Genomic DNA, 103,926 nt, shown 5'->3' on the forward strand with positions numbered 1-103,926 from the left:
TACAGCTCTATAGGAAAGGAAGGGGAGGGCAGCCAGCAGCTCATTGGATGCCTGCAGCAAGATGCTGCAGGCTATTGGCTATGGCTGCACTGGTGGGGGGGGGGGGCTTACACTGAGCTCACAGTGGAAGCCTGCGTGAGTTAGCAGGACAGTATGTGAGTAACAGGAGGCAGAACGGGGCACACGGGGACATTAAACAACTATCTGTCAGTTGCTGAAGTTGTCAGCGCTGTCAGATAGCTGTTTGTACGATGGCCCCGACACACAGCAGCATCATATGTCGATGCTGCCTTCAACATACGATGGGCTCTGAGAGGCCATCATATGTTAATATGATCATATGTCGGGGCCATCATAAGTCGGGGGGTCACTGTATTTAGACTGCGACTTTCTGTGCGACAAATTTAGACAGGAAAAACCAGTCTAAATCATTTGATAAATATCCCCATTGTCTTTCATGCTGCAGTACAGGTTGTACTACACCTTGTCTGTCATGCTGTAGTTCAGGTTGTACTTCACATTGTCTGTCATGCTTTAGTTCAGGTTGTACTTTGCATTGTATGTCATGCTGTAGTTCAGGTTGTGCTTCACATTGTCTGTCATGCTGTAGATTGGGTTGTACTTCACATTGTCATGCTGTAGTTCGGGTTGTACTTCACATTGTCTGTCATGCTATAGTTCGTGTTGTACCTCGCACTGTCTGTCATGCTGTAGTTCAGGTTTTACTTCACTTTGTCTATCATGCTGTAGGTCAGGTTGTACTTCACATTGTCTGTCATGCTGTAGGTCAGGTAATACTTCACATTGTCATGCTGTAGTTCAGGTTGTACTTCACATTGTATGTCATGCTGTAGTTCGGGTTTTACTTGAAATTCTCTGTCATGCTGTAGATTGGGTTGTACTTCACATTGTCTATCATGCTGTGGTTCAGGTTATACTTCACATTGTCTGTCATGCTATAGTTCTGGTTGTTCTTCACATTGTCTGTCATGCTGTAGTTCTGGTTGTTCTTCACATTGTATGTTATGCTGTAGTTCAGGTTGTACTTCACATTGTCTTTCATGCTGCAGTTCAGGTTGTACATCACATTGTCTGTCATGCTGTAGTTCAGGTTGTACTTCACATTGTCTGTCATGATGTAGTTCAGGTTGTACTTCACATTGTCTGTCATGCTGTAGTTCAGGTTGTACTTTGCATTGTCTGTCATGCTGTAGTTCAGGTTGTCTTGCTGTAGTTTGGGTTGTACTTCACATTGTCATGCTGTAGTTCAGGTTGTACTTTGCATTGTCTGTCATGCTGTAGTTCAGGTTGTGCTTCACATTGTCTTGCTGTAGTTCAGGTTGTACTTCACATTGTCTGTCATGCTGTAGTTCGGGTTGTACTTCACATTGTCTGTCATGCTGTAGTTCAGGTTGTACTTTGCATTGTCATGCTGTAGTTCAGGTTGTACTTTGCATTGTCATGCTGTAGTTCAGGTTGTCTTGCTGTAGTTTGGGTTGTACTTCACATTGTCATGCTGTAGTTAAGGTTGTACTTTGCATTGTCTGTCATGCTGTAGTTCAGGTTGTGCTTCACATTGTCATGCTGTAGTTCAGGTTGTACTTCACATTGTCTGTCATGCTGTAGTTCAGGTCGTTCTTCACATTGTCTGTCATGCTGTAGTTCTGGTGGTTCTTCACATTGTATGTCATGCTGTAGTTCAGGTTGTACTTCACATTGTCTGTCATGCTGTAGTTCAGGTTGTACTTCACATTGTCTGTCATGCTGTAGTTCAGGTTGTACATCACATTGTCATTAAGAAGTTCAGGTTGTAAATCACATTGTCTGTCATGCTGTAGTTCAGGTTGTACTTCACATTGTCATGCTGTAGTTCAGGTTGTACTTTGCATTGTCTATCATGCTGTAGTTCAGGTTGTGCTTCACATTGTCTGTCATGCTGTAGTTCAGGTTGTACTTTGCATTGTCAGCTGTAGTTCAGGTTGTCTTGCTGTAGTTCGGGTTGTACTTCACATTGTCATGCTGTAGTTCAGGTTGTACTTTGCACTGTCTGTCATGCTGTAGTTCGGGTTGTTCTTCACATTGTCTGTCATGCTGTAGTTCAGGTTGTGCTTCACATTGTCTGTCATGCTGTAGTTCGGGTTTCACTTCACATTGCCTGTCATGCTGTAGTTCAGGTTGTGCTTTACATTGTCTGTCATGCTGTAGTTCGGGTTTCACTTCACATTGTCTGTCATGCTTTAGTTCAGGTTGTACTTCACATTGTCTGTCATGCTGTAGTTAAGGTTGTACTTCACATTGTCTGTCATGCTGTAATTCAGGTTGTACTTCACATTGTCTGTCATGCTGTAGTTCAGGTTGTGATTCACATTGTCTGTCATGCTGTAGTTCAGGTTGTACTTCACATTGTCTGTCATGCTGTAGTTCAGGTTGTACTTCACATTGTCTGTCATGCTGTAGTTCAGGTTGTGATTCACATTGTCTGTCATGCTGTAGTTCAGGTTGTACTTTGCACTGTCTGTCATGCTGTAGTTCGGGTTGTTCTTCACATTGTCTGTCATGCTGTAGTTCGGGTTTCACTTCACATTGTCTGTCAAGCTTTAGTTCAGGTTGTGCTTCACATTGTCTGTCATGCTGTAGTTCGGGTTTCACTTCACATTGTCTGTCATGCTTTAGTTCAGGTTGTACTTCACATTGTCTGTCATGCTGTAGTTCAGGTTGTACTTCACATTGTCATGCTGTAGTTCAGGATGTGCTTCACATTGTCTGTCATGCTGTTGTTCGGGTTGTTCTTCACATTGTCTGTCATGCTGTAGTTCAGGTTGTACTTCACATTGTCTGTCATGCTGTAGTTCGGCTTGTTCTTCACATTGTCTGTCATGCTGTAGTTCAGGATGTGCTTCACATTGTCTGTCATGCTGTAGTTCGGGTTGTGCTTCACATTGTCTGTCATGCTGTAGTTCGGGTTGTTCTTCACATTGTCTGTCATGCTGTAGTTTGGGTTTCACTTCACATTGTCTGTCATGCTTTAGTTCAGGTTGTGCTTCACATTGTCTGTCATGCTGTAGTTCGGGTTTCACTTCACATTGTCTGTCATGCTTTAGTTCAGGTTGTACTTCACATTGTCTGTCATGCTGTAGTTCAGGTTGTACTTCACATTGTCATGCTGTAGTTCAGGATGTGCTTCACATTGTCTGTCATGCTGTAGTTCAGGTTGTACATCACATTGTCTGTCATGCTGTAGTTCAGGTTGTACATCACATTGTCTGTCATGCTGTTGTTCGGGTTGTTCTTCACATTGTCTGTCATGCTGTAGTTCAGGTTGTACTTCACATTGTCTGTCATGCTGTAGTTCGGGTTGTGCTTCACATTGTCTGTCATGCTGTAGTTCTGGTTGTTCTTCACATTGTCTGCCATGCTGTAGTTCAGGTTGTGCTTCACATTGTCTGTCATGCTGTAGTTCAGGTTGCACTTCACATTGTCTGTCATGCTTTAGTTCAGGTTGTGCTTCACATTGTCTGTCATGCTGTAGTTTGGGTTTCACTTCACTTTGTCTGTCATGCTTTAGTTCAGGTTGTACTTCACATTGTCTGTCATGCTGTAGTTCAGGTTGTACTTCACATTGTCATGCTGTAGTTCAGGATGTGCTTCACATTGTCTGTCATGCTGTAGTTCAGGTTGTACATCACATTGTCTGTCATGCTGTTGTTCGGGTTGTTCTTCACATTGTCTGTCATGCTGTAGTTCGGGTTGTACTTCACATTGTCTGTCATGCTGTAGTTCGGGTTGTGCTTCACATTGTCTGTCATGCTGTAGTTCGGGTTGTTCTTCACATTGTCTGTCATGCTGTAGTTCAGGTTGTGCGTCACATTGTCTGTCATGCTGTAGTTCAGGTTGTACTTCACATTGTCTGTCATGCTGTTGTTCGGCTTGTTCTTCACATTGTCTGTCATGCTGTAGTTCGGGTTGTACTTCACATTGTCTGTCATGCTGTTGTTCGGCTTGTTCTTCACATTGTCTGTCATGCTGTAGTTCGGGTTGTGCTTCACATTGTCTGTCATGCTGTAGTTCGGGTTGTTCTTCACATTGTCTGTCATGCTGTAGTTCAGGATGTGCTTCACATTGTCTGTCATGCTGTAGTTTGGGTTGTGCTTCACATTGTCATGCTGTAGTTCGGGTTGTTCTTCACATTGTCTGTCATGCTGTAGTTCGGGTTTCACTTCACATTGTCTGTCATGCTTTAGTTCAGGTTGTGCTTCACATTGTCTGTCATGCTGTAGTTCGGGTTTCACTTCACATTGTCTGTCATGCTTTAGTTCAGGTTGTACTTCACATTGTCTGTCATGCTGTAGTTTGGGTTTCACTTCACATTGTCTGTCAAGCTTTAGTTCAGGTTGTGCTTCACATTGTCTGTCATGCTGTAGTTCGGGTTTCACTTCACATTGTCTGTCATGCTTTAGTTCAGGTTGTACTTCACATTGTCTGTCATGCTGTAGTTCAGGTTGTACTTCACATTGTCATGCTGTAGTTCAGGTTGTACATCACATTGTCTGTCATGTTGTAGTTCAGGTTGTGCTTCACATTGTCTGTCATGCTGTAGTTCGGGTTGTGCTCCACATTGTCTGTCATGCTGTAGTTCGGGTTGTACTTCACATTGTCTGTCATGCTGTAGTTCAGGTTGTACTTCACATTGTCTGTCATGCTGGTTCAGGTTGTACTTCACATTGTCTGTCATGCTTTAGTTCAGGTTGTACTTTGCATTGTCTGTCATGCTGTGGTTCAGGTTGTACTTCACATTGTCTGTCATGCTGTAGTTCAAGTTGTACTTCACATTGTCTGTCATGCTTTAGTTCGGGTTGTTCTTCACATTGTCTGTCATGCTGTGGTTCAGGTTGTGCTTCACATTGTCTGTCATGCTGTAGTTCAGGTTGTACTTCACATTGTCTGTCATGCTGTAGTTCGGGTTGTTCTTCACATTGTCTGTCATGCTGTAGTTCAGGTTGTGCTTCACATTGTCTGTCATGCTGTAGTTCGGGTTGTAGCCCATATAATGATATGTACTGTCACCTATCGGCAATGTCAGAGACTAGACGCTATGCATTTTGCAGTACATTTATTGACCACCAGAGGCCTCTCATTCTGTTTACTTTTGTGCTGCGCAGCCTCCAGGAGTCGCAGTCCTTTCACATACAGGTGCTCGAAGAGTCCTCCAGCCTGTTGGGGACGCTGTGGCGCGGTGAAGTGGCCGTTCTTGCTGTGTAGCTCTCTGTTGTGTCTCCCGCGCTGTGAGGCGGCGGAGGCTGAGGATGGCGGTGACCGGGGCGCTTCGAACTGAACTAGCGGAGGCTGTATCTAGCTGTCGGCTGCTGGTGGTCGGGGCCGGAGGAATCGGCTGCGAGTTACTGAAGAATCTCCTGCTCACCGGATTTACCAACCTGGACGTGGTGCGGAACCTTGGGGGGACCGGGGAAGATAAGAGGGGAGGTCGGGGAGCCTGGAGCATAGATGAGAGCGGGGTGAAGAGGGGAGGGGTCATTAGGCGCTTCTGCTGCCATGTGAGACCCTTACTGTGGCCTCTTTGTCCTCTCACTATTATCATACACTCCGGTCCCGGGAAAGAGCTTCCCCCCACATCAATGGATTTACATCCCCTGCATAGAGTCTCACTAAAGTTCTTTGCAGAGCATCGCAGACTGGCCAGCCCCTGGTTCCTACAGAGCATTTCATAGTAGACAGCTCTGTCTTTGCAGAACATTACGAACTAGCTAGCCCCTTGTCCCTGCAGAGCATTGAGGACTGGCTAGCCCCTTGTCCCTGCAGAGCATTGAGGACTGGCTAGCCCCTTGTCCCGGCAGAGCATTGAGGACTGGCTAGCCCCTTGTCCCTGCAGAGCATTGAGGACTGGCTAGCCCCTTGTCCCTGCAGAGCATTGAGGACTGGCTAGCCCCTTGTCCCTGCAGAGCATTGAGGACTGGCTAGCCCCTTGTCCCTGCAGAGCATTGAGGACTGGCTAGCCCCTTGTCCCTGCAGAGCATTGAGGACTGGCTAGCCCCTTGTCCCGGCAGAGCATTGAGGACTGGCTAGCCCCTTGTCCCGGCAGAGCATTGAGGACTGGCTAGCCCCTTGTCCCTGCAGAGCATTGAGGACTGGCTAGCCCCTTGTCCCTGCAGAGCATTGAGGACTGGCTAGCCCCTTGTCCCTGCAGAGCATTGAGGACTGGCTAGCCCCTTGTCCCTGCAGAGCATTGAGGACTGGCTAGCCCCTTGTCCCTGCAGAGCATTGAGGACTGGCTAGCCCCTTGTCCCTGCAGAGCATTGAGGACTGGCTAGCCCCTTGTCCCTGCAGAGCATTGAGGACTGGCTAGCCCCTTGTCCCTGCAGAGCATTGAGGACTGGCTAGCCCCTTGTCCCTGCAGAGCATTGAGGACTGGCTAGCCCCTTGTCCCTGCAGAGCATTGAGGACTGGCTAGCCCCTTGTCCCTGCAGAGCATTGAGGACTGGCTAGCCCCTTGTCCCTGCAGAGCATTGAGGACTGGCTAGCCCCTTGTCCCTGCAGAGCATTGAGGACTGGCTAGCCCCTTGTCCCTGCAGAGCATTGAGGACTGGCTAGCCCCTTGTCCCTGCAGAGCATTGAGGACTGGCTAGCCCCTTGTCCCTGCAGAGCATTGAGGACTGGCTAGCCCCTTGTCCCTGCAGAGCATTGAGGACTGGCTAGCCCCTTGTCCCTGCAGAGCATTGAGGACTGGCTAGCCCCTTGTCCCGGCAGAGCATTGAGGACTGGCTAGCCCCTTGTCCCGGCAGAGCATTGAGGACTGGCTAGCCCCTTGTCCCGGCAGAGCATTGAGGACTGGCTAGCCCCTTGTCCCGGCAGAGCATTGAGGACTGGCTAGCCCCTTGTCCCGGCAGAGCATTGAGGACTGGCTAGCCCCTTGTCCCGGCAGAGCATTGAGGACTGGCTAGCCCCTTGTCCCGGCAGAGCATTGAGGACTGGCTAGCCCCTTGTCCCGGCAGAGCATTGAGGACTGGCTAGCCCCTTGTCCCGGCAGAGCATTGAGGACTGGCTAGCCCCTTGTCCCGGCAGAGCATTGAGGACTGGCTAGCCCCTTGTCCCGGCAGAGCATTGAGGACTGGCTAGCCCCTTGTCCCGGCAGAGCATTGAGGACTGGCTAGCCCCTTGTCCCGGCAGAGCATTGAGGACTGGCTAGCCCCTTGTCCCGGCAGAGCATTGAGGACTGGCTAGCCCCTTGTCCCGGCAGAGCATTGAGGACTGGCTAGCCCCTTGTCCCGGCAGAGCATTGAGGACTGGCTAGCCCCTTGTCCCGGCAGAGCATTGAGGACTGGCTAGCCCCTTGTCCCGGCAGAGCATTGAGGACTGGCTAGCCCCTTGTCCCGGCAGAGCATTGAGGACTGGCTAGCCCCTTGTCCCGGCAGAGCATTGAGGACTGGCTAGCCCCTTGTCCCGGCAGAGCATTGAGGACTGGCTAGCCCCTTGTCCCGGCAGAGCATTGAGGACTGGCTAGCCCCTTGTCCCGGCAGAGCATTGAGGACTGGCTAGCCCCTTGTCCCGGCAGAGCATTGAGGACTGGCTAGCCCCTTGTCCCGGCAGAGCATTGAGGACTGGCTAGCCCCTTGTCCCGGCAGAGCATTGAGGACTGGCTAGCCCCTTGTCCCGGCAGAGCATTGAGGACTGGCTAGCCCCTTGTCCCGGCAGAGCATTGAGGACTGGCTAGCCCCTTGTCCCGGCAGAGCATTGAGGACTGGCTAGCCCCTTGTCCCGGCAGAGCATTGAGGACTGGCTAGCCCCTTGTCCCGGCAGAGCATTGAGGACTGGCTAGCCCCTTGTCCCGGCAGAGCATTGAGGACTGGCTAGCCCCTTGTCCCGGCAGAGCATTGAGGACTGGCTAGCCCCTTGTCCCGGCAGAGCATTGAGGACTGGCTAGCCCCTTGTCCCGGCAGAGCATTGAGGACTGGCTAGCCCCTTGTCCCTGCAGAGCATTGAGGACTGGCTAGCCCCTTGTCCCGGCAGAGCATTGAGGACTGGCTAGCCCCTTGTCCCGGCAGAGCATTGAGGACTGGCTAGCCCCTTGTCCCGGCAGAGCATTGAGGACTGGCTAGCCCCTTGTCCCGGCAGAGCATTGAGGACTGGCTAGCCCCTTGTCCCGGCAGAGCATTGAGGACTGGCTAGCCCCTTGTCCCGGCAGAGCATTGAGGACTGGCTAGCCCCTTGTCTTGACAGGGTGTGATGCTAGCAACTCCCCCAGAGTGTAGCAGAGTAACACCCCCCTCCCGTGCAAAAACCTGTAATATTGTTACTGTTTTGACGTATTATGGGCCACAGTATGAGAGTAAGAACCAGGAGGGCCATGAGGAGACAGTACCTGTACGTGTTATGCCTCCCCCGTGAGCTCTGCACAAATATCACTATGTTCTCTGCTGCAATCACAGAACTGTGCAATGATATGAGGAATGATATAAACCTGGGGGCAGCAGATCAAAGAGCTAGAGGCCACTGCCCTAACAGACACCCACAGGCAGTGCAGAGTATGATCACCATCAGGTTGTGTCCCTTTTGCATCCTGTACTGTTTTGTCAGTTTTTTTCCTGTACCCAAAACCACGTTTTTGCAATACAGTTCCCGTATCAGGTTTTTGAATAAAAAATGGATTCCTCAAAACCGGACTAAACTGTATCAAAACGTGTGTACAAATTTTAATCCGTGTACGGTTTGAAAAATGATGTCCGGTTGCATCTGTTTTTTTAAGAAAAAAACGCATACATTTTTACTTTTCATTCCATTATGAATAAAGTTTCACTTGTTTGAAATTCTAACTGTGCAAAGCCAAAAACCATATGGTGATAACCGGATGGAACTGTACGCACATAAGGTTCTGTACGGTTCCCATTGACTCCCATGTTAAATTTTTTTTTTATACGTTTCAATACGATTTTTCACCTGGAGCAAAAGCCGTGGTAGACTACGGTTTTGGGTACGGGAAAAAAAACTGACAAAATCGTACAGGATGCAAAACGGACACCTTATGTATCTTTTGGCATACGGTTTTCAATGGAGAGTCAATGCATACGGTTCAGTACGTTCCCTCTGCAAAAACATGTAATATTGTACATTGGTCACATAGGGGAAGATTTATCAAAACCTGTGCAGAGTAAAAGTAGAGCAGTTGCCGATAGCAACCAATCAGATCACTTCTTTCATTTTTAAAAATACAAGAAGAAATCTGATTGGTTGTTATGGGCAACTGGTCAACTTTCCATGTACAGGTTTTGATAAATCTCCCCCATACTGTATTTCTCGTCTGCTGTGTATGGCTGGGTCCACACTACGTTTTGTCCCATACGGGAGCGCATACGGCAGGGGGGAGCTAAAAGCTCGCGCTCCCGTATGTTACCGTATGCGCTCCCGTATGTCATTCATTTCAATGAGCCGACCGGAGTGAAACGTTCGGTCCGGTCGGCTCATTTTTGCGCCGTATGCGCTTTTACAACCGGACCTAAAACCGTGGTCAACCACGTTTTTAGGTCCGGTTGTAAAAGCGCATACGGCGCAAAAATGAGCCGACCGGACCGAACGTTTCACTCCGGTCGGCTCATTGAAATGAATGACATACGGGAGCGCATACGGTCACATACGGGAGCGCGAGCTTTTAGCTCCCTCCTGCCGTATGCGCTCCCGTATGGGACAAAACGTAGTGTGAACCCAGCCTATTCCAGAGAGGATGACCTTTAACTGCTGTAGAACATCTCAGGGTTTGACTTTCATTTTAAAGGGATCCTATCGCACCCATTATATGCGGTCTGCAGATTGGGCAACATAAAGCAAGACAGGTTTCCTTTATGCAAATATCTGGGTTTATCTGCCTTCTCGCTAATTCTGGTTATCAGTTCCCCAGAGTGTCACTCCTCCCTGCAGCTTCTCTATAATACCATCTATTTTCTGTGTCTTTTAGATTGATCTGGATACAATTGATGTCAGTAACCTTAATCGTCAGTTTCTGTTCCAGAAGAAACATGTTGGACGATCAAAGGCGCAGGTAATGGGACTGCTGTTTCTATGGGTATATGACCTGTATCCCCAATGCTTAGTCAATTGCTGTTTTTTATTCTTTATGTTTTATTCTCAGGTGGCCAAGGAGAGCGTCCTGCAGTTCTGTCCCGGGGCCAGTATCACTGCTTATCACGACAGCATCATGAAGTAAGTCATTACTGAAACTGGCAGCATAGTAGCACCCCTGTCCTGAGGCTGCTCCCCAGTAGTTAACTGAATGAATTTTATGTCTGTTTGCTGGATCCTAAACCATAATTTATCATTGGTGTAAACTGTCCACATATGGTGTCACCAAATCGTTGTAGCGTCCTTCTACTCTTTTTATATTAGAAAGGATTCCAAAATGAAGTAGGCTTCCTCTTTGACATCTATTTGTTCTAATAGTACATATAAGAAATTGAGTGTGTAGTCTCTCTTGTACTCCTAGGTGCAATATGTTCTGTTATCAGCAATTTAGCTACAGTACTCTGCTACAATGTTGCTGGCCCTTAAATGTTACTCTTGTCTGATTTCTTATGATTTTGACACTGAAATGTATATGTTCCAGGAAATGATGTAATACAGCTGAGTGTCTTCCATAGGGTGGGTTCACACTACGATTTCACTCCATGGCTGCCGGATCCAGTTGGGCCGGAGCAAAAACGAAGCGCTCCCGTATCCCAGCGGGACTCGGCCCATTAGAGCTGCAACGATTAATCGATATAATCGATTACATTTGAAAACAGGATTTATTGTCGATGAATCCCGTTATCGAATAATCGCCTAATTGGTTGTACGCAGCCAGGAGGCTGCTGCGGTCAGGCGTGAGTCCCGAAAATCCCGCAGCATCCTCAGTTACAGTGAGTCACTGTGGAAATTGTAGCGCCCGACGCCTGGGACATGCAGTTCCAGGCGCCGGGCAGGTGAATTCTTCAGGCATTTAGCGCTGCTTCGGGCAAGCAGGGCCAAATGCCTGAGGAATTCAAATATAATGGGGCAATCGATTTTGCCCTGTAACTAAACTCCTATAGGCAGCAGCTGTGCTCTGCAGCCTATAGCGAACCGCGCAGGATGACAGGGTCCCGGCGTAGGCACGTGCCATGACGTCACTCGTTGCGCGCACCTCTGTCCGGACCGAGGATGTGGTCCAGTAACAACAATGATCGCCGAGTCCCTGAGCCTGCCGGAGCGCACGTGGGGGCGGAGGGCAGGTAGCAGGGGATCAGAGAGGAGGGGAGGTTTGGTAATAATGTGGTACAGGAGAGGGGAAGGGGTTGGGCTGAAATATCATGACACGGGGGGCATCAGAGGAGGGGGAATATAATGAAAGAGGGGGCATCAGGGGGGGATATAATGAAAGAGGGGGCATCAGGGGGGGATATAATGAAAGAGGGGGCATCTGGGGGGGGGGGATATAATGAAAGAGGGGGCATCTGGGGGGGGGGATATAATGAAAGAGGGGGCATCTGGGGGGGGGGATATAATGAAAGAGGGGGCATCTGGGGGGGGATATAATGAAAGAGGGGGCATCTGGGGGGGGGATATAATGAAAGAGGGGGCATCTGGGGGGGGATATAATGAAAGAGGGGGCATCTGGGGGGGGGATATAATGAAAGAGGGGGCATCTGGGGGGGGGATATAATGAAAGAGGGGGCATCTGGGGGGGGGATATAATGAAAGAGGGGGCATCTGGGGGGGGGATATAACGAAAGAGGGGGCATCTGGGGGGGGGATATAACGAAAGAGGGGGCATCTGGGGGGGGGATATAACGAAAGAGGGGGCATCTGGGGGGGGGATATAACGAAAGAGGGGGCATCTGGGGGGGGGATATAACGAAAGAGGGGGCATCTGGGGGGGGGGGATATAACGAAAGAGGGGGCATCTGGGGGGGGATATAACGAAAGAGGGGGCATCTGGGGGGGGGATATAACGAAAGAGGGGGCATCAGAGCATGGGGGATATAATGAAAGAGGGGGCATCAGAGCATGGGGGAATATATTGAAAGAGGGGGCATCAGAGGGGGGGGATATAATGGGGGAGGGGATATAATGGCACAGGGGGCGTCGGAGGGGCGTTATATAATGGCCCTACTTAATAAAGTGTGTGCTGTGCAAACCGCTTTACCTATGAGGAGTATGTGCAGAGCATTGCACCCTTGTGCCTGTAGTACAGACACAAGGATGCAATGCTCTGCACTTACCCCCATGGGTAAAGCGGTGTGTATGTAGTACATGTACACTGCTACACATGGTAGTATGTGCAGAGCATTGCATCCTAGTGTTTGTAGTACTACAGAGTCTGGACTACTGATATGGGTCGGGTGCAACGCTCTGCAGTCTGCACATACCCCCATGTGTATAGAAGCGCTATATAAAAAAAATAAAAGGGAAATAAACCGCTCCACCAATAAAAATTGGAGCTCCTCCTTTTGCTATACAAAAAAAGTTTTTTTTTTTTTTGGTTTTTTTACATATCTGATATTGCCGCATTGGTAACTGTCTGAACTATTAAAATTAAAGGTTAGTAAATCATTAACATTTTATTTTAATAGTTCAGATTGTTACCCTTGCAACAATATCAAATTTACTCTGGTTTCTGTACAGGATCATTTAATAATGATCCTGTACAGCAACCGACGTTAAAGTAAAAAAAAAAAAAACTCCGAAATTGCTGCTGTTTGGTCACGTCACATGCTAGAAACTTTTAATATGGCCATTGATGTTTTTTCTGATTAATCGATGAAATTATTGACAACTTATCGATTATTAAAATAATCGTTAGCTGCAGCCCTACAGCCTGTATCTAATTAATTTCAATGAGCCGACCGGAGTCGCGGTTTTAAGCCCGGTCAGAAAACCGGATACAGGGCAATAATTAGCCGACCGGAGTCACCATTTGACTCCGGACGCGCATTGAAATGAAATAGATACGGGCTAGGTCTGGCTGGGATACGCGAGCATCCGGTTTTCGCACCCCCCACCGGATCCGGCAGCCATAGAGTGATATCGTAGTGTGAATCCATGTTGTAGTTGTATATTTATCGTTCACCTGTTTGTGATTTTTCTTTGTTTGCAGTGCTGAATACGATGTTGAATTCTTCAGGAAATTCACTCTGGTGATGAACGCCTTGGACAACAGAGGTACTGTCTTCCAGAGATATCCACATGAAAGTTAATACTTTGGCTGTTCCGGGTGAATTTTATAGAGATCTGCACTTCTATGTGGTGTTGCTACATCTTGTCCCAGAACTGCCAGTGTGGACTCCTTTAACCCCTTAATGGCACAGCTCATTTGCCCTTAGGACACAACCAATTTAAATTGTAGCATTTTAGTTTTATTTCTTCTTGCATTCTAAGGCCATAATTTTAATTTTTTCATCCACGGATCCATATGAAGGCTTGTTGTTTGCATGGCCAATTGTCCTTTTTAATGACACTTTTTATTCACCTTTCTTATGTGACTTCTATTTATTTTATTTTTTGTATTTATCTGTATACAGGGTTGTGTGGAATCATTAACATTATGTTTTAAAAGTTCAGACATTTCCGCATGTTGCAATTCAAAATATGTTTAAATTTTTTTTTTTTTATCTATTTTTAAATTGGAAAAGGGGGTGAATTTTTTTATGTCCTGATAGGGGCCCTCCGGCAGGCTTGTAAACTGACTGGACCCCCAACATATATGTTGCAGGGGTGACAGTCAAGCAGAGGGACTGTCATTGCTGTGATCGCTATTAATCCCGGCACTTAAGGAATTAATAATGGATATAGGCAGGATCACCAATGTCTCTCATGGACTGTGAGTGCATGGCTGCTTATAGCGCCTGTCACTCAGTCTATGAAGGGAGCGTAGCTTCTGCGCTGACTACATAGACAGAGTGCCCCTCAGAACATAAATGTACATCCAGGTACTTTAAATGGGCACTGTCAGATACAAAAACTTTTTATATGTTGTACATGTTAACAAAACATTAATCTTTCTAATGTACTTTATAAAAAAAAAAAAATTATTTTCTTTTTATAGAAATCATGACTTTGTCCAAGCTGAAGCACAGGCATGGACAAAGTCCAGTAAGTGAGGGTGGGTTAGCACTCCTCTGTGCTCTCTCCTGTGTGATGGGACTCCTCTGTGCTCTCTCCTGTCTGATAGCGCTCTCTCCTGTCTGATAGCACTCCTCTGTGCTCTCTCCTGTCTGATAGCACTCCTCTGTGCTCTCTCCTGTCTGATAGCACTCCTCTGTGCTCTCTCCTGTCTGATAGCACTCCTCTGTGCTCTCTCCTGTCTGATAGCACTCCTCTGTGCTCTCTCCTGTCCTATCAGACAGAAGAGAGCACAGGAGTACTAGCCCACCCTCACATACTGGACTTTGGCCATGCCTGTGTTTCAGCTTGGACAAAGCCATGATTTTATAAGCCATGATTTCTATAAAAAAAAGAAAACAGCATTTTCTCTATCGGCTCCATTGGGGGGACACAGACCATGGGTGTATGCTGCTGTCACTAGGAGGTTCGACACTATGGCAACAAGAGAAGTCGGCTCCTCCCAGCAGGGTTATACCCGCCCACAGGCACCTGAGGTAATCAGTTTTAGCTTAGTGTCTTAAGGAGGTGGACATGGTCTGGAGTTCTCTCCAGACCAGGTCTTATGTTTTATTATTTTCCTAGTTAGGGATGTGTTCGTTTTTTCTTTCTTTTTTCTTTCAGCTTTTCAGGTGGGGATTCAGGAACTGCGGCTCACTGTCTCCCCATTGCGATTGAGGGGGCACAGACATTGCGTATATGCGCTGTTAACCCCCTCTCGCCAAGGGTCAGCGCCTGGGGTTGTACCTCATGGGTCCGGGTCCCCCTATTTCCCTGCTCGCCTCGCTCGCACATGGTAGCTCGGTGTGATGCAGGTGACAGAAAGCTGACTGAAGACTTCATTAGGTAAGTTCTTCTGACTGTGGTGAGTATATTCCCTTTCTCCTAGGTACTGCCTTGCAACCTCTGGAGACCCTCACTTTTTGCCCACTTTTTCTCAGGGGCTGGCCTGGACAGGGTTTTTTTTTCTATATTTATTGAAAAAACTGGGGTTAGCAGGAGCATTTTTGGACTGGGGCACAGCTTTATTCAGAGTGCATTATTTTCTGGAGATTTTCTGTTCCATGCACAGCCTTTGCCACAAGCTACCTGGTAGCCACCGTCCCTCCATGTGGCTTAAAGCCTGGAATGTGGACGCCGCCTTCAGGAAGTGAGGTGTCGGGCGGAAAAGAGTTCTTTATTACCTCTGGATACGGCTCACAGAACCGCTTTCCGTCGTAAGTCCTCCTTCGGGGTCTGCGGGTACCAACAAAGGGTCCAGCCGGGCGCCTTCACGGGAAGAGGGCTCCCTCCTTCCGGACCTGTCCCTTCCGGTGGTCGGCTATCGGTTCAGGACGTTTTGCGGCCCCATCAGGCACCTGTAGGCCTTCCTCGATCTGATGGGTTGCCCCCACCCGCCGACCTTTCTCGGGTGGTTGGTCGCCTCTTACTCTTCCGGGATGCCTAGACCACGCACATTCATTGTCCCAGTTCCTTCAGGGGAACGTTTTCGAGGTTTATTCTAACCTTTTTGTGTTACCCAAGAAAGGCATTTCTGTTCGCCCAATCTTGGTTCTCGAGTATCTCAGCCAGCATCTTCTGCTTCCCATCCCGAATGGAGTCTCTCCGTTCGGTGCTGGTGTCCCTGGTTCATGGGGAATTTTCGTTCCTCGGTGGACATCAAGGATGCCTGCCTCCACATCTCATTGTTCCGGTCATCAGCGGTACCTCCGCTTTGCAGTTCCGGACGGTCATTTTCTATTGTGGCTCTCCATTTCGGTCTGGCCACTTCTCCGCGGACCTTTAAAGTCCTGGCGCCTGTGATAGCCCCTTTTACGGACAACAGTTGTTTCCGTGATTCCTTACTTGGACGACCTTATGATCAGAGTTCCAGCCAGGACCCAGATCCTGGAGAGTTTTAGTCTCAACCTCCAGACCTTGTCTCTCTTCGGTTGGATGGTCATTCGGAAAAAGTCCAACCGCTTTCCTGGGGCTCCAGTTCGACGCGGCCTCTGCCCACTTTCAACTCTGCCGACCAATCGGCTGACTCTCTTCTCAAGAGTCCGATGACTTTGGCACCCTGCTCCAGTTTCCATTCGCTTTTTGCATGCATGTCCTGGGTCGGTTGGCGGTGGCCGTGGAGGCCGTGCCATTTGCCCAGTTTCATCACCGACCTCTTCAATTGGGGATTCTCTTCCGGTGGGACAGGTCTCCATTGTCACTTGACAGTCTTGTCGGTCCCTTCTATGGTGGCTTTGTTTCCTCCCTGGGGGGGGGGGGGGGGCGCGCTCCTTCCTGCCCCTCCCTGCCAGTCTGTCGGGCTGGGGAGGTGTTTTCAAGGACCGGCCAGTCTGGCGCCTTGGTCCCTCAAGAAGCCCTTTTCCCCTTCAACATGTTGGGGCCTAGGGCAATCCTTTCTTTGCTTGCTTCTTGGGAAATTCCCTTCTGGGCGGAACTCAGGTTTCCGGCCATCTCAGCGCTTTTCATTCCGGGCGTTTCTGGGATGTGGTCTTTCTCAGCCGGTCCTCAGCCGTCCAAGGCGAGTGGTCCCTTCATCCGGTGTTTGCAGTGATCTGTAACCTCTGGGGCGCTCCAGGCGTGGACCTCTGCATGTCCCGCCACAACCAAGCTGTCCCTCCTTATCAGTCCCCTTTTTTCCCTTGGGACTTACACTTGGTCTTAGGTGCTCTGCAAGACGCCCCTTTTGACCCTCTCAGGAACATTTATCTTCGCCTCCTTCCCCGGAAGGTGGCGTTCCTTATTGCTCTTACCTCTGTTAGGAGGGTGTCAGAGCTGGTAGCTCTCTCCTGCCGTTCTCCCTTCCTGGTGGTATACCAGGACAAGTTGTTTTCCGTCCAGATCCGTCCTTACCTGAGATGGTTTTTGACTTTTCATCTCAATGAGAACATCGTCCTACCGTCCTCTTGTCCGGCCCCTTCTCATCCCTGGAAGCGTTTGTTCCACAACCTGGTTGTAGTGAGGGCTGTTCGGACTTATCTCTCAGTCACACTTTCCTTTCGGCAGTGTGACCCCCTTTTTTTTTTTTTTCCCCCGAAAGGCCGTTGTATAGGACAACTTGCTTCTACGACCACCATTTTTCGGTGGATCCGGTCTGCTCTTTTTGGGAGCTTACCGCTGTAATCCCACCCTTCAGGGGTTTGGCTCATTCCACCTGTTTTTCGTGGCATCCAGGGCCCTCCACTACGTGGCTTCGGCTTTGCAGTTCTGTAAGGCGTCCACGTGGTCGTCTTTGTACACTTTCTCAAGGTGCTACCAGATTCATGCCTTTGCATCAGTTGATGCTACTCTGGGCTGTAAGATGTTGCAGACGGTGGTGGTCCAACCGTCCACCTGTCTGATTCCTTACCCACCCAAGGGACGGCTTTAGTACGTCGCATGGTCTGTGTCCCCCAGTGGAGCCGATAGAGAAAAGGAGATTTTTTTATGCTTACCGTAAAATCTCTTTCTCAAAGGATCCATTGGGGGACACAGCTCCCACACTTTTTTCTGGTGTTCCTATTTCAGTTATCTGTCTGAAGGTGTGTTCAGTTGCCTTTTCTTCTGATTGCTCGGACAGTTTGTGGTTTTCTCTTGACCTGTCGGTCTTCTCCTATTGCTCTGGGACTAAAACTGATTACCTCAGGTGCCTGTGGGTGGGTATACTTTGCTGGAAGGAGCCGACTTCTCTTGTTGCCATAGTGTCGAGCCTCCTAGTGACAGCAACATACACCCATGGTCTGTGTCCCCCAATGGATCCTTCGAGAAAGAAAGATTTTACGGTAAGCATAAAAAATCTTTTTTTTTTTTGTTTTTTGTTTTTTATGAAGTATCTTAGAAATATTGTTTTGCCAAGATATACAACTTATGAAAATATTATTTAAGTACCAGGGCACCAGGATGTACATTTACATCAGTTGGGCTTAAGTGGTTAAAGGGAAACATATCTTTCTCTATCGGCTCCATTGGGGGACACAGACCATGGGTATATGCTGTTGTCACTAGGAGGCTTGACACTATGGTAGCAAAAAAAAGTCTGCACCTCCCAGCAGGATATACCCGCCTACAGGCACCTGAGCTAATCAGTTTTAGCTTAGTGTCTGTAGGAGGCAGATGCTGGTCTGGTGTTCTCCAGACCTGGTCATTTCTCTTTTATCTTTTAAGATTAGGGACGTATAGTTAGAATTTTCTCTCCCTTTTATTTTCCTTGTTTTCAGGTTGGGACTCAGGAACATAGCGTTCACTGTTTTCCCATTTGCGATTGAGGGGGCACAGACATCGTGGATGTACTGTCAACCCCCTCATGGGTCCGGGTCCCCCTACCTCCCTGCTCGTCTCGCTGTTTATATGATGCAGGTGACAAAAAGCTGACTGAAGACTTTATTAGGTAAGTTCTTCAGACTAAGGTGAGTATTTTCCCCCCTTTTCTTTCAGGTACAGGACTTCTCAACCTCTGAAGACTCCCCTTCTGGAGCCCACTCCTCTTTATTTTTTCCCACCCTAATTTTTCTATTGGGGAGGGTTTCTTATCAGTTAGTGTTGTAGGTACATTGCAGTGGTGTAGGACTGTTTCACCTCCTCCGGCGCTGCCTGTGTGCAGATGCCGGCTTTTATCTGTGAGCACGGGTTCCCTCTTCTCTTGGCGCTGTCTTATACAGATGCCAGCACATAGCGGAGCGCGGGTTTCATTCATTCATTCAGCGGCCGCGCTCTGCTGACAGCTTCTTCCCTATCTCAGACAGTGCTGGCCCTCCTCCTTCGGTTGCATTCTTCAAACAGAGCGACCGGAGCACAGGGTTTGGCGCCGCCAGCGAAACTTCATTTGCACATAATGGCCACCAGCTCCTCCGCTTAGCTCCACCCACTTGCGGCCGGCGGGACTGTCCTCCCTCTCATACAGGCCTGTGAAAGTCGCCGGTTTCTCTGCCAATCGGCGCTCTGCGCACGGCAGTCTACCCTTAGGACCAATGGGAGGCGTTCTAGCCTGAAATCCTGCCCCCTGCTTCTCATTGGTCCTGAACTCCTTCTTCTGGTCTTCTCCTCAGCTGAAGTTCTCTTCAGCTGCTACTTTTTGCGGGGACACAGACGCCGGGTGAGATTCTTTAATCTCTTTTCCTGCTATATCCGAACCCAGAACTGTCCCTCCCTCTAAACAGATACCTAGAGCCCTGGTCACCTATTATACTTGAAAGGGCTGTAATGCAAAAATGTCTAGTTCTGCTGAACCCACTTGTTCCGCCTGCACCACTGCACGCCCTGACCCTTCTGGTATTTCTACTCAGAATTCTCCCCCAAGCCCTGTGGGCTCTGCTATCCCTCCAGTTTGGCTGTCTTCCCTCTCCCAGTCTATTTCCGATTTGGCTCAGGTCTCCCGTTCTGTGGTGACTGCCTTAGAGAGGTCCTCATTACGCCGACTCTCTAAAGAGACCTGCTCTCCCTATGCTAAATGCTCCCTATGCTAAATCAACAGAGTCTTCTAGCAGACATAGGTGCTCCCCTCACAGGTATCGCCCCTCTTCTCCAGCTTTCCGAAAGCGTCCCCCTTCTAAGGGATGCTCGCCTGGTCGCCACTCTGGATCTCCACAACCGCGTACCAGGTCAGTGTCTCCCTCTTCCAGGGCTGCCTCCACCTGTTCCCACTCTTCTGAAGAACTTGTAGATGAGGCTTCTGATTCTGCCTCTGATTCAGAGGATTGAACAGATACGGCTGACACGGTGGTTTCGGCCATAAGGGACACCTTCCACCTAGAGGACCCAGGAACTTCGGAAGTAGTTCCAGAAGTTTGCTTTCACCTTTTCCAAGAAACTAAGAAGGTTCAAGCGCAATATCCCTTCACGAAGGACGTCGTTACTCGGTGGACCTCCCCTCCAACTGTGCATGCACCAGTCTCCTGCCTATCGAAGGCAACTACCCTGCTATGGGCTGATGCAGCTTCCTTCAAGGATCGATTTATTTATTTATTTATTTATTTTTCTTTCCCGGTCCCCCTCTCTGACAAAGGCCTTTCGGAGCATGGTCCAGTCCCTTCTCATCCAGGGAGTATTTGTCCCAATGGAGCCGATAGAGAAAAGGAGATTTTTGTGCTTACCGTAAAATCTTTTTCTCAGAGGATCCATTGGGGGACACAGCACCTGCCATTTCTTTTCTGGTGTTTCTGGTTTGGTTACCTGTCTGAGGGTGTGTTCAGTTACTTTTTATTCTGTGGTTTCCTCGGACAGTTCATGATTTTTTTCTAACATGTCAGACCTCTCCTACTGCTCTGGGACTAAAACTGATTAGCTCAGGTGCCTATAGGCGGGTATATCCTGCTGGGAGGGGCTGCCTTTTTTTTTTTTTTTTTTTTTTTTACCATAGTGTCAAGCCTCCTAGTGACAGCAGCATATACCCATATACCCAAGGTCTGTGTCCCCCAATGGATCCTCTGAGAAAAAGATTTTACAGTAAGCATAAAAATCTCCTTTTCTCACTTCCCACAGCAGTCTCAAAATATATAGTCCCTGAGCAGTAACCCAACTTTTTATTTTTAATTGCATATTATAGGCACAAATCACTTTGTCAAATGTGAGAATGGATGGATGTATCATTTGCAAAGGTTTGCTGGGAGTAGAAATACATTTAAAAAAAAAGTGCAAAATAGTGGTGTAGAAAAATGTTGTTCAGCATTACATGCTTGCGCAGGTACATAAGGTGCATGGAAGGGGGTCACAAATGTATTATGACTACTACATTTTTGTTGCAAAACATGTGTATTATCATGCCTCAATATTATGCAGCGTGTGCCATCTTGATTAATCCACATTAGTTGCTGCTTTATATATTCATCGCTTGTGTCCATTACAGCTGCTCGGAATCATGTGAACAGGATGTGTCTGGCAGCAGATGTCCCCTTAATTGAGAGCGGAACAGCTGGGTACTTGGGGCAGGTTACAGTCATCAAGAAGGTTTGTAGTTGTGACCTGCTAGTTGCCTCTGAGCTGTGCATCATAACACACTCACCTATTACCTTGTGTTTTATTCCTGTTGTCAGGGGGTCACCGAATGCTATGAATGTCAACCCAAACCCACCCAGAAGACCTTCCCAGGTTGCACCATCCGGAACACTCCTTCCGAGCCAATCCATTGCATCGTGTGGGCAAAATACCTTTTCAAGTAAGATGCTTTTAGCAAGTGTCCGGTCTTTAGTAAGTGTGTAGAATGTGTACTTGGGGCTGAGGTGAACTACCATACATTCTTTATGTATTGGTGAGCACCTACCAAATGACTGCTCCTAATATTAGTCTCGGGAGTCTACACTCCAATCTGATTTTAATAACTGGTTGCAATAACTTGACACACAGGCCTTCATCTACTTCTGGATTTCTGTATACATTTTGGGTAATGTTTTTTCATTATCTGAATCAGTGTTCCCAACCAGGGTGCCTCCAGGTGTAGCAAAACTACAACTCCCAGCCAAAGGCTGTCCAGGCATGCTGGGAGTTGTAGTTTTGCAACATCTGGAGGCACACGGTTTGGAAAACACTGATCTGAGTCATGAAGTTGTTCACCCCGATCTTTTTTCTACTGTAATCTTAGAGAGAGGGGTGATTAAATGAAAACTTCATTATTTGGCCAGTTGGATGCACTTGGGTTCCCCACACCTAAACAATAATAATAATAATTTTTTTTTTTATTCAATATGAGGGAAAACACAGTATATGGAAATAAAACTCCACAAATTAGTGATCAATAAAGGCCATATTGTTATAAAGATATTTGCCTCATGTTACACAGTATGTCATGTGGATTACTGTGTTCTGCCAGTATTTGTAGCAATGTTGGATTTGATTGCCATATCCTTTTGCTTTTGACTCTCTTACTATTTAGTCTCATAAATTCTGCTCTTCTCCCATTTGCAGCCAGTTATTTGGGGAGGAAGATGCAGATCAAGAGGTCTCACCAGACACTGCCGACCCAGAGGCTTCCTGTAAGTAGTACAATGTATCCAGTACTAATTACCATTACTTGTCATATAACAGTGGTTGCCATATAACTGTGGTTGTAGAAGTGCCATACCTCCAAGACTACTAGTCCAATAGCTCTGATACCTCTCTCTCAGGGGAGCCCACAGAAGCTGCACAAAGGGCCAACGCCTCCAATGAGGATGGGGATATCAAACGAGTATCTACCAAGCAGTGGGCCAAGTCTACAGGGTATGATCCAGTGAAGCTCTTTAACAAGGTAACTGGCTTCTGTGATGTCAGGGTCATATCCTGGGGTGTACTAATGTTGTTCTGCTTGACCCAATAGCATGATGATCATATGATTTATTACTTGCAGCTTTTTAAGGATGACATCCGGTATCTCCTGACCATGGATAAACTGTGGAGGAAGAGGAAGCCCCCAGTTCCCTTGGACTGGTCTAGCTTGCAGAACAGTGGTAATTCATGCACGTTCTAATTGTTAGACAGTGTAAACATAGATTAGATAGTATAAGAAGATTTATCATAGAGGATTATACTGTTTGATAATTTTGGTGCATCTTTAGACAGCAATCTACACCACCTATTAACACCACCTATTAGTTGACTTAACTCCTTAAGGACTTAGGACGTATGAGTACGTCCTAAGTCCGGTCCCTGTCTATAACACGGGGTCCGGGCGGGCCACGCGCTATTAACCCTTCCGATGCGTCGCTCAAAGCTGAGCGCCGCATCGAAAGTGAAAGTAAATGCTTCCTGGCTGCTCAGTCGGGCTGATCAAGGTCATCGCGATAAAATTGCGATGCCCCGATCAGCTACCCAGAGAGAAGAAGGTCCCTACCTTCTTCCGTCGGCGTCCCGGCTCTGATTAATTGCTCCATGCCTGAGTTACAGGCTGGAGCAATCAACCGCCGATTAGACAGCTTGTTGCCATGCAACGGCAAGGCAACAATCTGTGTATGCAATCAGCCATTGCAAGCTCATAGGTCCCTATAGGAGCTATGAGCTTGCAAAAAAAAGTGTAAAAAAAAAAAAAAAAAAAAAAAAAAGTTAACCCTTTCAGGTATTCCCTTCTGAATTAAAAGTTTCAATCACCCGGCATTTCCTAGTAACAAAATAAAACAGTGTAAATAAAAATAAACATGTGGTATCACCGCGTGCGGAAATGTCCGAATTATAAAAATATACTGCTTTTAAAACAGCACGTTCAATGGCGTACGCGCAAAAAAATACCGCGTTTTTTTTATCACTTTTTATACCACAAAAAAGTGATCAAAAAGTCTGATCAGAACAAAAAATGGTACCGCTAAAAACTTCAGATCACGGCGCAAAAAATGAGCCCTCATAGCGCCCTGAACACAGAAAAAGAAAAAAGTTATAGGGCTCAGAAAATGACAATTTTAAACGTATAAATTTTCCTGCATGTATTTGTGATTTTTTTCTGAAGTAATACAAAATCAAACCTATACAAGTAGGGTATCATTTTAACCGTATGGACCTACAGAATAAAGATAAGGTGTAATTTTGTACTGCGTAGAAACGGAAGCCCCCAAAATTTACAAAATGGCATTTTTTCTTCAAGTTTGTCGCACAATGAATTTTTTTTCTGTTTCGCCGTGGATTTTTCGGTAAAATGACTAATGTCACTGTAAAGTAGAATTAGTGGCGCAAAAAAGAAGCCATAATACAGATTTTTAGGTGCAAAATTTAAAGGGTTATGATTTTTTTAAGGCAAGGAGGAAAAAACGAAAATGCAAAAACGTGAAATTGCTCAGTCCTTAAGGGGTTAATTTACACCAAACTTCTGGTGCATCCTGTGTCTATGCCGGTCTGCTACTCCAGTCTCAGAAACCTCTGTTTCTTGGTCGCTCTTCATTGGGTGACACCTATACTGATGGGTATATGCTCTTGCCACTACGAGGCGCTGACACTAGGAAAAAAAGTTGGCTCCTCCCTGGCAGGATATACCCGTCCACCTGCAGTGAGGTAATCAGTTTTAGTTGTGTCAGCAGGAGGCAAGACACAGGTCTGGGAGCTGCCCAGACCTGGTCTTTTATTTTCTAGTAAGGGCTGTTTAGTTAGGTTCTTTACTCTCTTTCATTCTCTTTTTTCAGGTGGGGGTTCAGGAGCATGGCGCTACCTGTTCCCCCATATGCGGCTAAGGGGCACGCGGCATAGAGCAAAATGCCCCGTTAACCCCTTTCCGCCATACGGAGTCCAGGGCGCATGGCCGCCTCTCTTATTGCCCTGAACCAGCGGTATGGCGGTATAGCTCCGCCCTTCTGCTTCCCTCCGCTGCTGGAGGTTTTTGTTCCGCCCTCCTTCCCCGTTGCGGGGTCGGCGTGGGCAAAGTACCTTGGCTCACGCGGCAGCAGCCCGGCGGGAGCTCGTGATCCTGCTGCACTTTGCCCAATGTCCCCTTTCAAGTTGTGGTGGCATATGTTAATAAATAATAAAGGACATATAGTATTTTATATTTTAATGCATAAAATAAAAAAAGTACATATTTCTTGGTCACTCAGACCATTTGGTGGGGTTTGGCACCCTCTTGTGGCCAACACTTGTATTACAGTTTGATTCTATAGTTGCTCGCTGTCATGGAGCATATGAAAACCGCCGTGGCGGGTTGTTACCAGGGTTTCAAGTCCCCTTGGAGCTGGGAGTTATATTCCATCAATATGTTCCCTTCTACCACTGAGTGCCATACAATGAGCAAGTTCTTTTGCGTTCCTGGCAGATGCCCAGGTTTCTTTTTAAGATTTCTCATCTGTCAGGTCTGCGAGCCATCCATCCTAGGGGTGTTCTTGGCAGGTCATGCTATGGGATTCCCTTCTCCACAGGCTATCGCATCTGCGGCTTGTGCTAAGGATCCCCTCTTCCAGCGCACAGTCCTCGGGAATATTCCTGTGTGGGCATGGATTAGACCTGACATTATTATGCCAGACAGTAGTCTCACCTGTTACTCATTTCATGGCTGCCGCATCCACGGCTCTCACTTGGTACGCCGCTGCTGGTGCGAGGTGCCTGATGGAGTGTCCTGTGGTATACTATGGACCCATACCGGTAAACCACACTGTGGCTCTCAACACGTCTTGTATTTTTTGCCCAGCTCCAGTGTGCAAGATTCCGATCCCTCTTGGGACACAGGGTGGCTCCTCCAGACAGCGATGGTTGCCGCCTGTGGGCTCAGTCCACCCAGTACTTGTCCCGTGGCAGTGGGGCATCATTTCCCTGCTCCTCATGCGCCTGGCGCACTTTGCCATTCCCCTTTCCACAGGGGTATGGGGATCAGCTTGGCATGGGTCTGTACTTGTGTTTTCTTCTCGCCCACCCTTGTTTTCCCTCCTCGGGAGGGACTATTTTGTTGAGTTTTTTTCTGCCGCCAAGATGATGCTATCTCGCTGTTTCCACTATATAGGTGGAGTATCTGGCGGGGCTCTTGTTTCTTTGCTGAGAGCATTCAACAGAGATTTTTACTGTCCACTGTTACAGCCTGGCTCTCTTTCAGTTTTTTTGGTTATCTATGGCTGCTCACGCAGCCTTGGCTCTCTTTTCTGTTGGAGGAGTTTGTACACTCTCCCTGGAAGGGGTGTGTTCTTCCTTCCCTTTTGTCTATCAGTTGTACTGCACTGACACCACAGTCTTCTGGAGTCATCCTTCCTGTGCACAGACCCTGAGAGTCCCAGCTGGGTTCTCCTTTGTTTCTCCCTCCATTCCCATTCTGGCGGGATGTTTCTTCAGAGTGCTCTGGTCCGCTCGTACCACTGGGGTCTATGACTGGTTGGTCTCCTTGGCTTGGACTCTGTCCTAGGATGCTGTGGCGTGCTTTTTTTTCAGGTGGCTCTTTCGGTTCCTTTGGGCTTTGGCAATGTTTCAGGTCTTGGGCATGTGTAGTGATCCGGCCAAGACTCCTCCGCAATCCCATTAGTCGGGGCGGTCTTTTCTGTTCTGCACCCCTTCACTTCTTCATAGAAGTTTTCGCCCGGAGAGTTTTCACGGACGTCTGTTTTCCTTACTCTTCAGGGTTTCCTCTTCCAGGTGACTCTATGTCTCCAGTTTACTTGACGATCTCTCCGGTATCTGGGATGCTTCCTTTTCAGGGTGTTTGCCACTCCTTTTTTGCTTCGGGGTCCATATCCTCCCGGGTTGGAGGGCGTTCAGACTATCTGCATTACATCAGTATGGCTATTGTCTCCTTCTGGGCCATCATGGCGGGCCCCCTGGGACAGGGTTTTTTGGGTCTGCGGCTGTTCAGGTCTTTGTTCTCATGCACCAGACCTCTCCAGAGCATTTTCCATCATTCTTTTTTTCCTGTGGTTTCTTGTCTCTCTCTATGACCAGGGTATCTTGGGTCGCTACAGAGGACGGCCCCTTTCCTTGGTGTCCTAGTCCATCTCCTTGGACGGGAGATCTTCCGGGAGTTCAATTTCTGGGCCTAGTGTGTCTCCGCCTTGTGGACACGTGGGTTCAGTTTTGGGACTGATTCCTTTTCTCTAGTGGTTGTTTTTCCCCACCCTAGGGGACTGCTTTGGTACGTCCCAGCAGTTAGGTGTCCCCCAATGAAGAGCGACCGAGAAAAGGAGTTTTTCTTGTAGTCACCATAAAATCTTTCTCGTAGCCTTTATTGGGGGACACCGCACCCACCCATTCATATTTTTTCCGGTCCTTGGGTTGTTTATCCGCGATTCCTTTCTCGGGTCCTTCGGATGTATTTCTTTGTTGGCTTCTCCTACTGTTTTGTGACAAAACTGATTACCTCACTGCAGGTGGGCGGATATATCCTGCCAGGGAGGAGCCGACCTTTTTTTTCCTAGTGTCAGCGCCTCCTAGTGGCAAGAGCATATACCCATCAGTTAGGTGTCCCCACAATGAAGGCTACGAGAGATATTTTATGATGAGTACAAAAAAATCTCCCTTGTTTCCGGGACTGGAGACGTGATGTCATGCCACATCCCCTCTATTCATGTCTATGGGAGTGATGCCCCCTCCTATAGACATGAATGGAGGGGGCGTGACGTCATGTTACGTTTCCAGTCCTGGAAACACAGAGGTGCTGCACAGAGGGGGTCCCCCAAATTTAATAACACAAATATGTAAATTAGGTACCTGCTCATCAGGCTGTATATATGCACTCCACCCCATGTAGACAGTAAGTAGATTATAAAGTAAAAACTAAGAAATTGGGAGGGAGCCTTCTGCTGAGAAGAAAAGGCAAAACAGATTAACATTCAAATGTTACCTACCTTCATTCCTCAGCAGCACAATAGGGATATAGCAAGTAGCTCATCTATAGGGAGGACATTAATCCTTAGCAGAATCAATGACCTAAGCAACAAATCTCAGACGAGAGGATAATCTGGTATTTCGTCTTAAAGAAAGCCTGAGCTGGCGACCAAGTTACACACAGACATATCTGTTCAATAGGGACAGAACACTTCTAAGCCCAAGAGGAAGTCACAGCTCTGGTTGAGTAGGACTTTGTAAATTCCGTGGGCCCCATCCTTGAATAGCAAGATTTGATGCACTTTCATATCCAACAGATCAAGATTTTGAGTCTTTCTTGCCTCAGTACAGTTTTATTTATTTCAACCTGTGCAGAGAGAGTTCTTCAGTTGCTCGTAGCAACCATCTGAAAGTAGTGATTGGTTGCTATGGGTAACTGGTCAACTTTTCTTCTCCACAAGTTTTCATACATATCCCCGATAGTCTTTTCCATATGTACTACTCTTAACCATCTCATGATGTCCAGGGTCTTAAGACTGTCTTCTTCCTCTTCCGGTTATGCGGGCAAATCACTTGATTGATGTTCTGAAGCATGTAGTGGCAAAAAAGGTAGAAATCTCAAGAGAACCTTGTCCTGGAGAAGGGTGGTATATGGTTCTCTACAGGAAATGGCTTGCAGTTCACTCATCCTCCTTGCGGTGGCAGTTTCCTGTATAAATAGTAAGGAATTTTATATCCTTGACTTCAAGACAAATTCTCCAGGGATATGGGCTTAATATGCCTGGGTTGAAGGCTGGATGTGGCCCATACAAAGACTTTTACTTATTGAAACACCTGAAGTCTTTTGTAGAGTGATACTGTTAAGACTGCAATGTGCACCTTTATAGTGCTAGGTGATAAGCCTTTATGAATGAGCCCCTGGCCATTATTAAGGGGTGATTAACCTCCTAGAAGTCAGTTTGAATGATCTGAGGCTGTGATAGAGCTGTGAGCCTTGAGATGCGGGCTGGGGGAGTGTCCAATCGGTCTCTCGTCTCAGACATTAGTAGGGGAAGCCAGGATCTCTTGGATCAAAATGGTATTATAGCTATCACCAAGGCTTGATCCTGTCTTATCTTTATTAACTCTTGGCATCCTTGACGTTGTCGAAAAGATGTATGCCAGTTTGAACGCCAAAGGAATGGACATCACATCCACCACTAGGGGATTGTCTTCCTGATAAAGGGAACAAAAAATTCTTCAGTTTGTCATTGCTTCATGTTGCTAGGCGATTCACTTCTGTGATGCCCCACATCTCAGTTAAATGAAGAAAAACCTGTTAATCCAGAGACCATTCTCCTGGGATAGTCATGTTGTTGGACAGGTGGTCTGCTAGAAAGTTTTGTGTTCTATTTAGAAGGATGGCAGATATCGTCGATATCCTGATCTCTGCCAATCTCGTTATCTTCATTTCTTCTTTTAGGGTACGTTCAGATGAGCGGATCCAAAGTGTATTTTACGCTGCGGAACCACCGCCAAAGGACCGCTACAGGGTACATTTAGATGTGCCTGCTCGTAGCAGCAATACGCTGTTACAAGCAGACATACTGCGATGTGCGAGTCGCCACGTACATGCGCAGTATACATGCACATCGCTGCTGCTCTCGGCATAGCTCAGGGAGCAGGGGGAGTGGCCACGATGCACAAGCGTGTCGACTCACTCATCGCAGCAATGTGTCTGCTCATAGCAGAGTAGTGCCGCTCCGGGCAGGCACATCTAAAGGCACCCTGTAGGGGTCCTTCTGCTGCGGATCTTCAGTGTAAAATACGCTGTGGATCTGCTTGTCTGAACGTACACTTATAAGGGCTTCTGAGCTGGAACCTCCCTGTTTGTTGATGTGGAAAACGGATTGTATATTGTCCACTATGATCCTCACAGACTTGCCTAGGAGAAATGGGGTAAAGTTGTAGACTACTCTTAACTCTTGAACATTCGCAGGTAGGGTTCTCATTAGAGTACCCCCAAATTCCATGAACTGTCCTCTGTAGCATATGAGCTTCCCATCGTGAGTCTGAGGTGTCTGTTCTCAATATCAGCCATTCTGGCTTCTCTAACAACTTTGTCAGATGTACCCACCAAACTAGGGAGTTAAGAGCAGTGGGGGGACAACCTTTATATACGTTTTCACATTTGTTATGGTCTGTTCAGTGGGGGACAACCTTTATATACGTTTTCACATTTATGTCTGTTCAAATTATCCAGAGTCTCCATTTGAAGTGGTATTAGATGCCACAGGGCGCATGGAACAGTGTCCACAGATGCCATGAGCCCTAAACACTGCATTAGTTTGAAGAGACACCTGAAATGTTTCTGAAGGAATTTGTGTCCCTTGGAGGTTGATTTCAAACCCTAAGAAGCTCTTTGATGTGGAAGGAATCAGATCTGACTTGTCCTGATTTATTATCCATCCTAGCCAATCTAGATTCTGAAGGATGTTGTCCAAATGCATTAGTAGTCTCCTACTGAGTTTAGGATCAGCATATTGTTGAGACTAGGTGTTAGGGATCGACCGATATCGATTTTTTTTTTTAGGGCCGATACAGATACTCTGTGGAGGTTAGGGCCGATAGCCGATAACTTATACCGATATTCCGGTATAAGTTATCGGCTATTTATAAAAACAGATGTCAAATAAAAAAATTCTCTAGCGGATTTACATTCTAGGAAGGGTTTAAGGCTTCATACATCTTTTGAAATAATAAAAAAAAATACCTGTAGCCAAATGCTTGTAGTCTACAGGTGATTCACAGAGCAATACACACAGTTCCACACAGTCTGAATGAAGGTTTAAATTAGGGATCGACCGATTATCGGTTTTGCCGATAATCACGATTTTGGGCATTATCGGTATCTGCAATTACCTTGCCGATAATGCCCCGCCCCTGCACAGCACCCACCACACCGCCTCGGCCCCATTGCCTCCCCCCATCCCTGGTTTTATAATTACCTATTCCCGGGGCCCGAGGTCCACGCTACTTCTGGCTCCTGCTGCGTCCTGCGTTACGCTGTGCGCAATGACGAGTGACGCGACGTGACGTCGCCGTCGGTGCGCACAGTGACAGCTCGGGAGGACGCCACCGGAGCCAGATGTAGAGTGGACCCCGGGAACAGGTAATTATAAAACAAGGGATGGGGGAGGCAATGGGGCCATGGCGGTGCAGTGGGGGGTGCGACGCAGAGCGGTGGGGGGTGGCGGTGATAGGACTCAGGATCCCCGGACAGGCAGGAGGAGAGAAGCGGGTGGCGGCGTCGGTCTATGGCACTGCAAAAGCCACTGCAGTTCATTGATTTAAAGCGCCCGATTTAAATCAATGATCTACAGCGGTGTCGCGGGGGGATAAATAGCCGATAACTTATACCGGAATATCGGTATAAGTTATCAGCTATCGGCCCTAACCTCCACCAATTATCAGTATCGGCCCTAAAAAAAACGATATCTGTCGATCCCTAGTTTAAATCTCCTCTCCAGAGAAGCCACATCCCTTCTGATATATTCACGGTTAGGCTACGTTTACACTGCCGTTTGTCTCCGGCAGTGTGAAGCCTGTTATTTTAAGATCGCGAATAGCAGAAGCAAAAAAGATTTTTTACACTTACCGTCGAATCTTTTTCTCGGAAGCTGCATTGGGGGACACAGGAACCGTGGGTATATCTTGCTGACACTAGGCATACAAAAAAGAAGTCGTCCCCTCCCAGCAGGGTATACCCCACCTACTGCCTTAGAGACACTCAGTTTTAGTCCCAAAGCAATAGGAGGAACTGAAAAAATACAGAACCAACAGACTGACAGGCGACCGACTCTCAGATCACAACTAAAAACACTGGATGGGAGCTGTGTCCCCCAATGGAGCTTCCGAGAAAAAGATTTTACGGTAAGTGTAAAAAATCTCTTTTTCTCATTGGGGGACACAGTAACCGTGGGACGTACCAAAGCAGTCCCCGGGGTGGTAAAAACAATGCAACCCGGAATCAAGCTGACGGCAGAGCCACCGCTGCCTGCAAAACCTTACGCCCTAGAGAGGCGTCGGCGGAAGTGTGCACTTGGTAAAACTTGGTGAACGTGTGTACCGAAGACCAAGTAGCCGCTTTACACACTTGTAGGGCCGAAGCCCTGTTAAAGACCGCCCAAGAGGCCCCCACAGAGCGAGTGGTGTGAGCCGTAACCCAGAAGGGAGGATCCTTCCCCTTGGAACGATATGCTTCAGAAATGGCGGACCGGATCCACCTGGAGATGGTGGCCTTAGAAGCCGGCAAACCTTTGCATCGGCCCTCCGGAAGGACAAACAGTGACTCCGACCGTCGGAAGGAAGATGTGGCCGAAAGGTAAACTCGTAAGGCCCAGACCACATCCAAATTGTGGAGAGAACGCTCCCTAGGATGAGACGGAGCAGGGCAGAAAGAACGATATCCTCGTTCAGATGAAAGGACAAAACCACCTTCGGTTGAAAAGAAGGAACCGGCCGAAGCACCGCTTTGTCTTGATGAAGAATCAGGAAGGAAGGTTGACAGCAGAGAGCTGCCAATTCCGATACTCGTCGGATCGAGGTAACAGCTACCAAAAAGGCGACCTTCCAAGAAAGCAAATGAAGAGAAATGTCGCGCATAGGCTCGAACGGAACGGATTGCAAGCCACTCAGGACCAAATTCAAGTCCCAAGGGGGGGGGGGGGGGTAGGAGACCTGTAGGGAGGAATCTCATGAGCCACTCCCTGAAGGAAAGTGCGAACCGATGAGTCGGAAGCTAGAGGCCGCTGAAAAAGAATAGACCGCGCCGACACTTGACCCTTGAGAGAACTGAGAGCAGGCGCGTTTCAAGACCCGACTGCAGAAACGCCAGAAGTTTTGACGAACCGGAGAAAGAGAGCGGGCCTCACACCATCGAAAATAAGCCCGCCAAGTCCTATGGTAAATCCTAGCCGAGGACGGTTTACATGCCCTGAGCATAGTGCGAATAACCCCAGATGAGAACCCGCGAGCCTTCAATACCGCGGTTTCAACCGACACGCCGTCAAACGGAGCGGCTGTGAATTGGGGTGGCAAAGAGGACCCTGAAATAGAAGATCGAGGTGATCTGGCAGGCGAAAGGGAACGTCCGCCACGAGCCGGACCACGTCTGCGTACCAAGAGCGACGGGGCCAATCCGGAGCCACTAGGATGGCCGATACGCCTTCTGCCTTGAGTTTCCTGAGCACTCTGGGAAGGAGGGGAAGTGGCGGAAACAGGTACGGGAGAGTGAACCGAGACCAGCGAATGACAAGGGCGTCTGCGGCCAGAGGATCTCTGGACTTTGCCACGAAGGCTGGAACCTGCCAGTTTAAGTGGGACGCAAAGAGGTCCACGTCCGGAACCCCCCAACGACGGCAAATGGATTCGAACACCTCCGAGTGTTCCAGGTATCGAACCAGAGGCCCAGAAAGACCAGAGACCGGGAGGGAGAAAGGTTGGATTTCTCCTCGATCAGCCACCCGAAGCTGGTTAGGGTCAGCAGGGTGATGTGGAGACTTTCCTCGTTCTGAATCCGGGACGGGGCCTTGATAAGCAGGTCGTCCAGGTAAGGAAGGACAGACACCCCCCGGGACCTGAGAATGGCCATGACAACCGCCAGGACCTTGGTAAAAACCCTGGGGGCTGTGGCCAGGCCGGAGGGCAGAGCCACAAATTGAAAGTGACCCTGCGGAACGGCAAAACGTAGAAAACTTTGATGAGGAGGAAAAAATGTCCACTGAAGACAGGAATTCGCCCTGATCCATGGATGCAACGATCGACCGTAGCGACTCCATTCGGAAGTGGCGAAGTCGAAGATGTCGATTGAGGAGTTTTAGATCCAAAATCGGACGGACTGATCCCTCCTTTTATGGGACAATGAAGAGGTTTGAATAAAAACCCTTGAAACGGTCCTGAGCTGGAACGGGCACAATGACACCCTGTTGCAGCAGAGTGCGAATGGCAGAATGAAAACCTGCAGCCAGAGCAGGTGAACGAGGAGGCCGGGACCGAAAAACGATCCCGTGGAAAGGAAGCGAACTCGATTCGGTAACCGTCGGAGATGACGTCCTGAACCCCAGAGTCCTGGACTTGCGCCAACCAGACTTCCCGAAAAAGAAGTAAGCGACCGCCCACCAGAGACGGAGTCCCGGGTGGGGGTGCCCCTTCAGGTCGAGGAAGGTTTGTGGGTTCCCGATTTAGCGGGAAATCGGTTGGAACGACTATCCTGCTTCCATGAGGGGTCGAAGTTTGAAGGACGGGCCCTGCCTACCCTGTGAGGGGCTCGACTTATCCTGGCGCCCATGGCCCAGGGAGCGAAAGGACCAAAAGGAGGTCGACTTACGAAAACCCCCACGAGCCGCAGGGCGGCGCGCCTTGTTCTGAGGAAGCAAAGAACTTTTACCGCCCGTAGCCTCGGAAATGATGTCGTCTAGCCGTTTCCCAAAAAGGCGACAGCCAGTAAAGGCCATTTCTGTCAGAGATTTCTTGGAAGCCGAATCGGCGTTCCAAGCTTTTAGCCACAAAGAGCGACGAATGGCAACTAGATTGCCAGACGCGACAGCCGCACAGCGAGCAGACTCCAATGAAACCTGGCATAAATATTCACCTGCGTTTGAAACTTGACGAGTAATTTCAGCCAGATCATCCGGGGAGGCCACAGACAACAGCCCTTGACTGAGCTGAGATGCCCACACCGATAAGGCCTTCGCGACCCAGGTTGAAGAGAAGGCTGGGAGCAGGGAGGATCCCACTGCCTCAAAAGCGTATTTGGCCAAATTCTCGACCCGCTTGTCCGCGGGATGCTTAAAGGAAGCGGCATCCGCCAACGGTAGAGTGGGGGATTTGGATAAACGGGAGACTGGGGGGTCCACGGATGGTGGAACGGTCCATTTAGAGATAAGATCCTGAGGGAATGGACACAGAGTCTTTAACCGTTTAGCGCCTTGGAAGCGCTTCTCCGGAACCTTCCAGGCAGTCTCCAGAAGTTCATCAAACTCCTTATGAAGATGGCAAACCTTGGGAGAGCGATGAGTCAGTGTAAAGGAAACTTCAGGAGCAGGGTCCGAAGGTCCAGGGTCCTGTAAACTGAAGGTGTCCCTGACTGCAGACACCAAACTGTCCACCAAGTCAGACATGGATGACAGCTCTTCAGAATCCAAATGCGGAGCTGGATCTGAGTCCGCTAGTTCACCCAGAGATCGGGAACGGTTAGTGGAGGCTCCCGATCTAGGTGACCGGGATCGTTCGGGGAACAAGAAAGGCCCCTAGGAGAGCGGTCGCGTGACCGGGAACACTGCCGAGGAGCGGGAGACCTGGAGCACGAATAAAAGACCCATGGACGTCTGTGGGAGCGTCGACGGTCCGAAGACGCAGAACTTGTCTCCCGAGGGGGACGCAAGGAAGACTGCTTTAAGGCTGTAGCTACCTCCTTGGAAACCTGCGTCAAGTCTAAGATAGTTTGGGAGAGGGAAGCCACCCAAACCGGGTCAGGGACCACAGACACCGAAGGGCCATCTTGGGCTGGGGGAGCCTGGGGGAGCCTATAGAGTGCGAGTAAGAGTAGGCAGAACAAGTGGGTTCAGCCGAAACACCCCCCCCCCCCCCCCAAAATTTAACCTTACAAGCATAGTAAGTGACCAAAGCAGGGACCGCCTTGCCTGAAAGAAGGTTCAAAGCTGGGGGTGGACATTGCCAAGCACAGCAAACTAGTGACAGAAGAAAAATGGAACAAGCTCACCCCGGTTCCTGACTGACGTCCCTGCAGCTTCAGGAATACAGGACAGCCGGCTGGAGTAAGCAGAACTGCAGCAGCCGAGAAGGGAAGAATCACAGGAGCAGATCGCAGCAGCGTCTGAAGAAGCAGTGCTGGACCCGGGGCGGTGTCACGTGATCCCGTAGGGAGGAGTTACCACGCGAGCGCTAGCATGGGAGAGGCTGAGAAAAGCCTGGCGTGCCCGCGCTGCCGCCTGATAGGCAGCGAGCGCTGCGGACATTGGACGCGCAGAGAGCGCGAATAAGGGGGCGGAGCTTCTTACGGCCGGGACCAGGCCAAAGCCGCAGGCTAAAGTAGCGGTCTGGCTCCCGGCCGAACAAGCCGCTCTGATGCCTGTGAAGCCGGCTGCCGGAGATATTAGTCGAGACCGCCCGAGGACTGAAAGCGGGTAGGTCCCGGTCCGGACGGCCGCAAATGCCATCCAGTGAAGCCGGCAGCTGCCTCACCGTGTGTGGGGGCGGCTGTCGGTATATAAGTATGCCGCAGTTGGGGCCAGTCCCCCCCCCCCCCCAAGAATGCCCCTTTCTCACAATAAAAGAGCCCCTCCAACCCTGATAAAGATTATTCCTATGATTAACCCCTGAGGGCCTTAGGTTAGGTGATACCCATGATTAACCCCTGAGAGGCCTTAGGTTAGGTGAAGTGGGGTGGGTGAGAGGGGTGCCGGGGAATATACTCACCTGACTATGGAGGTATACTTACCTCCCTAGAAGTCTGTTACCCAGAAGTCTTCACCAGACTAAGCCTTCTGCATCATGCCAGGCTTCATTAACCCCTTCAGGACCAAGCCCATTTTGGCCTTAAGGACCGGAGCGTTTTTTGCACATCTGACCACTTTCACTTTAAACATTAATAACTCTGGAATGCTTTTAGTTATCATTCTGATTCCGAGATTGTTTTTTCGTGACATTCTACTTTAACATAGTGGTAAGTTTTTGTCGATACTTGCATCCTTTGTTGGTGAAAAATCCGTACATTTGATGAAAAATTTGCATTTTTCTAACTTTTTCTAACTGCTTGTAAGGAAAATGGATCTTACGAATACATTTTTTTTTTTATTCACATATACAATATGTCTACTTTATGTTTGCATCATAAAATTGACGTGTTTTTACTTTTGGAAGACACCAGAGGGCTTCAAAGTTCAGCAGCAATTTTTCGATTTTTCACAAAATTTTCAAACTCAGTATTTTTCAGGGACCAGTTCAGGTTTGAAGTGGATTTAAAGGGTCTTCATATTAGAAATACCCCATAAATGACCCCATTATAAAAACTACACCCCCAAAGTATTCAAAATGACATTCAGTCAGCGTTTTAACCCTTTAGGTGTTTCACACGAATAGCAGCAAAGTGAAGGAGAAAATTCACAAACTTCATTTTTTACACTCACGTGTTCTTGTAGACCCAATTTTTTTAATTTTTACAAGGGGTAAAAGGAGAAAATTTTTACTTGTATTTGTAGCCCAATTTCTCTCGCGTAAGCACATACCTCATATGTCTATGTAAATTGTTCGGCGGGCGCAGTAGAGGGCTCAGAATGGAAGGAGCGACAAGGGGATTTTGGGGAGTACGTTTTTCTGAAACGGTTTTTGGGGGGCATGTTGCATTTAGGAAGCCCTTATGGTGCCAGAACAGCAAAAAAAAAAAACACATGGCATACCATTTTGGAAACTAGACCCCTCGGGGAACGTAACAAGGGGTAAAGTGAGCCTTTATACCCCACAGGTGTTTCACGGCTTTTGCAAATGTAAAAAAAAAAAAAAAATTTACCTAAAATGCTTGTTTTCCCAAAAATTTTTAATTTTTAAAAAGGGTAATAGCAGAAAATACCCCTAAAGATTTGAAGCCCAATTTCTCCAGATTCAGAAAACACCCCATATGGGGGTGAAAAGTGCTCTGCTGGCGCACTACAGGTCTCGGAAGAGAAGGAGTCACATTTGGCTTTTTGAAAGCAAATTTTGCTCTGGGGGCATGCCGCATTTAGGAAGCCCTTATGGTGCCAGGACAGCAAAAAAACAAACAAACACATGGCATACCATTTTGGAAACTAGACCCCTCGGGGAACGTAACAAGGGGTTAAGTGAACCTTTATACCCCACAGGTGTTTCACGACTTTCGCATATGTAAAAAAAAAAAAATTTTTTTACCTAAAATGCTTGTTTTCCCAAAAATTTTACATTTTTAAAAAGGGTAAAAGCAGAAAATAGCCCCCAAAATTTGTAGCACAATTTCTCCCGAGTACGGCGATACCCCATATTTGACCCTAAACTGTTGCCTTGAAATACGACAGGGCTCCAAAGTGAGAGCGCCATGCCCATTTGAGGCCTAAATTAGGGACTTGCATAGGGGTGGACATAGGGGAATTCTACGCCAGTGATTCCCAAACAGGGTGCCTCCAGCTGTTGCAAAACTCCCAGTATGCCTGGACAGTCAACGGCTGTCCTACAATACTGGGAGTTATTGTTTTGCAACAGCTGGAGGCTCCGTTTTGGAAACAGTGGAGTACCAGACGTTTTTCATTTTTATTGGGGAGGGGAGGGGGGCTGTGTAGGGGTATGTGTATATGTAGTGTTTTTTACTTTTTATTTTATTTTTTGTTAGTGTAGTGTAGTGTTTTTAGGGTACAGTCGCCTGGGCAGGGGGTTCACAGTAGTTTCTCGCTGGCAGTTTGAGCTGTGACAGAAAATTTGCCGCAGCTCAAACTTGCAGCCAGATACTTGCTGTAAACCTCCGCCCATGTGAGTGTACCCTGTACGTTCACATTGGGGGGGGGGGAACATCCAGCTGTTGCAAAACTACAACTCCCAGCATGCGCTGACAGACTGTACATGCTGAGAGTTTTAGTTTTGCAACAGCTGTAGGCACACTGGTTATGTATCACTGAGTTTGTGACCTAACTCGGTGTTTCACAACCAGTGTGCCTTCAGCTGTTGCAAAACTACAACTCTCAGCGACAGCCAACGGGCATGCTGGGAGTTGTAGTTATGCAACCAGCAGATGCACTACTACAACAGTTATACAACAGCTGAAGGTACACTTTTCCATAGAAAAAATGTGCCTCCAGCTGTTGCAAAACCATAAGTCCCAGCATGCCCATAAGGGAATGCTGGGAGTTGTGGTGGTCTGCCTCCTGCTGTTGCATAACTACAGCTCCCAGCATGCCCTTTTTGCATGCTGGGAGCTGTTGCTAAGCAACAGCAGGAGGCTGTCACTCACCTCCAACGATCCACGCCGGAAAGTCAGTCCCTCGTCGTCGCCGCCGCTGCTTCTGGGGCCCCGATCCCAACATTCACGCCGGGGATCGGGGTCCCCAGCTCCCGGGGTGCACGTCCCGCACCCGCTCACGTCCTCCGGAAGAGGGGCGGAGCGGGTGCGGGAGTGACACCCGCAGCAGGCGCCCTGATTGGTCGGCCGGTAATACGGCCGACGAATCAGGGCAATCGTGAGGTGGCACCAGTGCCACCTCACCCCTGCAGGCTCTGGCTGTTCGGGGCCGTCAGAGACCGCCCCGAACAGCCAATAATTCCGGGTCACTGGAGACCCGATTGACCCGGAATCGCCGCAGATCGCTGGACTGAATTGTCCAGCGATCTGCGGCGATCGCCGACATGGGGGGACATAATGACCCCCCTGGGCGATATGCCGGGATGCCTGCTGAGCGATTTCAGCAGGCATCCGGCTCCGGTCCCCAATCGGCTAGCAGTGGGGACCGGAATATGGATACACCGTCGGTCCTTAAGGACTCGGAATGCAGGGCGTATCCATACGCCCTATGTCCTGAAGAGGTTAAGCTGGGCGAGCAGAGGCAATAGGCGACCCGGACCCAAGGTACAAACCTGATGCTGGCCGGTGGTGAGGAAGGGTTAACGGACCATACACTATGGAACCGTGCCCTTCACTCGCATGTGGGGAAACAGGCAGCGCCATGCTCCTTCCGCCCCTACCTAGAAAAACAAAGAAGAAGAAAAAAATCTAAACACTAACTCTAAAAAATAACAAATAGACCAGGCCTGGAGCAATCCAGACCCGTGTTGCCTCCTATGACACTAAGCTAAAACTGAGTGTCTCTAAGGCAGTAGGTGGGGTATACCCCGCTGGGAGGGGCTGACTTCTTTTTTGTATGCCTAGTGGCAGCAAGATATACCCACGGTTCCTGTGTCCCCCCAAAGGAGCTGAATGAGAAATAGTGTTTGCACCGTCTTTTTCTCCTGCTATTCTCTCTAATAGCGGCGCCCGACGGACCCCATTGTCTATAATGGGGTCCATCGGGACCCGTTATTGCCTGTTATGACCCGTCAAAATGATGGCCATCTAACTCCAAAAAAAAAAAGATTTATAGGCGGATATTGACGGGGCATAACGGTAGTGTGAAAGGGGCTTTATAATGAAGGTATCTGAAAAATAAAAGTAAATTTATAAACCTAAGACAAGCCCAACTGATTCGAAGATAAAGGGAAAAGAAATAAATATTACAGCATAGTGTACGATATCAGTCATTGACCAGAAGGGAGCAAAACGCCACTTCAAATAATGAGGAAACCGAACCCAACGTGCGCTCCACAGGTAAACGTAGGAGCCAGAGCATGGGGGGAAAAGCAACCTCTGAAATGGCTTAGAGGACCCTAAAGCCTCCAGACAGAGCCTCCAAACAGAGCCTCCAAACAGCGCAGCAATACCTGAAGGAGGTAGAATCCCATAACTGAAAAGAAGTAAAGGTAAAAACCATCCTGGAGAACAGGAAGAGGTAAAAACACAGAAATCCTGGAGAGTGGTGGTAGCGGATTGTCCAAACAGGACTAAGGGTGCATTCACCTCATGATTTCGCCATACAGATCCTGTATTTGGTTTTGAATTGTAAAACCGTATACAATTGTTTCGAAAACTCTATACATAGACATCCCATGCAAAAACGTATGCAACAAGAAGTATCTGATTGTGTATGTTTTTGGTAATGCATGATTTCGTGCGTTTTTTTACTGTACACAAAACTGCAGTCTACTATGGTTTTGTGTCCTGTTTTAATACCATATACTTTTTTTTTTTTTTTTTTACATTGAAGTCAATAAAAACGGATGGGTCTACAGTAGCATACGGTTTTTGGGATACATTTTGTTTTTCTTGTACATGGCAAACCACACCTACTTTCCTTGGAATTTCAATAAAACAATCTGAACTTTATTGCAAGAAAGTGTTAATCAAAAAAACGCTTAGGCTGGGTTCACACTACGTTTTAAGCAATACGGGACCATAAACTGCTGGGGGGAGCGAAAACCATCCGCTCCCGTATCCCAGCTGTATCCGGCCCGTATGTGATGTATTTCAATGAGCCGACCGGAGTCAAACGCTGACTCTGGTCGGCTCATTTTTGCCCCGTATACGGTTTTCCCACCGGACCTAAAACCATGGGTTGTAGAAATTTTACCTAGTTATTTCTGAGCTTTTAAATTATCTGCTTCACACTGTTTATTATTCTCTTCTATAGAAAAAGATCCTACAGAAAAAAAGAATGCTTCCTCATTGGTCGGCCTGAAGGATCAGCAGGTTCTGGATGTTGCTGGCTACACCCAGTTGTTTTCTCAAAGTGTTGAGACTTTAAGAGATCAGTTATCTAAAAAGGGAGATGGTGCTGAACTGGTGTGGGACAAGGTGAGTCTGTTTCCTTAATGAAGGTGGAAGCTGTGGCTGCTAAAGGCACTGGTAGACATTGAAGAATGCTTAATGGCAGATAATGTCAGGGGAGAAAAGGATCAAGCATGATCATTTTGTTCTCTGTTAGAAAAGCCACTGCCAGAGAAGTCTGGCACCCCTTTTAATTCAGAACATTTGAAGCCTCATGTAAGTGTTCTTGTATATAGGATTAATAGGAGAGCCATCAGGCAAATTAATGTTTGACCAACAGGTATTGCATGTGTGTGGTTAATACCAAAAAACTACCCCAATGTGTAACTGATCCCACGCTAGATACGAGAGCATAACAAGAAAGGAAAGAAATGCGTTTTAGAGATCAAACTGCTTTATTAAATACATGAATTACATTAAAAAAAACATAAAAGGGATTGGAAAGGATACAACAAACAATTATGATAATGGCCTCAATGGACCAGACTGAAAATGGCAGCTACCAATCAATATAGAAATAGTACACAAGGATGTATGTAAACAGACCCTTATTGTTGGGACTAAGCCCATGTGCAATAATACAGCCTAGTAAAAGAGGTTACTCTTATAATATACATATTAATAGCAAGGTATAAAACAACATATACAGAGACCACAGTAGGACAGAGTATACCTGGGTAACCAACACCTAACCAGGGTGTATGGAGACACACTATTGATCTAGTGAGCAGAGATATTTCAGCTGTTTGAATGGATACATTTTATAGTATGAAACAAAAAAAAATGAGTGTCCAATCTTGGAGCCAGTGTTCCTAAAGCCATGAGGATACCGGAGGTCTGGTGAAATGTCTTGGGTATCATGGCAAATTTGTATGTTGTCTAGCATCCTACTGCAATATACTCTGCAGACTTCTCCCTTATACCTGTTTTAAGTAGACAGTGGTAGTGGGCCAGTAATGCTTATCATTAACCTCTTAAGGATGCAGAGCATACCTGTACGCCCTGCGCCCGGTCCCGGTGTTTAAAACTGAGTCACGCCGTGACCCCGCATCGCACTGGATCGGGCCCGGCTGCTAATGATAGCCGGGACCCTGGGCTAATAGCTCGCGGCACAGATCGTTCTGATGCGTGCTATTAACCCTTCAGACGCGGCGATCAAAGTTGATCGCCACGTCCAAAACGAAAGTAAAAGCTTCCCGGCAGCTGAGTCGGGCTGATCGGGACTATCGTGATAAAATCGCTAAGTCCCGATCAGCTAGGACACGAGGGGAGGTCCCCTCTCCTGTCTCCATGGCGTCCGATCGGCGTTTGATTGCTCCAAACCTGAGCTACAGGCTTCAGCAATCGAGCCCCTAGAACGCTGATCCATGCAAAGCTATAGCTTTGCAGGGATCAAGGTAAAACATCAGTGTGTGCAGTGTTATAGCCCCCTATGGGAGCTATAACACTGAAGGAAAAAAAAGTTAATAAAGGTCATTAAACCCCTTAACGACAATGGATGTAAATGTACGTCAGGGTGACGTGGTACTTAACGCACCATGACGTATATTTACGCGCCGCCATGATCGAGAGCACCGGTGCGGTGCTCGCGTAATGCGCAGCAGGTCCCGGCTGCTATCAGCAGCCAGGGACCCGCCGGTAATGGCGGACATCCGCGATCGCGCGGATGTCCCCCATTAACCCCTCAGATGCCGTGATCAATACAGATCGTGGCAGTGTGGTACATTGAATGGATGATCGGATCGCCTGCAGCGCTGCTGCGGGGATCCGATCATCCAGCATGGCGGCCGGAGGTCCCCTCACCTGGCTCTGGCTGGCTCCCGGGGTCTTCTGCTCTGGTCGGAGATCGAGCAGACCAGAGCAGAAGATGACCGATAATACTGATCAGTGCTATGTCCTATACATAGCACTGAACAGTATTAGCAATCAAATGATTGCTATGAATAGTCCCCTATGGGGACATAAAAAGTATTTAAAAAAAAGTTTTAAAAAATTGTAAAATATAAAAGTGAATCCTCCTCCCCCCCAATAGAAAAGTAAAACTTCAGTTTTTCTCATTTTACCCCCCAAAAATCGTAAAAAAAAATAATTAATACACATTTGTTATCGCCGCGTGCGTAAAAGACTGAACTATTAAAATATATTGTTAATTATCCCGTACGGTGAACGGCGTAAACATAAAAAAATAATAAGTCCAAAATTGCGTTTTTTTTGTCACATTTTATAAAAAAAATTATAAAAAGTAAAACCTAAGCAAAAGTGGTACTGATAAAAACTAAAGATCATGGCGCAAAAAATATGCCCTCATATCGCCCCATATATGGAAAAATTAGAAAGTTATAGGTGGTCAAAATATGGCAATTTCAAACATACAAATTTTGTTAAAATGGTTTGAGATTTTTTTTTTTTTTGCGGTAAAATTATAGAAAAGCATATAACATGGGTATCATTTTAATCGTATTGACCCACAGAATAAAGAAAACATGTAATTTTTACCGGAAAGTGTACAGCGTGAAAACAAAACCTTCCAAAATTTGCTAAACTGCAGTTTTCTTTTCGATTTTACCACATAAATAATATTCGGTTGTGCCGTACATTTTATGGTAAAAAAAAGTGATGTAATTACAAAGTACAATTGGTGTCTCAAAAAACAAGCCCTCATTTGGGTCTGTGGATGGAAATATAAGAGAGTTATGATTTTTAGAAGGTGAGGAGGAAATAAAAACAGAAAGGCAAAAATAAAATTGGTCTGGTCCTTAAGAGGTTAACCCCTTTCCTAATAAAAGTTTGAATCGCCCCCCCCCCCCCCTTTTTCCTATTTCCTATGTTTCCCCATTGCGAATAAGGGGGCACAGACATTGCGTATATTCGCTGTTAACCCCCTCTCGCCAACGGTCAGCGTCTGGGTGGTACCTCATGGGTCTGGGTCCCCCTTTTTTCTCTGCTCGCCTCGCTCGCGCATAGCAGCCAGGCGTGATGCAGGGACAACAAAGCTGACTGAAGACTTCACTGAAGACTCCATTAGGTAAGTTCTTCTGACTGAGGTAAGTACTTTCCCCTTTTTCCCATAGGTATGGACTCGCAACCTCTGGAGACCCCCTGTTTTGGCCCACCTTCAGTGTATGAGGCTTGATTTTACAGGGGCTGCACTTATGCTGGGGGAGCAGCGACATGAGGGGGCATATTTTTATAAGGCACCTTACTTTTGGGGGGCATGGGAAATGGAACACTTTAATATGTGTGTGTATTGGTGAGACTTCCTTCTTCTGCTTGCGCCTTATTCGCGGCTGCAAGCCGCCGCGCTGTTATGAGCCGGGCGCTTCTGCGCCGGCTCACTTTCGCCGGCAGCCGCTGCCGGCGTTCTGGCCGCCCGCTCTGTTCCCCCGAGCGCATATACAGCTAGGCAGGTGCGCTCGGGACAAGGAGCGGGCGCCATGACAGTTCTTCTTCGGCTGTCAGAGGCGCGAAGCAGCGTCCTATCGGCGCTGTGGACGTGATTTTCTTGGGTATGAGTTGGTTACTGTGTGCCTTGTTCCAGGCACGCCCCTCCCTCCCTATTGGCTGGCCTGTTCGGTCTCTCTGGCTGCACGGAGCTAGTTCTCCTCACTGCAGCTGACAGGGGACACAGATCGGGTGAGAAAGTTCCTGTCTTCTTTTTTTACCCCATTATGTCCGTACCCAGGGCTGTTCCTCCCTCTAATCAGAAACCTGGGAGTTCAGTGACTTACTATACCTGTAAGCACTGTCATACCAAGATGCCTGGCTCCGCTGAGCCCGCTTGCTCTGCCTGCTCTGCTGCTCCCCCAGACCCTCTGGTGCCCCCTGATGCCCCTTCGGTCCCGGTGGGTTCAGCCGCCCCTCCGACTTGGGTTTCTTCCCTGACCCAGTATATGGCTGACTTGACCCAAGTCTCCCGTTCGGTGGCTGAGGCCTCCCGGGAAATGGTGTCTGCCTTGAAGGGGTCTTCCCGGCGCAGGACCTCTGAAAGGGCCAGCTCTTCGTCTCCTCGTACTTCACGCTCTCACAAGCGTGCTAGGGGTGCCTCGTCGGACTCTTCCATTGAGTCTTTGGACAGACGTGAGCGTTCCCCTCTCGGGTCCCGCACCCCCTCTATCATCTGGGCACAAACGTCGCTCTTCCAGAGGACGTACTCGGAGTCGCCGCTCTGTCATGCCAGAGCCGCGTACCCGTTCTGGATCACCCCCCTCCAGGACTGCCTCTACTCACTCACATTCCCCTGGTGAACTAGTGGACGAGGCTTCCGAACCGGCATCTGACCCAGAGAACCGCTTGGACTCAATTGCTATGGTGAACTCATTGGTGACAGCCATAAGAGACACCTTTCACTTGGAGGACCCAGGATCTTCGGATGTCAATCCAGGAATATCCTTTCATTGCACTAAGCCAGCACCTCAAAGGTTCAGCTCTCACGCTGACATTGACGACATTCTGGAATCCGCATGGAAACATCCAGACAAGAGATTCCTGGGAGTCAAGACAATTCAAGAGCGTTATCCATTTGACAAGAACTTTGTCGCTAAGGTGGCTTCCCCTCCCTCAGTGGATCCACCAATCTCCCGGATCTCTAAGGCGACTACACTGCCTCTGGCAGATGCCGCTGCCTTCAAGGATCCCGTGGACAAGAAGCTGGAATCTTTAGCGAAGTTCGCTTCTGAAGCAGCTGGCTCTTCTCTTGTTCCCATCTTCGCCTCGACATGGCCCTGTCGGAGTGGTGCCAACAGCTCCATCAGGATATCTTAGCGGGATCCTCCCCAGAGGACCTATCTGCTTTGGCTCTCCGTTGCACCAAGGCTGGGGACTTTATATGCGCAGCTTCCATGCAGTCAGCCCGTTCTTCTGCCTTTGCTGTGGGTCACCTAGCAGCCCTCCGCCGCTTTATGTGGCTTAAAGCTTGGAATGCGAATGCCGCTTCCAAAAGGTCTCTCACTGAGCTTCCCTTTACGGACGGCCGTCTTTTTGGCAAACGCCTTGATTAGATTATCTCTGAGGCAACAGGAGGTAAGAGTTCCTTGTTACCTCAAAATAAGGCTCACCCTACTTCCCAAAGGAAGTCCTTTTCCTTTCGGTCCTTTTGGACCTCTGGCCCCACTAAGGGGTCCAGACAGGCGCCCTCGCGGGACAAGAAGGCTCCCTCGTTCCGGGCACGCCCGTCTTGGAAGTCAGACTCCAACCGCTCTGGCCATTTTGCACCCAAATCAGGCAACCGCAAACCCTCTTCTGCATGAAGTGAGGCCTTCTCCTGCGGTTTCTTGCGGGTGGGAGGTCGTCTGTTGTTTTTCAAAGACATCTGGACCTCACACATTCAGGACTCTTGGGTCAGGGACGTGGTGTCCAACTTTTACCGAATTGAATTCGCCTCCCTTCCGAGGGATAGCTTTTTTTCGATCCCGGGCCCCTCGGTCTCCTCCCCTAGCGAAGCAATTCCGTGCGGCTCTCCAGTCTCTGCTTCTCCAGGGGGTGATCGTCCCCGTCCCTCCAGGGGAACGTTTTCGGGGTTTCTATTCAAATCTCTTTGTGGTCCCCAAGAAGGACGATAGAGAAAAGGAGATTTTTTAACACTTACCGTAAAATCTCTTTCTCGAAGGTTCCATTGGGGGACACAGATCCCGACCTTTTTGGATTTTTTCCTATATTAACTGCCTATATTAAAAAAGGCTGTTTTATTGGAGGGTGCACCCTCCAATAAAACAGCCTTTTTTAATATAGGCAGTTTTGTTATATCTTCATTTCCGAATCATCAACTTATTACATCGGAGGAGGCGCCGTATCTCATCCCAATTTTTCTCCCAATTCCTACACGTTCGAACCGGACTTGCCAGTCACGGTTAGGGATGCAGAGGCAGCCACCTACCTAACGCCGCCGTACGCTAGGATCTCGGACCCGGGATACCAACGGCTTCTTGCGATTCTGAAGGCAGACAAAGGTGTTGTGCCCGCAGCACAACCTAATACGGTAAGGTGCACTAACTCGCACGTACCCGCTTTACTTCTACGGTATCACGCTAGGAGCGCGCCTCTTTTTTCCTTTTATTTTCAGTTAACGATGCAGGACGTATATTTACGTGCTGCGCGGGCTCCCGCGATATGAAGCGGGATCGCGCTGCGATCCCGCATCATATCGCGTCGGTCCCGGCACTCGTCAACGGCCGGGACCCGCTGCTAATACCACACATCGCCGATCGCGGCGATGTGCGGTATTAACCCTTTAGAAGCGGCGGTCAAAGCTGACCGCCGCTTCTAAAGTGAAAGTGACCCGGCTGCTCAGTCGGGCTGTTCGGGACCACCGCGGTGAAATTGCAGCGTCCCGAACAGCTTACAGGACACCGGAAGGGCCCTTACCTGCCTCCTCGGTGTCTGATCGACGAATGACTGCTCCGTGCCTGAGATCCAGGCAGGAGCAGTCAAGCGCCGATAACACTGATCACAGGCGTGTTAATACATGCCTGTGATCTGTGTAAAAGACCAGTGTGTGCAGTGTTATAGGTCCCTATGGGACCTATAACACTGCAAATAAAAAGTGTTAATAAAGGTCATTTAACCCCTTCCCTAATAAAAGTTTGAATCACCCCCCTTTTCCCATAAAAAAATAAGTGTAAAAAAATAAATAAACATGTGGTATTGCCGCGTGCGTAAATGTCCAAACTATAAAAATATATCATTAATTAAACTGCACAGTCAATGGAGTACACGCAAAAAAATTCCAAAGTAAAAAAAAAAGCGTATTTTTGGTCACTTTTTATACCATTAAAAAATGAATAAAAAGTGATCAAAAAGTCCGATCAAAACAAATATCATACAGATAAAAACTTCAGATCACGGCGCAAAAAATGAGCCCCCATACCGCCCTGTACGTGGAAAAATTAAAAAGTTATAGGGGTCAGAAGATGACATTTTTAAACGTATAAATTTTCCTGCATGTAGTTATGATTTTTTCCAGCAGTACGACAAAATCAAACCTATATAAGTAGGGTATCATTTTAACTGTATGGACCTACTGAATAATGATAAGGTGTAATTTTTACCGAAATATGCACTGCGTAGAAACGGAAGCCCCCAAAAGTTACAAAATGGCGTTTTTTCTTTGATTTTGTCGCACAATGATTTTTTTTTTTCCGTTTCGCCGTGAATTTTTTGGGTAAAATGACTAATGTCACTGCAAAGTAGAATTGGTGACGCAAAAAATAAGCCATAATATGGATTTTTAGGTGGAAAATTGAAAGGGTTATGATTTTTAAAAGGTAAGGAGGAAAAAACGAAAGTGCAAAAACTGAAAAACCCTGAGTCCTTAAGGGGTTAATAATACACACTGTGACAAAATCTTTCCTTATTCATTCCTTTTTTTCTGCAATAGATGAGCACTGTATGTACTGTTTTTCTCTACATGTCATCATAGTTTTATGTTGTCCCATAAGAGCACACATAATCTTAGTTCCTAAACTGACATACGGTTATTCCAGATTTCAGCTAAAGCAGAGACTTCCAAGAGAAATTGAATATCATCTTATTATCAAGGGTGTGGAAAAAAAAACAAAAAAAAAAAACAACTTGTCCAAGTTACTAAAATGGGAGCCCAATCTACTTGTCTCTCATGACAATCCACTTGTACTGGGCAATTTTCGTTTTTTCCCCTCGCCCTATAATAGCCATAACTCTTTTATTTTTCTATCTACAGACCAATATGAGGTGTTTTTTTGTGGGACCGATTGAACTTTGTAACATTGTAATTACACCTTTTCTTTTTTTTATAACATATTCTATAAGGTGAAATTTAAATAAAAATAAAAAAGATTATTTAGCAAAATTTGTGGTTTTCTTTTTTACTCCATTTTGCTTGTGATCAAACTAACATGTTATTTTGATACTTCAGATCGGCCTGATTACAGCAATGCTAGATTTGTATAGTTTCCTTCACATTTACCAATTAAAAAAAAAAAAAAAATTTTTTTGAATTGCCATTTTCTGACCCCTGTAACATTTTTATTTTTTCGTATACCAGGCTGTATTAGGGCTCATTTTTTGTGCCGTAATTTGTTGTTTGTATCGGTACCATTTCGGTATTGATCTGACTTTTTTTTTTTTTTTCTGGGATGTGATGATATAAAAAAAAATACAATTCTGGACTTTGGTATATTTTTTAAAATTTACCTCATTAACCGTATGGAATGTATAATGTTATACTTTATTAGTTCGGACAATTACGCATGAGGCGATACCAAATATGTTTATTTTTATTATGTTAAAATGTTTCTTTATTTTTTTATATATATAATATATAGGATTGCCACATGCCGGCCATTAGCGGCGGCCCCCAGCGCCATAAACCCTGTCGTGCTTGTCGGGGGCTTTCAGGTCCGGCCCTGCTTGCCTGATGCAGAGCCAAGGGCCCGAAAAATGTACTTGCCCGGCACTACATGTCCCGGGGGTCGGGCAATAGGATTTCCACATCCCTGATTATGCTCCTGCTATATTTCAGGATACTGCCCACTTTGTTTACCACTAATTCTCATTACAAATGTGATGTGGAATATATATACCGTATTTATCAGCGTATAACACGCACTTTTTAGGCTAAAATTTTTAGCCTAAAGTCTATGTGCGTGTTATACGCCGATACACCCCCAGGAAAGGCAGGGGGAGAGAGGCCGTCGCTGCCCGCTTCTCTCCCCCTGCCTTTTTTCATATCAGGAATAGGATAATTTTAATAGTTTTGACAAATATATATATTATAAAGAAAATAAAAAAACTCACTTTTGTTGGAGGGAGGGTGACTGGTTGTGCTGCAGGAAAGAGGGTGACAGGAGGTGCAGCTGGATGGAAGGTTACAGGGTGCAGCAAGGGTTACAATGCCCCTAGCATCCAGCTGGTTGGTAGCAGCAGTGCAAGGTGCTCACCTCTGCCCACCTCCTGATGACTGTGTGTCATGGAGACCTGAGCTAGGGGGAGGGAACACCCCTGCCACCACTCTGGTTCCTCTCTGGCTGCACCACAGCTTTTTTAATGCATCTGTGATAAGGGGTTGGGAAATTGAAGGTTGTAGAGGAAGAGGCTGCGTCGCAGGAACCTCTGAATGGGAGGAACTATACCAGAGTCAGCACCTTGGCTCAGCGCTAGATTTAAGGGGTTACGTCAGCTGCTGGGTGTAACCTCTTTATGCTTTCGCAGCTGCTGCTCGGGTTGACAAACTAGTCGCAAAAGAAAATCTTCAGGTGCAATGCCAACCTGGTGACTGGGATTTGTCCAGCTCTGGATTATGTAATGTTCACCCCAGTTTTAAATTTAGATGGATTATATCCAGCTCTTTGCTTCTCCAGTAACGTATAATTATTCAGGTTCAGATTGTTTAGCATACCTAACACACAATGGCTGAAATGTATCAATCTGAATGAAATTTAAAACGGTTTTGCCCATAGAAACCAGTCAGAATTCAGATTTTACATAGTAACATAGTTCATGAGGTTGAAAAAAAGACCAGAGTCCATAAAGTTCAACCTATATCCCTACTGAGTCCCTACTGCGTTGATCCAGAGGAAGGCAAAAAAAAAACTCATACTAGAGGTAAAATTTCCTTCCCGACTCCAAATATGGCAGTCAGAATAAATCCCTGGATCAACGTTCTGTCCCTATAAATCTAGTATACATAACCAGCAATGTTCTTATTCTCCAAAAATGCATCCAGACAGAGTTCACCATGACCACCTCCTCAGGCAGAGAATTCCACAGTCTCACTGCTCTTACAGTAAAGAACCCCCGTCTGTGCTGGTGTAGAAACATTCTTTCCTCTAAACGTAGAGGATGCCCCCTTGTTATAGATACAGTCCTGGGTATAAATAGATCATGGGATAGATCTCTGTATGGCCCCCTGATATATTTATACATAGTTATTAGGTCTCCCCTAAGCATTCTTTTTTCTAAACTAAATAACCCTAATTCTAATAATCTTTCTGTGTACTGTAGTCCTCGCATTCCCCGTATTACTCTGGTTGCCCGTCTTTGAACCCTCTCCAGCTCCACTATATCTTTCTTGTACACTGGTGCCCATTACTGTACACAGTATTCCATGTGTGGTCTGACTAGTGATTTGTACAGCGGTAGAATTATTTCCTTGTCGTGGGCATCTATGTATGCCCCTATTGATGCACCCCATGATTTTATTAGCCTTGGCAGCAGCTTTCCGACATTGGTCACTACAGCTAAATTTACTGTTAACTAAGACTCCTAAGTCCTTTTCCATGTCAGTCGTCTCAAGTGTTCTCCCATTTAATACATAACCCCAGCCCGGATTTTTCCTCCCCATGTGCATTACCTTACATTTATCAGTGTTGAACCTCATTTGCCACTTCCCAGCCCAAACCTCCAACCTATCCAGATCCAGTTGTAATAGTGCACTGTCCTCTATTGTGTTTACCGCTTTACAGAGTTTAGTATCATCTGCAAAGATTGTTACTTTACCATTCAACCCCTCTACAAGGTCATTAATAAATATATTAAACAGGACCCTAGACTGACCCCTGTGGTACCCCACTAGTAACAGTCACCCAATCAGAATAAGTACCATTAATAACCACCCTCTGTTTCCTATCACTGAGCCAGTTACTTACCCACTTACACACATTGGGGGAAATTTATCAAAACCTGTCCAGAGGAAAAATTGCCCAGTTGCCCATAGCAACCAATCAGGCTACTTCTTTCATTTTGCAGAGGCCTTGTTAAAAATGAAAGAAGCAATCTGGTTGCTATAGGCAACTCAGCAACTTTTCCTCTGGACCACTTTTGATAAATCTCCCCCATTGTCCCCCAGCCCGATCCTTCTCATTTTATGTGGAACCGTATCAAATGCTTTGGAAAAATCCAGATATACGACATCCAGCGATTGCCCCTGGTCCAGTCTGGAGCTCACCTCCTCATAAAAGTTGATCAGGTTAGTTTGACAGGACCGATTTTATTCTATTAGAGCTCAGTAAGATATAAAAGCTGAGCTGTGATTGGTTGCTATGGGCAAAACTCTCCTAAGAGTCAGATCTTATTAGCAATTTTTTCACTTCTTGGGCCATTAAAGGGGACCAAATGAACAATCTCTAACAATTACTGTCTGTTGTTAACATTACTCAGTGTACCACATTACTGTATAATACTTTCTGCTATTGTGGATGCAGACTGGTTATCATTCTGTGTAAATCAAGTTTTTGGGTTTACATTATTTGTACGTTTAAAGAAAAAAGGAAAAAGCGATCAGCTCACCACAATTCAGTTCATATGTAGACACCGCAGCATGAGTGCTGGAAGCACGGATGGAGATAGAAAGTAGGTAGGTAGGATCCAGCTCCCAGAAAAATGCAGTAAAACTTAACGTTTATTTAGAACATGTTAAAAACTAGTCGCCACCAAAGTGGCAATTGACATGTCACTCCTAAAAAAAAAAGTGAAACGCTGACGCGTTTCGAGCTAGTGCTCTGTCATGGCACTGGTATCATGTCGCATGGAGGCTTAAATAGCTACTGAGACATGAACTACAGCCTCCGTGAACGAATTACTTAATTCATCAGGCTGTAGTTTGTCTCAGTAGCAATTTAAACCTCCGTGCGACATGATACTAGTGACATGACTAAGAGCACTAGCTCGAAACGCATCAGCGTTTCACTAGTTTTAGGAGTGACATGTCACTTGCCACTTTGGTGGCGGCTAGTTTTTAACATGTTCTTATTAAACGTTAAGTTTTACTGCATTTTTCTGGTAGCTGGATCCTACCTACCTACTTTATATCTACTTTATTTGTACATCCCCCATATTTATCAAAAAGGCGCACATTCTTTATGAATAGCCTAGATCTAAGCAAGTTTTAAAGTAGTCTGGGCTGGAGGGAGTTTGCACAAAAATTTCTGTTGTTGCGGTCATTTTTGCATATGATAAATCAGTAAGGGCTGCAAAAGCAAACACTTGTTTGACTGCCTATAGAGCACATTTGGCAAAAGGACTGAAGTTAAAAAGTCGCTAAATGTTTGCGCAAATGGTGACCAATGTACACAAAAAAGCTATTGAATTAGAATGAAAAATACACATGTTGTTTGCTTTTTGCTTTTGTTTTTTCAATTACTTATAAGGGTAGGGTATTGTGGTGGTTTATAAGCGCTCTATATTATGTGCTATGACCAGTCATAGAGATGTACAGGGGGTTACATTCTCTAAGTTTTGGTGGTGACAGTAAAACAGCATAAGTACTCTATAATATATATATATACACACACACACACACACACACACAGGGGTGTGGAAATTTTATAAAAAACTACTTGTCCACGGGACTAAAATGGAGCAAAATCTACTTGTCCCTCATGACGATCCACTTGTCCGGGCCAATTTTCGCTTTTACGCTCTAGTTTTTTCCCCCTCGCCCTAAAATAGCCATAAATACCTACTATAATGACACCTTTTAATTTTTCAATAACATTCTCCGAACCAAAAAAAATAAAAAATAAAATAAATATATATATATATATATATATATATATATATATATATTAAGGGAAGTGAAATTGAAATAGTAAAAGATAATTTTGCAGATTTGGTGGTTTTCTTTTCTACGCCATTTACCTTGTGGTTGAGGTAACATGTTAGTTTTATACTTTAGGCGCCTGATTACAGCGATACCAGATTTGTATCGTTTACGTCATGTTTTACTAATTCTGAACTTTTTCTAATTTTTTTAATTGCCATTTTTTTAACCCCTGTAGCTTTATTTTTTTCTGCATACCTGGCTGTATGAGGGCTAATTTTTTGCACCATAATCAGTTTTTTTTATCGGTACCATTTTGGTATTGATCTGACTTTTTTATCGCTTTTTAACTTTTTTTTTCTGGGATATTATAAAAATTGCAATTCAGTGGTTTGGTATTTTTTTACATTTACCGTACGGGATACATAATGTTATATTTTAATAGGTTGTACAATTACGCACAAAGCGATACCAAATATGTTTTTTTATTATGTTTACGTGTTTTTATATAGGAAAAGGGGGTGATTTGAACTTTTAACATGGAAGCGGTTAAAGGGAACCAATCATCAGATTTTACCCTATATAACGCTTGGCAAAGAGTTATATAGGGTAAAATCTTTATTTTCACCATTCCCGGGGGATGCTCCTGCCGGGAATGGTGAAAATAAAGATTTTACCCTATATAACGCTTTGCCATGCATTATATAGGGTAAAATCTGATGATTGGTTCCCTTTAATGCAGCGGTCTTCAAACTGTGGCCCTCCAGATGTTGCAAAACTACAACTCCCAGCATGCCTGCACAGCCAACGGCTGTCCTGGCATGCTGGGAATTGTAGTTTTGTAACATCTGGAGGGGCACAGTTTGAAGACCTCTGGGTTAATGTGTGTCTTTCAAACTTTTATTAAAACTTTATTTATTTATTTTTTACACTTATAGGAGGAATCATTCGATTCCTCAGACAGATGAATAGATTCTATTGAACTCTATTAATCTGTGTGCTCTGTGATCCATTGATAGAGCCTGGTCCAGCCAGGCTCTATCAATGACAGAGCGGGACAGGAGGAAGCAGAGGTAAGTCCTCCGGCTACCTCTATAGTGGATCGCCCCCCTGCGATCGCGTTGCGGGGCACGATCCACCCCACTAGCCCACCAGGGAGCATTCACATCTCCCTTAAGACGCCGCTGTCAGCTTTGACAGCGGCGATCTAAAGGGTTAATAGCCAGCTGCGGCGATCGCCGCATGCTGGCTATTAGCAGCGGCCCCCGGCTACTGAGAACAGCCGGGGGCTGCAGAGTATAGAGCGGGCAGGAATCCCGAGCCCGCTCCATACTCCCCTGTGAGCGCCGCATACAGTCTCCCCGTGCAGAAGTGCGGGGAGCGAAGGCAGAGGATGCAGGTCTGCACGGGGAGAAATAAGCCACGCCCCCTCATCTCCCCCCGCACGTCTGCAGAGCAGGGGAGAGAAGACAAATGCACAGCTTCTCATCTCCCCTGCTCTGCTTCGGAGGACACAGGCTGCTGAGAATGGAGCGGGCAGGAGTCGGCAGCCCGCTCCATACAGACTGCAGAGATCCAGGCGACTTGTCAGGTCCGGCCCTGCTTGCCCGAAGCCGGGCTAAGGGCCGGACAAATTCACCTGCCCGGCGCCCAAAACTGCTAGTCCCAAGCATCGGGTGATAGAAATTCCACATCCCTGATATACACCGTATATACTCGAGTATAAGCCGAGTTTTTCAGCACGATTTTTCGTGCTGAAAACACCCCCCTCGGCTCATACTCGAGTGAACTCTCCGCCCTCAGTGGTCTTCGACCTCCGGACCTCCAGAGGTTTCAAAACTACAACTCCCAGCAAGCCCGGGCAGCCATCGGCTGTGCGGGCTTGCTGGGAGTTGTAGTTTTGAAACCTCTGGAGGTCCGCAGGTTCATGACCACTGCGGCCTTCGACATCATCCAGCCCCCTCTCACCCCCTTTAGTTCTGTACTCACCTCTTCTCCGCGCTTCGGGCCCGGCCCCAGAATAGTCACGTTGCCTTGACGACGACGCAGAGGTACGTTCATTACCAACGTCCCTCTGCGTCATCGTCAAGGCAATGGCTCTATTCCGGGCGCGGAGAAGAGGCGCACCCGGTGAAGATAGCAGCCCGGAACCACTATCCCAGCGGACGACCTCCCCACCGGACAGTCCTGCAGCACCGGACCAGCGCCGAGCGGAGGTGAGTACAGAACTAAAGGGGGTGAGAGGGGGCTGGATGATGTCGAAGGCCGCAGTGGTCTTTAACCTGTGGACCTCCAGAGGTTTCAAAACTACAACTCCCAGCAAGCCCGGACAGCCAATGGCTGCCCGGGCTTGCTGGGAGTTGTAGTTTTGAAACCTCTGGAGGTCCGCAGGTTGAAGACCACTGAGGGCGGAGAGTTCACAAGAGGATGATGAAGGTGGGTGGGGATGATGACAAGGGGATGATGAAGGAGGGGGGGGGGGTGTGGGATGATGACAAGGGGATGATGAAGGGGGGGGGGGGGGGGAGTGTGGGATGATAAGGGGATGATGAAGGGAGGGGTGTTGGATGATGACAAGGGGATGATGAAGGAACCATAACTGATTTAATGAGCCATTCGCAGTTTCACTGTACCGGCCGTGTGTACTTACACGTGCATGGCTTAATCTTTGAGACAAGCATATGCTACTGGCAGGATCAACCATGTGTAGGATGATGACAGGCGGTGATGATGAAGGGGGGATGATGACAGGCGGTGATGATGAAGGGGGGATGATGACAGGGTGATGATGATGAGGGTCTGGATGTTGACAGGGGGGGATGATGTATTTCCCACCCTAGGCTTATACTCGAGTCAATAACTTTTCCTGGGATTTTGGGGTGAAATTAGGGGCCTCTGCTTATATTCGGGTCGGCTTATACTCGAGTATATATATATATATATATATATATATATATATATATATATATATATATATATATATATATATATATATATTTTGTTGTTGCCACACTTTTATGTTTACCTTCCTCTAATAATTGAGTATTCTTTCTCCCATAGGATGATCCCCCAGCAATGGACTTTGTGACTGCTGCTGCAAACATCAGGATGTACATCTTTAGTATGAATATGAAGAGTCGGTTCGATATTAAATGTAAGTCTGTCTTTTGGCTGATGTGAGATTACAGGCCACCAGCTGTAAGGACATGCTAGTACTTCCCGAAAAGCCCTAGTGTCTAGCCTAGTGTTAAGAGACAGTATTTAACACATACAGCACATCTCTTGTTTACACAGCCATGGCCGGGAACATCATTCCAGCGATTGCTACTACAAATGCAGTGATATCTGGGCTCATCGTGTTGGAGGGGCTGAAGATTTTATCTGGGAACCTAGAACAGTGTAGAACGGTGCGTGGATTTATCATGGTTTTTGTTCTTGATCTTCTCACCCATGCTGTAGAATGTGAACCTGACTGCTCCATTATTTTTTTTTTTTAGGTGTTTCTCAACAAGCAGCCCAACCCTCGGAAGAAGCTGCTAGTGCCCTGTGTGCTGGACCCACCAAATCCCAACTGCTACGTGTGTGCCAGCCGCCCTGAAGTCACCGTCAAGTTAAATGTTCACAAAGTGACTGTGCAAACTTTACAGGACAAGGTCTGTAAAGAACACAAGTTGTTATAAGATCTTTCCATGTTTTCTCCGATCAGTGATATCATAACCACCACCACCTCCTTGTTTGTTGTCTGTCAGAATGGCAAGTAAGTTCAGACTTTGTATAGGACTTAAGTTCAAATTATGTTTTTTTAACCCCTTGCCATGGCAGGGGTATGAAGCAAGCTCAGGAGCTGAGCTCCCATCATATGCACATGGTCCCGGCTGCTGTCAGCAGCCAGGACAAGTGACTAATGCCCGACATCACTGTTCAGGCCATTTTCCAGCATAAACCCTTTAGACGCGGCAATCAAAGCTGATCACAGCAAATAATACTGCCCAAAAATATTGCCTGTAGCTCGGGTAGTGGATCCAGACAATCGCAGGGAAGTTGCGATGTCCCGATCAGCTGTGAGGACGGAGGGAAGTCTATTACCTCTTTCCCTGCTGTCCCATCGGTGCTCCTATGCTGCATCCAGACATTGCGAACACCAATAGCGCTGATCAGTGCTCTCCTATGGAGCAGCATTGATCAGTGTATGCAATCTGAAGACTGCAGATAATTTCCTATGGGGACTAAAAAAATTTGAATAAATATGTTTAATAAATATGAATTAATCCCATCCCTTCCCTAACAAAAATAAATATAAACACATCTGGTATCGCTGCCTGCTTAAATGTCTGAACTATTAAAATATAATGTTAGTTTAACCGCACGGTCAATGACTTAAACTTAAAAAAAAAATACCAAAGTCAAGAATGACGGCCACTAGAGAGATGGACCCCTTGGACATAACAGGAACAGAGAATGTAAAAGCCCCTCCTCTCCCACACCTCCACAGTGTATTTCCTGTTCCTATTAGGTCCAGGACAGAGGTTCCAGGTTCTGTTGCTATATGTCTCAACACTAGGATATGCTAAATGTATCCACCGCCTTTGTGCCCCATGCTCGTGTGGGCTGCTCGTACCTCCGGTTCTGGTGGGGCTCCATGCGGGCTGCTTATCCGGCGTAGACTGCGGTCTCATGTGGACTCCCGGTCTCTTGTTTTCCGCCAGCTGATGGCTTCTGTAGTGTGCAGTTCTGTTTGTTGTCTGGGGGAAGTTCGGCGCATGTGCCGGCGTCCGGAAGTTCCGGGCTGTGAGGAGGTGCCGTCGGGGCGGTTGTGACGTCAGAGGGCGTTAAAATTTGAATTCTTGTTTGTATAAACGTAGGAAATTCAGTGTCTTTCTTTGTCTATGATGTTTCTCCAGCTACTGAGTATTTTCTTGCATAGTTTTGCTGCAAATACTTCTCTTTAGTCTCTTACATGCGGTTCCCTTTTTTTCTTTAGGGAGATAAGGAACCTTCGCAAAAATCCAAAATGATAGTGCGGAAATGTGTGATGTGGTCCGCTAAATTAAGTGATGCATGTAAAAAACAGCTTTGCAAGCTTTGTATATCTAAAGTGGTACAAGAGGAGAAACTGTATTTCTGACAGGGGTGTAGAAATTTAAGAGAAAACTACTTGTTCAACAGACTAAAGCGGGACACAATCTACTTGTCCCTCATGACGATCCACGTAGATAAAATAAATTCAACCAAAATAGTACGAAAATAGGGTCTTTATTAGTTTCTGCACCTTAATTTTTTCCTCCTCGTCCTAGAATAGCCATAACTCTTATTTTTCCATCTACAGACCCATATGAGGTTTGTTTTTTTGCGGGGAAGTATACTTTGTAATGCCACCTTTCATTTTTCCATAACTTATGCTCTGAAACAATAAAAAAAAAATAATTATTTGTGATGTGAAATTGAAAGAAATGCAAATTTTGGCATTTCCTTTTTTTTGCCATTCACCTTGTGGTCAAACTTACATATTTTGATACTTTAGGTCGGCCTGATTACACCAATACCAAATTTGTTTAGTTTCCATCATGTTTTAATAATTTTTTTTTTACTTTTTAATAAAAAAAAAAATCCCTGACCCCTATAATAATTGTATTTTTCTGTAAACTGGGCTGTATAAGGGCAAATTTTTTGGGCCATAATATGCTGTTTGTATCGGTACCATTTTGGCATTGATCAGACTTTTTGAACACTTTTTTACTTCATTTTTTCTGGGATATGATGTTTTAAACCAAAAACGCAATTCTGTGAATTGGTATTTTTTTTTTATTTTTTTTTTACGTTAACTGCATTTACCATACAGGATATAACATTTTATTTAATAGTTCAGTCAATTATGCACATGCCAATACCAAATATGTTTTTATTTATGTTTGCATATTTTTATATGGAAAAGGGGGTGATATGAACTTTTAGGGTACGCTGCGTATTTGACAGGGGGCGGGCTCTTCTTGGCTGTCCGCAGCAGATTTTCCGATGCGGAATTTACGCTGCAGGAAATCCACCGCAAGCCCCATTGAAATCAGAAGGGTTTGCGGCAGATTTTCCGCAGCGGAAATTCTGCCGTGGACAGCAGAGAAGAGACTGCCCCCTTTCAAATATGCAGCAGGAAACCCGCAAATAAATCCGCCCATGTGAACGTACCTCTAATATGGAAGGGTGTTTTTAAACTTTTTTATGAAACCTTTTATTTTTTTTATTTTTATTTTTTTTTGAGGAATCATTTATATTCCTCATACAGATCAATGCAGTTCTATTGAACTCCATTTGATCTATTAAAAAGGGTTAAAAAACTGTGTAGCTCACTTAGCATTAATAAATATACCCGAGGTGAACTGGCGTTACCTTCACCCAAAGGTCTAACAAATATTAAATAATGAAGTTGAATATCAACTAGGAACCAGTCCTCAGGGTATATTAGATAGACAGAAAAGAGATGGAAAAAAGAGTGATCCTGATATACAAAATATTTATTTTATGTTACTAAAACACTAGGTCCCTGCTGGGCCCTAGCATGGGACACAGAAGTCAGTGAAAATAGAAATTAAAAATTAGATTAATATAATGATAAAACTTGCAACTAAATAGGTGATGTATGGAATATTCAATAATGCGCTAAAAATAGCAAAGTGCTGTACTGTTCAATAACTGGAAAGTTCAACAGTCTTTGTGCTTCCAATAGTTAGATAGTAACACAGTTCAACAAAGTTCCGATGTATCAATCTCAGTAATAGTCATTGGTGGTATAATGTAGCAAGTTGTCACTTCAGAACACTTAGTATACTGAGTGGATACGAGGTCTGGTGCACAACACCACTCACCGCTCCTGACGCCGTCTATGGTAGCTGGCTGGACGGGCTGATGTGGAGTTGTCTACCTCCGGCGATGCCCGATGTCTGTGCGGATCTCCTTCTCCTTTGGTCCTCGGCTGGCACGGATGGCACCGGCCTTTCAGGTGTGCCGTGGATCGTGAGTTGGTCCGGGGAGACAGCGGTGGTGGCAGAAAATAGAAGTGGAGCAGCAGCGGTGGCGATGTAGTGGAAGCGGTGAGGGTAAGTGCGGCGTGCCTAGTGTGAACTGAGCGCTGTGCGCGCGTAGTATAGCGTGGTCTCGAAACTAGGGACTTACAGCAGTTGCAAGAAAATTATTCAATAGCGCTATATTGAGATAGATTAGATATATGCAAGTTAAAATCTAGACGTGTTTCAATGCCTCGGGCATTTTCCTCAGTAGAAATATAGTATGCTCAAGGCCGGCTCAATCAAATGCAGATCTATGGGGCAGCCATGGATGCAGAGGTAAGCCCTCCGGCTACCTCCACAGGGGATTGTCAAAACACCCACGTAACACCCAACCAACCCCATTAGATCACAAGGGATGGTTAAAAGATCCCTTTAGACACCGGTGACCTAAAGGGTTAATAGCCGTCCGCGGCGATTGCCGCATGCCGGGCTATTAGCTGCAGCCCCCGGCTACTGAAATCAGCCAGGGGCCAGCGAGTATGGAGCGGGCAGGAGTCAGGAGTCCGCTCCATACACTCAGTGCTCCGGTGTGAGGTGCAGACTTGCGTCCCATGCAAGCCTGCATCCGCTCCCGCACCTCATACCGGCATTATGAAGAAAAAAAAAAGGGGGGGGGGGGGGGGGAAATCGGTCCGGCCCTGCTTGCCCGATACATGGCTAAATCTATTAAAAATTCACCTGCCCGGCGCCCCGAACTACATGTCCTGGACGTCGGATCATAGGATTTCCACATCCCTAGAAGATATGCGATGACTTATTTGCCAAGAAATACAAGCATCTCTCATGGGCTTTAATTTAAATCCTTCTTCAAGCAGTCAGTCATCTGTGAATTTTCTGCCTGCTGTAAATTTTTTTCCGGCTTTTGCCAGTTCGGATCCCTCTACAAATGTTGCTTCGGTTGCTACTGGTTACTTACCTAGTAATACTTCTCAAATCTACCCTGATTTTATGCCTATGACTTTAAATCAAGGAGTTTTGTTGAACCCCAATGAGCCGCCAAGTGTCCCTAGTGGGGGTCAGAGTTTTCTAAGGTCTGGGGATTTTCAACCACCATCTAAAAAACCTAAACTGGTTATAGATTCTGACTCTGGTGAAGAGGATCTGAAATCTAGATCTGACATAGAGGGCATTGAAGAAGGTGAAAAATCTCCAGGGCCCTCTAAACCTGCAAATACTAAGTATTTTTTCTCATCCGATGATACCGAGACTCTCCTTAACCCGATAACGACCACGGACGAGTATAGACGTCCAGGTTGGCGGGCGTTCCCGCACCTGGACGTCTATACTCGTCCATTCTTCTCGTGGGTGCTGCCCAGTGCACCCACGAGATCGCGGCAGGGACTCGGCTGTATCACACAGCCGGGACCCTGCTGCACTGCCAGGACCGAAGTAAACTTCGGTCCCGGCAGTTTTAACCCTTACAGCCGCGGTCGGAAGTGACCGTAAGTGTTATGACAGAGGGAGGGAGCTCCCTCTGTCTCCTCTGCAGCACCCCGCATCGCGATCGCGGGGTGCTGTGTGTAATACGCGGCTGGCCGGGGCCTGTCGCACTGCCGGGAGTGAAGTGAACTTCACTCCCGGCAGTTTAACCCTTACAGCCGCGGTCAGAAGTGACCGCGCGCTGTAAGGAGTTCTGACAGAGGAAGGGGGCTCCCTCTGTCTCCTCTGCAGCACCCCGCAGCGCGATCGCGGGGTGCTGTGTGTGGCCGCACTGCCGGGAGTGAAGTTCACTTCACTCCCGACAGTTTAACCCCTACAGCCGCGGTCAGAAGTGACCGCGCGCTGTAAGGAGTTCTGACAGAGGAAGGGGGCTCCCTCTGTCTCTCCTGCAGCACCCCAGAGCATCGCGGGGTGCTGCTGCATACCTGGGCAGCCGGGGGTCCTACAAAGACCCCCAGGTCTGCCCTGGGTATTGCCTGCTAGTGAAATATGCTGCCTGCTAGTGAAAACTGGCAGGCAGCATATAACTGCAATGCTTTGGAATACTAAGTATTCCAAAGCATTAAAAAGTGTAAAAATAAATAAATAAAATAAAAGTGTAAAAATAAATAAAAATGTAATAAAAGTGTAAAAAAAATATATATATATATATTAAAAATACATTTATTCAATGAATCTAATAAAAAAAAAAAGCATAATGGGTAGGATCGCATTGGCGGACATCCGCATCATGTAATATGCTGCGGATGTCCACCATGTGATCCTACACATTATGCAGCAGTCACGGTAATGAGCTCGCTGCTGTGGCTGGGTAGCTTTGTGCGTCCACTCATAGCGGCGGATTTTCCGCCAGCAGTCATGAGCGGACACACTGAGCTACCCAGCCACAGCAGTGATGGATATATTCGCCATGAGCGGGTGCTTATTCCCACAAAATGGCGGATATATCCATCAGGAGCCTTAACTGTCACAGACAGACGCGTTATATTGCCAGCCGACCAAGGACCAATCAGAGAGGTCCCTGGTCCAGCCAATAACTTGTAGGGGTGCGGTATATAAATGGGGTCACTTGTGGGGGTGGGGTACTGTTCTGCCCTGAAAGCCAAATGGCGCTCTTCTCCTTCTGAGTCCTACCACGCGGCCAAGGAACCATATATGGCCAAAGCGGGGGTATTTCCGAACATGGGACAAGCAGCTAAATAAAATATAGCTTCTTTCAATATCAGAAGTGATGTACAAAAAATTTGCCCCCCAAATGATGCACTTGTGAAAAATTGCAATTTTCGAATTTTTAACACTGACTTTGTAATAATTCCTGCCAAAAAACTATGGTGTTAAAATACTCACTGTACCCCCTAGCGAATACCTTGAGGGGTCTAGTTTTTAAAATGGGGTCATTTGGGGGGGTGTTCCTATGTTCTACTACCTTTTAATTTCTGCAAACCTTGCATAGCACATAAAAAAATGTACTTTTCAAATTTTCAAAATTTCAAGTTAAATTGTTAGGCTTCTAACTAATTTAAAATGTTAATTAAAAAAAAAAAAGGACGTCAAAATAAAGTAGACATCTGAAAGTATAAGTTTCATAAACTATTTGGTCAGTATGTATAAATATATGCAACCAATTAGTGTTAAAATAGCAAAAAATCTTAATTTTTTGTAAAAATTTCATGATTTTTTGCATTGTAAAAAAAAAATACAAATGATATCGGCTTACTTTTACTATGTACATGAAGGACAGCTTGTTACAAAAAAACAATGTCAGAATTATCGTGATTGGCAAAACGTTGCCAGAGTTATTCTCTAATAAAGACAGACATCCCTGATTTGAAAAAACAGGCCTGGTCTTTCAGGGGCGTACAGGTTTATTTGTATTGGTCCTTAAGGGGTTAAAGCAGACGTCATGGGTTTACATGAGGAGGAGCATCCTATGACTACACATGATGAAATGTTTGGTGGTTTGAGACACAGGAAAAGTTTTTTTTCCTATACATGAAAATATTAAAAATAATATTGTGGATGAATGGCAGGAGCCGGAGAAAAGATTAGTTTTACCTAAAGAATTTAAAACCCGGTTTCCGTTTCATAATAATGATGTGGATGTCTGGTCTGAGGTTCCTAAAGTAGACGTACAGGTTACAAACGTAGTAAAGAAAATGTCTTTACCGTTTGAAGATACTTCCCAATTAAGAGATCCTATGGATCGTAAAATGGATGGGCTCTTACGCAAAACTTGGGAGGCCACATCTGCAATGCTAAATCCTAATAGTGTGACTAGAGCATTGTATGTGTGGCTGTCTCAGAGTATCACATTGAAAATAAGACACAAAGAGAAGATCTTTTGTCATCTGTTCCCATGTTAAAACTTGCGGCGGGGTTTCTTGCAGGCGCTTCAGTAGAAACGGTCAGGATGGCAGCCAAATCTGCTGCGTTTTCCAATTCTTCAAGAAGGGCCTTATGGCTAAAGAACTGGAATGGTGATAATACTTCAAAATCTTAATTATGTTGTATTCCCTGTGTAGGAAAGGTGATGTTTGGTTAAGTACTGGAAAACATTCTGGAAAAAGCTGCAAGCTTCCCTGAAGATAAACCTAAACTGCCTCAGAAAACTTTTTGTCCCCAAGGGAAGAAGTTTTCCAATTATAGAGGTAAGGGAAAATCTGGGAGATGGAGCTATCCCAAGGGGGGGTAAAGGAAAATATTTTATCCTTAACCCTTCCCAGCCCCCCAAAAAACAATGACGGAAGGCTGGTAGGAGGGAAATAAAAGTAGTTTTTTTTCCACAGTGGAAGGAAGTTACTACAAATGCCTTGATCCTGAATTTAATAAACTTGGGATACAGGATAGAATTTTCTGCTCTCTCTCCTCCAAGATTTCAAGTCTCAAACCAAGCTTCTTTTCTTCAGAACAGGATGTTAGGTGTTCACAGTATGCTACAGTTGGGAGCCATTTCTCTGGTTCCATACTTGGAACAGGGCCAGGGTCACTATTCTTCCCTTTTCCTAGTCCCGAAACCAAATGGCTCTTTCCGTACTATAATAAACTTAAAGTTGTGTACAAAAAATTCTAAATGGAATCTTAAAAGACGGCAATCCCAATGATTTCATCAGGGGCTCTTATGATAACCTTGGATCTGAAGGACGCATATTTCCATGTGCCGATTCATGCAGACTTTCAGAAGTATCTCAGATTTGCAGTTTGTCACAACGCAGAGATTCTTCACTTCCAATTTGTAGCCCTTCCATTGGGAATTGCATCAGCCCCCCAGGCTGTTTACAAAATTGATGGTGGAAGGAATTGCCTTCTTGAGACTAAAAGATATTATAATTCCCTATCTGGAGGATCTCCTTATTTCAGCGAGTTCTCCAGATCTTCTCCAAATTCATCAAGAAATTTGTTTTCAAAATCTAGGATGGATCATAAATCCAGAGAAATCTGATCTGATACCCAGCCACAGGAAAAAAAATTCTAGGAATCCTCAATCCTTCCGAAAGAAATGATAGTTTGCCTTCGGGGAAAAAATTCAAATTTCCAGAAGAAAAGGACTGTAACAGTAAATTAATCTATATCAGTGTTGGGTTCAATGACTTCCCCCTATTCCAGCTGTCCAATGGGCACAATTCCACTCGAGAATGCTGCAAGCTTAAACTTTAGCGTTTGGGGACAAAACCCAATTGTCACTGGAGAAGAAATTTCAATTGTACCCCAGGGTGTCAAGGTCTCTGAACTGGTGGCTGAGGGAAACAAACCTGAAGAAGGGAGTAATTTGGTGCCCAGATCAGATAATAATAACTACAGATGCGAGCACCTGGGGTTGGGGAGCTCACATAAATCAAGATTACGTTCACGGTCAATGGCCTCCTCATCTGAAAAAGTTTTCCTCAAATTACAAGAAGTTGAGAGCAATATGGGAATTTCTACAGGCTGCCAAGCATCTGATAATAAATTGAGACATAGAAGTGTACTCAGACAATTCTACAGCAGTAGCATTCATCAAACATCAAGGAGGCACAAAACACAGAGCTCTGCAAGCGATCTCCTCAAGGAAAGAATGTAGCTTCCATCAATGCAGTTCATCTCAAAGGCTCCTGCAATTTGGTGGCGGATTTTCTGAGTCGGAAGACATTGGACCCAGGCGAGTGGTCTCTCAACCCTCTGGTTTTTCAGTCTCTAATAAGCAAGTGGGGAGCTCCGTGCATAGACCTATTTGCGTCCCGTAAAAATGCGAAAGTGGGAAGTTCTTCTCCCTGGATCCAAGGGACAGTCCAGAGGCGGTGGATGCATTAGCCCAAACTTGGAACTTTCCTCTCGCCTATGCATTTCCTCCAATCCCTCTGATTGCAAGATCACTAGCAAAAGTCTGGGACGGCAATTTAACAGTAATATTTGTAGCTCCTTTTTGGCCAAAAACAGGTTGGTTCTGTCTTCTGAAGAGCTTAGCAATAGACGATCCCTTTCCTCTTCCGTTAATGGACAATCTTCTCCAGGGCCCAGTATGTCATCAGGGCGTGCAAAATCTACAGCTTACTGCCTGGATTCTGAGGAGTCCCTTTTAAAACAAAGGGGTTTATCTGAAAAAGTGGTTGCTACTCTTCTAAGAAGCAGGAAAAAAATCTACATCTAAAATGTATATGAAGATTTGGAAGAAATTTGTAGAATGGGTCGCTCCTAAAGAATTGAATTTTTCCAAACCTGATATTCCCTGTATTCTTGACTTCTTGCAGGAAGGGTTTGAAAAAGGCCTCTCGGTAAGTACCCTTTAGGTCCAGGTGGCAGCTTTGGGTGCAGTGTTCGATCAGCAAACTGCAGATCATCGATGGATTAAATGTTTCTTTAGAGCCGTAGCCAGAATCAAGCCTAAAATTCACGTCCGAACACCCTCCCTGGAATCTTAATTTGATTCTTTCAGGCCTAACAGTTTATCCCTTTGAACCTTTGGATCAAATATCTCTTAGATTTTTGACTTTCAAAACTGCTTTCATAATTGCGATTACAACTTCTCGTAGAATTGGTGAAATCCAGGCTCTATCTATAAGAGAACCTTACATGACTATCTCAGATGACAGAGTGACACTGAGGTTGGATCCTTCTAATTTCCATAGATCTCAAGAGATTGTACTTCCATCTTTTTGTGAAAATCCGAGGAATGATCATGAAAATATTTTTCACACATTAGATGTTAGATGTCTTCTAAGATATTTGCAAGCAACTAATGTTTGGAGACCAAATAACAACTTACTACTTCAGTTTAAGGGGCCTAACAAAGGCAGGAAGGCCTCTAAAAATTCAATCGCTAGGTGGCTCCAAACAGTCTTCTTGGAAGTTTACACATCCAAAGGGGAAACTGTTCCAAAAGGATTGAAAGCTCATTCTACTAGGGCCATGTCTGCCTCATGGGCTGAAAAATCTGCTGCATCTATTGACCAATTCTGCAGAGCTGCCACCTGGTCTAGTTCCCATACCTTCTTTAAGCATATAGGCTTGACCTATCAGATAGCCAGGCCCTTTCTTTTGGTAGGAAAGTGTTGCATGCTATTGTCCCTCCCTAATTAAGTTTTTGGTATTTCTCTGGTGGCTGTCATGGTGGACGAATAATAAAGTAAAGAAAAAAAAAAAAAACAGGGGGTATGAAGGGGTTGTCATAATTATTATTATTGTTAATATTGATTTGTGTTTGTTTATTCATCTTATCCTGTCCTTAAAGGGTAATTTGTAAAACACTTGGTTGGTGTGGGAGGGGAGGGGCTTTTAAACTGTTCCTATTAGGTCCAAGGGGTAATTCATAAGCCTGACTTTTTGACAGCTTCTTATACCTGAAAAAAATGAATAAAGAGTGATCAAAAAGCCCCATCAAAACAAAAAAATTGTATCAATAAAATCTTAAGACCATGGATGAACAAATGAGCCCTCGTACGTTCCCAAATATGCAAAAAAAAAAAAATGTTCTATGGGTCAGAGGAGAACAATTTTAAACATCCTAATTTTCATACAAAAATTGTAATATAATAGTTGAATTTTTTAAAAGTAGTAAAATAAAACAATACTTATATAAGTTGGGTATCGTTATGTAAATTTTTTTTTTTCCAATTTCTTCCTACAAATTTTTTTATTTTGTAGATTTGGTAGTAAAATGAGGGATGTCATTACAAAGTACATTTGGGGGCACAAAAAAACAAGCCCTTTTATGGGTCTGTAAGTTGAAAATTGAAAGGGTAATCGCTTTTAGAAATTAAGAGGAAAAAATAAAAGTGCAAAAAAAAATGTCCTTAAGAGGTTAAGGCCTCTTTTGAACAACCTTTACAGATTATAGTTTATTATAAGTTTATTTTTGGAATCTGTGGGGACAGTGGGGGAGACTTATCAAAACCTGTCCACAGGAAAAGTTGCCCATAGCAACCAATCGGATTACTGCTTTCATTTTAACAAGGCCTCTGCAAAATTAAAGAAGCAATTGGATTGGTTGATACGGGCAACTGGGCAACTTTTCCTCTGCACAGGTTTTGATAAATCTCCCCAATGTGTACATACATTACTTCATCTGTACTGATCCTGAGTAGCATCCTGAATTATGATCCAAAGTTGCGCTCACAATTCTGCTGGTGAAGACACTGAATACATAAAGTTTAGATTTGATGTTTTATGTTTCCCAGATAATAAAAGAGAAGTTTGGCATGGTGGCTCCAGATGTCCAGATTGAAGATGGTAAAGGCACAATCCTGATCTCCTCTGAGGAAGGAGAGACAGAAGGTAAGAGACTTGTAAGTTGTTCACATCTGCGTTCGCAGCTTTGCTAGGAGATCTCATTTGGGAGTCCATTCAAAGATAAAAATAAAAAAAAATAAAAGTAAGGTTAACGGTCTGTTGTCCAACGGACACCAATGGGTCCCGACCGATCACACTGACTTTAATAGGATGCATCTGGATTTCAGTCTGGTGTACGTTATGCAGGATTTGAGTGCAGAAACAATGCAGTATTTTAAGGTTTTTTATTTTTTTATGTCCTGCTGTTTAAATGAACTTGGGGAACGGAGCTCCCTTGATTAGAGCTGAGCGCTGATATGCACTTAGCCTTAGCTTGTGTGTGGTGTTATCCTGCAGACAGGTATCAGTAGAAGAAGGGTCAGGAAGAAGAGATAAAAGACTGCAGGATCAGACTATACAGTGTTTATCTGTAACCATGGAGACACATAAGCTATAGCCACAAGAGGGAATTTACAAACAAGACTCTTTTCAGAGTGGCTTTAATTTTTAAAGGGGTAATCCATGATTTTTTTTTATTTGACTATGCTACAGGGGCTGTAAAGTTAGAGTAGATCATAATATAGTGTCTGTACCTGTGTGTGACAGTTTTCTCACAATTCTGTGATTTTCACCCCAATATTTATTTTTAACCGCATACAAAATACCAGTTCACAAACAGCTAGCCACAGTATTATGGTAATCTCACAACATAGCCATTTAGCCCCAAGACAAGCGCAGATCCTTCCTAAGCATGTCCATTACTGTCTGCCAGGTACGTACTAAAATCACCTTATGGTGGATAACCCCTTTAAGTCCAAGTGCATTGGTGCAATAAAAGTTGTCTCTCTCTGTGTTACTCTCTCTCTCTCTCGGTGCCTCTCTCTCTCTCTCTGTGTCTCTCTCTCTCTCTCTGTGTTTCTCTCTCTGTGTCTGTGTTTCTCTCTCTCTCTCTGTGTTTCTCTCTGTGTGTCTCTCTCTGTTTCTCTCTCTCGGTGTGTGTCTCTGTGTCTTTCTCTCTCTCTGTGTCTTTATCTCTCTCGGTGTGTGTGTCTCTCTCTCTCTCTCTCTCTGTGTCTTTCTCTCTCTGTGTCTCTCTCTGTCTCTGTGTCTGTCTCTCTCTCTGTGTGTGTCTCTCTCTCTCTCTGTGTCTGTCTCTCTCTCTGTGTCTCTCTCTCTGTGTCTCTTTCTCTCTCTCTCTGTGTTTCTCTCTCTCTGTCTTTCTCTCTCTCTTGCTCTGTGTGTCTTTCTCTCTCTCTCTCTGTGTGTCTCTCTCTCTCTCTCTGTGTGTGTCTTTCTCTCTCGTCTCTGTGTGTCTTTCTCTCTCGTCTCTCTCTGTGTGTGTGTGTGTCTGTCTCTCTCTTTCTGTGTGTCTCTTTCTCTGTGTGTCTCTCTCTCTTTCTCTGTGTCTCTCTCTTTCTCTGTGTGTGTGTGTGTCTCTCTCTCTCTCTCTCTCTCTCTCTCTCTCTCTCTGTCTTTCTCTCTCTATGTCTTTCTCTCTCTGTTTGTGTCTTTCTCTCTCTTTCTCTCTCTCTCTCTGTGTCTTTCTCTCTCTCTCTCTCTCTCTCTCTGTCTTTCTCTCTCCGTTTGTGTCTTTCTCTCTCTCTGTGTGTCTTTCTCTCTCTCTCTCTCTCTCTCTCTCGTCTCTTTCTCTGTGTGTCTCTTTCTCTGTGTCTCTCTCTCTCTTTCTCTTTTTCTCTTTCTCTCTTCCCCCAGCGCCCCCCCCCCCCCCCCCCATGAGAGGGAGATTTTTTTTTTTTTTTTTTTAAAGGTCTCTGAAAAATAAAACAAGCAATCTAGTCAACTTTTCCTTTCCACAGGTTTTGATAAATCTCCCTCTCATAGAGTATTCTTTAGAAGTTGAGGTGACAATCTGTGTGACCAGGGAGCAGGAAGGGGTGGTGACTTAGAGTATCACACTTCCACTGTGTGGATACTGCTTCTTACCATTATCTCCACCTATTACCATTTACCATCAACTTATCCAGTACCGTCCCTGCACAATGCAAGGAAGTCGCTGAATTAAGACACCAAGAGCACTATACAGCAGGCAGGTGTTGTATTTTGTTTCAAACCGACACTCGCTGCAAGTTTGAAAGGGGCAGCAGCTGTCCACAGCTGATTTTCAGCAGCGGAATCTCTGCTGAGGAAAATCCACCACAGACCCCATTGACATCAGTGATTTCTGTAGCGCACTTTCCAACAGCGGAGAGTCCACTGCTGAAAATCAGCTTTGGACAGCCGACAGAGAGTCTTCCTATTTCAAAGTTTGAAACCAAATACAACATCTGCCTGCTGTATAGTGCTCTTGGTGTCTTAATTCAGACTTCCTTGCATTGTGCAGGGACTGTACGGGATAAGTCAATGGTAATAGGTGGAGATAATGGTAAGAAGCAAGTGTGATAAGTCACCACCCCTTCCTGCTCCCTGGTCACACAGATTGTTTGAAACAAAATACGCTCGTGTGAACGAGCCTTTAGGCTAGGTTTATACTATAGTAAGGCACCCGTTAGTTTTTTGTGTCGGCATCCTGCTGAAAACATGACGCTGACATGCTGTTAATGGGAGCAGCATATCCCATTGCTTTCTATGGCACCTAGTGACTCCATACGGGATGTATGCACTATTTTAAGCAGACTAAAAAGTGATTTTTAAGTCTGCTAAATATAGCGCATACAACCCGAACTGAGCTACTAGGTGATGACTAACGGGTGCACTAACATAGTATAAACTTAGCCTTAGACTGTCTAGTGTAAATTTACACTCTAAGAATTAGACCGTTTAGTAAATCAGGGCTATAGACTTTCAGGTCTGCCCACACACAAGGGGAAGACAAATGTCCATATATTTATTCATCAACTTTATTCAATTGTATTACCCATTAAGTTGTTCTTTCGAAGTGAACAACCAGAAAAACTTCTCTGACTGACTCAATTCTTCCCTCTTGGCACTGTGTTCTAGGCCTCCATAAGCACGTTTACTATCCTCTTGCTATTTCCTCTCTTTAGCAAACAACAACCGGAATTTGTCAGATTTTGGCATCAGGAATGGCACTAGGCTCCAGGCGGATGACTTTCTGCAGGACTACACTCTACTGATTAATGTATTACAGAGGTAAGCGGCAGTCTGGACCAGGTTCAGAGGTCACCGATGAGAACATATTACTAAAACACTGCTCAAAAAAATAAAGGGAACACTTAAACAACACAATGTAACTCCAAGTCAATCACACTTTTGTGAAATCCCACTGTCCACTCAAGAAGCAACTTCTCAGTTCCTATGCTTACTGGCTGATGATTTGGTAACTTGTGAATGCTGTCGGTGCTTTCACTCTAGTGGTAGCATGAGACGAAGTCTACAACCCACACTAGTGGCTCAGGTAGTGCAGCTCATCCAGGATGGCACATCAGTGCGAGCAAGAAGTGTCAAGAAGGTTTGCTGTGTCTGTCAGGGTAGTGTCCAGAGCATGGAGGTGCTACCAGGAGGCAGGCCAGTACATCAAGAGATGTAGAGGAGGCCGTAGGAGGGCAACAACCCAGCAGCACGACCGCTACCTCCGCCTTTGTGCAAGGAGGAGCACTGCCAGAGCCCTGCAAAAGGACCTCCAGCAGGCCACAAATGTGCATGTGTCCACTGAAACGGTCAGAAACAGACTCCATGAGGGGGGTATGAGGGCCCGACATCCACATGTGGGGTTGTGCTTACAGCCCAACACCGTGGAGGATGTTTGGCATTAGCCAGAGAACACAAAGATTTGAAAATTCGCCTCTGGTGCCCTGTGCTTTTCACAGATGAAAGCAGGTTTACTCTGAGCAGTCTGGACACTCCGTGGAGAACGTTCTGCTGCCTGCAACATCCTCCAGCATGACCGGTTTGGCGGTAGGTCAGTAATGGTGTGGGGTGGCATTTCTTTGGGGGGCCGCACAGCCCTCCATGTGCTTGCCAGAGGTAGCCTGACTGCCATTAGGTACCGAGATGAGATCCTCAGACCCCTTGTGAGATCATATGCTGGTGCGGTTGGCCCTGGGTTTCTCCTAATGCAAGACAATGCTAGACCTCATGCGGCTGGAATGTGTCGGCAGTTCCTGTAAGAGGAATGCATTGATGCTATGGACTGGCCCGCCCGTGCCCCAGACCATAATCCGATTGAGCACATCTGGGACATCATGTATCGCTCCATCCACCAACGCCACATTGCACCACAGACTGTCCAGGAGTTGGCGGATGCTTTAGTCCAGGTCTGGGAGGACATCCCTCAGGAGACCATCCACCACCTCATCAGGAGTATGCCCAGGCGTTGTAGGGAGGTCATACGGGCAAGTGGAGGCCACACTCAATGAGCCTCATTGTGACTTGTTTTAAGGACATTACATCAAAGTTGGATCAGCCTGTAGTGTGGTTTTCCACTTTGATTTTGTGTGACTCCATATCCAGACCTCCATGGGTTGATAAATTTGATTTCCATTGATAATTTTTGTGATTTTGTTGTCGGCACATTCAGCTGTATAAACAAGAAAGTATTTCATACGATTAGTTTATTCATTCAGATCTAGGATGTGTTATCTTAGTGTTCACTTAATTTTTTTGAGCAGTTTACAAGTCTGACATGTGTGACCCTATGTGTAGCCACTGAACAGCTTTCTTCCTTATTTCCCTGTGACTTTTTACTTTATCAGTTATTGTGGCCTCTTTAACCCCTTAAGGACTCAGCCCATTTGGACCTTAAGGACTCAGACGATTTTATTTTTACGTTTTCGTTTTTTCCTCCTCCCCTTAAAAAAATCATAACACTTTTTTATATTTTCATCCAGAGACTAGTATGAGGGTTTGTTTTTTGCGTGACCAGTTGTCCGTTGTAATGCCATCACTCACTTTATCATAAAATGTATGGCGCAACCAAAAAAATACTATTTGTGTGGGGAAATTAAAAAGAAAACCGCAATTTAGCAAATTTTGGAAGGTTTTGTTTTCACGCCGTACAATTTATGGTAAAAATGACATGTTTTTTTATTTTCTGGGTCAATACGATTAAAATGATACCCATGATTATACACTTTTCTATTGCTGTTGCGCTTAAAAAAAATCGCTAACTTTTTAACCAAATTAGTACGTTTTAAAATCCCCCTATTTTGAAGACCTTTAACTTTTTCATTTTTCTGTATAAGCGGTGGTATGAGGGCTCATTTTTTGCGCCTTGATCTGTACTTTTTATTAATACCATATTTGCTTATACAAAACTTTTATAAAATTTAAAAAAATTTTTGGGGAATAAAATGTTATAAAAAAGCTATTTTGTATTTTTTTTTTTTTTTTTTTACGTTCACGCCGTTCACCGTACGGGATCATTTACATTTTATTTTAATAGTTCGGATATTTATGCACGCGGCGATGCCAAATATGTATATAAAAAAATTTTTACACTTTTTGGGGGGAAAAATAGGGAAAATGGGACAATTTAGGCTTTTTATTGGGGGAGGGGATTTTTCACATTTTTTTTTTACTTTTTTAACTTTTATTTTTACACTTTAATAGTCCCCATAGGGGACTATTTAAAGCAATCACTTAATTGCTAATCCTGTTCAGTGCTATCAGTGATCTTCTGCTCTGGTCTGCGGGAAGGCAGATCAGAGCAGAAGACTCCTGGAAGGCAGCGGACCCTCCGTCTGCCGTGCAGGATGATTGGATCGCCGCGGCAGCGCTGCGGGCGATCCGATCATCCTGTTAAGTGACCGCGATGCTGCAGATGCCGTGATCGGTATTGATCACGGCATCTGAGGGGTTAATGGCGGACATCCGCGGGATCACGGGTGTCCGCCATTACCGGCGGGTCCCTGGCTGCGATCCACAGCCGGGACCTGCCGCGCATGATGCCTGCATTGCTCTGATGCCTGCAGTTATGTTCAGGACGTAAATGTACGTCCTGGTGCGTTAAGTACCACGTCACCAGGACGTACATTTACGTTCTGCGTCGTTAAGGGGTTAAAGTTGCACATTTAGGTTGCCCATGTTGACCTTCTGCATTAAACTTTTTTCAGTAAAGATTTGGAGAAGGACGTGGAATTTGAAGTTGTTGGAGATGCTCCAGAAAAAGCTCCTCAGAAACCAGTAGAAGGTAGTGCAGAAGGAAGTGGTAAAAGTATCACCAATGGTAGCGACGATGGAGCACAGCCATCAACGTCCACAGGTACAGGAGTGCTGTGTGCAGGACTCTGGGTAAAGAAAGGTCACTCGGAAATCTGCATCCCCAGTCCAATAAAAAAAAAAAACTGCCTGATTTTGTTATATTGCTTACACTGCTGTTAATGAGCAACATCCATGGTAAACAGCTATTTCTCATTCTCTCCATTTCAGCCCCAGCAGTTTCTCACACCTGGACATCCTTTGCCTTAGGCTGGGTTCACACCACGTTTTCTTAAATACGGCTCCCGTACACGGTTGGGAGGAGGGGGCGGGGCTTAATCGCGGCGCCCGCACTCAGCCGTATTCGGGAACCGTATTAAATGTATGTCTATGAGCCGACCGGAGTGAACCGCAGCCTCCGGTCGGCTTCATTTTCGGCCGTATGCGGTTTCCCGACCGCAGGCAAAAACGTGGTCGAGTGCGGGCGCCGCGATTAAGCCCCGCCCCCCCCCCCCCCCCTCCTCCCAACCGTATACGGGAGCCGTATTTAAGAAAACGTGGTGTGAACCCAGCCTTACTCCTTTAGCCAATCATGACACATAGTTACTAGGAACTGACTGATATATATAAGACTACAGATCACAAAATTACAGTAGGATATAAAATAAATATTGAGGTGACAATCTGTGTGACCAGGAAGGGGTGGTGACTTAGAGTATCACACCTCTACTGTGTATACTGTTTGTTACATTATCTCCATCCATTACTATCCATTTACCATTGACTTATCCAGTACAGTCCATGCGCAATGCCAGGAAGTCTGAATTAAGACCAAGAGCACTATACAGCAGGCAGGTGGTGTTTCAGCGGCTTCTAGAATTTTACAGCTGCAGCTGCAAATCGTATTTGTACTCATCTAGTGGTCTGCACATAATGGTCTCAAAGTTCCAAAGGTACACCATCTCCAACACCTATGGACAGATTTACTTTTATAAAATCTTCTAAAATTCTTGCCTATTTTGTGGCAAAAAAAACAGTCTTACATGACTTCTGCCACATTTATTCTGCTTTAATATGAGACTCCTTACACCACAAAAAAGTGTCAGAATTCTGGCAAGGTTCAAGCTAACTAATAGTTGGTCTAAACTTGGACTAGACAGTTTGTGTGACAGTTTTTTCAAACACCTTTCATAAGTCTGGTTCATTCCTAGGGCTTGTTTACATGAGCGTATTTTGTTTTTAACGCCCAGCGAGTTTCCCGCTGCAAATTTGAAAGGGGCGGGCTCCCTGCTGACACTCTGCAGTAGGATCTTTACATATAGGATTATACATATAAAAATCTAATTGAAAAGGAGAAATAGATGGAGAATGGAGCAGGTTTGGCAGCTGGGTGTGTATAATCGAAATACCAATCAATATCAGTCAGTACTTTGGCCTCCTTGAATTGCTTGTTGGGTCTGCAGGCTCTGTATGGGTTGGTTTTTCATGTTACTATGATGTAGTTCTGTATACAGTGATCCCCCGACTTGCGATAACCTCCACATGCGATGAATTCCACTTACGGTGGCCTGTTGCCTAAGCATACAATTCCTCCAGGCATAAGTGATGTCGGCAAACTGCTTCTCACATTAAAGGGGTTATCCAAGAATAGAAAAACAGACAATCATTTCTTCCAAAAACAGCCCTACACCTGTCCTCAGGTTGTGTGGTATTACAACTTGGTACTATTCATTTAATTGGAACTGAGCTACAATACCACGTACAACCTAGTGACGCAGGTGTTGCTGCTTTTGGAAGAAATTAGATCTGTTTTTAACTCTTCGAGAACCCCTTTTACTCTTTCTGTACCTGCATGTTGTGAGGGGAGCCACTAGAATGTGAGGAGTGGGTTGTTGTCTAGGATCCAGCTCCCTACACGTTCACTGACACTGAACTGTATGCCTTGTGAAGCACAGTGCTAGTGCCGGGAAAGATCCTGGCTGCCAATGAGGGAGTGTCTGCAGGCTTGGGTGGAAACGCACTCACAGCAGGCGAGGTTCTAACAGGCTACACTAGGCAAGTGATGTCTAGACACTAGGGTCTCTAGACAATGGGGCACCCTGCAGTACCTATTGTCAAAGGGGGGGAGAAGCCTGTGCCAGATTACATCATGTGTGGTGCCATTGCCGTCAAGAAGAAAATTGTGCATCAAGCATAGCGTTCTTGGTTATATCCCAGGCAATACCTGCATTGTCATCAAGCTGGTGTAGTGGATCATCATTTATTGTGGGCCTTATCTGTGTACGGATTATGTGATTGTATATATCACATACATCACTCCATTTATTTATTTTGGTTTAATATCTCAGGGGCTTCGGAACCAATTCCTAGTTTTCCATAGAGTTATGGTCTCAATGTACAATAGTCCTCCCTGAACCAATTAATTTTGGCTGTTTAGGGGCCTCTGCCTGAAAGTCCTGCTGTGATCTGATGTTTTAACCAGGGCAAAAACCTGCATGTCGTAGTAATTGGGGGCATATATTCGCAGGAAGATCATAGCATTTGATGATATTTTAATTTTTGATACACACCTCTCTGCCAACCTGCTCTTTTTCAACTGTATATTCTCAATCTGTTTCTCGTTTTCAGTGAGAGTTTGGAATGATGTTTTATATGGATATTGGATGTATAATAAATGTTTTTTGTTATCTTATTTTAATTTTGTGCTTTTGTTAGACAAGAGATAATTTTGTTTACCTGACTCTGTTCAGATAGGATATACTTTAGATAAACCATTATCTGTGAAAGTATTAGTTCTTCAGCTGGTGAGTACAAGAATGTTTTTATTTTTGCCTCTGACTCTACATTCTATTCTCCATCAGTCATATGATCTTGTTGATGGTGTATAGTTTGTAGGGGAAGGTGTGGAAACAATTGGCAGGCAGTATAGTGAGATCATGCCACAAGTTTCCTTATGATATATCAATATAATATAATATAATCCTAATAAAAATCACTGCTGTGTCTGGGAGTAGGATGGACCCATGTTAGGATTTGCTGCAGCTTTCTAATGGGATCAGTTATGAAACCTTCAGCACATTATGGACATTTTACTGAAATTCTGAAATATTATTTTTTTTCCCACCCGAAGCTCAAGAAAAGGATGATGTGTTAATTGTGGACTCTGATGAGGAAAGTCCTTCCAGCAGCACCGATGTCAACATGGATACTGTGACACTGAAGAGAAAGCTGCCTGAAGAAGAGGTTGTGAGCAACAAAAGGAAGCGCGTGGAGCCACCAGTGGAGCAGGATGATGACATAATTGCCTTGGACTGAGGGGGTCCAGATTGACAAGTGTTTTTTTTTCTTGTCATGTGATATTTTAGGGTGTGTTAAATGTCTGCAGTTAGAACCCCACATAACACTGCCAGCTGCCCCCCTCCCTTTCCACATTTAGGAGATTGGACACCATGTTTATTTTTGGTCATCCATATATTCTGGGGATCAGACCCTTCCTATAGGGTGTGCCCTCTATGTATTTATGTCCTTATGGTTACATTTGTTTGTAGAATGTTACAGGACGGTTCTAGAGCATCATGTTTACCACACCCTATTGCTTAGTTAGTGACTGTTTTCTCTCAAGTGCCACATCAGACGTCCACTCCATCCTGCAGGGGGCACTAACATGCAGCGATGGCAGCAGTGACGGCAGACAGTGCATTACTGTACAGCAGCTCTTGGCTGGTGCTGCCTAGTACTGTCATTTCTATACCTGTGTGCATTGTTGCAGATTATTTATATTTGATGTTTTGTAAAACTGCAGCTTCCTCCTTGTACCTCTGAAAGGACCAAATAAATGCCATCTTGTATCTGTGTGTAGTGTCTGCCACCACCAGTATGCTCTACACTGCACCACAACCCATGGGGAAAAAGTAAATAAAATAAAAAAAAAACACCATCTATGAAACCATTCACCATTTACATTTCTCTGTTTTGCCTGCGGTACCTCTTAGGTCTACAGCTGTGGAATCCATTGCACCATAAAGCTCAATCTAATGTAACCTCTAAACCGCTTCAAACAGTCTACGGAAATAATGTCACCGTGTGACAGCTTATTACCAGCAGAATAGTGCCGTTCTGAAGCTGCATTCAGGATAAGGTTTTGTATTTATACAGTGACTGCTGCAGTTTTTGGAGCTTCTTCTATGTGACCTGTGAAGTATCTGGAGCCCTGTGACCCTTTAGTCCTGGAATCTTTGGCAGATGTTCCGTTCAGGTGCTTGTCACCTGTTGATATTATCTGCTCTCTCCCCACCCCCAAATCTATTCTGTTCTGTATGGAACCTTCTTGTAGAATTATTGCTTGTGATCAGAAATGTATGAGGCGTCTGATAGTACAGAACATTGCGAGTGGCAATGGTGTTTACGCCCTCAGAATTTCTCAGGTGATGTGTTGTTTTGTTCATAGTGGTCGTATTGGAAATATTCAGGCACTTGACATAATCTGGTGGGTGGAGGTTGTCTGCAGCGAGCTTGTGCCCTCAGGAGTGCTGTCTCCCTCGCTCACCATTCACTCCATTAAAGGTTGCCATGACTTCAGGCACAGTGTGACTTACTTTTCCTATTTATTTTCTCCATTTATATGTGAAAGCGCCACATGTTAATAATGGCTCAGCAAAAGCATTACTGTCTGTGTTGAATTGTGGCTTAACCCCTTCCTGGCCCTTCACACACATTGCTCCTAAATTATTTCTGGTTGTGTTTATACCATTGATCTTTTCAGGTGGTGACAGTGTAGACTGCCACACTCTACATGTCACTGCAGCTTCTGTACCAGCAGGGGCAGCATGTCATCCAGAACTATCATTTGCATGTCTGACACCCCCTTCCTTTCCTGTAAACACCACTGGCTTGTGGGAAAAGACAGAAATAGGGGACAGAAAATATGCAGCTGGCCCATCGGGAATAATTCAACTATTTTCAGCCTACTCAATAATATGCAGCAGTTTTCCTATGTGAACTCAAACATATGTCCCATCATTCCCTGCTCCCTTATGTGCCCCATGCTGTATCCTGTCCTGCTCTGCAGAGTCCCCAGAGGAAGATGCATAACCCAGACTTATGCTACAAAGCTCTTTAGAGCTGAATATTGGGAAGAAGGGGTGTAAGATTAAAGGACAACTGCAGCGGAATTACACTTATCCCCTATCCACAGGATAGGGGAAAAGTGTTTGATCGCGGGGGGTCCGACCGCTGGGACCTCCCTCGATCTCCCTAACAGGGCACCGGCATTAGCGCCCATGGTGACGTAGCGTCGACCTAGAGGTCGAAGGTGACTCCCCGTCTCCTCCCAGTCCCCATACAGTTCTATGGGGGATGCGGGGAGGCACGAATGCTGCCTCTCCCATAGAGATGTATGGAGGAGGCGTGCCGGCCGCAACCTCCGGACGCAGCCTGCTCCTGCAACGCCACTTGGAGACAATTCTTCTCACCTCTCTAATACATAAGATTGTGTCGGTGTTAATAATAGCTTTGGTACGGCCAGAGCGTGCTAGAATGGGCCTTTCAACTTCCAGGCTGTCTAGGTGAAGACCTCAATGGCCTTACTGAGTTATTGGATGTGTTATCTGCTGAAGCTTTCAAGAAATTCCTCTGTATATTAACATTAGCAGTGTGACCCAGATCCTGTTGGGCCAACAGTGCTAGATGGCAATGACTGAGGACTGTTTCCTTTTTGTTCTTATTGTAAATATATGCACAAAGGAACTGGCACAGGATGGAGATTACATGCAGAGCCCATTGCCTATCCTGTGCAGGGAGTTAAATTGGGCTACTTTTGCATTGGATCCACTTGTGGGATACCCCCAGAGGTCTGAAATCTGATCCAGATGCTATTCTCTTAGAGGGGCACATCGTAACTTTGTCTGCTAAGAAGTTGGAACTTTCTTTAATGTGTGTGAGGATAACAACCTGTCAAACATGCCCCCTTTACCCTCTACCCCACCATCTGGGCGTTCCACCCTCTTGAGAATGCATCAGTCACTACTTCCATCAATGTAGGGAGGATAAGAGACTTGTAGTTTTTTTTAGGGAGAGCCACCACCTCAGTTTATTACTTCTGGAAACAATTATTACAGTAGCCACAGTCCCAATTCTGCAGATTCTCCTGCTGTAATTGACACATGCCATCTTGCCCACTCGATTCTATAAGAACAAACATCTTCATTGTTTCACAAATTAATGATATCTTGAGGTGTTAAGCAAGAGAAGATCTTGTATGCTCTGAGGTCTATCTAGAACAGTGTTTACCAACCTTTTTCGGCTCGGGGCACCCTGACCAAAGTTGACGAGCAAAAAAAAAAAAAAAAAAAAAGGCCGCAATGCACACAAATTCCAATATCTATTTATCGGTGGGTATGTAGTTTAAAGTTCTGCTTTATACAGCAACTCACATGTGACATCTTCTCTGATTAGCGTCATTCGAAAAACAAATCTTTTAGGCTCTGCACTTTACCAGTATTAGCCTCCAGATTCCCCTGTTACAAGTGAAGAGGAATACAGGGGTGTAAAGGGGAGACAGGTGTTTAGAGGAGTATACAGGGGAGACAGAGGGCTGTACATGGGTGATAGAGGGGTGTACATGAGTAGCAGAGGGGTGTAGAAGATTGTACATGGGTGACTAGTGTTGCTTGCGAATATTCGCAATGCAAATTTTATTCGCGAATATAGCACTATATATTCGCAATTACGAATATTCATTTTTTTTTCACAGTACACATCACAGTGATCATCACTCTCTGCTTCCAGCTTGTGTGGTGTAAAGAAGGCTCTAATACTACTGTGTGAGACTGGCGTGCGAATTTTCGCATGTGCGAATTTTCATATATACAAATTTTTGTATATGCGAAAATAAAACGCAAATATTACCAATATGCGAATTTAGCGAATATATGACGAATATTCATCCATATATGTGCGAAATATTGCGAATTCGAATATGGCCTATGCCGCTCAACACTATGGGTGACGGGTGACAAGGTGGTAACAGGAGGGACAGAGGGGTGTACTTGGGTGACAAGGATGTGGACAATGGGGGTGAACATGGGTGACACGGAGATGGAGAGGGATGATAGAGGGATGGACAAGGGTGACAAGTGGTTAAAAGAGGGGTGACAGAGGAGGTGAACAGGGGGTGGACTCGGTGACAGGTGTAGACTGGGGGTGAAGATAATGGGGTAAACGGATGACCGGAAGGGGGATAAGAGTGGGGAATAGAGGGGTGAACATGGAAGACAGGGATGGACAGGGGGTTAGACATGGATGACAGGAGGATAAATATGGGTATGGGGGGGGTGGACATGGTACAGTACCTTAAGCAAGCCATTTTTCTTCCCCGTTCTTCCCCTCTCCGGCAGGGCAATCATTCACTGCGCCACAGAGGGAGGGGGACGCTGGGGCACAGGTCACTACATCGGCTCGGGGCAGCTTCCGCATACTTACCCCTACGTCCCTTAGCTTCCCCCTCCCCCCTGCGGCCCAGAGAGGGGATGCTGAGGCCTAGAACAGCAGCCCCTGATCATGTGACCCCTCCTCCTCCATGTGACTGATCACATGACTGTGATGACATCACAGGTCCTGTAAGCACACTGCTCCTCTATCTGATACAGCCTCAGGCGCACGCACAGTGCACACAAACTTCCCGTCCCCTGCAGGGCCGGGGAGGGGGGACATTTTTTTTACATTTTGACAGCAAAATCCCGCGGCACCCCGGTTGGGAACCACTGATCTAGAAACAGATAGATGTAGTCAAAATGTCTAACAGAAACCCCCATGACCTTCTTCACCTGAGCTGCAAGAAGATGGGATTTATTCTGGTTGACAATTCCAGAGAATGCGTGTAAATATGGTGTAAAGATTTACTGTTATATTTTTCATCGTACTGGTTTTACCAACTCTTCTTTTAAATAGGGGGAGATTTTAATACCTAACTGAGGCCAGTGACAGTGCAGTACTTTGGTAAATGTATGCAATGTAGAAGAAATCCCAAAGGGCAGTGGACTGAAGGTGAAGCAGGTTGCCTTGTATCCAGACTGAAGGTGAAGCAGGTTGCCTTGTATCCAGACTGAAGGTGAAGCAGGTTGCCTTGTATCCAGACAGCAATGTGCAGGAATTTGCAGTAGTTTCTTTAAATAGGGATGTGCAGGGATAGTCTCTCTTTCAGGAGTTCAAAGGCAGAATGAATGGTTTCCATGTGAAACCTTTCCTTTTTGAAGAACCCCACAGGCCTTCTGTTGGTGTCCCAAGCCCAACTTGCAGTTGGTTGAGGAGGACTCTCTATTAAATCCTCTTTGACACTGACAAACAGATCTCTGGGGAATAGATTCCTGGTGGATTTGCCCTTTCCTTTCTTCTGACTGGCAACTTAGCTACAAAAAAGCCAGACATAATGAATTTTACATCTGCCCCACATGGTTTAGTCCAAGGAGATCTCTCTGCAGTAGAGAGTGCCATAGCACTAGCTGCAATTCACATGCACTAAAACTATATACATTTTTTTTCTACATATCTATATCCATTGCCGCTAGGGGTCCTTGTTCAGACTTGGATTCTGTCCTCTCTGCTGCATCATCTGTGTCTCAGCCGCTGAGACAAAATCCAGGACGGACAAATAGAGAAAGCAGTGTTCTGATCAGCCTGCCTACAAGCGCACCTCAGAGCCCTGCATTGTTGTTTTTTTTGTGTTTTGTTTTGTTTTTCTCCACTCTCTTAGTGACAGGTATGCTTTAAACAGACATCACATACAGTTAGGGGACAGAGCAATTTAAACATTCAGATTTTGCATAAACAACATGAAATCATGTATCAAGCGTTTAGGCTGCTGCTGGTATAATGGTGTGGGGGACATTTTCTTAACATACTTTGGGCCCCTTAGTACCAAGTGAGCATTTAAATGTGACCGCCTACCTGAGTATTGTTGCTGACCATGTATCCCTTTATGACCACTGTGTTCCCATCTTCTACTGGCTACTTCCAGCTGTATAATGCACTAACTCATAAAACGCAATCTCATACGTGACAATGAGATTACTATACTCCAATGTCCTCCACAGTCACCAGATTTCCATCCAATAGGGCACCTTTGGGATGTGGTAGAACGGTAGATTTATATCGTGGATAAGCAGCTGGCAAATCTGCAGCTTTGCATAAAGCCATAATATCCAAATGTAACAAAATCTCTGAGGAATGTTTCCAGGACCTAGTAGAAGAATGAAGGCAGTTCAGAAGACAACCTTTTACTAGCATGGTGTACCTAATAAAGTGGCCAGTGAGTGTATATCCTTTAAAGGGACGCTAATATAAGCATCTGCACATCAGCGCAGGTGAAGCCAAGCAAGCAACAAGTTATCTAATGAAGAGATAGGAAGCAAAAGCAGAGGAACACAGAAGGACTTAAAGGTAAAAGACATTTCACAATAAAGCATAAAAAATTAGTCATCAGCTGCGCTACGATCCTGAGTTAACCCTTTTAACCCAGCGTCTATTAGGGTGACAAAGGGAGGGAGCTCACTGATCGGCGCTCTGCAAAGTGAAAGCAGAGCGCCGATGGTTGTCATGGCAACCGGGGGCCTGACACTGGCCTCCGTTGTCATGGCAACATGAGCGATCAGTCCCTATCTAAGGTATTACTGACAGATATAGGCATAATTCAATGAAGTACAGATGTGTACTCCATTGAATTATGCGTATAATAGTAAAAAAATTTAAAAAAAAGAAAGTGAAAAAAATATTTCTAAAAATAAATAAATTGTGTATATAATACTCCCCCAAAAATAGTATCCCCAAAACATCAACATGTCCCACAAAAAAAGTCCTCTCACAATTGCGTCAATTGAAAAATAAAAAAGTTACAGCTAACAGAAAACGGCTACTTACAAACATGATTAAAATAAAAAGTTTTTATGCCATTAAAGAACTAAAATATTTAAAAAAAAGTATATAAATTTGGTGTCGCCATAATTGTATCAGCCTGCAGTGTAAAGTTAACCTGTCAAAAAAATTTAATAAAAAAATAAATAAAAAAACAACCGCAGAATATATATTTTTTATGTATACCACCTCATAAAAAAAAAAAAAAATGTTCAGTGTCACATGTACCCCAGAGTAGTACCAATGAAAGGGGCGACTTGTCTCCCAAAAATATTTTTGCACCCCAAGGCCCCTATAATTTTATATGATGCCATAAAATATCCTAAACTAAAAGGATACCCCAAAATCCACACAGCACGCCTTCATGTCTGAGGCCTATGTGAGAGACACGTAGCGCACAAAGGCCACATATGGGATATTTCTAAGTACGTCAGAATTCGGGGAATAAATCTAGAGTTGTATTTCTTTGTCAACACCTACTGTGTTACAGAAAAAAACTGATTAAAATGAAAAATCTGCAAAAATGTTTTCTTAATTCCGCCTCCACTTTGCTTTTATCTCTGTAAAAAGAATCAAAGGGTTAGGGTAAGTTCCCACCTGGCGTATTTGCTGCTGCATATTTTATTTTCCCATTGAAGTCAATGGGTAGAAAAATACTCAGCAGCAAATACGCAGCAAAATATGCCAGGTGGGAATGTACCCTAAATGAACTTCTTTAATATCATTCTGACTACTTTAAGGGGTGCAGTTTATAAAATGGGGTGATTTATGGGGGTCTCTAACATAAAGGCCTTAATTCCACTTCAGAGCTGAACTGGTTCCTGAAAAATCTGATTTTGGATTTTCTTGAAAATCTGGAAAATTGCTGCTAAACTTATAACCCTCTAACATTCTAAAAAAGTAAAAGAATGTTTACCAAATCATGAGAACATAAAGTAGACATATTGTAAACTCTAGAAAAATGCAAATTATTATTTATTTTGTACCAAAAACGAAAAAACAATCTCAGAATCACTCTCAAAAGTGAAATCATTCCAAAGTTATTACCAAATTTGCCTTGGTTGTTAAAGGGGTACTCCGGTGGTTAAGATTTTTGGCTATATTGCATCTTCTTTTAATGTTCATGTTTTTTGCAATTGACATGTATTATATGTTTGTGTAGCAGGTGTCTTTTTTTCTTACCTGTTTCTGGGCCAGGAAGTTCTGTAGTTCTGTGTTGGATCTCTTACTGTTGTCCACAGCATCGGCCATGTTAGGATAAGGCTAAGTTTCCACATAGTTTTCCAAAAACTGCCAGAAAAAAAAATATCACTGCAGTTATTGAGCAAAAGCCAAAGGTGTATTCAAAAGTAATAGGACATTTAAAGGAAGGACTAATACTTCTCCTCTCTTATGGATCCACTTCTGACTTTGGCTCAAAAACTGCAGTGGCAGTATTCCAAAAACTGCCAGAAAAAAAACAAGTGGAAACTTAGCCTTAGGCTGTGGACAACGCATCAGGGCTTTTTTTTCTCTGTTCTTTCAGAGCCCAGAGGACGCAGGTCTGCATGAGAGAAATAAGCCACACCCCTCATCTCCCCCTCCCGGAGGACGCAGGTTTGCATGAGAGAAAGAGGCCACGCCCCCCTCATCTCCGCCTCCCAGAGGACAGGTCTGCATGAGAGAAAGAAGCCACGCCCCCTCATCTTCCCCTCCCGGAGGGCGCAGGTCTGCATGAGAGAAAGAGGCCATGCCCCCTCATCTCCGCCTCCCAGAGGACGCAGGTCTGCATGAGAAAGAAGCCACGCCCCTCATCTTCCCCTTCCGGAGGATGGAGGTCTGCATGTGAGAAAGAAGCCATGCCCCTGTGAGGTGGTTTTTTGCGCCCCCGTAGATCCATGCGTCCGCTCCTCCCCCAGCTCTCCGAACATTTCCGAAGCTAGAACTGGGGGAGGGCAGAGCAAGGGGAGAGAGAAGGTCCACGCCCCTCCCTCATCTCCCCTCCCTGAGCTCGGCTGGACGCAGATCTCTACGGCATGCCCCCTCCCTGAGGACATAGATCGCCACGGCAGGTCCCTCCCTCATCTCCCCGAGCTGAGGACGTAAATCTCCACGGCATGTCCCCTCCCTCATCTCTCCTCCCTGAGGACATAGATCTCCACGGCAGGTCCCCTCCCTCATCTCTCCTCCCTGAGGACATAGAGCAGTGCTCCCAATGAGCTCTATGTGTAAAGGGGGACATACTGCACAGGCTAAAGGGGGACAGGCTAAAGGGGGACATTTAGCCCATGCAGTATGTCCCCCTTTAGCCCCTGCAGTATGTCCCCCTTTACTCATAGAGCTCATTGGGAGCACTGCTCTATGTCCTCAGGGAGGAGAGATGAGGGAGGGGACCTGCCGTGGAGATCTATGTCCTCAGGGAGGAGAGATGAGGGAGGGGACCTGCCGTGGAGATTTACGTCCTCAGCTCGGGGAGATGAGGGAGGGGACCTGCCGTGGAGATCTGCGTCCAGCCGAGCTCAGGGAGGGGAGATGAGGGAGGGGGCGTGAACCTCCTCCCTCCCCTTGCTCTGCCCTCCCCGAGCTCTAGCTTCAGAAATGTTCGGAGAGCTGGGGGAGGAGCGGACGCATGGATCTACGGGGGCGCAAAAAACCACCTCACACCCCCTCATCTCCCCCTCCTGGAGGATGGAGGTCTGCATGAGAGAAAGAAGCCACGCCCCCTCATCTACCCTCCCGGAGGATGGAGGTCTGCATGAGAGAAAGAAGCCACGCCCCCTCATCTCTCCTCCCGGAGGACGGAGGTCTGCATGAGAGAAAGAAGCTAGAGCAGGGAGTGAGAGAGGACATGCACAGCTCCTCATATCCCCTCCGCCTGCTCTGTCTTCTGAGGACGCAGGTCTGCACTGAAAGAAGACAGAGAAGATAAGAGCGTTATCTGAAGGGGAGGATAACAAGGTGCACGGGCTGGGGATGTATAGACTACAGGGGAATAAATCTCAGTCTGGGGATGATTTCTGTGTGTGAAGGGGGACTCCTGAATGACACATGCTGGGAGTTGTAGTCCCTGTTATGTGTGTGTATGCTAGTGTTTACAAACCAGTGTGCCTCCAGCTGCTGCAAAAAAACATCTCCCAGCATACCCTGACAGCCTTTGGGCATGCTCGGAGTTGTAGTTTTGCAACAGCTGGAGGCACACTGGTTGGGAAACACTGGCATACTCTATTCAGTATATTACAAACAAAGTGCATTGTTTCCCAACCAGGGTGTCTTCAGCTGTATCAAAACTACAACTCCTAGCATGCCGGGCAGCTTTTGGCTGTCCCGGCATGCTGGGAGTAGTAGTTTTGCAACACCTGGAGGCACCCTGGTTGGGAAACACTAGTGTATGCCCTATAGAGGTGTGGTGAACTACAACCCCCAGGAGACTACAGAGGCAGCATGCTGGTGTTATACCACAGACTGAAGACTCCTGAATGACACATGCTGGGAGTTGTAGTCCCTTTTGTGTGTGTATGCCAGTGTATCCCAACCAGGGCTGATTATATTAGAGTGCTGTGTATAAGGGGGCCGACCCGGGAAAATAGTAGGATGGGTAAAGGGCGGAACAAACAAACAAAAAAAAAGAAGCCGCCCCCAACCAGCAAGACATGTGTCATGCTGGGATTTGTAGTTTTCAGCACTGCAAGAAACAGGAAATAGAAGCAAAGATAGGAAAACAAAGTGGGGGATAAAAAGACAACAAAGAACGGAAATAGAGTCGCCTAAACAACAAGAATAGAAATGAAGCAAAACAAATAGGGTAAGTCAAAAACGGAAAAATACATTGACCATCGGAGTACCCCTTAAAGGTCAAAACAGGCTATTGAGTAAAGGGGTTAAATATACACTGGAGATCAAAATTAGAGAACAATTTATGAACACTTGATTTTTTTTCAGAAATAATGTAATCTACATTGATTATCATTTGAATGACTTTATTTGTAAGGGGTACATCAAGCCATTAGAACAGTGTTTTACAAAATAACCAATGTATATCAACATAAAAATAATTAGAGAACCGCAATGACTGTAGAAGAGAAAGATTGTAAGTACATTTTCCGAAGGTTACAATAGTCACCAATCAGTAGGACGTGTACAGGCCTTTGCTTTGAATGACTTTAGCACATCTGCGCCCCCCACAGGACATCACCAGTCTCTCACACTTGATTTTAGTCCACTCTTCCAGTCTCTTCCACAGTTTTGTGACTGTTGTGGGTTTCTTGGCCATAACTTTGTCACCAAAGGTTTTCAAGAGGTTTTCTATTGGGTTTAGGTCAGGACTCTGGCCTGGCCATTTCATTGTTTCAATGTTTTCAGTTTCAAGGAACTGCTTAAAAGGGTACTCCGCCCCTAGACATCTTATCCCCTATCCAAAGGATCGCCGCAGTCCCGCTGCTGGGGAGGCCCGTGATCCCCGCTGCAGCACCCCGCTATCATTACAGCACAGAGCGAGTTCGCTCTGTGCGTAATGACGGGCAATACAGGGGACGGAGCAGCGTGACGTCATGGCTCCGCCCCTCGTGACATCACGGCCCGTCCCCTTAATGCAAGTCTACGGCAGGGGGCGTGACAACCGCCACGCCCCTCCCATAGAATTGTATTGAAAGGGGCGGGCTGTGACTTCACGAGGGGCGGAGCCGTGATGTAACGATGCTCCGGCCCCTGTATTGCCCGTTATTACGTGCAGAGCGAACTCGCTCTGTGCTGTAATGATAGCGCAGTGCCGCAGCGGGGATCCCGGGGGTCCCCAGCAGCGGGACCGCAGCGATCTGAGATCTTATCCCCTATCAAGTTGCTGTTGTCCATAGCAACCTATCAGATCGCTTCTTTGGATAGGGGATAAGATGTCTAGGGGCGGAGTACCCCTTTAACCCATTTTGCTGTGTGACAGGGGGCATTGTCCTACATGAAAATTGCTGCTGATTGAGTGATGAACGCAAGGAAGGGACATGTGTTGTTGTAGAAGGTACACTCTGCCATGTAGCTGTATGGGAGGTCCAACTCCTGCTGCAGAAAACATTCCCCAAACCATGACACTTCCTCCTCCACCTTTCACTGACTTCTTTAAACACTTTGGGAGAGATTTATCAAGTTGCTGTTGTCCATAGCAACCTATCAGATCGCTTCTTTTATTTTTGAAAAGGCCTGTGAAAAATGAAAGAAGCGATCTCATTGGTTGCTATGGGCAACTTTTCCTCTGGGCAGGTTTTGATAAATCTCCCCCTTTGGGTTCAGTCTTTCCCCAGTTTGTCGACGAACATAATGTTTCCCATCAGACCCAAACTTTCATCACTAAAATGAACTCTGGACCACTTCTCCTCTGTCCACACAACATGCTCCGCAGCAAAGATGAGTCTAGCCTTTTGATTCTTTCTGCTAATGAGAGGTTTGGTCACTGCAGAGTGGGCTTTCAGTCCACATGCTCTTAAATGGCGAGACACTGTATGACGAGACAGATCCTTACCCTGTTCAGTGCTGAACTGGCGAACAATTCAAGCTGCAGTGTTGAAACGAATACCCATGGAGATTCTGTGCATTATCCTGTCCTCTCTTACATTTGTCTTTCGAGGGTGACCAGCCTTCTTGGGGGACTTCAATGAGTTTTTGATGTAAAGATGCAATATTCTAGAAATCACAGACTTGGAATGACTAACTTCTTTTGCTATGGCTGATACGGTCACCCCTTTGGCCTTCATTTGTTGCCAGAAAGTTAAAGGAGAACTCCAGAGTATAAAAATTGTCGCCCATACTGCCGACAGTAAAAAAATAAAGATGTACATACCTTCCTCCGCTTCCCCGGGGCCTCCGGTAACCGGCTCCGGTCTCCGCCGTGATCCACTTCCTGGTTGCCGGTGGTCGGAGAATCATACTGCGCTCAGCCAGTCACCGGCTGCAATGAAGTCCGACTTGGCCGGCGATAGGCTGAGCGACAGGGTGAGAACCCTTCAGGGCACAAAATTCTTCACTACACCGGCACCTGCTGCCGGGGCCGAAAACGTCACACTGCCGCTCAGCCTATTACTGGCCGAGTCGGGACTTCACTGCCTCTGGTGATTGGCTGAGCGCAGTAAGACTCTCCGACCACCGGCAACCAGGAAGAGGATCACGGCGGAGACCGGAGCCGGTTACCAGAGGCCCCGGGGGAGCGGAGGAAGGTATGTACATCTTTATTTTTTTTACTGCCGGCAGTATGGGCGACAATTTTTATACTCTGGAGTTCTCCTTTAAACAGATTTGTAAATTACTTCTATTAACCCCTTAAGAACTCCGGGGGTACCTGTACGTCCTGAGTCCGCTCCCGTTCTAGAACGCGGGGCCACAGCATAGCTGGTCGGGCCCAGCCTCTAACAACGGCCGGGATTCGTGGCTAATGTAGGACAGCGATCAGCTATTAACCCTTTAGAAGCGGCACATCTAACATGAAAGTAAAACGTTGCTGGTTATCTCAGGGGACTATTCGGGATCACCGTGGCGAAATCACAGCATCCTGAACAGCTGTAGGACAGCAGGGTCCCCTTACCTGCCTCCTGGTGTCCGATCACCGAATGACGGCTCAGTGCCTGAGATCCAGGCATGAGCAGTCAAGCGGTAGAATTATTGATCAATGGTTTCCTATGAGAAACCATTGATCAATGTAAAAGATCAGTGTGTGCAGTGTTATAGGCCCCATGGGAGCTATAACACTGCAAAAAAGTGAATAAAGATCATTTAACCCCTTCCCTAATAAAAGTTTGAATCACCCCCCTTTTCCCATAAAAAAAAGTGTAAATAAAAATAAACATATGTGGTATTGCCGCGTGCGGAAATGTCCAAATTACAAAAATATATCATTAATTAAACCGCACAGTCAATGGCGTGTGCGCAAAAAAATTCCAAACTGCAAAATAGCATATTTTTGGTCACTTTTTATATCATGAAAAAATGAATTAAAAGCGTTCAAAAAGTCTGATCAATACAAAAATGGTACAATACAAAACCGCCAACAACTTAAGATCACGGCGCAAAAAAAATGAGCCCTCAAACCACCCAGTACACGGAAAAATAATAAAGTTATAGGGGTCAGAAGATGACAATTTTAAACGTATAAATTTTTCTGCATGTAGTTATGATTTTTTCCAGAAGTACGACAAAATCAAACCTACATAAGTAGGGTATCATTTTAATCGTATGGACCTACAGAATAAAGATAAGATGTCATTTTTACTGAAAAATGCACTGCGTAGAAACGGAAGCCCCCAAAATTTACAAAATGGCGTTTCTTCTTCAATTTGTCGCACAATAATTTATTTTTCCGTTTCGCTGTAGATTTTTGGGTAAAATGACTGGTGTCATTACAAATTAGAATTGGTGGCGCAAAAAATAAGCCATTATATGGAATTTTAGGTGCAAAATTGAAAGGGTTAGGATTTTTTAAATGTAAGGAGGAAAAACGAAAGTGCAAAAACGGAAAAACGCTCAGTCCACAGTGCTCTCTGCTGACACCTCTGTCCATTTTAGGAACTGGCCAGAGCAGCATATGTTTGCTATGGGGTTTTCTCCTGCTCTGGAAAGTTCCTAAAATGGACAGAGGTGTCAGCAGAGAGCACTGTGGTCGTGACAGAAAAGAAATACAAAAAGAAAAGAATTTCTGCTAATAAATACTTGAAGGATTAAGATTTTTTAAATAGAAGTAATTTACAAATCTGTTTAACTTTCTGGCATCAGTTGATAAAAAAAAAAAAGTCAAAGTTTTCTACCGGAGTACCCCTTTAGGGAAACAAGCACCAGTTGCCAGATTAACACCAATAACTTGCAGGTAAAGTGTTCTCTAATTTTGATTAGTGTCCTTTTTCAATGATCTTGTTTACATTTTTATTCTGTGCTTTAGAATAAATACAATTTATGTAATAAGCTTAAAATACTGCCATTTTACTTATGTTAGGATATATTCACACTACACTATGACCTTGACATTTAGGAAATTGTGTGTTCTCTAATTTTGATCTCCAGTGTATTTTCATACATTTAAAATAATCACAACAATTAGAACTTCTTGCCAGCATGACCAAGAGTTAAAGAGACAAAAGGAAAGTAAAATAGTATAACCCTTTTCCAGATACCACCTTTCACACAGGTGGACCAAAAAACCCTGATGCCGACATATAATGTAACGGAGCAGCGAAAGGTCACCTTTCTGGCCATGTGCACTTTTTTCAGTGGACTCAAAAGCCTGGTCTGCTCCGTTCCGGCCATTTAAATGAATGGCATCCGCTGTCCTCCAATACAGTATACAACAGCATCCCATTTACAGAAGACCCAATACATTGTCAACTTATCCTTAGAGGCTACGGAGTAGTAGGTGTTAGGCTGGGTTCACATCATGTTTTTCCCCATACGGGAGCGCATACGGCAGGGGAGAGCTAAAAACTTGCGCTCCCGTATCCTGCTGTATGCGGTCCCGTATGTAATTCATTTCAATGAGCCGACCGGAGTGAACCGTTGGCTCATTTTTCCCCGTATGCGGTTTTCTACCGTACCTAAAACCGTAGTCAATCACGGTTTTAGGTCCGGTAGAAAACAGCATGCGGGGAAAAATGACCCGACCGGTTCACTCCGGTCGGCTCATTGAAATGAATTGCATACAGGACCGCATACAGAAGGATATGGGAGCGCAAGTTTTTAGCTCTCCCCTGCCGTATGCGCTCCCGTATGGGGAAAAACGTGATGTGAACCCAGCCTTATATAGGCTATATAATTAAATTGCTAATTGATTCCATTTGTCCTTTCGTTGCAGGAAGATAAAATCCTCTCCTGCTACTGCAGGATGTAAAGAAAAAGGGGTATTCTTAGTTTATAAAGTTATCCACAGGAAAGGGGAACGCTTTTGGATTGGTGGGGGTCTGACTGCTGAGACCCTCCCCGATCCCAAAGAAGCAGGAAAATTGTGCACCTATATGAATGGATAACCTTACTGAGCTCAACAATGTTCAGAAGCCAATTAGTACCAGCCCCATTGTCCCATGCTTCCTAATGCATGGTGTCCGCTGACCACATATGTCCATGATTGGTTCAGGGCTTTACTGCTCCCTACCTGATGGCAAATTCTTTTTGACATTTTAAACAGAAAGATGGAAAACTATACAAGCCCTGGCTAATCACCTCATCATACTCCTGATATAGAGAGAAAGAGTTGTGGCAACATCATGTCATTTGCTCTCCATCTTAGCACCGTCCCATTCATATGATAAAGGGGGATTGTTTCACCATTTACTTCAGGTCACTCTTGTTGACAGGGAGCACTGGAGATGATGAGCTTGTGTATGGCCACAGTAGTTTTGTTCCTGCCCACTATGTTGTATGTACTTGCTGGGCACCTGGCACAGGGGTAAATTCCATCCTCAGCTATATTAGGAAAGGCCCTGGGCTGTGGTTTGGCTCTGGCCTCTGGAGAAGGTGCGGCAAATTCTTCTCTGGATGAAATTATACATGAATCATACACAAAACTCAGACTGAAAATTTCCAGCGTGAAATCCATGCGGAGAAGAGTTTGGATATAGGAAATGTGTCTAACATGAAGGGTACAGTCTGGAAAACAAAATGGTTGCACACCACTCTTTCACTACATAGATAGCAGACTATACAGTGGGGCAAAAAAGCATTTAGTCAGCCACCAATTGTGCAAGTTCTCCCACTTAAAAAGAAGAGAGAGGCCTGTAATTTTCATCATAGGTATATCTCAACTATGAGAGACAGAATGAGAAAAAAATCCATAAAATCACATTGTCTTATTTTTAAAGAACTTATTTTCAAATGACAGTGGGAAAAAAAAGTATTTGGTCAATATCAAAAGTTCATCTCAATATTTTGTTATATACTCTTTGTTAGTAATGACAGAGTTCAAACATTTTTTGTAAGTCTTCACAAGGTTTTCACACACTGTTGCTGGTATTTTGGCTCATTTCTCCATGCAGATCTCTTCTACAGCAGTGATGTTTTGGGGCTGTCACTGGGCAACACGGACTTTCAACTCCCTCTAAAGGTTTTCTATGGAGTTGAGATCTGGAGACTGGCTAGGCTAGCAACCCCTTCCCTATTAAAAGTTTAAATCACCCCCCTTTTCCCATTTTTTAAATAAAATAATGAAATAAAGAATAAAAATAATCATATGTGGTACAGCAGTGTGTGTAAATGTCCGAACTATTAAAATATTGGATTAGCTAAACCACACGGTCGAGGGCGTACATGTAAAATAATACCAAAGTCCAAAATTGTGCATTGGCATCATAAGATGCCAAATGTAAACATACTAATTTTGGTGCATGTAGTTTATAATTTTTTAAGTATTAAAATAAAATAAAACCTATATAAATTGGGAATCCTTGTAACCGTATGAACCTACAGAATAAAGATAAGGTGTCATTTTTACCAAATATTGCACTGCGTAGAAAGGGGAGCCCCCAAAAGTTACAAAATGGTGTTTTTTTAAATTCTATTTCACCCTACAAAAATTTTCTTTTTAGCTTTTATAAAAAAAAGAAATTACACTTTTTTGCATTAGCTGTGGGTCCTGGCTGCCCGTAGCAACCGGGACCCACCGGGTTTATCCCGTTCTCTGCTGATGAGAACAGCTGGTGGTAAGCGGGACAAGGGCGTAGAGGTACGCCCTGAGTCCTTAAGGATCAGGGATGCAGGGCGTATGCATACGCCCTTCGTCCCCAAGAGGTTAAAGAAGAAGTTACAGGTCTGTGAGAGCCAGAAATCTTGCTTGTTTGTAGGTGACCAAATACTTATTTTAAACCATAATTTGCAAATACATTCTTTAAAAATCAGACAATGTGATTTTATGGATATAGTTGAGGTATACCTATGATGAAAATTACAGGCTTCTCTCATCTTTTTATGTGGGAGAACTTGCACAATTGGTGGCTGACTAAACACTTTTTTGCCCCACTGTATGTGTTTGGTTTACATATGACAATTGTAGATAAATTTTAAGGTGATGCAACAAGACCTTTCATCGTGCCTTGTGCCTCACCTGCTGCCAGTTTAATTTTTAACCTGGGATCTAAAGGACAGTTCTGCATCAGCTTCGGTGCAGTACAGGATCCATGTCACATAAGATACTCTCTGGTCTTTACTGTACTTACAATATCATATTCACAGTGTGTGTGTGTGTGTGGGGGGGGGGGGGGGGGGGGCAGTATCATATGTAATACACCAAGGTTTACTTTGCTCACATTGTTGTTTGCAGCTTACTCTACCGCATTCACAAAGTATGGCACTTGGAGCACAGGCTTTGCAAGGAGCACTATTGTACAGGACCCACTAACACAGTGAACAGTAAGAATTTCTGTAACTATCATGTATACATAATTTTATTTCCTCATAATTTCCAAGATCTTTGCTTACTGTCAGAATTGAAACACTGTAGTTTATATCTCGTCACCTACAAATTCTTACAGCTGAGCAACTGTTACAGTGTAGGTAAGAACTTTAGTTTAAATATTGCAGATGGCCAGTAGTGATGAGCGGCATTGGCCATATTCAAATTCGTGATATTTCACGAATATATAGACAAATATTTGTCCTATATTGGTGAATTTTGCGTATTCGTTATATTTGCATATTCGAGGAAGAAAACAGTGAGGGGGTGGGCAACTTTACTAATGGTTGCTAGGGATGTTGTTGATAACCTCTGACAAGTGTATTTGCATCATTCTAATTGGCTCACAAGTTAAATGAAGGAATATGCGCATTTGCGCAAAAAAGCGGCAAATATTCGTAATTTTGAATATATAGCGAATATATTCGCAATATTCACGAATTTGCGATATTCGCAATAAAAATTTGAAATGCGAATATTTGTGCCCAACACTAATAGCCAGCACTTGCGTACTGGTAAAATGCTATTTTTATTTAAGATCCATTAACTCCTTGGGGATGGAGGGCGTACCTATACACCCTCAGCCCATTCCCTTTCTATAACGCGGGGCAACACCATGGCCCCCCATCATAGCGGGTCGGGCCCGGCCTCTAACAACTGCCGGGACTGCCGGGACCCGTGGCTAATAGCGCGCGGCACTGATCAAAGTTGAATGCCGCGTCTAAAGCGAAAGTAAACTAACGCCGGTTAGCTCAAAGAGCTGTTCGGGATCGTCACAGCGAAATCACGGCATTCCAAACAGCTTACAGGATAGCCGGAGGGTCCCTACCTGCCTCCATGTTGTACAATCGCCGAATGACTGCTCAGTGCCTGAGATCCAGTGATGAGTAGTCAAGCGGCAGAATCATTGATCACTGGTTTCCTATGAGAAACCAATGATCAATGTAAAAGATCAGTGTGTGCAGGGTATGGGAGCTATAACACTGCAAAAAAAAAAAAGTTAAAAAAAAAAGTGAATAAAGATCATTTAACCCCTTCCCTAATAAAAGTTTGAATCACCCCCCTTTTCCCAATTAAAAAAAAAAACTGTGTAAATAAAAATAAACATATGTGGTATCGCCGTGTGCGGAAATTTCCGAATTATAAAAATATATCGTTAATTAAACCGTACGGTCAATGGCGTACGCGCAAACAAATTCCAAAGTCCAAAATAGCGTATTTTGGTCACTTTTTATATCATGAAAAAATTTATAAAAAGTGATCAAAAAGTCCAATCAATACATAAATGGTACCGCTAAAAACTTCAGATCACGGCGCAAAAAAATGAGCCCTCATACTACCCCATACGTAGAAAAATATAAAGTTATAGGGGTCAGAAGATGACAATTATATATTTTCCTGCATGTAGTTATGATTTTTTCCAGAAGTACGACAAAATCAAACCTATATAAAGTAGGGTACCATTTTAGTCATATGGACCTACAGAATAAAGATAAGGTGTAATTTTTACCGAAAAATTTACTGCGTAGAAACGGAAGCCCCCAAAATTTACAAAATGGCATTTTTTCTTACATTTTGTCGCACAATGATTTTTTTTCCGTTTCGCAATAGATTTTTGGGTAAAATGACTGATGTTGGGGTGTGGCTTGGTGCCAAGGAAGATGGCTGCTTAACTGGTCTGCTCCCGCTCCCTGAGGCCATACATGAGCCCCTGCATCCAGTGACTGGCACCTATCTCATGGGGAGGCATTCCCGAAGGCACCCTAACCGCCCTGCTACCCCCCATGCAACTTCTACCCCGGGGTCTATCAGCTATTACCTTAGGACTGCTTCCTAATCGGGCCTGGGCCCCTTGCCTGCTCCTAAGCTCTCTGCCCGACGCCTCCTGTCCAGCTCCGTGGACGCCGCGGTCCCGGCGATCGCAGACGCACCGCCGGCTCCTTCACAGACCCCTGCTGCAATAACGGCCGCGCTGGGAGGGACTCCCTTGGGACTGCCGGCATCACCTCTTCGGTCTGCGCTCACCTTCTTTTCTCCTCCAGAACGGCAGCCATCTTCTGCAGGGCCCTCTCTCCCTCCTGCACGCAGCGCTGCTCCCCAGCCTTTGGAGCGCATCCTTGACTCTCCTCCATCCTGTCTGGGGGCTCCGGTGAGTGGACGATTATGACACCACCAGAGCCTATGTGGCCCGCTTACAGTCTACTGTTGCTTCGCAGTCTGCATTTCTCAGCGACCTCCATGACCATGTGGAGGACCTTGAGAACAGTGGCGGTCGTAACAACATACGGATTCGTGGTCTCCCTGAAGTGACCCAGGAGGAGGACTTACCTATCACGCTGGAAGCCATCTTCAACATGTTGCTGGGAGAACCTCCATCTCACCGGATTGAGTTGGTGCGTGCCCATCGTGATCTCCGCCCAAAACCATCCAATGGTCCCCCGAGAGATTTCATCTGCTGTCTTGCTGATTTCCAATTGAAGGAGGCTATCATGGCCAAGGCCTTCCGGCATTTTGTTCTGCCCTGGACTTACCTGTCCCGCAATTGATGGGTTGGGGTCTCTCACAGCCACCTCCTCCTCTGCCCCCTGTTTGGCAGCCTGTCTGGACCAAACGCCCTCCTGCGGGAGCCAGGGTCGCTTCACAGGGCCGGCGGAGCCCTACTTCTGATCCACCCTGAGGACTTCCCCTGTGGCTGCTTGGGACTTTTCCCTTCCCTTTCCTCCCTCACCTCGAGGGGTAGGTGCCTGGATGCCTCCCCATTGGAGTCGCATACTACTGTTGCCTTACTATTTTTATTGCTATGTTTGGTGTTCTTTAGTTGAGCCTGTGTATTTTGCCTTCATTTAGTCACTGTTTATTTCTTAGCTTCATTGGGGTAGCCTCAGGGGGGTATCGCCTTGTTGTTGGTGGTTTCTCCTTTGTGTGTTCCTCTGTTTCCCCCACTGAGGCTATGGCAATGAATATCTCCTGTTTAGGATGTTTATTCATGTTGTTCTCTCCTTGTTTTTTAGCCTCCTCTTTAACCTGTTGGTCACTGGTTTGTTTTTTTCATGTGTCGTCCTGCTGTGTTGTCTTCTCTGTCGGTCATTGTTGTTCTTTTGTCTCGTTCCTTGTTGTATTCTTTTTGTGTCTTTTCTTTTGGTTCCCTTCTAGTTCTCTAGGTGGTGAATGGTTGTGGCTTCCTCTTCTGTTGACGGTGACACCTTCTCAGCTGAGCGGCTTCCTCGGTGGCCTGAGTGAGTACTCTTCAGTTTGGGCTCTTCTCCTCCTCTTACTCCATCATGGCTAAGTGTGTTTCCCTGAACGTAAAGGGTCTCAACTCCTAATTGAAAAGACGCCTCTTGCAACGTGAGCTGGTGTAGCAGCGTGCCGATATTGTCTATCTTCAGGAGACACACTTTGACCATTTGGGGTCCTTTCAGTTTCTTAGTCATCTGTACCCTCAGGACTTCCTCACATCGGAAGGTTGCCGGGGTAGCTATCCTTATCTTTCGCTCCTGCCCTCTGCAGGTTTCCTCCTCTTATGCTGTTATTGTGGAGGCTACTCTGGGGGAAGGGGAAACAGCTCCTTCTGTGTAACCTTTACGCCCCTAACTCTATCCAAATTCCCTTTCTGAGACGGGTTCTTGCCCGCCTCCATAGGTTCTCGCCTGCCGCATGGCTCCTGGGGGGGACACTTTAACTTTACTTTCTCTCCGACTATGGATCGCCATTCTGTGACAGCCTCCTCTCCTTCTGCTGCTTACCTACGCCTTTCCTCTATATTTCAGCGCCTGATTCAAGCCTCTTCTCTCTATGACCTTTGGCGTATTAGCCATCCTACTGACCATTTTTTACATTTTGCTCTCACCTCCATAAACTTCACACTCGCATTGACTACTTCTTTGGTAACCTCCTTATGGTTCGTATGCTGTCTGGTGCCTCTCTGGACCCTATCTCGTGGTCTGACCATAGCCCGGTTCTTCTTTCTTTTTCCCCTTTCTCTACCTTCTCTAGACGTTGCCACTGGCGCCTCAATGACTCTCTTCTTAAGTTTCAGTCTTCTCGGGACTCGATTCAACATTGTATCATTGACTATTTTGCCACTAACGAGGGATCTGTGTCCTCCCAAGCCGTGCTGTGAGAGGCCCACAAATCAGTGGTGAGTGGCCATTGCCATATCGCTCTGGGATCTATACTCAAACGTGACTCTGTGGCTCGGGAACTACGGACTCTTATCTCTACCTTGGAAGCTCTTCTACTGTCCTCTCCCTCCCTTTCGGTGCTGTGACGCTTGGTTGCTGCTCGTTCCCAATTAGCGGATTTGGCCTTGCGGAAGGTGGAGTGCCAGCTCCTCTATGCTAAGCAACGCTTTTATGAAAAAGGTAATAAGGCTCATACCATGCTGGCATGACGCCTGCGGGAACGGGCGGCACCCGAATCACCTTCTGCCTTGAAGGACCCTTCGGGGGTACTTCACTATCATCCTGACAAGATTTCTCAACTCCTCTTTGACTACTACTCCAAGCTTTACTCCCTCCCTTCCCAACTCCCGTCTGCCCCAGAAGAGCGCACTGCAGTCTGAGACTCTTATCTCTCTCGTTGCTCCCTGCCTACTCTTTCAGAGTCGGATCGCGCTGTTCTGAATGCACCTATCACTGTAGAGGAATTGTCTGATGTGCTTAAGACTCTTCCTACAGGGCGTTTCCCGGGTCCAGATGGGTTTGCTTACCTATACTACAAGACTTTTTCTTCCTTCTTTCTGCCTAAACTCGTTCCCCTTTTCAACTCTTTCATGGGAGGGGAGGGGGGAAGGGATCCTGCAGACCCTGTTGCACTCCTTGATAGCCTTGCTTCCCAAGCCAGATAAGGATCCTCATGATTGTTCTAGCTATAGGCCCATTGCCCTCCTCAACTCTGACCTTAAGCTTTTTTCGAAGGTTCTGGCAGCACGCCTCTCTTGCTATCTTCCCTCCCTTATCCATAAGGACCAGGTGAGCTTCATCCCCTGTCATCAGGGGGGAGATAACACGAGGAGAGTGGTGGGCCTTATACATCTTATCAATTGGAGGTCCAACCAAGCTTTGATTTTGAGCCTGGATGCCGAGAAGGCTTTTGATAGATTAGGCTGGCCTTTTCTTTTTGCCACCCTGCTACGATTTGGCATTACGAGGAATTTTCTTACAGCTCTGCAGGGTCTTTACTCATCTCCTACTGCCTCCCTCATGCTTCTTCCCCTTCCTTTCCTCTCTTTAATGGCACTAGGCAGGGCTGTCCTCTCTCCCCCTTGATCTTTGCTCTATGTATTGAGCCCCTGCCAGCCATGATCCGGGGGGATCAGGATATCTCTGGGGTGTCCCCCAAAATGGTTATGGGTAGGTACGACACTCCTGTACTTCTGAATAAACTGAACCCGGCTATCTTACCTTAATGCTGGCGGTGTGGGGTGGGACTGGGCACTGTCTATCATATCTTTTAGTCATGTCCCCTTATAGTGGGCTTTTGGAAAGTTGTTCAGAGGCTACTTTCTTTGGTTCTGGAGGTCTCTGTCCCTCTAGATCCTCTTGTCTATCTCTTACACCTTTCTTACAGGGGCCTATCGAGGAAGCCGTTCAGACTCTTCATGCATGTGGTTCTAGCGGCTAAAACGTTCATTGCCAAGTATTGGAAGAAGACTGTCCCACCGTCAGAGGCTGACTTGGTTGCCCGGGTGAGGGAAATTCGCTCTCTTGAATCTCTCACTGCTTCTCTAAATGATGCTATACCCTCCTTTCTTGCTGTGTGGGAGCCTTGGGATCATTTTACTGACCGGAACCCTCCTTGACCTTCTATGGTTGTTCTTCTTCTTAGTCTTTCTCTCTCTTTTCCCAATGTTCTGGTTGTGTGTTTTGTTTGGTGTTGGATGTCTGTCTTGTTCGGTGTTGTTGTTCTCCCCTTGTTTCTGTTCTTCCAGGTACTATTATATGCGGTTTCATGCCCAGCCGGATATGGTTTTTGTTTGTCCTGCCGGGTCCTCCCTGGACTCTCATAGGTTGTTTCTATGCTGTTCAATATGCTTGCTGACCCTTAGGTCTTTTTTTTTCCTTATTTAGTTTTCTTGTATTGTATTGCTAAATTATTTAATAAAAATTTACAGTTAAAGAAAAAAAAATGACTGATGTCATTTCAAAGTAGAATTGGTGGCGCAAAGAAATAAGCCCTCATATGGATTTTTAGCTGCAAAATTGAAAGGGTTATGATTTTTAAAAGATGAGGAAAAAATGAAAACTGGAAAACCCTCCGTCCCCAGGGGGTTAAAGGAAAACTGTCAGCCTGTTCACCCACACTAAACGCAATGAACTGGGTTATAGTAGGTGAACAGGAGTCCAACGAGGGGTCACTTACTTAAATATGTCAAGTATGTCCTGAGATATGTCCCCCAGAAGATCCTCTGCTGAATTCAGTGAATCGCGCACAGGGGGCAGGGCTTCGCGGCTCAACTTACAAGGATGTGGAGTCACAGACAATGAATATGTAAACCAGAATTTGCGACAGAATTTTGTCTCATTGTGCCAGAATTCCGTCTGTACAAGAAATGAAAAACCTGACCTGCTCTCCATTTTACTGAGTAACCCCCCAAAAAGGGGCGTGTCTGTTGGGAAAAGAGGGTGTGGTGACAGAAAAGGGGCGTGTTCCTGACATTTTTACAAAAACCCTACATATTTACTAAGGTTTCCACAGAAAATGTGGTGGATTTCAGCTGAGGAAAACTCAACAGATCAGAGAATGTGTAAAAAAATTAGGGAAAAGTGCAAAATATAGGGAAAGCTTAGTAAATACTGTGGATAAAAAATTGTAGGGAATTAAAACCCACAAAGAAACCTACACTCCACTCTTAGTAAATCAGGGCCCTTATCTTTATTCTGTAGGTCAATTCCATTACAAGGATACCTAATTTATGCAAAAAAAACTTTTTAGAAAAAAGTGTGGGGGGAGTGCTACTAAAATATAACTTTTAATATAATAATTATTAAAATACACCACTGAAGTGATTGTGAACCAATACCATCTTAAAAACTGATACACAGGATCCACTCTAGGTTACCACCCATGTGGTGGATTTACCAGTATTCAGAGCGCCACCAATCCGGTGGATTTATATGAATATATACCGTTATCAGATATATATCGTTCTCTACGCGTTTCTGCCCTAATCTAGAGCGTCATCAGGAGAACTTCATATATATAGAAAGAAAGTCTCAACAATGTGGAAAATGTGTGAGATAAGGAGATAACAATGGCGTCACTCAATATATAAACATAGATAAATGCATGTAGCACCCCTGTGCCAAGTGCCACTATACAGGTGTAATTGATCTACATGTGGCACCCCGATACTAGGTGCCACTATGCGGGTGTAATTACAGCGGATCCAAAGGAGATAACCTGTAAAGAAGATACATAAAGCCAGTCAGACCCCATGCTCCGGTACAATATAATATCCTTTCATGTATAGGGCTCTCACTCACAGTCCGTGGTCCGTCTCCCAGTACCTAAAGAAAGAATACAACAAATATCCCTGTAAGGAGTTGCTGCGCGGCACCTGCAAGAAAAGCGGTATCGCCGCCACTCGTTACTCACAGTCCGCTGATGTAACCGCCAATTACAGGATCCCGGAAGGTGCGCAAACCCGCAATGGCGGGGAGCCAGTAACAGTCCGACCGGCTTCTCTGCGCTGCCTTGCCGCGATCCTTGGCGTCTGGCGTCATATCCTGGCACCCCAGCGTGACGTCATCCGTCCCCGCCTCTCTCTGACGCCCATAGGGGGCGGGACTAAGTACCGCTCGTCACTTCTGTATTTGGGCCAGGTATGTTAGAATGTGATTTGCGGCTAGAGGAGTGAATACATTAACTCCTCAGTGCCTAATTAAACTCCCGTGGACGTGGGAACTATAAAAAGAAATCTAACCACAATCAGGAATGGTCGGATACGGGCTCTTTGCCTTCATCCTCTGCTGGGCATTTTTTAGGGGGGGAATACAAGGACCAGAGTCGAGATCCTTACCCCACCCGAACCAGAGAACCCAGAGTCTAAATACAGGAGTTGATAGATCCTCAT

At 45.7% G+C, this 103,926-nt stretch overlaps 1 protein-coding gene across 1 annotated transcript; it reads left to right on the forward strand.

Annotated features, from left to right (window-relative positions):
• Window positions 1-5,182: 5,182 nt before the first annotated feature.
• UBA2 (ubiquitin like modifier activating enzyme 2) lies at window positions 5,183-78,408 on the forward strand. Its single transcript, XM_056525465.1, has 17 exons — window positions 5,183-5,441; window positions 9,962-10,045; window positions 10,136-10,206; window positions 13,115-13,179; window positions 20,936-21,036; window positions 21,123-21,244; window positions 21,991-22,058; window positions 22,191-22,312; window positions 22,412-22,511; window positions 40,557-40,720; window positions 56,265-56,358; window positions 56,499-56,611; window positions 56,702-56,857; window positions 68,353-68,449; window positions 71,449-71,554; window positions 74,476-74,624; window positions 77,691-78,408. The coding sequence occupies exons 1-17, from the start codon at window positions 5,304-5,306 to the stop codon at window positions 77,873-77,875; spliced, it is 1,935 nt and encodes a 644-aa protein (XP_056381440.1). The 5' UTR covers window positions 5,183-5,303; the 3' UTR covers window positions 77,876-78,408.
• The last annotated feature ends 25,518 nt before the right edge of the window (window positions 78,409-103,926 follow it).

This window comes from Hyla sarda, chromosome 6 (genome assembly GCF_029499605.1).
Source record: "Hyla sarda isolate aHylSar1 chromosome 6, aHylSar1.hap1, whole genome shotgun sequence".
In the NCBI taxonomy this organism is placed as follows: Eukaryota; Metazoa; Chordata; class Amphibia; order Anura; family Hylidae; genus Hyla; species Hyla sarda.

Coding starts and splice junctions, on each gene's coding strand:
- UBA2 (XM_056525465.1), top strand. CDS start 5,304: ATGGCGGTGACCGGGGCGCTTCGAACTGAACTAGCGGAGGCTGTATCT. Junction 13,180..20,935: donor GAACGCCTTGGACAACAGAG/GTACTGTCTTCC, acceptor TGTCCATTACAG/CTGCTCGGAATCATGTGAAC. Junction 71,555..74,475: donor CTGATTAATGTATTACAGAG/GTAAGCGGCAGT, acceptor AACTTTTTTCAG/TAAAGATTTGGAGAAGGACG.